Source organism: Ovis aries, chromosome 1 (genome assembly GCF_016772045.2).
Source record: "Ovis aries strain OAR_USU_Benz2616 breed Rambouillet chromosome 1, ARS-UI_Ramb_v3.0, whole genome shotgun sequence".
NCBI classification, from domain to species: domain Eukaryota; kingdom Metazoa; phylum Chordata; class Mammalia; order Artiodactyla; family Bovidae; genus Ovis; species Ovis aries.
Window position 1 is genome coordinate 118,149,147 of NC_056054.1, and position 144,179 is coordinate 118,293,325.

General features: G+C 45.6%; 1 protein-coding gene across 1 annotated transcript; it reads right to left on the reverse strand.

Moving 5' to 3' along the window:
- Positions 1-13,921: 13,921 nt before the first annotated feature.
- On the reverse strand, positions 13,922-113,829 carry FAM78B (family with sequence similarity 78 member B). The gene is made up of 2 exons (XM_004002724.6): positions 113,357-113,829; positions 13,922-21,726 (listed from the first exon to the last, which is right to left on the reverse strand). Exons 1-2 carry the CDS (start codon positions 113,617-113,619, stop codon positions 21,204-21,206), a joined length of 786 nt encoding a protein of 261 aa, XP_004002773.1. The 5' UTR covers positions 113,620-113,829; the 3' UTR covers positions 13,922-21,203.
- Between the last annotated feature and the right edge of the window lie 30,350 nt (positions 113,830-144,179).

Sequence of the window (144,179 nt, forward strand, 5' to 3'; positions counted from 1 at the left end):
TTCAGGTTCTCAGATACTCCACAAAGGCACAGAATTGGTTGGGTCTGCAGTTTGTGCCCTTCCCAGGCCCAAGCAGCTCAGGCGGCCAGGTGCTTAGCAAGAGCACTCTCCCCAGGTAGGTGGTGTGTCTTATCACTTCCCTGGTCCCAGCCGCTGGGTTTCTTGGGTGTGTAGTGGGAGCGCCTTCTCAGGTGTGCTGTGTGTTTCCTCTGGAGAGCTGATTTCAGACTGCGACCCTCCCAGTGGATGTCAACTGTCCAGGATCCCAGGAAGACTTGGTTAGCAACTGGAAGCCTGCTCGCAGTTTGGTGGAGGATGCCGTCTCTGGGGCTGAGTTTGCCCCTTGCCTTCCAGCTCTGGCTGGCGCCCACCTGCCTCCCTGCCTCTGGCAGGGGATGGGCCAGTCCACAGCTGGCTAGCTCTCCTCTGGTATTTGCTCAGTCCTTTGTTCTGTGAGCAGGCCCAGCAGTACTTTAGGTTAGAGCTTTTGGTGGGAAAGTTCTCTCTCTCTCTCTCTTTCCTCTTTTGTTTTTTCCTCTCTGGTTATCCCACAGTCTGTGTTAGTATCTTGGCTCCCTCATATTGCCCTCAGGGCATTCAGGCCCATCCCTACCCTAAGCAATGCAGCCCGCACCTCCCTGTTCAGCCCCTGCTTGCTGGTGGCAGATGTGATCATCTGGGCTACTTCTCTGCTGGGAATTGTTGTTAGGCACATAATCTGTGGGTTTTATTTATTTTTTCCTCTTGGTTATGTTGCCCTCTGAGATTCCAAAACTCCCCACAGACCTGCCGGTGAGAGGGTTTCCTGGTGTTTGAAAACTTCTCCTCTTTTAAGAGACTCCCTTCTCAGGACAGGTATCTGTCCCTACCTCTTTTGTCTCTCTTTTTATCTTTTATATTTTGTCCTACTTCCTTTCGAAGACAATGGGCTGCCTTTCTGGGTGCCTGGTGTCCTCTGCCAGTGTTCAGAAGTTGTTTTGTGGTATTTGCTCAGCATTCAAATGATCTTTCGATGAATTTGTGGGGGGAAAAAGTGGTCTCCCTGTCCTATTCCTCCACCATCTTAAGACTGCCCCCCCCCCCAACTTCTCTTGGAATCTTTATGGTAGGAGCAGCAGAAGTAGGGAGAGAACAGTTTTCATGCATCCTCCAAGCTGGCAGGGTGGATGAAGAGATTACAGTCTTTCCTGGTTGCTTGAAAGTCTCCTATCCTGACCATGGGGAGAAGGGAGCAGGCAACATTTGGCAGTTATATAAACTGGAGAATTTTAAAGTTTTTTCCCTGAAGGCAAGTATGTATGTCCCTTTAGAGAAGCACAGGGATTGGACTGTTAGATTTAAGAACGGTTTCAGAAAATAGAGTATGCCTCATGCATTAGTTTGGGCTGCTGTAACAAGAACACCATAAACTGATCGCTTAGATAACAATGAAGATTTGTTTCTCACAATTCTGAAAGCTGGAAGCCCAAGATCAGGGTACTAGCATGATTGCATTTTAGTGAGGGCCCTCTTCTTGGTTTCTTCACATGGGGCAGGGGAGATGCCTGGGATCTTTTCATTAAAGGCACCAAAGCCATTATTGAGGCTCCTCCCACACAGGCTTCCCTAGTGGCTCAGAGGATAAAGAGTCTGCCCACAGTGCAAGAGACACTGGTTTGATTCCTGGGTTCAGGACAACCTCTTTCAAACCTAATTACCTCCCAAAGACTCCATGTCCAAATACTATCACTTTGAGGATTAAGGCTTCAACATATGAATTTGAGGAGTGTACAAACATTTAGCCCATAACACTTCTCCTCCTATAGTTTGTATCTTCTAAGCTTTCCCAGAAACAAAATTCAGACTTATTTCTTAGCTTAGACCAGGAAATAGTACCAGACTAAGCTCAGTACAAGCTGCCTTTCATGCCAATGTGACAGCCTTTTTTTTTTTTTTTTTTTTTTTTTACTGGTGGGGATTCTCCAGTTGCTGAGATAACAGAGATAACAAAAATGATGAAGAGGCCTAGAAGAGAATAAGAAACACGACTAGTTGCTCACAGCCACAACTGTACCCTGGGATGTATCACAGGAATGTCTTTGTCTGCACTGATGCTCAGGAGCTCCTAACAAGGCCCATGCACCAGCGCTTCTTCAATACATTTAGTTTGATTACGCATGTGCAGTTACAGAACATCTTCAAAGCAGGCTTACTTTGAATCTCTTTGAATCAGATAATTAATTTAAAAACAGAAAATATTTACTGTTTTAATTTGTCCAACTTTAGTAACAACTGCTTTGGGAGTTGTGTGCAGCATGCTATAAAAATAACTCCTTTTAATTATATTTATTTACTTAATGAATCACACAGATAGTAGGTGTGTGAAGTATTGAGGCAGCCTGCAGAGTTGCCCCAAGGTGTCACATTTGTACTGTGCCTTATGATTTATAATGTAATTTAAAATCCAGTCTTATCTTACATTTGCAGGGAACTTTTCAAGGTTTCATACACCTAGTAAGACACAATGCTGGGTCTCAGTTTTGGATTTTCTGGCTTCATATCCTGTGCTCTTTACAAATGCATTGAGAAAATCACACAGTGGAGTCAAGAGAGACTTATTGGAATTCTCACTGTGACACTTAGTAGCTATGTGACCTTGGGAAGGTCACTTAAACTCTCTCAGCTGCAATAAATTAAGTCCTCATGGGTTAAGATAGGAGACAATAAACCTAAGACTGCTTTGGAATGTATAAACTGTAGATCTCAAGCTTTACATGGAAAAGGATGACTGTTAATACAGAGATTAAATGGGGTATCTGGAGAGGCCATAATTATTTGTTGTTGTTATTAGTAAAGCTTTTGACACTGTTTCTTGGTATATAGCCTAGCCTACACAGAAAATCACCTGGAAGCAGATCTTCTAACACTCTTGATCCCTCTTATCTATTCTTTTTCCCCTCCCATAGTACTTCTTTCCATCTAACTACTATCAATGTCCTTATTTACTGTATCTATTGTCTGTCTTTCCTACTGCTAGAATGGAAGTACCAGGAGGGACAGATTTTCATCTCTTTGTTTCACTGAGGAATGTTCAGCATCTAGAACAGAGCATCTGGCACATATTGGTCATTAATAAATATTTGATGAGATAAAAAATCTTTTTTTCTCTGGGGATCAATCCAGTGATCTCCTTCACTTATGCAAGAGTAGGCTTTCAGGGAGGGGGCATGAAATAAACACATCAACTTGCAAAGAGAACCTGGGCATTTACAAGGATTGAGAGCCAACTCCTCCTCTACAGGCTAGAAGCTTGGACCTCCAAGGGGCCCCCACCCCTGTTCAGAGCAGGATGAGTTATGAGACTGCTGACCTAGGGAGGGCAGAGCTCAGCTCCTTGACTTGGGCATAAAGCAGAGGCATAGAGATTTGTGATGAAGGTGACTTTGGCATAAGGTAGGACTGATTCTGGAAGGTCACCTAGAGCAGTGAGAGCGGTGCTGCCAAGCTCCATCCCTAGGAACTACGTTCTCAGCATCAAGCCTCCCTGGCTTTGAATTGTGTCTGTGAGTATCTGTGCTTTATCTAAATTTATTTGGTGCATCTAAATTTATTTGGTTAGCAAGATATGTCCTAAGGTAATTACTTCTTTGCTTTATGCCATTTTGATTAATGAAAAGTTTCATTGGATGCTCCGCTTTTGGATAGTGGGAGAGACACTTATATATACATTCATTCATACTTGGTGCGTTCAGCCTTTGCCAGTGCATTGTTCATTTCTTAAAATGCATGATATAGAAAAAAAGTGCAAATTGCCCTTTCTCAGAGATGGCACCTCAGAATATGCTTTCTAGTGGAGAAGATGCAGAAATTCTCTCCTAAAATGTGTCCACAAAGCTGCTTCCCATGGAATTGAGGATATGCTGCTTGGCTGACTTGTTAAGGTTGCAGGGGGGTGTATCTTTGATTAAAAATACACGTGTTTAAAAATGTATTCCCCTCACCTTATGACATGTATAATAGAGAAATATTTTTTTCCAGGAATGGAAACCACTATTTACCACTATTTTTATATCTGGGCTTCCTTTCTTGCTCTCCCTCTTTTGAGTGGTGGTATGTGTGCATGTGAGCTACCCCCCGTCCAAGGTTGGGGCAGCGACCTAGAGTGCCAGGCTGCGATGGCACAGGAACAGCCAAGAGGAGCTACCCCACGTCTGAGGTCAGGGGCGGCAGCCGAGAGGAGCTACCCCGCATACAAGGTCGGGGGCAACGGCTGGGAGGAGATACCCTGCGTCTGAGGCTGGGGGCAGTGGCTGAGAGGAGCCACCCCATGTCCAAGGCCAGGGGCGGTGCCCAAGGCCAAGGGTGGCAGCAGGAAGGAGCAACCCCACGCCTGAGGCCAGGGCAGTGACTGGGAGCAGCAACCCCATGCCCAAGGCTAGGGGTGGCGGCCAGGAGGGGCAATCCCATGTCCAAGGAGTGGTGGCTGTGCGGGCACAGGAGGGGCTAGAGGAGCTATCCCACGTTGAAAGTCAGGAAGGGTGGCAGGAGGAGATACCCCTCATCCAAGGTAAGGAGCAGTGGCTGTGCTTTGCTGGAGCAGCCATGAAGAGATAGCCCATGCCCAAGGTAAGAGAAATCCAGGTAAGTTGGTAGGTGTTGCAAGAGTGCATCAGAGGGCAGACACACTGAAACCACACTCACAGAAATCTAGTCAATCTAATCACACTAGGACCACAGCCTTGTCTAACTCAATGAAACTAAGCCATGCCTGTGGCGCAACCCAAGACGGGTGGGTCATGGTGGAGAGGTCTGACAGATTGTGGTCTACTGAAGAAGGGAATGGCAAACCACTTCAGTATTCTTCCCTTGAGAACCTCATGAACAGTATGAAAAGGAAAAGTGATAGGATACTGAAAGAGGTAATCCCCAGGTCATTAGGTGCCCACTATGCTACTAGAGGTCAGTGGAGAAATAACTCCAGAAAGAATGAAGGGTTGGAGCCAAAGCTAAAACATACCCATCTGTGGGTGTGACTGGTGATAGGAGCAAGGTCTGATGCTGTAAAGAGCAATATTGCATAGGAACCTGGAATGTCAGGTCTGTGAATCAAGGCAAATTGGAAGTGGTCAAACAGGAGATGGCAAGAGTGAACATTGACATTCTAGGAATCAATGAACTAAAATGGACTAGAATGGGTGAATTTAACTCAGATGACCATTATATCTACTACTGTGAGCAAGAATCCCTTAGAAGAACTGGAGTAGCCATCATGGTCAACAGAAGAGTCCGAAATGCAGTACCTGGATGCAGTCTCAAAAACGACGGAATGATCTCTGTTCGTCTCCAAGGCAAACCATTCAATATCACAGTAATCCAAGTCTATGCCTCAACCAGTAATGCCGAGGAAGCTGAAGTTGAACGGTTTTATGAAGACCTACAAGATCTTTTAGAACTAACACCCCCCAAAAATGTCCTTTTCATTATAGGGGACTGGAATGCAAAAGTAGGAAGTCAAGAAACACCTAGAGTAACAGGCAAATTTGGCCTTGGAATGCGGAATGAAGCAGGGCAAAGACTAATAGAGTTTTGCCAAGAAAATGCACTGGTCATAGCAAACACCCCCTTCCAACAATACAAGAGAAGACTCTACACATGGACATCACCAGATGGTCAACACTGAAATCAGATTGATTGTATTCTTTGCAGCCAAAGATGGAGAAGCTCTATATAGTCAACAAAAACAAGACCAGGAGCTGACTGTGGCTCAGATCATGAACTCCTTATTACCAAATTCAGACTTTAATCGAAGAAAGTAGGGAAAACCGCTAGACCATTCAGGTATGACCTAAATCAAATCCCTTATGATTATACAGTGGAAGTGAGAAATAGATTTAAGGGCCTAGATCTGATAGATAGAGTACCTGATGAACTATGGAATGAGGTTCATAACATTGTACAGGAGACAGGGATCAAGACCATCCCCATGGAAAAGAAATGCAAAAAAGCAAATTGGCTGTCTGGGGAGGCCTTACAAATAGCTGTGAAAAGAAGAGAAGCAAAAAGCCAAGGAGAAAAGGAAAGATATAAGCATCTGAATGCAGAGTTCCAAAGAATAGCAAGAAAAGATAAGAAAGCCTTCTTCAGCAATCAATGCAAAGAAATAGAGGAAAAGAACAGAATGGGAAAGACTAGAGATCTCTTCAAGAAAATGAGAGATACCAAGGGAACATTTCATGCAAAGATGGGCTTGATAAAGGACGGAAATGGTATGGACCTAACAGAAGCAGAAGATATTAAGAAGAGGTGGCAAGAATACACAGAAGAACTGTACAAAAAGGATCCTCATGACGATGGTGTGATCACTCATCTAGGGCCAGACATCTTGGAATGTGAAGTCAAGTGGGCCTTAGAAAGCATCACTACAAACAAAGCTAGTGGAGGTGATGGAATTCCAGTGGAGTTGTGTCAAATCTTGAAAGATGATGCTGTGAAAGTGCTGCACTCAATATGCCAGCAAATTTGGAAAACTCAGCAGTGGCCACAGGGCTGGAAAAGTTCAGTTTTCATTCCAATCCCAAAGAAAGTCAATGCCAAAGAATGCTCAAACTACCGCACAGTTGCACTCATATCACACACTAGTAAAGTAATGCTCAAAATTCTCCAAGCCAGCCTTCAGCAATACGTGAACCATGAACTTCCGGATGTTCAAGCTGGTTTTAGAAAGGGCAGAGGAACCAGAGATCAAATTGCCAACATCCTCTGGATCATGGAAAAAGCAAGAGAGCTCCAGAAAAACATCTATTTCTGTTTTATTAACTATGTCAAAGCCTTTGACTGTGTAGATCACAATAAACTGTGGAAAATACTGAAATTGATGGGAATACCAGACCACCTAACCTTCCTCTTGAGAAATCTGTATGCAGGCCAGGATGCAACAGTTAGAACTGGACATGGAACAACAGACTGGTTCCAAATAGGAAAAGGAGTACGTCAAGGCTGTATATTGTCACTCTGCTTATTTAACTTATATGCAGAGTACATCATGAGAAACACTGGACTGAAAGAAACACAAGCTGGAATCAAGATTGCCGGGAGAAATATCAATAACCTCAGATATGCAGATGACATCACCCTTAAGGCAGAAAGTGAAGAGGAACTAAAAAGCCTCTTAATGAAAGCAAAAGAAGAGAGTGAAAAAGTTGGCTTAAAGGTCAACATTCAGAAAACGAAGATCATGGCATCCAGTCCCATCACTCCATGGAAAATAGATGGGGAAACAGTGGAAACAGTGTCAGACTTTATTTTTTTGGGCTCCAAAATCACTGCAGATGGTGATTGCAAACCATGAAATTAAAAGACGCTTACTCCTTGGAAGAAAAGTTATAAGTAACCTAGATAGCATATTCCAAAGCAGAGACATTACTTTGCCGACTAAGGTCCGTCTAGTCGAGGCTATGGTTTTTCCTGTGGTCATGTATGGATGTGAGAGTTGGACTGTGAAGAAAGCTGAGCACCGAAGAATTGATGCTTTTGAACTGTGGTGTTGGTGAAGACTCTTGAGTGTCCCTTGGACTGCAAGGATATCCAACCAGTCCATTCTAAAGGAGATCAACCCTGGGATTTCTTTGGAAGGAATGATGCTAAAGCTGAAACTCCAATACTTTGGCCACCTCATGCGACAAGTTGACTCATTGGAGAAGACTTTGATGCTGGGAGGGATTGGGGGCAGGATGAGATGGCTGGATGGCATCACCGACCCTATGGATGCGACTCTGAGTGAACTCCGGGAGTTGGTGATGGACAGGGAGGCCTGGCGTGCTGTGATTCATGGGGTCGCAAAGAGTCAGACACGACTGAGCGACTGAATTGAACTGATGTGTGCATGTGTGTCACAGAGAGACAGACAGAGAGAGAGAGACAGAGAGAGAGAGAGAGAGAGAGAGAGAGAATAAAGAGAGATGAGAGAGAGAATATGAACTAGTGACTCTTAGCCCTCTTAAAACTGCTGATCCCACAGAATGGTCACAACTCTTATTTAAAATAGCCAGGGCAGATTTTAATAAAAGTTGCAGTAGAGAGAAGAACTGTTACTTGGATGACTCCAAGCTCTTACCAGCCAGGCACCGACTTCCAAAGCAGAAAAGCAGGTTCAGGGTCCTAGTAGGGAGAGGCGGGGTGGGTCTGGGATTCTGATGAGCTGGGTCATCAATTCCTCTTATCTCCGTTGGGTTTCAGAATCCAAGAGGTCCATCCTCACTACACCTCCCACTCTTGCCTAGCTGCCATCTGATCATCTGAAAATGCAACTCTGAGGGAGAGAAGGCAATATCCCAGAAGGTTTAACTGCCTTCAGGAGCCCAGACTCTTCCAACTATCTTGGTGTAGTCAGAACTTGAGTAGCAAGTGTTAAGCTAGAGGAAAATCAGTTAGCAAAAGCAAAGCAGAAACTGGTCAAAGAGTGCTCCAGGGAAGTGAAGGTGGAGAGAGGATGGAAGAGCAAAGTTTGCCCTCTGTGTTTCTAGAATGTTCTCCTTCCCCTAATTTCAAAGCACTGAGTCACAGACTAGGATAGACTATCATCAGGGAGAAGGATGAGGACCCTTTTCTGTTCCTTACTCAATGTCATCCAGCTTCTTTCTCAACAGAGACTTGCCTTCTGGACCAATGATGATCGCAGCACTCTGCTTTAGTCTGCCAGATCTCCTCGCTGAGCAGGGCTCCTGCATCTGCCTCTGTATGTCCCAGGCTTGCTTATTCCTGGAGCCTTCCCTGGGCTTTTTTGAAAACCCAGCACTGCATCTTTAAGGACCAAATTAAAGAGAAAAGATACGTTGTTGTTGAGTACATACTGTATTTAACGTTTTTTAATCCCAGAGAAGTGAAATGCAACATCTGTTTGAGTTTATGTAATGTCCAAAGACTGACAATTCAGAATTTCCTAATTAAAGTCATTTTTAAGGCACTCTGCAGAGCCAGCTTTCATTCTCTTCCTTCATTGGGTTTTTCTCCAAACTGTAGCAGAATACCGGGGTTCTCTTTCTTCAAAGTGATACACACATGCTCATGCTTTGAACCTGCTCTTTGTTCTGACAACACAGAAAACAGCACAATTCCAATCGGGAAACAGGACAGGAAGGAAATACATGTGGGGAGGTGGGGCAGAAGAACATGGAGAAGATGTACAATTTGATGAACTGACACAGTGGGAGCAGAAAAGTGAAGAGGCAGAAGGGAAATGGGACAGGGTGGGGTGGGCCAGATGGCTGGCAGCCAGTGAAAAATAGGCTACATTTCCCAGTGATGTTTCAATTAATTTAGCTGGTTCCTTTTTTTTTTTTTTTTTTAAGATGGAGCCGATATAAGGCAGGTGTCTCAAAATTATGTCTCAAAATTATGTGTACACAGTAAGTGTGCCTGCTTGTGCTCATGCACTGAAGAGGGTTTGATTTTAGACACAGGTGTGATTTAGGAGCTCTAAAAAGCCCCCTTTTGATAAAAAATAATATCCCTTACTGGTCCACAACTGTGCCTGAAATTCCCACCATGAGAGCCATACTTTCAGATTAAGGCAAAATCTATAGCCCCTATTAAAATATAAATGTCACCGGAGAGGGTAACACTCAACTCTTTAGCACCCACTGACTGAACTGTCTGTTTCCTATCCAGAGTAGGACCCTGAGAGATGGGATGGAGGGGTGGGCACATTCTGACAGTTGGGGGAAGAAGGCTTGGTGACGTGGGATGCAGGAGGGGGACAGGTTGGGCAGCTGAGGGTGTGTGACATCGTATTAATAGTTGCTCCAGGAGGTTACTCAGGGGCAAAAGAGTAACCCTTGGAGGGATGGGGTAGCAAAAACAACTCCTCCCACATCACAGGTTTCCTTAGTGTGTGTGTGTGTGTGTGTGTGTGTGTGTGTGTGTGTGGTATATCTAACAGTTTGTAAATATTACAACATTCTGGGTATATGCCCAATATATTGGGTTGGTCAAAAAAGTTCATTCATAACATATTATGGAAAAACCCAAATGAGCTTTTTGGCCAACCCAACAGAATTCACTCGGGCCTTTTAAGAACAGAGTACATCTCTGTATGTCCCTATGGTGTGTATACAGTCTGTGCACATGTGTACACACACACCTTTCCTCATACTCCACAGTAAAAGATCTTGTAAGCCATCGGGGATTTGGATGGGTCCAGTTCTTGGGGAAAGGACTGGCTTGGGGCAGGCAACATGGCTCCTTTCTTTGTTATCAGCAGATTTTTGTTCAGTTCAGGTGGCTCTGCAGAAATGGCCAAGGCTTGGGTTATAAACACTGGGCGTGGGCCTTTCCATCTGGACTGGGGTTTGGAGGCATTCATGTGGACTTGGGGAGCCTGGGGGAGGGGCAAGTGGAGAGAGAATCTGGCAAAGGGTAGGTCTGAGATCAGCCCCAGGCCGCGTGCAGGAACCACGCGGGTACAGCAGGCAGGATCTGCCAGCTCTCCACGGGTTTGCTCTGGTTGACTGACCTAATGGGGAAGAGTCAGAAATGAGGAAGGTTCAGGGCTGGAGGAGTGGGAGGAGAACTCGTCATTCCTCAATGGCCTTTTCCTATTCTTTGCACAGAAGAAAACTTGGGAAATCACGGATGAAGAATGTGGGCGGGGGGAGGGGCAAAGGTGGGAAGACACTAGAAGTGCTTCTCAATCCTAGTCTCACATTAGGATCATCTGCGTGACTTTCTAAAAACACCTGTCCCAGGCCCCATCCCCAAAGATTCTGTTGGAATGCGGTTGGGGAGGGGATCAGACATGAGTTTTCTGTAAGCTCCTTGGTGTCTCAAAAGTACATGTGGCGTTAGTTGAGAAGACAGCACCAGAGCAATCCAGAAGTCTTGTTCTGAGAGGGCCAGGCTGGAGCTGACTGGTCAGTCCCCACCATCGTATGAAGAAGGAGAAGAGATGGGTCGATATGAGGGGGGACAGTGGGGGATGATTCTGAGAACTTCTATTTGGACAGTCAAGCGTCTACTAGTTTGTTTGGCTTTACAGCCTCACTAGGTCTCTAATCCACTTCTGGTTTAAAATCTGTCTGAGGTGGAGGTGTTTGGGCACAGGGAGAGAATCCCCCACCGCCCTCCCCTCTCCCCACCCCCCCGCCCCCCGCCCCATTTCCTGTCACTTCAAAGAGGAGTAATTCACTGTGCTGTATGGGGCCAAGAAGACAAATTCTGGGGTGAGATGGGAGTAGATTTTTCTGTTATATAATAAACACATGTTTCATAAATAAATAAACAAACCAGTAAGCAAGGCAATAAACAAAATAATGCGCTCAGTTTTTGCTCTCTTAAAGTGGTTCTCTCCTCACCCCATTGATCCTGGTGACATACACGAGGCCCTTGGTCACCTGAAGGTGACCAGCCCAGTCGCATGGAGGAAGTAGGACTGCTTTGGCCCCGGCTCTGCAAGGATCAGAGGAATCTAGAGAGAGTATTAACACTGGCCACCCGTGTGGCAGAGGGAGAAAGAGAGGAGCTATATATTCCCTCTGTTTTTCATCCAAAAGTATAGGGAGGGAAGTTAGGGCTTGGGAACCAATGCTGGAACATTTTAGGTATCTGAAGTCCAAACTGACCGGCACTTCATCGCAGCTTCACTTAGAGGTGTGGGGATGGACTTGAGATCTGGATGGACCCAATCTTTCCACACAAAAAGATACAGCAGGCACAACTCCCGCTTCAACACAGCTCCCCAGGAGCCAACCAGCCAGGCTGTGGAGAGTGCTGCACGGCATGTGGTGGGGTGGGAGGGAGGACAGGCCATGGGATGAGGGAATGGGAGGATGGTGAGGAGACAGGTAGGGTGGCGCCCGTTTTAGTGGGAAGGCAGCTATCCAGGGCTTCCGCTTCTGGAGCCAGCAGCCATTGCTCACTTCCTCCTCTTTAGTCTCTGCCATGTGGTTCTGCTCCTGGGCGTGCCTTGTTCTACTAGGTGACCTGTATGTGGACATGGAGACATGTAAATAAAATGGGCATTAAGACAGTGGCCAAAGAATGTTATTCCTTACAAGCAGATGTTTATAATCTGGGCTTCATAAGTAGATTGCAAGGGGACAATGACCCTGAGACTTTTATGCAAAATTATGAGTACTTATTTACATATGCATTGCTCTGTCAAGACAGTCTATAGTATTTATGTGGCTGTTAAGCACAAACAATATTAGATTCTAGATCGGCTATAAGTATAACCCACTAGCAAGGCACAAAAGGGTCTACATAAATGGGTGGGAATTCCAGACCCTCTATGGCTTTGGTTCTCAGCATCCAAAGGCACAAGGGAATTTGTAAGAATTGCTGATTCACCAGAACTCTATCTATGGCTCTCCCAGTATACCTGCGCATGGGCATATATTCAAGCTCTGCTAAAACATTTTGAATGTGAATCTGTATTACTCAACTTAGAGTTGTTGATCAATTTTTCTTCTTTCAAAAAGACTATTTTGGGGGAGTACTTGCATATATGGTAAGTTGTGGTCCTAAAGAAGTGAACCGAATTTTTAAATTAAAAAGGGTATTTTTGAATGCATGAACGGAGTTGTTTTGAGATAAATCCAAGCATTGGACATCTTCCTCTTGCTTTCCTGATCATTTGTTTATGCTTCGTATCATTGGATTGTTATTATGCGGGGTTGGTTATAGCAATGTACTACTATAATGGCACAATGAGTTTTTGTGATTCCAAATGAACACAGTTGCATTCAGATTTTAGGCATGGTTTCAGTTTCAGACAGGAAAAAAAAAAAACTCAAATTCTTATAGAGATGGCGAAATAAACTTGTTCCAACTGTTTGAAGTTTGCAGACAACCCCACTATATATACAAACGTGGACTTAATAGCCTAGAAGCCATTCTAGAAACTGTCCCTCCCTTCATCTTGTGCTCTGGAATAACTGCCATGCTCTAGCGTCAGTGAATGCCAGTTCCCCTTCCTGCAGTGAGAGACTGCTTGTGCTGGGCTCTGCCGGCGTTTGATGTTATGCATGCCACAGAGAGACACATATGGTGCATGATGGGGAAGAGTGGGGGTACTGCGTGGATACAGGTGTGCAGAGGCTTGGAGACAACCTCGGAATCTGTCTACTGCTCATGGACCACAGTGGAGAGATACCTGTGTGCAAAAGTCACATCATCGTGATGACCACTTTATATGACTATTATATTTATTATCATATTCCTATTATAGTAGTTATACAATAAGGATGCCTTTAGAGTAGCATAATTTTTGCACAAAATTTTTTTTCAACTACATAGTTGAGTTCCATCTATCAATTTTCCCCAAGGCAAGGCACAAGAAGCTTAGAGTTCTCTGTCAATGTGCTCCCACAAACCTAAAAACTTTAAGGGAGTGACTGTGGCACTGAGGACAGGTTTTCTTCCCATTTTACAGATGGAAAAGTGCAGGTGAGCTGTATGAGAAGTCTTGCCTAATAAAGTCAATTCAATATCAGGCCTTAGGGGTTCTCAGGTTTCCGCATCCACAAGACCTCCTGAGCACTTGAAATAGGCTTGGGAAATGACTCTTTCTCTACTGAAGAGGAAAAGACAAGATTGTTCTGGCTGCAGAAAGTTTGGAATCCAGCTGAGTTTAGAGTTGCTTATCCTCTGATAAGAAATGGCCCATTTCCTTTATGATAAACACGCCCAAAGATAGAATTTCTCCTTGCTATTTTGAATGGCTTTTCAGAGGTGGTATTTTCTTGTTTCTTCAGGTGAGACAGTGAGTCTTTAGTCCCTGATGTGTGTGTGTGTGTGTGTGTGTGTGTGTGTGCGTACACTGTGTGTATGCATAAGCGCTGTGCATGGAGAGGTGGGTGGGATAGTGCCTTGGTCCCTGTTCATCGGATATGCACACACAGAGTCCTTCTTTCTTTCCTAATCAATTAGTAATAATAGTTTTCTATAGTTTCTGGTATATAAGGGAATGAAGTGGGAAATAATCTAATTGGCTGTTTTGCTTTCTACGTCCAGTTTAATGAAATTGTTCTCAGCCTGAAATGCATGTATTATCTTTCCTGTTATTTTTCCAATTAATATTTCATTGGATCACGTCTATGAGGAATATTCTAATTGGTTTGAAGGGGTGGGGGGTGAGGGGATGAGAGCAGATGGAGAGATGACCAGCTGCTCCTCTCATCACCAGAGCCACGCATGCACTGATGCAGCTGTAGGTTTTCCCCAATGCCTTTCCTTGGAGGAGCTCAAAGAGCTTGACAGAGTGCTGCCTTGCCACCTTAACCATCCTCACTGATCTCTTGGGCCAGGCAGATCAAGGGACCTCCTGCCAAGGTCCCTGGGTTCGCTGAGATGTGTGACTCCAAAGGCAAAATGAGTAGCTCCTGTTTCCTGTGAGCATTGTCTACCTGCAGACTCTGTTTAGCCTACAAGAGTGAACACCTCTTATAAACACTTGTTTTAAGAGTGAGTCTCCAGAGGGACCTCACAATACCTCCCCATAGCTGCTCTTCTTGTGAAGAGAACAATGCATAGAAGATGGCATGGAAACAGGGCTGGGCCTGGGGTGAGGCAATCCGGGTGCCCAGGGCAGACACCGAAGGGGCCTCCCTCTCAGCAGATGCAGAATCAGTGTTTGCAAACAGGAGTGAGTGCCTTCTTTGATTTTCCAGGGCAGGCACCTTGGTTGGTTTGTGTCTGGCCTGAAGCAAAGCATTCCGTCCTCTCTCCTGTCTCCTCCTTGCTCCCCGTGATGTGGGGTCTCAGCCGTCCGAGCCCAGCCCCATGCCTAGCCATCTCTCTATTCAGATGCTTCATGTGCGCTCTCAGAGCCCCTCACAATCCCCAGGGAGGTCTGCATGCAGCGAGGCTGCTGCTCTGCGTCTCGGCCTTCTCCTTTCTCCTATAACTTGAACGTCTGTTTTCCATTCTCTTGGGCATTTCTGACCCAGTATTCAGCTGTTTTAAGGGTCAGGCCACATTTTCTGGGTTAGTGAAGGACAGATAGGAGCCAGAGGCAGAGAAGAGCCTCCTTTGCATGGCCATGTGACCTGCTGCCCAAAGGCCTGACTTCATGTTTGTTTTGGTGAGAAAAGATGGTAGGTTCTCTTTGGGATCACTCTCCAGCTGGGCAAAATTGCCTTTCTTCCCAGAAATTCTGTGGCGTGGCCAACCTGGGAGTGAGGCACAGGTTGGGATGTGGGAGCAGGGGGCCTTGGGGAGCAGCCCTGAAGCAAGCTCTGTCGCTGGTCCAGGATGGGGCATGTGAAATAGGGCCTTAGCAGGCAGGGCAGGCAGAGAGAGGGGCCATAGCCAATTATATTTCCAGTGTGGTGAGACAGCTTGGGGGCGGGGGGCAGTGTAGGAAGAAGTATTTCCTCCTTTTATGTGCACCCATGTGACCAAATCTGTAATGTTACCTACAAACTTGAAGTCCCAGCCAAGATCTGGTGCATCTTGCAGAGATGGGAACTGTGTAGAGACAGACAGGCCAGTGGAGACCCACATAAAGACATGTACACATATAATAATAAGAATAATTTCCCCCTCTGTGTTTCTTGCCTGAGCCCATGATAGGAAAAATGTAGCTGTCCCTGGCTGGCTTCTCCAGGAGGTTTAAATAGGCAAATCATTTTGGGATTTCAAGTCTGGCCCAGATCTGATCAGCCTCTTTTCCTTTCTGAAAGATCTCTTGGAATTCCAGCTATAAATTCTTCCCAGAGCTGCTTTCTACAGGGCTATGTAGAGATCTGCTTTCTTTCCTTGACTGCCAGGGTTCAGGCCTCACCAACAAGGTGTCCGGGGGCAGGGTGAACTCAAGATCCCCACTATTCCCCACAAAGCCAGGCCTCCCCTGGCAGGGACAGTGGGCTTCCCTGAGATGGTCTTGGGATTCCAATCTGATGGGGCTTGAAGGCCTGCAACTCTTCCTGGGCCCCATGATTCTACTGACATGACAAGACCTTACATCAGGCAGCACTTCAGACATTTTTGAGTGTTTCCAGACATCACATCGCTGTGTCTTCCTGACTACAATGTTGGCTGGGCTGTGCTAGTGGCTCTGTTAACAAAGGACGAAACAGGCTGAGATGAATGACATGATTTGTTGACGGTCTAGTTCATCAGCTGGGTTTAGAAGATTCAGATTGTTCAGAGGTCCTGGGCTCTGGCCTCTGACTTCAGAGCACCCAAGTAGGCCTCCTTTCCAACATGGAAGAAGAGAGAAGTCACTGAAGACACAGATCCTAAGACCACTGAACCCAGATTCCTCAGGAGAGCTTACTCTGCCTGGTCAAAGTGCATCCAGAGATCAATTATGGCGGCTGTGCACAGACTTCCCCTGCAAGGGAGTCACCCTGCCTGAGGAAGAGCAGTGGAGAAAATGCTCCATGAGAGTGGAGGAAAGGAGAGGAGCCAGAAGACTGAAATTCAAATCTTAAGAGCACCATTGGTAGTAGTGTGACCTTGGACAGGTCACTTGACCTTCAAGTCTCTCATCTGTAAAACGGGGATACAAATTAGACCTTACAAGGTTATTGAGAATCAAGTCAAAAAGCATTTGTGTCTGTGCTATGCAAACTGCAACAAACTAATCAAATGGGAATTATTGTTGTTATAAGGATTAGACCAATACTAAGAATTTCTATCTTGAATAGAGATGTTTTATACTCTATGTAAAGGGAAGAAAGCACCCTTTTTAAGCTGTAAAGTGCTGTAGACCTCAAAGGAATTGTTAGGAGGAATGAGGTTAATTAGTAACAGGATCCATCATGGGAGGGAGCATGGCTAACCAAGGTAAGCAGAAGGACTCCATTTCTCCAAAAGCATTCTTATGAGTGTTTAAAAATGGCCAAACAACCTTGGCTGTCCTCTAGTCACTGAGCTGGCAACTCTTCTGAAGGCCTTCCATAGGCAGATGTCCTAACTAAGAAACTGGAACCAGACGTACTCAAGATCTCAAAAGAAATTTATGGCAATAAGACTCTCGGGTAAAAATATCTCTGGGCACTGAGCTAGCTCACTCCACTCCCTTTCTATCTAAGGATCATTTAGGCTTAATTATAGAGTTCAGGCATTCATTGGGGTTTTGATTAATTTTCTTTTCAGCTTGAAGCATGTGTGAGTGTAGCAGGTCTCTGTGTGTGTGTGTTTACATCTTTTTTTGCAACTCAGTTGGGAGCTGGCTCTGGCAATGTTTAATTGTGCCCTCAGTTCTAACAAGAATAGTCAATGTGCCAACTGGAGCTTGGAAAGCCATTGTTTCCAGTGCCTCCGCCCCATGGGCTGCTCCTGCTGCATTGAGGGGTGGAGGGTGGCAAGGCCTTGCTCAGCTGGGACCTCAGCTGTGGGATGCTTGCTTTCCTCCCCCTTTTGTGCTCTTGGTGTTTCAGGGATTCTGAGACCAGGAGAGTAGGTTTCCTACTCCACCGATCACCAGTACTGTGCTACAAGCTGGTGAGTGACAGCCAGCTCACCCACACTGCAGCCCCTGGCAGGAATGTTTTCTGGGCAAGTCTCCTTGTGGATTACACAGTTTTCTGCATAAGAAGGCAGTGTTACTTCTCTTAGTTTAATATGCCCACTTAGTTGACGGGTAGGGACTACATGACTGTGTAGGTGAAAGTGACCTGCTTTCTCCTTCCTTCTCTTCTGTGCTCTCCAGGCAGGGAACAACTCAGGAGGCGCCACAGTGTAGCATCATGGCAAGAGATGTGGACCCAAGTGGCTCAGTTTGAATCCCAACTCCCCATATTTTCCATTTGTGTGCCTATCCACTTAACCTCTGTGGATCTCAATTTACTGTTACACTTCTAAGACTGTCTGGGGATGGAAAAATGCATGTGGAAGCCTTTTGTAAACTACTCCATAAATCACAGTTGTTTTATTTTACTGCTCAGAATGACTGCTGAGAACATGATTTTGATCTATGAGATATTCCTAGCTCCAGAAAAGAGATGCAAAAAGGCCCATGGAAAAGAAGACAGAGAAAGAACTAGCTTCCAGCCTTCTTGGGTGCTGCAGACCAAAGCAACAAGCTGGGAATGTAAGATGCTGCAAAGACCCAGACTAAGAGTTCAAAACAGTTGGTATAGGTAAAAGAGAATCAGGAACATTCATTTCTTGGACATAACTGTTTTTTAAAGGATGGATTTCATTGTCTCTAGTGCTAAGAGGGTGAATGGCTCGAGGACTGTGACAATGTTTTGCCTGGAGCCAAGAGGAGAACTACGGGTCTCAGGTAAGTGTGACAATGCTGTGATACGAGATATGGGAACCCACGTCTTCTCTCGGCTCTGCTGCTGATTATGACCCTGTGAGTGATGTGACCCTGAATAGACGAGACCTCAATTTCCTTGAGATTATGGAAAAAAAAATCTCAAAGGAATCTATGAGGAATTTATGATTTAATAAAATGCTCTTTTCCACACAGCAATTAAAAACTCTTGTGCCACTAAGAGACTGTTGTGGTATGTATGTGTGTTTAGAATTCAAATATAGTACTAAGACTACCCAACTAAAACCTAGTCGAGGCACCACACGAACCCCTTTAAACTGATGGCATCTGGTGTCAGACACAAGGACTGTCAGGGAAAGAAAGGCCTGATGGGAGGATGGAGGTGACCCAGAGATTTCAAGATGAATTCACTCTTGTTGGAGAGCCTTTCATTTGGCAATATCTGATGAAGCTGAAAGGTAATGACCTATGGATGACAGAAAAGACACTATTTCCTTGTAAAGCAACTCTAACTTCAAAATAATAGGCTGCAGAGCAACAGAACATTCTGCCAGGCTGACTTCAGAACTGAGACACCCAACTAAGAGTTCACAGCACTATCACTGACAGTAGCCATAATGTATATTTGCACAGTACCTTTAACTTTTATAAGTACCTTCCTATTTCTCTCATTTTTGTTATTACCTAATTTTCCAGAAAACTTGCCCAGGGCAATTTCTTTTAAAACTCTAGAAAATGTGAGTTTTCAGTGGGAAAAAATGTCTAACCAAGTATGTAGCATTTATAAATACAGATATGCCCTTGAAAAAGTTATTCTATATGTAAACATAATTGTGTAAGTCATATCATATTTTCATGGGCAGAAATCATGTGTAGCATTTTGTAATGTAAAAAAAACCTTTCCTCTTTAACCTTCTGTTTGTTACAATTTTAGATTTTTAAATATCAGGTTTTCTTAAAGTAGGGCCATAAGGATTAGATTTCAGGATCAGTATCCACACTCCAGAATTCCATAAGGGTAACATCTAATTCAATCACAGGGAGAGATTCCTATTTCTGATGTCAACATGGAAAATTAAGCAGCTTTGTATATAAACCATGGAGCTCTCTGAGACTACCTCTCCCATAAAATAAGGAGAGATAGGAAAGGACAGGGAAATCCAAATGTAACAGTTGAACTGTTTCTAAATGGAATGTCTCCAGGTCTTCTGTGAGTCACTGCTGTGTCATGAATGTGGTGTTATAAATAGCTCAGCTTGCCATCAATAACTAATCTATAAGAGAGTAGTTGGTGGTTGGGATATGAGGTTAAAATTTGGAGTGGATCTGCTAAACTTCTCATGTAAATAAGCACCTACTCCTGTGACATGAAGTAACCTGAAGTAAATAAGACCAAACTCCATTTTTGATAAAAGTAATAAACAAGTCTTCCTGCTTTTTATTCTCCATCTTCAAACTCAGATAAAAGATAGATCAGTGGAGCCAACCATGGGATTATAATAATTGCATGAATGTTAACTCTCTCGGCTCTGAAATTAGGCTGGCAATATCCACTCATAAAATCCACAACGGTATTGTGGGAGTTTTAGAATTATTTTGCATGGACGGTTTTGAACAAGGATCTATCTATCTATCTATCAAAATTAGCACTATCAAGAATAAAAGGAAAAGCTCTTTTGTAATGACTTAAAAGTTCTTTTTGTGGTGATCCTTATGGCAAAGATTGGATACCTTTAAAAACTTATATTGTCCTGACTAGAGGAAATATGGCCTTTCATCCTTATTGGTTGGATCTCACCAATACAGGTTTGTTTGCTGTGAGTAGCTCAGATTTTCATTAAGAGTCTGAAGTTAAGCATTATGAAGCACATTCTCACAAATGCTCAAGCGGTTAAAGTTGAGCTTCTGTGAAACTGAGCTAAAATAAACATATACAGATACACAGCATATGTACTGTGTATGCAGAAAGGCTATAAGCACACAAGCAGATATAGCTAGCAGGTCCTGCCAGCAATCATGCTGGCATGGGTGTTTGCATGTGTGAATGTGTAACAGCAAAATACTATTCTTACTTGTTGGAATGGTCTCGAAACTCTACATGGGTTCAAGCCTTATAAACAATTATCTTTTTGTAAATTAGGGCTGGTAATAGGAAGAGAGGCAGCAGCTGTAAACAAAATCACACTTTGGGTTTCAGTAAAAACATGGTGAAGGCCCCAAATATCACAGCTATTGCAGAATTCAGAAACTATCTATCCAAATATTGTGATTGAGGATACTTTGAATAAACAGTTTTTGGAAAGATGTGGGTAGATGGAAATGCCGTCATCATCATCAACTAGAACCACCGTCAGCACCCTGGACAGTTCCTATGAGGCTCTCCCTCGGAACAGAAGCAACATATTGTTTTCTTAGTGTTTCTTTCATTTCAGTGAGTGTGTTGATGATCTGATGATTAACTAATACATGCATAGGTATTACTTTGCAGTAACAAAGTTATCCCCTCCTCCTTCCATTGCCCATTCACTTTCATTCCGCCCCATTCCCCAGCACCCTCCAGTTAGACGATGGGACATATGTCTTACAAACACCTGATGTGGATGTTTTCACTCTCACTTCTAATTGGTTGGGAAGCAACATTTGCCACAGGCACTGTTTAATTTTGTTTCCATCCCCTGCCTCTCACAGGAAAGAAATGGTCAATAGTTCAGATAAAAGAATCATCCTGGTCAGCTCCAAAATATGGCTACTTGCATGGTAATCACAGCAAGTCTTTCAGAGCAGCGATTTTCTTTATTCCTAAAAGGAAGGGATTTTTCCTAAGGACTATGGTTCTACCAACCAAGGAGCAGCTCTACTCTTCACAAGTGGCTGCAAAGGCTGGCAAACCATGAGGTCTGCTTTGGCTCAGAAACTCAGTTTGGCTCCTGCCACCCCTGGCAACCTCACTGCGTGTCTCAGTGGCATATGCTCCACACACAGTCAGGCCAGTCTGCTTCTACTTAGGAGGGATCACAACTAGAGGTGGCCCCCGCTTAGGCCTCCACATGAGGACCTGGGCATCGTTGGCATTGGGCTTCACTAGTGCGTTGGGGGGTATGGGCTCCATCCGGCTCAGGATCCGGGGCTGCTCCTGCTGAGTCCTGCCCACCAGGCGGGCCCGTTGCCCCAAAAGTTGAAGAGGGTCCACCTCAATGTCCACCCTCATCCTCCACTTGATGGTCTGCAGAATGATCTTCTCTTTCGTGGTCGTGTTCATGGCCACCAGCCAGGTAGTGAAACTTTGGTCCCTCTTGATCCGTGTGAGCAGGGGCACATTGCTGTCACTCACTGGCACTGCCCATGTCACACTGGGGTAGAAATTGTCATTCATGCTGACGGAGAACCTGGAGATCTTGTTGGTGGGGCCAACCAGGGTCACAGTTTCTGTGGTGTTCCCGTACCAAGGGTAGCTCACCCCATCTGAGTCACTGATGGCTTTCACTCTCCCTTCCCTCAAGTCAGGCAGTTCCCAGCTTGACCTGGCAAAGCAGAAGAGATGCACAAGAAAAGAAGAGGCTGAATGAATTTTTTAAAAGCTGGAGAGGTGCCCACCACTTACTAACAGTCAACTTGGGCAAAATGGGAAGTTTAGAGGGGGAATTCAGGTAAAAAATGTCTATGCTGCCCTGCTTCAGGATTAAATGAGAACAAATCAAAACAGAACAAAAATGCAACACCAATACAAATCAAGTTAAGCCATAAGTAGTTCAACAGAGAGCAAAAATCTCAAAGAAGCATTTGTGAGATCCACGAAGGCATCAACTATCTGCAACCGTATAATTGTAATGAACTATTTAGAGGTATTCAACTGAATAAAAATACTTTCTCAGGAAGTGTGAGCTTATGTAAGGTTTGTTTGTTAAGAAAAGATGGTGGTTGGAATTTGACATACTTGTAAGGAAGTTGCATGTGGAAAGGAGGGCAAAGAGAGCTAAGGTTAAAGGTTATACTGATTTCATATGAAATCACAATAGTAGAATTTCTACTCAACAAAGAAAAATGTTTAAATTCTAGTCATTGGCCAATCCAGTATTTAGAAAACCTGCACATAGAAACTTGTAATAGGAGATAAGGGTCACCTTTGGGAAACCACCTCAGTGTGCAAGTTGTGCCACAGATTGGCATACATAGTCTATTGTGCTGTTCTCCCATCACCTTTAAGTCCAGCCTGGAAATTTAATTGCTTAGTTTAGCAAACACGCCATTCTGGGCACTTTGTTACTCCTCCTGGCTGCTTCTAACTTTGAACGGAAGGAAGGAGGAGAAGATATGCCCATATTCTTAGCCCATGTTTCTCCTCCAATGCTATGGAATATTCTTTATCATCATCATAGCTGATACTTATTGAGTGCTTACTCTATTCCAACCACTGTGCTGAGTTTTTTTATGTTATCTCAGTTAATGCTCAAAATATCCCACAAGATAAATATATTTTTATTTCCATTTATACTTGAGAGGATGGACACTTAAAAATATTAAGGCGTATGCAAGAGTTCTACAAGCTGTAAGGCGTGGGGCTGGGAGTCGTCTGACTCCAAAGTCTATGCTTTTGACCACAAAGCAACAATGCCTTCTGAAGTGGCCTTACACGATGCTGGAAGAAGCTGGAGTGGAGGGGATTCAGGCTGTCCAATGATCTAGCAGCTCCCAGCGCAGCCATGGGAAGCTGGACTGGACCCTACTTGGGGCAGATATTGAGTCAGCAGAGTCTGGCTATGCAACCTCCATATATCCTTTCCTGGGACCAAGAATAACTCAGTAATAATGTGTAAGAATTTAATAATTAAGGAAAGGAAGGAGACTGTGCCACTCATCAGCAAAGAGGTAGTCTTGTTCTATACAATGTTCTTTCTCTTACAAAGTGACAGAGATCCTGCAGGACTTTATACCAAACACCTGAAAGGGAGCTACGTTGCCAGGTTAATACTGAACTGTCTCAGAATCCTTCACACAAGGACACTAACTGCTGCCTCCTGCTGCCACTGCCCCCACCCCACCCCCCACCCCAGCGTTCCCTATGCTAGTCAGACCCAGCCTGAAGGGAAGGGAAGGCTGGATTGCCTGGAGAGGAGGTGAGCTCACAGCTTCAAGAACCCTTTATCTTGCCTCCATGCCCTTAATAACTGCTGGCAATAACTGCAGTGTATAATGGTTAGCAGAAACTAAGTAAGAGGAATTGACTTGATGCAGAAAGTTGGAGATTTTGTTACAATTTTGTTACCTGTGCTAGTTGTAGCTGGACCAAGGAGTAGCTGCCAGATAATTCTATAGCTGCTTATTACTGTACAAAGGGGAATAAGTGTTGTTTGAGTGGGATATAATCATACAAGGGTCAGGTCAAGTGAGAACCGAACTGCTTGCTGGGTTGATGAAACAGCCACACTGGAGGTAGCTTTGTGTCCCAAGTCAAAGGATTGCTACAATTATTCAGTCACAAGGCACTCATTTTCTGTGTTGCTCCAACCTACTTCTTCACTGGTTACAGTGACCAGGCTCCGCTGGCCTGTGGTTTCCTCTGTGGGACTGGAGGACAAGTATTCTCAATAGTGCAAAACTGTACTTGCTCTCCTGTCCTAAACACTGGGCCGGCTGTAGAATGTTGTTTAGGGAATTTGGCTTGTTATAATGCTGTCCTTTTCTGGGCTGAATATCTTGCCATTTAATTATTTTTTTCTATAAAGTATTTACAGTTCATACTTTGCCTCTATTTTCCTACACAAAATTATGTGAGCAGAGACTTGGGCCCAAAGCTTAGTTTGGTCCCAGATTTTCTGAAAACAGAGATAATAAAATAAAGTTGCACTCTTGTGCCTATCTTGAAAGAGAAAGATGATACCCTTGTCTTAGAAGATTCTCTGGAACAGAGAAATGAAACAGGCTTCTTAATCATCACAATGGTCATGAACTTGAGCAAATTCCAGGAGACAGTGAAAGACAGGGAAGTCCGGAGTGCTGCAGTCCATGGGGTTGCAAAGAGACATGACTTAGCAACTGAACAACAATCATCACATCAAAACAAATGCATCTGGAAAGTGTAGCCAGTGAATGTGGTGACCTTGGGAGGCTACACATTTGTTCATTCCACCCATTGCTGTGACTTTGTCCACTGGTCTACTGGAAATCCCTCAGGTCTGAGGTATGGTCTCTTTCACAGCCCCAGGTGCCCCAGGACTACTACAATGGTTAAGGAAGTGTTTGATTTTGGAAGCAGCCAAAACTCATTGACTTAAGCCTAGTGATTGAGAGTAGGTTTCTTTTTGAAAAGTATCATATCATCTTTCTTTTATGAAAAAGTTATTAATGTGCATTCCAAGGTAGTGGATTTTTACAAAAAGAGTTATGCCTATAAAATGCATAACTGGTTAATGCAGCTTTTGTAATAGTTTGCAAAGAGGTCCCTGATAAGTTCCAAAAATAGCACCACTGGAATCATTCTATAACTATTACAACTACTTCAAATGAGATGCCAGAATCACTTCAAATTCCACATGACCTAAACTAAATCACCACATCCACCATAAACTTGGGCTTCCCTGATAGCTCAGTTGGTAAAATATCTGCCTGCAATGCAGGAGACCGCTGTTCAATTCTTGGGTTGGGAAGATCGGCTGGAGAAGGGCTAGGCTACCCACTCCAGTATTCTTGGGCTTCCCTTGTGGCTCAGCTGGTAAAGAATCCACCTGCAATGTGGGAGACCTGGGTTCAATGCCTGGGTTGGGAAGATTGCCTGGAGAAGGGAATGGCTACCCACTCCAGTATTCCAGCCTGGAGAATTCCATGGACAGTAAAGTCGATGGGGGTCACAAAGAGTTGGACATGACTGAGCGACCTTCAGCATAAACTTGGTCCTTTCACCCTGTCTCTGCTGCAGGCATTGGCCCACTGCTCATCCCATCTTCCAGGCCAGAAGTGTGATCATTTTTGGCTCTTCCTCTGCCCTGTCCTAGACTGCCACAGCCACTGTGTTACTGCATATTGTGAATTTTTTCCCATAGGTGATGCTTGACTTTATCTCCCTTTCTCCATCAAACTCTCACTGCCCTCGTTTAAGCCAAGCCCTCAGCATCTCTTACCTGGTCTACTATAATGGTCCACAACTGGTCTCTCTGCATCCAACTCTGATTCCTCTTAAATTCATCTTCCAGGCTGCACTGATGTTCAAATATGCAGATATGACTATGTCTTTTCTCTGCCTAAAACCCTTCATAGTCTCCTTTACATGGACATCACTGGCACAACCTACAGGAAAAATTTAAGTTCCTTAATAGGACATTTGTGGCCCTCTGGCCCTCTGGGCCCTTCCTGTCCCCATAAACCATGCTGTTTCTCACCTCTGGCCCTTTGCTCATGCTATGCCCTCTGCCTGCAATGCTCTTTCCTCTCCTAAAGTTTACTGTGTGTAACTACCTGATATTTGAGGATCATTGCATGTACTATCTCCTCCAGGAAGCTTTCTTCTGCATTTCCATGGATATCTCCAGGTCTTTATAAGTCCTGGATTTTAATTATCTGGAAGGCTTTCCCCTTTGCCCCCATCATTCCTGGCAATCTTTCCTGATTTCCTGAATCTCAGTGCAATCTTTCCTGATCACCATATTTAAAATCAAAACTTCTTGCCCCAGCCCTCCGCATCCCCCATCTTTGCTTCATTTTTCTCTACAGCAGTCTAATATACAATATTAGACATATGCAGAGTACATATATTTAACTTATATGTTTATTTAACTTATACACAGGGTACATCATGCAAAATGCCAGTCTAGATGAATCAGAAGCTGGAATCGAGATAACCAATAACCTCACATATGTAGATGACATTGCCCTAATGGCAGAAAGCAAAGAGGAACTAAAGAGACTCCTGATGAAGGTAAAAGAGAGTAAAAAGGCTGGTTTAAAACTTAACATTAAAAAAACTAAGATCATGGCATCCAGTTCCATTGCTTCATGGCAAGTAGATGGGGAAAAGATGGACAGTAACAGACTTTATTTTCTTGGGCTCCAGAATCACTGGATGGTGACTGCAACCATGCAATTAAAAGATGCTTGCACCTTGGAAGAAAAGCTATGACAAAACTAGACATTAAAAAGGAGAGACATCACTTTTCTGATAAAGGTCCATGTAGTCAAAGCTATGGTTTTTCCAGTAGTCATGTATGGATGTGAGAGTTAGAAAGAAGACTGAGCACTGAGGAATTGATGCTCTCAAAGGGTAGTGCTGGAGAAGACTCTTAAGAATCCCTTGGACTGCAAGGATATCAAACCAGTTAACCCTAAAGGAAACCAACCTGGAGTATTCACTGGAAGGACTGATACTGAAGGTGAAGCTCCAATACTTGGGCTACCTGATGTGAAGAGCTGACTCATTGGAAAAGACCCTGATGCTGGGAAAGATTGAAAGCAAGAGAAGAAAGGGGCGAAAGAGGATGAGATGGCTGGATGGCATCACTGACTCAATGGACATGAGTTTGAGTAAACTCCGGGAGATAGGAAAGGACAGGGAAGCTTGGCATGGTGCAGTCAATGGGATTTCAAAGAGCCGGACATGACTTAGCAACTGAACAACCACAACATATTATATAACTTACTTATCCCTTGGAGAAGGATAGGCAACCCACACCAGTATTCCTGCCTAGAGAATCCCATGGACAGAGGAACCTGGTGGGCTACAGTCCATAGGGTCGCAAAGAGTCAGACATGACTGAAGTGACTGAGCACAGCGCAAGGGACAGAGATGGGACAGGGTTAGAGAGAAAGGAAACAAACAACCACAGGACCCTTGCATGTGAAAGCACTTGGCAGCAACTGTAAGAAGCAGGGACTATTATGTGGTGTTCTTACATGAGGAAAGGGGGAGGAAATAGCAACCTACGCCAGCAGTCTTGCCTGGAAAATCCCCTGGACAGAGGAGCGTGGTGGGTTACAGTCCACATGGCTACAAAAGTGCTGGGCATGACTTAGCGACTGAGCATGGATAAGGAAAAGAGAACTATGCAAAGTCATACAGATGGGAAAGGGGCGGTGCCAGGATTTAAAGCCGAATCTCCTTGACCTCAAACTCTTGCCTTTTCTACTGCATCACACTTGTGGGAACAGCTCCTCTGAGTTTTATATCTCACCTTTCCTTCCTTGAAGTCTTTGGTGTGATGGATGGAGGAAGCACCAAGACTGCCCTCAGAAGTCTTGGATGTCAGTCCCAAGGTGGCTGCTGGCTGACTTAGCAAGTCAGCCTCAGGCTGCTCATGTGTAAAATAGGAAGAAAAATAAGTCCACCTCCTCAATCTCAGGGCTATTCCAAGGATCAGATGAAGTGATGTGATGTGTGAACAACTGCTTTGTAAACTGTAACACACTAGGTCAATATTAATCCTTATCATCTCATTTCCCTCCTTCTCCAACAACCCTTCTCCTCATTGTGATAAACACAGTGTTTTTGTTTTAGACAATCAGCCATTGACCTGAAGCTCACAGCTAATGGACTCGCCAATGGAGCTGATAATGAACACATCGATTACTGCAACCTTCATGCTTTCTGAATCCCATTTCTAGAATAAAGACGCAAATCTCAATCAAACAAGCTTATGTGAAGCATTTCATTTAAATAACCAGTCCCTGGGTTTAAGTACAGGCCTCCACCCAGACCCAGCTAGTTTTCCCAGTGTCCATGAGGGCCAGAGCAACCTCTCTGAAGGACCCTTGCTTTGTTCTCATGGAAGCCCTGTGGTCACCAAGTGGATGTGGGCAGGGGCAGCAGCATTCTTCAAGGCAGGGAGTGGGCAGGTGTGCAGGGCACAGTTGATACTAACACCCTCTGATGGAGACTGGAATGGGAATCAGAGAACCACACACGAGATGATGGTTTCATGCCTGTATAGCTGCCAGGGAAGGCTCTGAGATCCTGGATGGTTCTAAACTGACTCCCCTCTCCCAAAGAGCACCCTCCCAGGCTACCCAGGTTCTTCCTTGGGCTCTGGTTCTGTCCAGCAACTAAAGGGTTAGTGTAGGCATGGCAGAGGACAAGTTCCGCCGCTGAGCCGCAGTCGTGGTCATGTCACAGGCCATGTTCTGAGAGTCTCTGGCCTAACCACCATCACAAGCCTGGTCTTAAAGGAAGTCTGACCGCTGTGTAAACTTTACTGCATTTAGAAGGCGGAAAAGAGGCCCCTACCTTGTCTCTTTATGTCGTGGTCTGAACCTATGGAGTTACCAGTCAGGAATGTGGGAAGTTTAAAGAGCACACCGGGGTTTCTTAGAATTCAGCTTCTTTTCTCCCGACTGTGCTAAGAGCCTTGTGCCCACGTCCCAGGAAACCTGCTCTGTATCACTTCTGGCACATGCAGCACCCAGAATCTTTCCTCCCCACGGCCCACTGCAGAAGAGGCTCTGAAACAGCAGTCCAAGGCAGGTGGGGAGGCTGAGAGGGAGAGGACGGAGACACGCCCCTTTGGAAAGAGTTGGTGGGGACAGGGCTCAGCACTGGGAGAGGGCTGAGGTGGGGGTGGGGTGAAGCCAGCACCCTGTGTCACCCAGGGGAGTCATGAAGTCCATGGGCCCTTGGCTCACTCAGGCACCAGTCCCAGCCCGGGTGCTGGCACATATACTGATTCTCAGATGGTCTGCACCATGATTACAGAGTAAGTTTTAAAATTAGGTTTTTCCTCATTCTGCTCTGTTTATGTCAGACTCTTGAGAAGCCTGTAAATACCACCCTCCCACCTCCCCCTTCCTTCCTGACCACATCCTTTTCTTTCTGGCACACAGGGAGGCATTTTTCCCCCCACAGCAGAAAGGACAATTTCCAGTGTTTTTAGAGTCATCAGTGTTGGGCAAGACTCCACGTTTGAGTGAAAGGCTTCTTTGGTAAGTCACCCTCACGTTCTGTTTAGACTGGGTGTCTCTACCACTGGAGACACCTTTTAGTATGTACTTATCCTTCACCACTGGGAGGTCTGTTACCATCTCGAAGCCCCTGTCTCAGAGGCCTCTGCTGGGCTGTCTTATTTGATAGCCCTGAGGTCTTGGATCAGTGGCCAGTTTTCTGGGTCATGTCTGGGGATGGTTTGTCTCTGACTCTCATTCTGAGTTTCTTGGAGCAAAGTCCTTCCCCCGCAGAGCGAGAGTGAGCTACAGGCCGGGGTAGCTTTACCCATGGAGCATCCTCACATACGCCTGTGGGGTGGGAATGATGAGCTACGGCCACTACAGAGCTGACCAGGCCCTGGCACATGAGGGTCTGTATCTACCCTCAAAGGGCTCACAGCCAGCCTGAGGTGACAGACCATACCTCCTGATGAGTTGGAGACCAGAATTCACCTTTTCTCTCTATGTGCGTGGCCCCCATCCTGTTCCTCATCATTTTTCCTCTCACTGGGATGCTGCAATGCTGGGCCCCAGCTCTAAACTTGCCCTACCCTGACAAGCCACAGACGTGGTTTTTAAGAAATGTAAATCAGGTCATGCCTCACTTCTCTGAAAACTCCTACGATGGTATCCCTTGCACTTAACATCCACAATGCATTATTTTCCCCCTGTCAGTTCTCCAGCCTCATCTCCACTGCCTCCCCGGCTCCTTACACTCCACCAACACTGGCTGTCTTCACCCTGGAAAAAAACACCTTCCCACCTCTGGGCCTTGGGACTTGCTGTTCTCTTTGCCCAGAGCTCCCTTCTCCCAGTTCTTTCAATGCTTGACTCCTCTTCATCCTCAATTTGCAGTTACAATTCACCTCCTGAGAGGGAGTGAACAACAGAGTGTGAACTTCCATGTGCTGCATCTGCAGCAGAGGGGGATGAGATGGGGAAGGCTCTTCAAGAGACCAGGGAGACAGGCCTGATATGGTAGCCAAAGGAATGCAAAGGGATTGGATGAAGAAGCATTGGGACAAGTGTCCTGGGGCTTCTGGCTTGGTGCTGAGTGCCCTCCTCCTGACAGTCAGCACTGCCCATGGGCCTGGCTCCCCAGGCAGTGGGAGAGGCCATAGGAGATGGGTGGTGGTGGGTGCACAATTGGGGCATGGCATCCCCTGAGGCAGACAGATAGTGGGCAGAGGAAGAGGGAAAGTGGACGTGTGGTTTTTCTTCTTCTTATTTTGGAATTCTGCCACTACAGGTAGAATCTTAGTTAAAATTTAAAAAAGATATTGTTGGGTGGAGACCATCAAAATGTTAAAAGTATGATGATAAGGTTATGGGTATTCCCTTTTATTTTTATTTTGTATGTTTTCTCATATAAAAGGGAGCTTCCCTGGTAGCTCAGTTGGTAAAGAATCTGCCTGCAGTACAGGAGACCTGGGTTTGATCCCTGGGTCAGCAACCAGCCCCTGGAGAAGGAAATGGCAACCCACTCTAGTATCCTTACCTGGAAAATCCCATGGACAGTGGAGTCTGGCAGGCTGCAGTCCATGGGTTGCAAAGAGTTTGGCATGACTGAGTGACTAACACTGGGTCACTGGGCTTATATAAAAAATAATTAATGTGTATCTATTCTGCAATCAGAAGTGATGAGATGCTTCACAGCATTGCATATCATGAGCATGATGCATTTGGGGAGAAAAAAGAGGAAGAGGAGTGGCAACATAATGTAAGATGAATTGAGCTGGGCAGGCGAGTGGCGACTGGAGGCGACACGGGGAGGCAGCTGGTGCGGCTGACACTGACCTGTGTGTAGCTCTGGACAGCGCTTCCTGACGCACCACACAGCCTTGGGCAGACAGCTAGGCTTCTCAGGTTTTCAGTTTCCAACAAGGATGGGAATAATAATAAAACCTATCTTACATGTTGCTTTTAGAAATAAATGAGAATGCTTTGCAAAGCAATCTCTTTAGTGCCTGGCACAGAGTAGGTGCTTCATGTATGAAAACTGTAATTATGGACACAGCTCATTTAGGGAGAATGTTGACTGGCTGGGACCCAAGCATCCTCAAAGGGTAAGAGGTATTTGCTCCTTTTATGCAGGTAATGTGGCTACCTAAGTATATCCCCTCCATCCCAGCTATGGCTTTTCCAGTAGTCATGTATGGATGTGAGAGTTGGACCATAAAGAAAGCTGTGAAAGTCGCTCAGTCATGTTCAACTCTTTGCAACCCCTCTTGGAATTCTCCAGGCCAGAATACTGGAGTGGGTAGCCTTTCCCTTCTCCAGGGGATCTTCCCAACCCAAGGATTGAACCCAGGTCTCCCGCATTGCAGGAAGATGCTTTACCAGCTGAGCTACAAGGGAAGCCCAAGAATACTGGAGTGAGTAGCCTATCCCTTCTCCAGAGGATCTTCCCAACAAAGGAAATCAAACTGGGGTCTCCTGCGTTGCAGGTGGATTCTTTACCAACTGAACTATCAAGGAAAGCTGAGTGCTGAAGAATTGATGCTTTTGAACTGTGGTGTTTAAAAAGACTCTTGATTCATGTTGATGTATCGCAAAACCAATACAATATTGTAAAGTAATTAGCCTCCAATTAAAATAAGTACATTTAAATTAAAAAAAAAAAGACTCTTGAGAGTCTCTTTGACAGCAGGAGATCAAACCAGTCAATCCTAAAGGAAATCAACCTTGAATATTCATTGGAAGGACTGATGCTGATGCTGAAGCTCCAATACTTTGGCCACTTGATGAGAAGAACTGACTCATTGGAAAAGACCCTGATGCTGTAAAGGATTGAAGGCAGGAGGAGAAGGGGCCAAGAGAGGATGAGAAGGGGCCAACAGAGGATGAGATGGTTGGAGGGCATCACCAACTCGATGTACATGAGTTTGAGACAGCTCCAGGAGCTGTGATGGACAGGGAAGCCTGATGTGCTGCATTCCATGGGGTTGCAAAGTGTTGGACATGACTGAGCAACTGAACTGAATTGAACTTTCTTCTCAACATTGAGTCAGACTTTGTGGTTAACACAGAGGACCAAGGACACCAACACCGTCAAATTTTGCATACAATTTCACGGGAGAAGGGTTTTCAATTTTAAAATACCTCTTTTGGAAGTTACTAGCCTGGTGAGAGACTACCCTCTCATGCTCTTCTGGGATGACTTGTGGGGCTCCTTCTCCAATACGAGCCCTTTCATCTTCAATTTCTTTATCTATAAAACTGACAGAATGAAACAAACAGCCTCATGAATAAGCTCCTATGCTCTTTGACCAAAGACCTCAGTCCTTGTGCTGATGGCCAGTAGGGTTTGCAGGGCCACAGAGGAAGAAGCTCTGGTTTCAGAAGAGAAATGTCATGGGTACTTCCCAAGGACAGGGAATAGCACTGTTCCAGAACACAAGATCCCACACAAATTGTTCTCCCTGAGGTCCAGGAACACTGGGGACTTACGGTGGCTTCCCTTCATTCACACTCCACTCCAGGGTCTGACATCATCCTGACTGAGGTTCCCGCACCGCCTGCAGCTGGGGAGCCACTGCAGTTCTTGAGCCCCGATGGGCGTCTCTGACTTGCCAGTTGTCAGGCTTCTAACCTGCGCCTTGGTGATGGAAGGAGACATCATACTTGCCTTCACATGGCCTGGATCCCAGCCCCAAGCCAGGCCTCCCCTACAGTTCCCAGTGGAGCCTAGAATCTGGGAGCTTTGTGATGACGAAAGGCCTTTCACAGTGTGAATATCCAATCTCTTTCTTTCTTTGCATTTTTCCTCTTCTTTCTTGTTCCTGACTGGGAGGAGGTGTGGTTTGCTTCTTTCTTTTTTTTTTTTTTTGTTATTCAAGTAGGATTCCTAGTACGGAACCTTCTGTTGATCCTGGGGGTGGACATATTGAAGTCCTCCCATTTACTCCATCTCAGAGAGCTGACACCATCTGGCCCTGTGTGCTCGGCAGTCTCATTGACTCTTTTACCCCAGAATATATGCAGCTTTAACTGTTATTTATACAGATATGGCTAGTTTTCTGGGGGCTGAATCTGATGGTGGCACATATGTATGATGAAGGCAATAAGAGGAAGGTTGGCTGGGAGCCCTGGGCAGCCCGGAGGAGGAGACAGACACTCTGCCACCCCAGTCTGTCATCTGCACCTAACACGGATGGGGGCTGAGGCTAGAACTCAGAAGTCTTCCTGTCTGTTGGCCTGGACAGCAGTTATTATTTCTAGATTTCCATCTAATTTGAGGACTATTAAAGGGGAAAAATTCTTCAAGATCAAGGAGATATGGGTAATGACACAACTGCCAAATCTTCCCCGAGATGAACAGGAAGTCCCTAGACATTTACCATCTGAGTGAATGAATGAACCAGAGCAGGACTCCTGGGCACAAGTCTCTGCAGGCTTGCAGGGGCGCCACCCACCCTCTTGTGTCAGGGAGCATCCTTACCTTTCTCCTTGGACCAGAGCTGTTCAAGGCTCATTGATCCCAGCCTGGGAGAGGGGAAATGTTGCCCTCTTCCTCTCTTGCCCACCCCATCAGCTGGCCTCAAGGAACATCCCACAGAGCTCTGGATGCTTTGGGAGACTAGAGTTAGGGAGGCAGGTAGAGAGGCTAACAGACTCTGGTCTGTGCCACTGAGCCAAGGCTGGGGCTCAAGAGTGGCCTGAGGGGTGGGGGGCCAATGCAGGGTTTTGGGGGGTGGGCTCCTTGGCCTCAGTGGTCTAGAGGTTAAACTCTGGAAACTGGGAAACAAAGTCAAAGTTAAAAATACATTAATTGGAGCAAGAGCAAGACCAGAAGAATCAGACTGAGCAAAACAGCCATGCTGACAATGCTGAGAAGATCAAGGCAGACAGAGGGGAGACTCTCAGAAGTCAGGTATTATTAATACCGCTATTACTCATAAGAGCTGGAGGCTTACTGTGTGCCAAGCAAATCTACTAAATGCCTGACACATCAGCTTCAAAGGAGGCACTGCTACTCCCTCCACCTTTTTTTCTCCCCACTTAAAGGAAGTTAAATCACTTGGCAAAGTCACAAAGCAAGTAGGCGGCTGAGCTGGTGTGAACCTATCTCTCTAGCACCTGTGCCCATCTTTTGCCTGGAACCAAAGGTATTGACCACCGTTTCCTAGCCTGATTGCTTGAGTAGTCCCCACACACTGGTTCCCTGTACAGGTGGCACTATAGTGACACTGCAGGTCCCCAGGGGAGGCCTGATGGCAGAAGGACAGGACTGCTGGCTGCTGCCACTGGCTGCTGGGACCAGTCCTCTCTCCCCAGCACTGGGCCAGGTGCAGCTGCAAGCCACATTGGCAGAACATGGATACGCCTGTTCCCCTTCTCCAGCTGCCAAATCCTTCCACTGCTTCTTCAGGGAGCTCCTATATTCTGCCAAATAATGGCCAAGGTATTATTAGTAGCTGAGTTGGTAAAGAATCTGCCTGCAATGCAGGAGACCTAGGTTCAATCCCTGGGTCGGGAAGAGCCCCTGGAGAAGGCAATGGCAACCCACTCTAGTACTCTTGCCTGGAGAATTCCATGCACAGAGGAGTCTGGCAGGCTGCAGTCCATGGCATCACAAAGAGTTGGACATGACTGTGTGACTTCCTTTCACTTTCAGTGGCAAAGGAGGCAGAGGGAAGGGTCAGGTTCACCAGGCTAAGCTGAGGAGAGAGGCAGACACAGAGACGCAGAATGGACCAGGCTGAGGATGGAGGTGGAGGCGTGTAGCCGCACAGGCTTTGAAAATCACAGTTGACTGTTTTCATTAGCTTTCCACTGTGTGTTCATCCCAGGCCACATTTCACCGCACGCTGAGCAGGGCAGCAGATGTGGGGAGCTACTAGCAGCAGCTAAGCTGGGGGCAGACCATGAGGATGCTGGCAGCTCTGTGTGTGTTCTGGTGACAAAGCCATGAAGAGGACTCATTAGACAGGTGCCTGCTTAGCACACGGAAGGAGCAGCCATGTGCAGGGAGTTGAGATCCGCACATGCGCAGGCACAGAGGGCTCCGTGCGGGGCATCTCGGTGTTTCCCAGTGCAGCATGTCCGGGTGGGACGCCCCTCTGGGCTCCGTGCGGGACATCTCGGTGCTTACCAGTGTGGCATGTCCGGGGGGGACACCCCTCTGGGCTCTATGTGGGGCATCTTGGTGTTTCCCAGTGTGGCATGTCTGGGTGGGATGCCCCTCTCGGTTCCAACGGAGGTAAGTGCTTCACACACTTGTCCTCACATGCTTGTCCTCACTGTATCTGAATCACTACCAGGTGCTTTCTGTTAGGCTGACCAAAAAGTTCGTTTGGGCTTTTCTGTTAAATGTGACAGAAAAACCCAAACAAACTTTCTGGCCAACCCAATATTATTGCCATCCTATCTTGCAAAGGGGGAAACAGATGCAGAAAGATTAAGAGGTGCCCAGGATCACATGACTAGTAACCACGGGGCCAGGATTCACACCCAAGCAGTTCTCTCCATGGCCCAGATTCAGGCACTTGGCTCTTCAGAGACAGAGAAAAATACCTTTTCTTGAGCACCTCCTATGCTTTAGGCAGCATACTAGGTCCTTGGCCAACTAGTCCAGGTTTCATAACTGTCCTTGTGAGGGAGGCAAAGCCCTGACTTGGAAATGCAGCAACTTAGATTGACAGAAGTTGGTAACTTATCTACATTCTCCTGGCTAGTAACTACAGAGCTGAGATTTAGCCCAAGAGCAATGCCTTGATGCCGTGCTCTTTCCCCTAACATGGGACAGAGTGTGGTGTGCCTCCTACATGGCCATATAGTGTTTCCAATTTTAAGAAGTTACACTACAACAGGCCCTCGGCATCCAAAGGTTCTGCATCCACAGATTCAACCAACAGTGCATTGAAAATATTGGGAAAAATATTTCAGAAAGTTCCAAGAAGCAAACTTAAATTTGCCATTGTTGTTGTTCATCAGTATTGTCTGACTCTTTGCAACCCCATGGACTGCAGCATGCCAGGCTTCCCTGTCCTTAACCATCTCCTGGAGTTTGCTCAAACTCATATCCATTGAGTCGGTGATGCCATCCAACCATTTCATCCTCAGTCATTCCCATCTCCTCCTGCCAACTATCTACATAGCACTTGGAGAAGGAAATGGCAGCCCACTCCAGTATTCTTGCCTGGAAAATTCCATGGACAGAGGAGCCTGGTAGGCTACAGTCCATGGGGTCGCAAAGAGTCGGACATGACTGAGTGACTTCACTTCACTTCTACATCATATTTACAACTATTTACACGCTCATATTGTGTTAGGTATTATACCTAGGTATAAGTAACCTAGAGATGATTTAAAGTATATGGGAAGACTTCCCTGGTAGTCCAGTGGTTAAGACTCCATGCTTCCAATGTAGGGGGTACAGGTTCGATCCCTAGTCGGGGAACTAAGATTCCATATGCCATGGAGTGTGGCCAAAAAAATAAAAATAAATAAATAAAGTATATGGGAGAATGTGTATAGGCTATATGAAAACACTATGCCATTTTATATAATGGACTTGGACATTCCCAGATTCTGGTATACTCCAGGGGTCCTGGGACCAATATCCTGTGAATACTGAGGGACAACTGTATTTATTGACAGGGCTTTGCTCATTGATTGTTTAATTCCTTTAACATGTAATTTTTGAAGTCCTTCTGTGCCCAAGGCAATATGGGGGAGGGAACCAAAGCTGGCTGTAGTCTGGTTCCCAGTGGGTATGGTGACCGGGATGTGAGGAGGAAGGAGGAAGGTGAGGAGTGCTGCTCAACCAGAGAACATTTTGGGGTGTCGGGGATGGCAGAGGGCACTTGTTCTTGGTACTTTATTCTTGATGTTTCTGTAAGTGGGATTGTTTCCTGATTTCCTGTTCTGATCATTCATTATTAGTGTATGGAGATGCAGCTGATTCAGGGCGCACCTGTGTCTACCACCGTTTCCTTCTGCACCCTGAGGAAGGTGGCTCAGGAGTCAGCCTTCCCCAGTGTGAAGTCCAGGCTTACACACTTTGAGCCAGTTCCCTTCAAGCTGTTGATCACCTCCATCAAACACTCAGGGGACTGGCTCTTTCCCTTGGATGGATCATCTCTGCTCTGATGATTCTGGTGTCAGCCTGAGAGCCAGGAGGGGAGCTAGCTTTCAACAGAGGCTTCTGAAACCTTGTGCTTTTTAGAGGGTCAGTTGAAAGCAGGAGCTTTATGACTTTTCCTTTATTTGAGAGCCCATCAAAGCCATGTGGGAGCTACTGTGGATTCAGAAAGAACACCAGCATCACAGCTGCATGGCCTGTGGCCCCACCATGTTCCAATTCACTCTCTTTCCAAGGGAATTTTCTTTCTTCTGCAGACCCTGCTGGGTGGGGCAGAAAAAACACTGGGAGGCAGAAGCTCCAGGCCCTCATTCCCAGCTGTCTCTCAGTGGCTCGACTCTCAGGAGTCAGATTCTTCTAGGCCTCAGTTGTCTGAGCTGCAGAATGGAGATAATAACGCCCTCTTGGGGATCCACCATGTGGAAGTAAGTGAAATGCTAGGTTTTATGTCCATTTCAATTTCTAGGCTTCACCGAGGAACTTTCAGCTACAGCCAAGTCATTTCCACCCTCTGAATCTCTGTGAAGGGCTTCTTGATTAGTCTAGCCCACCTGACTTCCAGAGGGCTGTGTGACTTCTTCCCAGATGTACAGGCACAGGAAACAGATGCTGGATTAATCTGGGGTTTGGGTTTTGCTGGGCTGGTGGCCTCCCCAGTTTACGAAACTTCAAAGGCTTCCTATCACAGGTAGAATAAAACGCAGAGCCCTAACTTGCTCCACATGGCCTTACCTACTCTGGTCTCTGACTCTCTCCCCAGCTTCACCTCACACTATACTCCCTTGGCTCTCAGCTCTCCATCCCCACCAGCTTCCATGATAGTTCTGAAACGTGCCCTCTCTTTCCTGACTCAGGGCCTTGGCGCACACTGTTGAGAAAGCACTTCTCCCACTGTCAGTGTGGCTAACTGAGTAATCTCAGCTGTCAGAGCAAGTATTACTTCCTCTGGGATCTTCTCTGGTCTGCACGTGATCACTGAGCTAAACTAGGTCTCTTATTGAGCCCAGATTCATAGAACATATCACTGTTTGCAATTATATATGTGTGAATGCATTTACGGCTTAATCTCTGTCTCTTCATGCTTGACTGGACACGTAGACTCTGATGACTGTTACAGACTCAGCACCTGCCAGAGTCTGGCTCATGGTGCTGTTTTCGTGAATTTGTGGAAGGGTGAATGTCTGCCGAAGAGGCAAGAGGATGGAGACTGCTGCAAAATGAGGGATGATGATAATGCGCCTGAGAGGTGAGGAGGCAGGGAGAAAGCAGAGGGCTCCATGAGATGGAAGATGAGTCCAGGGGAAGACCTGAGAGTGAGTATTTGAATTTAAGATGTCATAGGAGCAGTCTTGAAGGATGGTCTGTTTTGATGCTCTCAGAAGGGGTACGTGCTGCCTCCTGATTGGGTCTTGTGCAGTTGGGGCATCCAGAGGCCCTGGGGGCTGGGGAACAGACCGGGAAGTAGGAGCGAGCTCCTGTGTTGTCATGACACTGTGGGATGGGGCAGCCCTGCCTCCAGGTATCTGAGGGAGTTGGGATTTCACGTATATTCCCTGGACTCAGCAGGAGGGAGCTCTCTCTGGAAGGCAGGGGTTCTGTGAACATAACTGCAGTGGGGGTTAAGTAGCAGCTTTCCCTCATGGTCTGCAACTGTGTGGCCAAAAATGCCGCATGGATTCTGTGAGTCTCAGCTGTCACTACCCCTGGGCCCCACTGGGGCTCTTCGTCCTCTTGGCAGCAATGATAAAGCTGAACAGCAGAGGAGGTAGGGAAGGCCAGGTAGGAAGCTGGTAATTGCCTCTTGCAGAAGCAGCTCTTCTGTAATACAAAGGTTGATACCAAGGGCAGTTATACAACACTCGCCCTGTCCTGCCCAGGCCTACAGTTCTTCTCAGTGTCCACTTTCTGACCAGATGCTCTCATGTGGATTGAAAGATGTCAACATGAAAACTGGGAAACAGGAAGCCCTGTCCCGTGTGTATCACTTTTCAGGGCTCTTGAGCATACAGCTGTGGGGGTAAATCTTCATGTTCCAAGCCAGGACCATGATAACCATCTGCTCATTCACAAGCCCTGCCCCTAGACGGACAGACCACATTCCAGAGCCACTGAAACTGACCCTCATGCAACAGGAAGACAGGCTGAAAAAGTAAAGGTCATCAGGAGAAGCAGGCACTAGAAGCTGACCACTTTGATGATGACAGTGAAGTCAGAGCCATACAAAATCATAGGTTAAGTCCATCCTCCCACGGCTGTGACTAGCTCCACTGAAAGGACTGTTGTTCCAGTCAAAATTGACAGTAAAGAAAAACCACCCCATGGTGACAGATGGTAACTAGACATCGTGGTGGTCATTTTGTAATGTATAGAAATATTGAATCACTATGTTGTACACCAGGAATTAACACAGTGTGGTAGGTCAAATTATACTCCAGTTAAAAAAACAATCGTGATCAAATAGATATGAAGGCAGGGAAGTTTGCCAAATTCCTTTTAGCAGCATCCTGCTTGCACACCTAATTAGATAAATTGTGGAAAGCAGTTACACTGAAGTCCCACCCAACTGTAGCGTCTTCATTCCAGACCCAAAGCTCAGATGCCATTAGACAGGACAGAAGTCACCCAGAGTGCACACTGAAATGTCATGTTATTTCTGAGAGTGGTGCTGAGGGTGATTTTGTTTTCTGCCTTATATGCTTACGTATGAATTGCTTGTATAATAAAAAATGGTATTAAAGAAAAAAGAAAAACCACCACAGGGATATTTGAAGTCAGTTCCATGACTTCTTGAACTTGTACCATGTGCCTGGCTCTGTCTGGGTACAGAGACCATTAGGACTCATAAGACAGGGTCCCTGTCCTCAGAGAATGTCAACATTATTTGGGGAGGACTTAGAGGCAGATCACTTCAACACAATGTGGTCTATTTGGGGACAGAGATACATCATCATGGGAGAAGGAGTGCTTTTCTGGAGAGAGGATGGTGGTGGCAATAACAACAGCCAACGCTGATGCAGTACCTGCTCTGTGTGGCCACTGTTCATGGCCCTTCACAGGTATTATCTGATTAATCTTAACCCAGTAAGGCTGGAACTAGCCTTGTCCCCTGGGAGAAGGAAATGGCAACCCACTCCAGTGTTCTTGCCTGGAGAATCCCAGAGACAGAGGAGCCTGGTGGGCTGCCGTCTATGGGGTCACACAGAGCTGGACACGACTGAAGCGACTTAGCAGCAGCAGTAGCCTTGTCCCCATTTTACTTATTTTTTAACACTTACATTTACTTATTTGTTTGGTTGCTCTGCATATTAGTTGTCTCATGCAGGATCTGCAGTTATAGCATGCGGGATCTAGTTTCCTCACCAGGAATCAAACCTGGGACCCCTGCATTGGCAGTGTGAAGTTAGCCACTGGACCACTAGGGAAGTCCCAGCCTTGTCTCCATTTTAAATGGGAAAAAATGAGGTTTGGGGAGGTGAAGAGGCTAGTCTTAGGGTAATACAGGATTTGAATGCAGGCCAGCTGCCTCCTGAGCAGAATCAGGAGAAAGAATGCAGAAGAGGAAGCAGTGTGAGCAAGGGCCTTGATGCGTGCGGTGGGCAGAAAAAGGTAGAAGTAATTTCTGTATCACCTGAACAGACGCTGGGCTAAAAACAAGGGAGGACGAGGCTGGAGAGGAGGTAGTGGCCTTGACAATGCCCCAGGGCTGTCTGCTCAGGTTGGTACAGGGAGGTAGGGTCTCAAGAATGATTCCTTGTGGTCCTGTTGCCTCCTGCTGCCATGGAAATGCTCCACAATGTTTGGTGACTGAACGAGAAAACAACAGCCAAATATTGGCTTGTGCTGTGCTAAGTTGCTTCAGTTGTGTCTGACTCTGTGTGATCCCATGGACAGGGGAGCCTGGCAGGCTACTGTCCATGGGATTCTCCAGGCAGGAATACTGGAATGGATTGCCATGCCCTCCTACAGATGATCTTCCACACCCAGGGATTAAAACCCTCAGCTCTTATGTCTCCTGCATTGGCAGGTGAGTTCTTTACCACTACCGCCACCTGGGAAGCCCAGCAAACACTGGCTTAACATTCTACTTTTCACAACATACTTACCTTTTTCTTGGCCGTGTCACGTAGTTTGTGGGATCTTCGTTCCATGACCCCGGTTCGGTTCCTGGGTCGGGAAGAATCCCTTGGAGAAGGCATAGGCTACCCATTCCAGTATTCTTGGGCTTCCCTGGTGGCTCAGATGGTAATGAATCCACCTGCAGTGTGGGAGACCTGGGTTCGATCCCTGGGTTGGGAAGATCCCCTGGAGGAGGGCATGGCAACCCACTCTAGTATTCTTGCCTGGAGAACTCCCATGGACAGAGGAGCCTGGTGGGCTACAGTCCATGGGGTCTCAAAGAGTTGGACACGATTGAGCAACTAAGCATAGCACAGTTCCCTGACAGGGGATCAAACCTGCATTCCTGACATTGAAAGCACAGAGTCTTAACCAGTGGATCACCAGGGAGGTCCCAAAACATACTCCTCTTATAAAGGATCTTGTTTAATCTTCATGATAATCTTATGAAACAGACAGTTATGTCCTCCATTTCATAGACAGGGAAACTGAAGCTCAGAAAAGCTAACTACTTTTTCTCAAGGTTCAACAGTTAGTCAATGATGGAGACAGGTCTTGAGCCCACATATAAGTTCTGTGTCTCCTGCCACACTCCCCACGGCCGTCACTGAGGCAAGATGGAGGAGAACGTAGAAATGCTGTAGTAGACAGTTGAGCTATCATTTTTCTGAAAGACAGGGGGATAGGAGCCTTATGTATCAAGCATCTATTTTTTCTGAAGAATTTTCCAGTACTTGACTCTCAGAAAGATGTGTCCAAATTGTCCATAATGCACTTGGTAAACATGAACCAGAAATAATTAGCTAATGAGCTACCAGCAGTGCTAATTATCTGTGCCAAGAGAGACAGGCACTGAGGAAGGAGGTAAAAAGTCACAGGAAACTGTCTCTTAGATGGTGGGGCTATGGCCCTGCTCCCCAGCTGGGGGTCCTGGACTGGCCTGCCCCCTAAACCTGCCTAATGGTCCTGACCCTACTCTCTCTGGGGGCTTTGTTTAAAGGGACCCCTCCAGGAGGTCAGTGGTCGCAACCCCCCTCCTGCCTCCAGTTAGTCCTGCTCGTCTTCTCTTCTGCAGACATTTCACCTTGGATTCCATTCTGGTTCTCTACCTATTCTCTGCCTTCAGGCTTCCTGAGCCTGTTCTTGTCAATCAGGATGCAGACCTGGCTTCTCTTTTACTCCATGACCCTTAGTTACAAGCCAGCCTTGCCCACCCAGAGCTCCAGTCCTGACACTCAGGAGCCATGGGCATGGGCTCCCCAAAGTGAATTTTGTGTGCACAGCAGAGTTTTTATCTTAGGTCCAACCATCCCAAACATAGTCTCTTAAATTGGCTCACATCTGCCGGGTTCTTTTTGTGTGAAACAGTAAAGGAGTCCCTCAGACATGCCATTCTAAACCACATTTTTGATGAGTGAAGTGATAAGGAAATTGTTTAATCCTCTCAACAATGTCCACTCTATAGAGAAGCACGTAGGATCTTGAGGTCTTCTAACTTGCCAGTAAGTGGCCAGGCTAGAATTAAACCTCCACCTGTCTGAGCCCCAAGCCTATACTCTTAGATCCACTTGGAACTTCAGCAGTAGTTAAGGATATGTAAAGAGACAAATACACTGGGCAGCTGCTCCTTAAACGAGCCTCTCAGGGAAGCACTGTGGAACAGAAAAATCTTTACAAATAAGCACCCGTCAGTTTTCTGGTTTTATAAGTTTCTCTAAATCTGTATGTCCAGTTCCTTAAAGTGGGCATGTCAGTTTGTGAGAAATGACCCCCAAAAGAGTATTGGGCAGAAAGGGGTGGTGGGAAGACATGGCCAAATCATGTCTCAAGTCTAGTGATGAATGGTGGTTGTGAGCAGCAGGGAGAATATACAGCTGATCATGAGTTCTAATTTTCAAGCAGCTATTCTAAGTTCCTGCCCTTCCTACGACTCTTACCAAGAAAAAAAGGGGTCCTACAGAGACTTGTGGTTGTCAAGGGGGAGAGAGTTGGGGAAGATATGGATTGGAAGTTTGGGATTAGCAGATGCAAACTGGTATTTATAGAATGGATAAACAAGGTCCTATTGTATAGCACAGGGAACTATATTCAATATCCTATAATATAAACTGTAATGAAAAATAATATGAAAAAGAATTTATGTGTGTTATTCACTAAGTTGTGTCTGACTCTTTGCGACCCCATGGATTGTAGCCCGCCAGGCTCCTCTGTTCATGGAATTCTCCAGGCAAGGATATTGGAGTGGGTTGCCATTCCCTTCTCCAGGGGATCTTCTTGACTCAGGGACTGAACAGGATCTCCTGCACTGCCAGTAGAGTCTTTACCATCTGAGCCACCAGGGAAGCAATGTATATATATGTATGACCGAATCACTTTGCTATACAGTAGAAATTAACGCAACATTGTAAAACAACTATGGGTTTCTCTGGTGGCTCAACTGGTAAAGAACCCGCCTGCAATGAGGGAGACCAGGGTTCTATCCCTGCGTTGGGAAGATCCACTATACTTCAACACAATGATTAAAAAATAATAATAATAATTCTTGACATGGGCTTGTGGTGGGGGGAGAGGCATCTGTTGCTTTTTATTTCCTTTTCCCCTGGGCCAAAAGCAGAAGGAAAGAGGTTGATATGTCACTCCCTGCCAGGTCGTATGGGGCCCAGAGCTCAGAGAACCCTTTTAAGAGCCCTCTATGCTATCAAATATCTTCCTGGCCCTTCCCACACATACAGCCTCTAAAAACCTGCGCCACATGAACAGAGGACAAACTCATGAGAGAAAAGTGTGTCAGAGCAATTCTTTGCAGAATGAAAGATTTCTGATCAGCAGAAGCTTTTCAGGGCCCTGGCAGTGGCAGGCAAGCGGGTCATGTGAAAAGAGCGCTTTATTATTTATTAATTTTTTTTTTTAAAGAAAGGGAGAGGATGAGCAAATGTAGATTAGGCACTAGAAGTAAGGCAGGCATTGATTTTTAGGGAAGATTTGATGCCTCCTGATTGGCTGGGATGATAGAATAGGGCTGCAAGGAAGAGACTGCGTTATCTTGGGAACAATGTCTGCAGAGGGGAGAGGCAGATGTGGATGTGAGGAACAGGAGAGGGGGGCACGTGAGGAGTGTGAATCTGTGCGTATGTGTGTGTGTTCTGGAGTCCACGTTCTACAGAGCCAGAGGGCCGGCAGAGGGAGGGGAAGCAGGAGGCCGGGATGCAGCGCTGAGCTCAAACAGCAAACGCTGAATGCAGCCCCACAGCAGAAGCCATTTGAGGGGGCCTGTGCCTAGGGAAGTGACCACACCCAAGAGAAACATGTGGCAAATGAAGAGCAAACAGGAGTGGTGGGAATGAAAGTCGATGTGGTCCTGGTGGAGTGTGAGGCTGCAGCCAGGAGGAGGGGATGGAAGTGGAAGGCCACCACCCGACTACAGAGGCAGGAAATGTCCTGTGCTCCCTGTGGGATCAGCCTGCCAGCTTCTCTCCCGGAGGTGTGCGCCATGCTGACATCTGTCCTCCACGAGAACGCTGCGGCAGGCATTTCCCAGTCAAGGTGGACCCAGCGTTCTCTGCCCTTGGCCAGGCTGCACTGGGGCTGCAATGAGTCTGCGGATTCCTGCTGTCGTGTTCTGCCAGCAAGAACTTCCCTCTGCTTCAAACAGTCTGTACTTTAGCTAGAAGGCTGACGGGGCAGGAGTGTCCTGTAGATCCAGGGACAGAACGTGCCTTAATTCTTCTGAAGTGAACATTCTGGCCCCATATGGATGGGGCAATGAATTGAAACGGTCACGTATTCTGGGAGCAGCCCTGAGAAGAGGATGGTTGGGGCCACCTGAAGCTGAGAAGTGCAGGGGAGGGACAAGGCAAGGCTTCTGCTGCCGAGACAGCAATACGAGTGGTTCTCGTTACTGTGGTTTATGCACCTGTGACATGCCAGAGGCTGAAGAGCCTTTTATAGACGTTTCTCCCCTTAATACTGAGAACCATGCTTCTGCAGTGGGTATTGTTATAGCCATTCAATATATAAGAACGCAAGCTCAAGAAGCTGGTGAGTCAGAAGTGGCCAAGCTGGTAGGTAAGATACTTGCCCTCCTCATTAGGCAGGAGACCTCTGTCCATCTGCACCTGCCCTTAGGACCCTGCAGAAGCAAGGCTGCCACACACCGGGGGGCTTGGGCAGCCGGGCCTCACATGGCTATGTTTCCTCATTCTCCAAGGGCTTGCCAGGCCCTGTGGTGGCAGTTTCCTTTCCTTTGAGCATGGCAAGCTCAGTGCACAGGCTTCTCCCTCTGTCTCAGCCCCTCTGCGGCGGCAGGCCAGGCCCGGAGGGACTTGGGTGGAGGAGTGCAGAGGTGAAACCAGGGTAATGGGGAGGCATCTGGACAGTTTAAATAAAAGCCAGAGAGGCAGGTAGAGGTGGCAGTGCAAGTGGCCAGTGGGCCCGGAGCCAGGCCAGGCAGGCAGGCGAGCTCACGGAGAGGGAGGAGTCAGAACACACAGAGGCTGGCCCCATGCTGGCCCGAGGTTCAGGCACATCGGGGGCATGAGTGCACTTTACAGCTTCCTGATGGGGCAGCAGGGGCCGTCAGGAGCTCTCAGGAGCTCGGAGGTAGGGACTTCAGGGGAAGGAAGGCCAGCACGAGCATTTTCAGTAGGAGAGGTACAGCTGGGGCCTCTAGCACAGACTGCTGGGCAAGGCCCTGGCAGAGAATCCTCACTCCCTGCCTCTGCCCCACAACTCTTGAGCCCCCAGGGACCCTGGGTACCCCTAGTCATCCCTCTTGTCACCCCAGCCCAGACGGAGGCTGGGGGAAACAGGCAGCACACTGCCCACGTGATAGATACAGTTAGTGAGGCACAGACCCTTTCCAGAGAGGCCTCTGGGGCTGGAGCAGGGGAGGGAATCGGGAACCCTTGTGGGTGGAGACACTCCACCGGCAGAGAGGAGAAAGGCGCTGACTCCTGAGGACTGGTGATAGTTAGAAGAAGCACAGAGTTAATCAGATCCTACACGCACAAGCTGCAGACAGAAAGGTAATTCCCCAGCTGGCAATGATAACACCTAAAAATACTGAGCTGTGGTTCTCACAGGAATGCTTAACGGCCCACATTCAATCTAGAGCAGCTTCTGGATTACGGGTTAGAGTAAATAAAGAAGATCAGCTATGCAACATAACCATAGGCTTTTAGCTGAAAATGACGTCTGGTACAGCAGAGTGTCTGTCTCTAAGAAACTCAAATTGCCAGTCATCCCAGGAGGCTCTCTGCTGCTCTCAGCTAGTTTTCATCCTGACTTGTTCTGACCGGTGGGAAGAACACAGGTTTGGATCTCCAGCTTTCCTTTGGGTGCCTGTTGCTTGTTACCCAGGAGAGACTGCTGGGGATGACTGGCCGCTGGCTAGCAGGGGCAGTGAGGTGGGTCTACTCCCACCTGTGGGCCAGAAGCTCAACCACTGGCCAGTCTTAACAGCCCCCCGTGCACCTCATTGTACACCTGTCTCTTCTCCAAGAGAAGCAACTTCAAGCGCTCAGCTTCCTGATGGCTGCTCAGTGGCAGCATTTTCTTTGGAAACAAGGAAAAGTCACTCCATGATAGATCTAATTCCTGGTTCTACACTGTCCTTCCCATGTTACCTAGGGCAGGTTACTTAGCTGCTTAGCTGGTTCAGTTTCATCTTCCAAGATGCTGCCCTGAAGTTATCAGAGAGGACCGCTTCAGTGTTCTCATCCTCTTTTCACCCAGTTGGCCTTCCTGTCCTGAACACCCATCACGGCAGGTCTTCCTGCATCTTACTGCACCCTGACCTCTGCCTCTGGAAGCCAGTCTAGTCACCAGGGAAACCAGGCTGGAGTCCTAGGATCAAGAGACAATGAAGAGCTGTCTTCAAAAGGAAAAGAGCAGGATTTATCTCTGGCCCTGACCCTGGGTATCATGAAATCCTGACTTCACATCCTTCCTCGGCACAGCTGGGCACCTTTGAAGAGTCAGGCAGTGAGAGACTGTAACTGCTGTCTTACTTCTGCTGTTTTGGACGTTATTCATGATCTTTTCTTCCTGTGGCTGAGGCCAAGGTAAGCGGTGAGCAATGGCTGGCTTTTCCTCCCATGAGCGGCTGCCCAAATCCCAGTGAACAGTGACCTTCCCTGCTCCTTTCTTGCGTGCTGGTCACTGATGCTCTGAGCCCACCCTGCACACACTGGCTGCTGGCTAGGTGTGCATCAGGCACTTCAGATTCCACAAAGTTGGGCACTCCTCTGCTTTGGGAAAGTAGAGCCTGTGGCCCTTAACTATGAAAGATTCAGCTTCTGCTATCTTGTTGGGCAGAGCTCCAGGAAACTCAGCACGCCTGGACTTGTGAGGAGCAAGGCAGAAGGTATGGGATGGCATGGCCCGGGACAGGCACCAGCTCTGAGCCTCCAGCTTCTTTGCTTACAATACTGAGAATTAAAAAGTTACAGTTGTGAGCTTGGGCTGGCACTATACCATCAAGCTTTGAGAGGTCCTGTGCCCTACAAGTGTCGACAGGAATGACCAAGAAACCTGAAAGGTTTCTGCTGAGCAAGTATGAAGAAGGACACCATAGCTGTGGAAAACCCAGTGACCAGGATGAGCTGTCTTTGATGACCACAGCTGGAGAGCGGAAAAAATTAAGCCTCTTCGTGAAGACAACTGATGGGACCACTGTCGATAAGGGTCTCCTGACCGCCTTGAAAATGCTGGTCTGGACCTGACCCTTCTCTTTCATATGTCCCCTGGATCAAGCAACCATGGGATTTAAGCAGCTGAGATCAGTTCAAAGAACGCACCTTTCAGCGCATCTGCTCCTTCCGTATTAGGAGACCCTGAAAGCATGGTTTGTTAAAAGTAGGTACTCTCTCCAGCACTTATGGGCAGAAATAGGAAGGATAAGATTATACTGGGTGTTATGTCTGTACTCTGCATCCCAGGAAATGGGCCTCTGCATTCAGAGCTCGATTGTCAAGTCAAGATGCCTGATATGATGATCTCATCAATGCAGACAGAAAACTGGAAGTCTCAGACAAGTCCAGGACAACCTGTAACAGAGGCTAGAATAGCTGTCATCCAACAAGGACACACTGACTGTGGTCCATGTACAGTCTCTGATGTACCTACAGTTTTTTCTGGAAATGTAATCAGTCTGTTCCTTTAGGTACAAATAACTGGGGACTGCCATTTCTTTTTGGCAAAAAAGAAAAGTGGGAGAAAAGTCAAACCGCAAGGTCCCAGAATATGTCTTTATAACAGAAAACTGTCAAGTGTTTACTAAACCAGGATGGCTCCTGCACAGGGCTTTTAGAGGGGATCCAGTGAATGCAGGTTATTCGAAGTACAGTTCTTAATACATAATAAGTACTTGCAAAATGTTCAATTATCTAATTTCCTATAATATTTAAAATATAACCAGCCAGAAAGTAGGGCTCTTGGTTTCCCTATGGCTTTCCAGTTTTTAATGCTCTCTGGCTAAATTTCTATCCAGGTCATAGTGGTTTTGCCTAAGAGATAAATTGAATTCAGTAAGTTGCATGATCCAGGTTCTCAGAGACTTGATTAACATCAGGAATCATTACTCAGTGCTATGAACTTCCCTGGTTATATTCTGTAATCTTGTTTCCAGAAGCAGCCAGGTCTCTGGCGTTGCTGCTTCTGTCTAAATTCTTGGGGTGTATCTCCCCACTGGTTCTGTCTACAATCCTCTTTCTGCTTAGTCTTTCCTTCTCCAGAATAGACTTACTAGAGATTAACTTTCTTATTTATCACATTTCTATTACAATCATACTCACAACCCCAGTCCCTGGACAGACACAAAACAGAGAGAAAGCTTAAGGGAAAATACAGGCCCAAGCCCAAAGCAGGGTTCTATGGAGTCCAGCCTATTTCTTCTCTTTTGTTCTCCACTTCATTTGTGTGTGCTCATGTCCGACTCTCTGTGGCTATGGCCTGGGACCCGCCAGGCTCCTCTCTCCATGGGACTCTCCGGTCAAGAACACTAGAGTGGGTTGTCATTTCCTCCTCCAGGGGATCTTCTTGACCTAGGGATCGAACCTGTGTCTCCTGCATCAGCAGGTGGATTCTCTTACCACTGAGCCACCTCACCACTGAAGCCCAGTCTTCACCTCACTTCACCCAGTTTATTTTTTTTTCTTTCCCATTATGGTTTATTACAAGATACTGAATATAGTTCCCTGTGCCGTACAGTAGGACCTTGTTATTTATCCATCCTATATACAATAGTTTGCATCTACTAATCCAAACTCCCCAATCCATTTCCTCTTCGTATCCCTCCAACTTGGCAACCACGAATCTGTTCTCTATGTCTGTTAGGCACTAACCAGAGTTCTTGCTTAGGTCAACAATCTGAATTACCTTGGACAGAAACCTCTGGCACCCAAAAGGGTACTTTCCCTCAATCCTCCTTTAAATGTTGTCAGACCAAGCTCCCGGCCCTCAGCGCACATGGCACTGCCTCAGTAATGTACCTGAGGAAAGGTCTTGAAGGAGATGTTAATTCATCAATTTCCCTGAAGAGCAGAGCACACACTAAATGTCCCACTCTTCTGCAGATGGCTCACCATTCAAGGAGCAGCTAAAATACTGTAAGTGCTCCATCACTCCAAGAGGCAGGTATTGTTTGAGCTCCTGTCCTCAAATCAAGAAGGATTTGAGATCCTTGGACTCAATAGGCTGGACTCCTAGAACCCTGCTTTGGGCTTGGGCTTGGGATTTGACAACAAGGCCCTGGATCACCTACAATTCTGGGAGTACTTCCTATATGCCAGACCCCATGCTAAGAATTCTATACAGTCACCTAATTTCATCTTTGCAACAATACTAAAAAGCACAGACTAGGTTACCCCTGTGTTATAGATGTGCAAAGTGAGGCCCAGAGAGGTTATAAAATTTAACCAAAGTCACTAATATGCACCAGAGCTGAGACATGAAACCATTAGACTGTATTCTTGGGAAGTCCACTCAAAGTACATCATTAAATGTACATGGCTAAATTAGAGAGATGAGAGATTAAAAACAAATATGCTTCCTAATTAAAAAATAAAACTACAGAAACTTACTATCATTAATCAGGCTTGGCTGTGCCCTGCCTGATGGCTATTGAGCCTGAAGACAGTCACTGGCCCGCAGACCCTGCATGCCCTGTCCTGGTCCAGGTGCGGGGCTGGGTGTGGGTGGGTGGGCAGCAGATGAGCAAGCTGACTCTCATGATGAGCCTCCAGGCCGCTTTGCTGTACTCAGACAGGATTCCCCTTCTGTGGGCTCTGGACTCACAGCCCTTCCCTATTAGGGTCCTGCCCCCCAACAGGTTTCCTTGGAGACAAGAGACAAGTAGGGGTCAGGGAGGGGGAAGAGGGGAGCTGGATTTTAAATTCCATCTCTCTTACTTGTACCTATATGTTCAGATGACTTTACCACTCCAGTTTGGGTTTCCTCAGCTGTGAAGCAGAGCTAATCGGTCCATCACAGTTGTGAAGATACATTAAATGTGTGGTGAGAGATCACAAGAAGAGCTTTGTAAATGTTAGCAGTTAAATATATAACAAGATGCATTTTCATCAGGGTGTGAATGACCACTGGGAGTTTTGCATTTTAAAGCGTACTTGCATTTTAAAAGAGGAATCTGACAAAGCAAATGAGGCTGAAGCCCTGGGTTGTTGACGTGACACCAGGAATCCAAGAACCCCATTTATTTCCTCCAGCAGGCAGGCCTCTGTCCTTGCTTCAGAAAGGCTCTGGCCCCGCTGTGTTGTTCTAGGTGGCCTCTGTGCATTCACACTCAAGCGTGTTTCCGTGAACAGCCTGGTGCACCCACACTCAAGCGTGTTTCCGTGAACAGCCCACCACAGAAATGCACTGATGTTTCCTGGTACAGAGGGGCTGCCGGGGGTGGGCAGTGGGGAGTGGGGCCTGCATGCAGAGGAGAGCAGCTGTGAAACCTCAGCTCTGCCATGCGAGATGGGGAAGGTAAGGGAAGATGCCACCTCTGACAGGAGCAGTGTCAGGATCCAAATGTATAATCCAAAGAGGGTCAAACACAGGCCAAAAGGAGGCAGCCCATCGTAACCTGTAACACCTGCTACCATCCCAAGATTCACCACCCTGAGGATGCTTGTCGGCAGGCAGACGCTTTATGTAGCAAGATGCAGGGCAGTAAGTAAATCAAAGCAACATCGTTTATGCTCTTAATATTCAGGCAAAGGCCCACTCTGTGCTCACTCTATGTTGGGGACCATTGGGGAATATGATATATGATATAAAAAGGCATTTCTAATGCACATTAGAATTTTTGAGGTGCTCACACATGTGTTATCTAACTAAGTCCTTGAAACAAACTGCAGAAAATAGTCTAATGCCCATTTAGAGGTTGGGACACTGAGGTTCAGAGAGGGTACCCTGAATCAAAGTAAATAACAGAGCTCAGGCTAAAGGCCATTTGTTTATTCATTCATCAGTCACAAAGTGGCTGGGGTTTTTCTTAATTGATTTTGGTGTAGATCTGTCATCTTTTAGAAAAGACTGACTGTTGAGGCCAGAGCATCCAGTGGCCTATGAGGGACAGAGATGTCTGTTTGGTTGATGTGGTCTTGCTGGGACAGTGGCTGCTCTCTTGAACACAGAGGGAGGAGTAACAGGTAGAAAACTGAACTTTTACTGACTTCAAACGGTGCCTCTCTTTTGCTCAGCTCCTATGGGTCCAGAGACCATGACACAGAGGACACAGGAAGCCCGGCATCACAAATCACACTGGCTGGCGGTCAGCTGCCATGTTACACACTCTTTTCATCTCTATAACATCTGTGGGAGGAGGTGAGAAAACCTCACTTTACAAAAGGGAAAAGCAGGACAGGGACAGAAGGCAGAGAGCTGTTGTACCCTCCCACTGTTCTGCAGGTTGCCAGGAGCACTGACCACTACAGGGCTGCCTACCACCTTGCAAGTCCTCTCCTTCCTTCCATCTTCCTGCTGTCACGACTCTAGTTCACCCAGACCCTGATTTTGTCTCTCTTGAGCTACTGCAACCATTCCATCTGACATTTGTTTAAAAAAAAATATGTGTACAGTGAGTGAGTACCGGCAGTGTCCCAGGCTCTGTGCTGGACACTGCGATAGAACAAGACATGTAAGTTAGTGCCTGCTGTTCTAGTGAGGGGCACGACAGGAGAGCAGGCAGCCCTACGTGAGGATGAGCGCGGTCACAGGGACAAGTCCCAGTGTAGCATGAGAGCCCGGCAGATGCACCTGGTCCAGCTGATGGAGGCAAGGGGAGGTGGTGCTCATGGTCACGGGTGGCCGGGGACCTCCAAGATGAGTCCAAGTCAGCCATCTTCCTAAGAATCCCCTTTGAGAGTCCTTTTGACACTGAAAAACCAAGCAAAGCACTCCTCTTTTCAAAACACTTCAGTGGCTCCCTGTCAGCTACAGAATGAAGAACAGGCTCCTTAATGAGGCTCCCAAAGTTCTCCATGTTCTGACCTCATCTCCCACTGTGTCCCGATGTACCTACACGTCTGTCTCTTTCCGAGTGGAAACATCCTGGAGGCAGGGTCTATGTCCAGTTGTTCTTTGCACCCAGAACACCCATTTATTTAGGTGTGTGATGGACTTATTCAAATAATGAAGATATTCCTGAGGTCTGAGTTACTGTCCGCAGTAAGAATCTTTACCATCTGAGCCACCAGGGAAGCCCATTGTTCCCAAAGAAAAGGCCAATTCTGCTTTCCTCTGGGTCTCCAGATGGGAATGGCCTGAGCACCCTGCAATTTTGGTCCCTGAGGGAAGAAAAGAAGTTTAAAAAGGAATGGGGCATGTGGCTCCTCTGGGGTGTAGATCTGCACCCCAATTTCCTGACCTCAGCCTTACAGAGAGTTCTTCCTAGTCTTGACACAGAGGAATCCTGGGTCAGTTTACATATCCCTGAGTCAGACCAGAGTCCACGGAAATTCCTTTGAGTGACCTGTCCCTTCCCCACGTCCTTGGCATCCTATCCCTAGGAGCCCCAGGCCCCTGCTCAGTGCTCTGCACACACCAAGTGTTTAGGAAGTTCTGTGTGAATACTGAACACTCTTGTCACCAGGATGAAGTTTATAATGGAGACAAATTCTCCTGTACTAATTTTCAAGGAGAAAAGAAATGCACTTCAAGCAAGAAAATTGGACATCTGGGAAGGTTTCCAGGCAGGAGATTTCCAGCAGGACTTGAAAAAAATGTAGTCCATCCCGCATTATAATAGAGTAGGGGTGGGGCGGTGGCCTTTACCGCACTCCCCCACCTCCCCATTCCCTGCCCCCCCCCCCCACCCCGCGCCGCCCCACCCCGCGCACCTTTTCCCAGCCCTGTGCTCATCACCTCGGAGGACACAGAAGAGAAAGGCGTGTTGCAATGTGGATTCCTTATTTTAAAAGAGGCAACAATGCAGCTTAGGTTCTTTGTGGGGTTTTTCCCCTCAAAACTCAGAAACTGTAACTGCGGCGGCCAACGTCTTAGCAATGTCAACTTCAGGGCTCCTGACTCCCAGGGAGACAGTCTAAGTGAAAGTCATTCAGTCTTGTCCAACTCTTTATGACCCCATAGACTATACAATCCGTGGAATTCTCCAGGCTAGAATACTGGAGTGGGTAGCCGTTCCTTTCTCCAGGGTATCTTCCCAACCTAGGGGTCAAACCCAGGTCTCCCTCATTTCAGGTGGATTCTTTACCAGTTGAGCCACCAGGGAAGTCCAGGAATACTGGAGTGGGTAGCTTATCCCTTCTTCAGTGGATCTTCCTGACCCAGGAATCTCCTGCATTGCAGGCGGATTCTTTACCAGGGAAGCTCGAGGAAGACAGTCTAGTCTTGTACAAGAGGTTACCCTCAGCATTCTCTAATTGCTAGCATGGAGATGGAGATTCTCCAATTTAGGGGCAGTTGGGTGGAAGGGTGGAGGATGCAAATGAGGGATGAGGAGGGGTATGTGGTACCACTATGCTCTCCAGATGTAACAAGAAAGCAAATTTTGGTGCCTTAACATGGAACAGCACGACTTGTTCATTCATTTGAAAGATGTCTGCTGTTCTAAGTTCTGGGGTCACAGTAGCAAATAAAACAAAGCTCCTGCCCTCAGGGAGCTTATGTGGTAGGAGAAATAGATAATAAATAAACAGGATAGAGATAATGAGGAATGGGGCTGATTTTTAAGACAGAAGTGCAAGGAAGGCCTCTTTAGGAATGTTGTTCCAGTGTCATTTTTAAGCAAACAACAGAATGAAGTGAGGAAGACAGCTGCTTGTATATGCGAAGGCAAAGGGGGGTGGGTTCCAAGGCAAAGGCCCCACAGTGGTAGTATCTCATGCATTTGAGGTCATCTTGGGGAAGGTGGGTAGAGGTGAGGTTGTGGGGGCTGTGGATCCAAGGGTGAGGCAGACATTATGGGCCCTGGAAGCCAGTTTGAATGAACTTTGGTGCACCTGAGTGCATCTGATTCAGGGTCTGCTGAGCACCTTCTCCGGGGCGGGCATGTCCTAAGACCTGGCGATACTCCGGTGAACAGTCGTAGCCCCCACTTTCGTGCAGCTTATGGTCTAGGAAAGGGTGACCGACAAAGAGAGGGAGTCCAGGACCCAACTGTCAGTGCTGAGGGGGCACTTGGAGGGGCAAAGGGCTCAGGAAAGACCTTCCAGAGATGTCGCTAAAGCCGGAGGAATCCTGTATTCTGTGTTCTAGACCCAGTTTTGCTCATTTGCTATTTCAGTCCAGTTCCTCTCTGAGCCTCTACTTTCTTGTGTATAGAATGGGAATAATAATAATATCTGTTCTTTAAAGGAAAAAATGGCAGAGGATGAGATGGTTGGAGAGCATCACCGACTCAATGGACATGAATTTGAGCAGACTTCAGGAGGTAGAGAAGGACAGGGAAGCCTGGGGTGCTGCCGTCTGTGGGATCACAAAGAGTTGGTCATGACTAAGCGACTGAACAACAACAACAACAACAAAAACAGGGTCATAGATGTCAAAATGCTTTGAAAACTGTAAAGCCCCAAATAGATGTGAAACACTGCTATTCTCTCGTTGCATGGGTTTCTTTTCCTATGTATTAGGACTCTGTGTTTGTTAATGCAAAGACTCCTGGCCTCTCCCTCCTCTGGAGACCAACCAGAGCTGATGGCTCAGTCTTTGAAGATCTAAGCCAAGCTTCTCAACCAGAGGCCTGGTTGCAACCTGTAGACTCCTCATGTACTGTGGACACCAGTGCGGCTGGAAATGGCAACCCACTCCAGTGTGCTTGTCTGGGAAATCCCATGAACAGAGGGCCCTGCTGGGCTACAGTCCATGTGATCGCAAAGAGTCGGACACAACTGAGCGACTAATGCACACCAGACTTGGCTCTGTCCAGAGAGGCAGTTCTCTGCAGTAAGAGGCCCACAGCCAGGGAAAGAGCAGAGCGTGCTCTTTTTATAAAGAAGGTCCATCTTGGGAGTAAATTTTCATCAGCAGATTGGCAAGGTCATAGGTTAACACCAAATAATCTCCAACGAACTTAGAATGAAGTGCTTTCCACAAATCTTATTCCATGATTGAAAAGCTCTTTTTCCTAGGTCCCTTTAGGAAGAAGAGAATTTCCTTTCAATTATCGTGGGCTTTATGCACATCCACCTGATGTTCCAGGGTATTTTCTTCAATCAGAGTTGTCCTATGGAAGCCTCACCCTCCTCATCTGAAACACCCAGTCTTGATTCATAGGGGAATACTGGCTGGGTTTAAGTACTGGCTCTATAACTCTGAGCACCTGGGCTTCAGTGACTGTCTGTGAAATGAGGGGATGAGAGCACATGACTCCAAGGTCTCAGGACTCTTCCTTTTCAATGACACCTCCCTGCCATCTTGTCCTGTCTGAGAAGTCACCACGTCCCTTGATTTTACCTTGATGTTTCCCTTTCCATGGTCTCTTTCTGCATCTCCCCCCAGTTTAGGGAAAAACACAAGTCCCTGGAGAGGATTCCTGCCTAATATGATATCGTGTGGAACATGTAGTTAACCGTTAGTGGTCAATAAACACAACAGCAAAATAACAGACCCCCAAATAGCAAGTTTTTCTTTGCTCATTTAGACGTGCAGCCATTGCCATCTCGGTACTCCTGGAGCTGTGTCTCCTCATCAGCACAAGCTTCTACTTCTCTGACAGGCTAATAACATAAGAGTCTATTTACTCCCACCTGAGAGTCAAAGTTCCTAGGGCTGCTGCTTCATTCCCAGTTTTAATGGCACTTATTTTCAATGGATATATGCTTTCACTAGCATAGATTTCTGTTGAAAAGGCAGTTAACTATTTTTTTTTTTTTCAAAGCAGGAATGGCTGAACTGTGGGTTTATAGGTAAGCTAAAGACACTAGCTGGAAGAAGCACAAGCTGGAATCAAGACAGCCAGGAGAAATATCAATAACCTCAGATACGCAGATGACACCACCCTTATGGCAGAAAGTGAAGAGGAACTAAAAAGCCTCTTGATGAAAGTGAAAGAGGAGAGTGAAAAAGTTGCCTTAAAGCTCAACATTCAGAAAACTAATATCATGGCATCTGGTCCCATCACTTCATGGCAAATAGATGGGGAAACAGTGGAAACAGTGGCAGGCTTTATTTTTGGGGGCTCCAAAATCACTGCAGATGGTGACTGCAGCCATGAAATTAAAAGATGCTTACTCCTTGGAAAGAAAGTTATGACCAACCTAGATACCATATTAAAAAGCAGAGACACTACTTTACCAACAAAGGTCCATCTAGTCAAGGCTATGGTTTTTCCTGTGGTCATGTATGGATGTAAGAGTTGGACTGTGAAGAAAGCTGAGGCCCGAAGAATTGATGCTTTTGAACTGTGGTGTTGGAGAAGACTCTTGAGAGTCCCTTGGACTGCAAGGCGATCCAACCAGTCCATCCTAAAGGAGATCAGTCCTGGGTGTTCATTGGAAGGACTGATGCTGAAGCTGAAACTCCAATCCTTTGGCCACCTCATGTGAAGAGTTGACTCAGTGGAAAAGACCCTGATGCTGGGAGGGATTGGGGGCAGGAGGAGAAGAGGATGACAGAGAATGAGGTGGCTGGATGGCATCAACGACTCGATGGACATGAGTTTGGGTAAACTTGAGGAGTTAGTGATGGACAGGGAGGCCTGGCGTGCTGCAATTCACGGGGTCACAAAGAGTCAGACACGACTGAGTGACTGAATTGAACTGAACTGAAAGACACTAGGGAGTCTGCTTGGTCTGAAAAAGAGTGGACTTTAAATATCTAAAGAGTTATCATGTATTCTAAATGTTTCTGGATACTGGGGCCCAAGGGCTATCCAGGAAGAGCTTCTGGATATCTGGGAAGGGCATAGGGGCTGAACCAAGTGCAGTCTGAGAAGTAGAGTTGGGAGTGCAGCTGGGATGGAAAGTTAACATGCAGTCCTCCTGGAGTGGGAGTGCTTCCCCCAAAAGTCTGGACCTGGGTGAGCCAGCCTGACATGTGGCAGCTGGGAAGGTGTGAGGAGTCAGGGACAGTGGGCCAGCTTTCTACTGGAAGGAAGGAGACAGCATTGAAATGGTCCTTTGAGGCAAACCTCTTGGACTCAAAAGAGGAAGTGCAACTCATCTGTGGGGGTTGAGGGCAGAAAGAGAAGGTAGAAGCAAGAAGCACGCACAAGTGGGACCAATGGGGTAAGTCACAAGGAAGCAGAGTCTGCCTTTGCTGAGAACTTACTGACAGCAGGAAGGGCCTGGATGGGCTGGGCTGTCTCCTGAGATGGGGAGTTCAGTGCAAAGTACTGGTAAGCACGAATCAGGAACTTATGAGGGGCTTCCAGGATGAAGCAGGTGGTGATCCCTAAGACCCTTTAAGTTATGAGTCCACCATTCTATGAGATTTTTAAAAGTGCATACCAAGATAGTCATCTAATGTGTAACCTAGCTAACCACATAGCAAATAAAATCACAAACAATTTCACATTCTAATGGGTTTGTGCTTTCACAAGCTAAAACCTGTAACTTTATTATTAGGGAGAACCTTACTGGTAATGTTTATTACCTTGATTGAGGTGATGGCTTCATGGGTGGATACATATGTCCAAACTCATCAAATTAAATATTAAATATGTGCAGTTTTTTGTATGTCAGTTATACTTCAATAAAGCTGTCAATTAAAAACCTGTAAGTTAAAAAAATCCAGGACCTTATTGGTCATCTAATCCATGGTTGGTCAACTATGGCCTGCTGGCTGTTTTTACAAATAAAGGTTTATTAGAACAGTCATGCTCATTCACTTATACATTTTCTTTGACGGTTTTCATGTTATAATGGCAAAGTTGAGTAGTTGCAACAGTGACCAAATGGACTGTGAAGCCTAAAATGCTTATTTTCTGGCCCTTTAGAGAAAAGGTTTGCCACCCTTCAATCTAATCCGGGACTTCCCTGATGGCCCAGACAGTAAAGAATCTGCCTACAGTACAGGGGACTAGGGTTCTATCCTCTGGAGAAGGGAATGGCTACCCACCCCAGTATTCTTGCCTAGAGAATTTCATGGACAGAGGAGCCTGGTGGTGTACAGGCCTCAGTCTAATCGAAGCCCCCATTTTATAGGTAAGAGAATGGAGGCTGGGCCTCTCTGGTGGGCCAGTGGTTAAGAATCTGCCTTTCAATGGAGGGGACACCAGTTTGAGCCCTGGTGCGGGAAGGACCCACATGCCATAGGGCACTGAAGCCCATGCACCACAAGTACTGAAGCCCACGTGCCCTAGAGCCTGGGCTCCGCAACAAGAGAAGCCACCTCAATGAGAAGAATGCGCATCAGAACTGGAGAGTAGCCCCCGCTCACCGCAACTAGAGAAAGCCTGTGCACAGCAATCGAGACCCAGCGCAGCCAAAACTTACAAAAAAGAAAACAGAGACTGACATCGTTCAGTGACTTCCTTTAGGCTGAGTAAGTTGGTGACTGAATTGGTTTAAGAATCACAGCATCTGACACTCAAGCTGGTGTTTCTCTACCTCAGTCCATATTTCCCAACCCTGGCTGTTCTCTGTACAAGCACCTCTTCACGGCCTGCCACGTTCATATTTCACAGACCCAGGGCCCCAGGGTGGAGGTGGACTGACTGGCCCATGGTCACTCCACACACCTGCTGACCACGTGATGGGTCTCACCCTTGCAAGTTCTGACCCGACAAAGCTAGCTCCAAACTGCTCCTCCAGGAAGGCTGAGGCCTTGGGAGGCAGTGCAAGCTTCTGAGAGCTTCTAAGACAAGCACTCACCTGGCTCCCAGAGCCCCTCTCAGCATTAACATTCACCTTCTGTTATTCAACAAAGGACACATTTACAACTGTCTTGAGTTCAGCCTGAAAATCCTTTTCACAGGTTTCCAGGGAAATTACTTCAAGCAGCCCTGATGGGTTGAAATGATTTTAACACACTCAGTTGCCTTCAATTTCTTCGGTGGCGTCTGCTACAAACAGCAAAACATATGAGTACCTGATATTTACTTTCTTTTGAAATAACAGATTCCAAAAGAGACAGTGCAAAAGGAGGGGGAACAAACCCCAAGCCCTATGTACCCACAATCATATTTAAAGGAACAAACAGGCAATCTGAGGTCCAAGTCAGGCCTCCACTTTCCCTGTGGGAGATTTCCCAGAGCGACGAGGATCAATCAGACCAACAGAACAATCTACATTTGTCCCGGAGAGTATAAGCTGAAAGCCAGCCCCTACTTTGCCTCCCTAAGAGGGCTATTTTCCTTTTCCTTGCCATTTATAAACCTTTACATTTTCTGCATTTCCACTTCCATTACACATCTCTCTTAGATAAGAAAGAATATTCATGCAGGAGATTAAAGTGCATCAGCAACCCTGACATAAGTGGTCAAGAGAATAAATGATGAGGTTTGTAAGTGGCCACAGGAGACCCCGCAAGCCTTGCCAAGGCGATACATTTGACATGAGTGTGGTTCCCTGGGCCCACAGTACTCCTGCCCAATTCCAACTCAAGTTCAAATTTCAAGGGTGACATTTTCTAGCCAAAGGAGGAAAGTTAATGACTGAGAGAGAAGATGGATCAACAAAGGCAGCTGTGCTTGGGGTTTAGCCAGTGGGATCTGCTGTTACTTGTACTAGTTTGCTCCTCTCAGCAGAGTCAGCTCCTAACAGCTTAAAGAAGAGAACATGTCAGCCATTGGATGGGGTGCTGGGAATCAAAAATAAATAAGGTCACTGTCTTCACATTTATTGAGAATTTATTTGTGCCAGGTCTTATGCTAGGGGTTTTACATGTGCCGTTTTTTAAATCCTTGCACAGCCCTAAGGTCAGCATTATTATCCTCATTTTATACATGTAGCACTTGCAGCTCAGAGAAGTTAAGTGACTGGCCCAAAGATGCACAGGAATTAAGTGTTGGAGCTGCGCTTTGAACTCATGGTTGTATGTGGGTGCTTCCAATCACTCAGTGCCACCTCTAACATCTGGGGACTTTCTTTAACCGCAGGTGCTGGCTGACTGTGCCTCACATACTTAGTGGGGTGCTCAGGTTGAGGAACCAAGGGCACTGAGTTGCTCTATGTCATACTGAAACCAGAACTTCTGAAACTTTCAAAGGTCATTTGGAGAGGGAAGGCAGAGGGTGAGACAGGGAAGAACAAACCCAATCTATGTGGAAATACAATTGTTTATGTTGGCCTGAATTATGTGAATTATCTTGGCTGGTGAGAGTGCCAGATGTACAGACAATCGTGCTAAGTCAGACCCTAGGGCTCCTGAAGAGGGGTCCCCGAAGGCCTCTGCAGGGATGCTGAAGATAACAGAAACACAAGATTCCAGCTGGATCTGGAGTGAGGTGGGTGGAGAAAACAGGAGGAGTCGAAAGCGGCTTCCAAGAGAAGGGAGAGTGGGATCCCCACCAAGAGCTCCCAGTTAACCAGCACAAACAGATAGATGTTTGAGGTGGGAGGGCTCGGCCTGACTTGAGGAACCCTGCTGCACCTGCACACGCTGTTTGTTTTGTTTGTTACTCCTAAGTTTCTAACACCTCTGCCTTCTCTCTACTTGGCCAGTCAGCAGAGGGAGGAAGTGAGAAAGCAAATCAGTACGTCCTGCCGTCACTTCCAGGTGCTGGGCCCAGAACATCAGCTTGGCAATCATTCTCCATGTCCCCCTTCACCACCAATATCAGCAGCACAGTCCCTCGACTCCCCTAAAATTTTCAGGGTCTGGGACAAGAATTTTTTTTTTTAAGAAGAGCCCACATACAGTATGAGTACGTATTTTAAAGTTATAGGTCAATCTTACAAATTGCTAAACAAAATATGTGCTCTTCTCTGACCCTGACAACTCTAAAGCTTCATGTCTGGAAGACTGGATCCAAATTTAGAATGATCAGACTCCACCGATTTCTGCAGGACCATGGTGGCGGGGCACAGCAGTCACACGGATGTGGACACTGCAGTCCATGAGGAGCACACCCACATCCCCAACAGGCATGCAGGGCCACAGACACACAGGTGCAGGCCCTGCGGTCCACAGAGAGCTGATCACACCCAGGTGGGGACACTGAAGTCCACAGCCAGGTTCCATCCACACCATCATCTTCAGTTACATGGGGCCTCTGGGGTTTCCCAAGGCAGTGGAGTCCACCCCCAAGAGGCAGACGTGAGGAAAAGGTCTACAGGAGTTCTAGAAGCAGATATGAGGTTGTTTCATGGGGATTCTGAAGTCGTGGTACCTGAAGCTTACGGTCTAGAAAGAGGAGTCTGGACGTGTCTTCTTGGCCCTTTAGAATGCGATACAATGTGGGGTGCAGGGCTCTCTAAGGCATGGGGTCTAAGGATGAGGGTCTAAGAGGGTCTAAGATAATGATCTTCTCTGATACCCACTGAGCATCATGTAATAATCGTTGCCCTAAGCACTCTATGGGGCTTAACTTAGGTAATTCTCACAGCTCCATGAGCTAGGAACCATTATCGCCATTTCTCAGAGGAGGAACCTGAGACACAGAACTGACAAGCTACTTGCCCAGGGTTATATCTGATGGAGTCGGCTGTCTGGCTATAGGTCTTCACTCTTATCCGTCACTCCATGTCCCTCCTCACATGGTAGAGCCCGCCTTCAGGGCACATAAGGCTCTTACCACTCTTAGACCCTTGTCCTTAGACCCCATGCCTTAGAGAGCCCTGCACCCCACAGTGTATGGAGTTCTGAAGGGCTGAGAAGACATGCCTAGGCTCCTCCCTCCCAGAGGGATGCATGGCCCTCAAGATAACTTCCAATCAGGCACTATGGAGCACCTACAGTATACTTGTTGCCCATATGCCTGAATGTTTGGAATAACTTTTTGTCACATCCCTGCATCTCTGATGCCTTTGATGAATCACAGATTAATTCCCAGGTCTGTGTGGTGGACTTGCTGAAGAATCATTTTGAAGAGTTGGAAGTAACTTAGAAGATGAATTTTTTTCCTTGACTCAGCTGAGATAAGGAATTGAATCTTCCCTAAGGAAGGGGTAAGCGTGGTTTGAGGGCATGTGCGGTTTGATGCCGTAGCTGATAACCAGAAAACAGTTGCTCTGCTCAGGACACAGATCTGCCTAAAAAGCGAGAGGTGGAAAACACCTGAGATGAATGAGATTTGTAGAAGTCAGTGCATTGCTTCTTGGCCTTTTGGCCAAGATCCAGTGTCTAGAAGCCAGTGATGGTACCTGCTCTGAAACTGGGGGAGAGTACAAACCAACAAAAGAAAACTTCTGTACCTCAACCTGGTTCTTTAAAAAGTGCAACCCATCTCTACTCAAATCAGATAATTAAAGTGAAGAAAAACACCATCAGTTTCATATTATGTTTGTAAAGTTTATTATCCAATGCTATGTTGGATATCCAACAACTCACATCTTAGATAATTATAGTTGCTTGACTTAGATAATAGCAACCCACTCTAAAATGGTAAGAAAAAAAAAACCAACAAAAACTGTCTAAAGGTGAGAATGATCAAGGAGCTGGGCTCAGAACTTTTTTCCCTTTACAGCTGCATGATGCTGTTTATGTTATTTGATTTTCCTGAACCATGGCTTTCTCACCTGTAAAATGGAGTAGAAAGTATCTACCAAGGTATTGTGAGAATTAAATCAAATGATATTTGTAAAGTCTCTCATCTATATAATGAACTTTTTTCTTAAATTTTTTTTAATTTTAAAATTTTAAAAACTTGAATGAAAGGTTCTTCAAATGCTATAGTGCTTTACGATTTTATAAGCGTTCACAGACATGGTTTTATATAATCTCACAGTAACCATTTTTCTTTTTTCCCTACTCCATACCCTCTTTCTACGGGAAACCACTAGTTTGTTCTCTATTTCTGTGAGCCTTCTACTTTCTCATTATAGTCACTAGTTAGTTGTACTTTTTGGTTCCACATATAAGTGACATCATAATACAGTATTTGTCTTTCTCTGTCCAACTTCTTTCACAGCCTAATGTCCTCCAAGTCTATCCATGTTGCTGTAAGTGAAAAAACTTCAATCTTATTGACTAAACAGTATTCCATTTATAAATATATACATATACCACCTTTTCTGTATTCACTTGTCTGTTGATGGGCACTTAAGCTCCTCCCGTAGAATGTAGTTTTAAAACGTGCTCTCCTCTACACGTAAGCCGTCTCCCCTTCCACTCTTCCCCCTGGCAAGCTTCTCTCATGCCGCCTTTAGGCCCTTATGGGGCAGGCTCTTCACAGCTCCAGGAGGCCTCTTCCATGTGGGGGAAACATGGTCAGGCTGGGAGCCCCGGGAAGGCACAAAGGCAGCAGAGAGCAGGGCCAACTTTTGATGAGGAATCACTCTAAGAAAGATGGGAAAATGGACAAACACATTTAAAAGAAACCCTTCGGCAGTGACAGATAACAGACCACTGGGGTGGGCGGGGGGTGGGGGCAGACCCTCCACAGCCAGGTGACAGTGTGTTGAGCAGAAAGGCTTTGCTGCAAGGGGAGAACAGAATTTCTCCGTCTCTGCCACCACCTGGCCTTGACCTTCCAAGCCAGGCCACCTGCAGCGGGTCGAGAGGCCTCAGGCCCTGGGGTTCACGGGCGGGGACGTGGCTGACACCGGTCAGCTCCTGGTCCCTCCTGCTCTGGGCCGCCTCAGGCACCTGCCTCCGTTTCTAGGATCCGCCTGTCATCCCCATTTCTACTTCAATTCTCTCAGGTCAGGCCCTCGCCACTTCTCTCCTAGTTGAGGATGACAGCCGGTACCTGGTGTCCCCATCTGCAATCTTTCTCCCTAATTCATCCTCCACAGTGCTGTCAGGGCGATGTCTCTGAGAGGCCCAACCGACCCCAATTTAACACCCTTCAATAGCTCCTCACTCTCAGCAGATGAAATCCCAGCTCTTTGGCGTGGTCTATTAGTCAGGCCTTTTTCATTTGCAAATGTCAGAAACTCCCTAGAAGAAGCTGAGATTCTACCAACAGGTTTGCTGGCAGGACAATGGGAAAGTTCACAGCACAGAAGGAAGGCCTGCAGGCACCTGGGCAGTCTCAGGACCTGAGAGGCCGGGACTGGGGACCATGTCACGGCGGGAAAGAGGCCGTTAGTTCCGCAGAACCACACTCCTCCAGCGACATGCCACGAGGAGCCGTGGGCTGGTCCTCCCAGGCCCCAGCAGAAATTCCTGGGGACCATTATGAATGGCCAGCTTAGGGCACACACCGATCTCTCCAAAACTCTTGTGGCCAGTAGTACAGGGAAGGTGACTGCTACCTGAACCTGGAGGAAGTGAGAAGAGTGGGATCTGGGCTAACAGAATTCAGAAGAAGGTGCTGAGCTAATAAAATCCCCCATGATCTGACCTTGCTTCAGCCTCAACCCTTAGTATCCTGCCTCGAACCTCAAAACAGAAGCAACACTAGCCTCCGTGAAGTTCCTAACACACTTGGGTACATCACACTCGTGGTTTATCAACATCCCTTCCCTGCACCATCTTCCACCTTCTCAACTGGGGTAATGTCTACTTATCATTCCAGATTCAGGTCATTGTTACCTCTTTCAGGAATCTTTCCCAGATTAAAGTCTCTTTTTGGACTCCTAGAACCCCTGTGAATCTTTATAGCACTTATTACAGAATAACACTAAACAATAATAATGACAAGAAAAACAAGCATTTACTATATGCCAGGCACTGTTCTGGGCACTTGACATTCATTTGTAGCTTACAATAACTTGATGATATAGGCACTATTATTAGTCCTCCTTCCCCAAGATCACAGAGTTAATAAGTAGTAGTGTGTGCTAAGTAGCTTCAGTTGTATCTGACTCTGTGTGACCCTGTGGACTGCAGCCCACCAGGATCCTCTGTCTATGGGAGCCAGGTTCAAACCCAGGATGGATCTGGGTCTGTATTCCTAACTACTGTCTCTAGAAATGGCTTGAGGAGCCTCAGTTGGCAGTGTTGGGCTGGAAGCCCTGATTCAGGGACAGTGACAACCATCCTCACATGGTTAGTGATGGCTGAGCGGGCCTTCACAAAACACTGCCAGTCAGGACTCAGCAGAACCTTCTCTGTTGGGAGACAAAAGGAGGAAGAAGGAAGAGGAAAAGGCCACTTGGGCCCCTGGGTGTGCAGGGCCGAGGAAGGAACGGGATCAGAGGAGTCCAGTCTCACATCGCCTGTGTCCTGGCGGTCACGGGACGGGGGGGTGGGGAGTTGGGCATGGGCACAGACACTACACACGCTGGCCGGGCCCTGCTGCCCACCAGGCCATTTCTGTGGAGTATCTCTGGTTGACTGGGCCACACTTTCTTTTTCTCCAATTTGTCTCCATATTCTTTAGGCAAATTTGGCTTCTACGGTTTTCTGAGACTTGCCTACTGGCACAAAAAAGGAAGGTTCTGCATTGAGCTCTGACGACTGCAGTTCTTTTCCACCCATAACTTGGTAAGGCCAGCACTGGGATGCACCGTGCCGAGGGGATTCTCTCCCAGGGCTGAGGCATTCCTCAGTGTAGCTGCACCTTCCTACCATTGCTGGATGGCCACACAGGCAGGTATCTGACTCACCGTCTTTCCTTAAACCAGCTACCAAATGCTCCCTGACTTGGCTTCTCCAGCCCCAGCGGGTCACAGAGCTTCACAAAATGCTCTATCTGTGTCTGCTAGGAAGGTGGGTAGCAACAGGGAACTTGCCTACAATGGATGAGCCTGTGGAACATACCCTGAGTTTCCCTCCAGTGGGACCTCAACCCAACAAATTAATCAACGTGAAGGTGAGATACAAGAGCAGCCTTTTATTGAGTCTTTGCTATGGGTCAGGCTTTGAGCTAAGTGATTAAGAAGCACTCTCTAGTTCTCACCAATCTCACAAGGGATTTCCCAGTAAATCCTTTCAATGCTATGACTGGAGCATCTGTATATGCCAGGCTCTGTATTGGGCACCTGGGACACAGTAGTGAACAAAACAGACAATGACCTTTAACTTGCATACAGACAGCAAGCAATACAGATAATAAACAAGTAGTAAACTACAAAGTCAATATGTAGTTGGTTAGGGAAAAATATTATAGATGAAACAGAAATACAGATAAGAGGGACTGGGAGTGCTGGGGTATGGTCCTCATTGAGAAGATGATATCTCAGCAAAAATTTGTTGTAAGTAAAGGAATAGGCTGTGTGGATAGAGGAAGTGGAGAAGGCAATGGCACCCCACTCCAGTACTCTTGCCTAGAAAATGTCATGGACGGAGGAGCCTGGTGGGCTGCAGTCCATGGGGTCGCTAAGAGTCAGACACAACTGAGCGACTTCACTTTCACTTTTCATTTTCATGCATTGGAGAAGGAAATGGCAACCCACTCCAGTGTTCTTGCCTGGACTCCCAGGGACAGAGGAGCCTGGTCTATGAGGTTGCACAGAGTTGGACACGACTGAAGCGACTTAGCAGCAGCAGGATAGAGGAAGATCATTCCAGACAGAGAATGGCCAGTGTGAAGGCTTGAAGGTGGAAATGTGATGGGAGTGTTTAGGGAGTGGTGAGAAGGCCAGTCAGGCTGGAAAGAAGTGAGGTGGGAAAGGTGAGGATGAGAGGCTACGAAGGACCATGTGGGGTGGGGCTTTGTAGGCCACAAGATGAATACTGCTATCGTCTCCAATTTACAGATGAGCAAACCAAGGCAGAGAAACTTTATGCCCAACGTGCTACGATTTGTATTAGAGCTGGGAATTAACAAGCTTTAACCACAATCACAACCCATGTGCATATCCTACTACTATATACCCCCCTCTCCACACATGGCAAGCCAGGAAGTTTCTTGATAGCCTCTCATGTCAACCAAGTTAGGCTGAGTGGGACCCAAGATTCAGAAGTTTCTGAACTTGCAAGGAATGCTAGAAATCCTCTTGTCCAATTCTGGTATTGTGGAAGGAACAAAGACTTTGTGGCTGAAGCCTGGATGTTCCCTCTTGCTGGGTGACAGGTCATATGACATTTGACAGGTATCCTTACCTGTAAAATGGAAACAATCACTCCTGCCTCATGTAGTTGTGCAGATTAAATGAAATGATGTATGTACCAGGGCTCTGAAAAACGCTTGCAGTTCATCTGTTTTTTTTCTATCTCCTCCCCCAGCTTCTTGGAGCTGCAATCAGTGACAATCCAATCTCAAAGTTCAACACTGTCTCAAACAGAGACAGGATATATATTTAAAAATTGTTAATTGAAGTATAGTTGATTTATAATATTGTGTTAGTTTCAGATATACAGCAAAGTGATTCAACTATACATATATATGTATCCATTATTTTTCAGAGTCTTTTCTCACATAGGTTATTACAGGATATTGGGTAGAGCCCCTGTCATACAGGTCCTTATTATTGACGGAAGATGTGGTACATACACACAATGGATTATTACTTGGCCATAAACAAGAATGAAATAATGACATTTGCAACAACATGGAGAGAAAGGATATGTATTGATAGCCTCCCTGCAATCATTGCCAATATAGTGGGGAGCTTGGAGTTTCCCTGGGACTGTGGGGCACCGTCCCCCTTATCTGTCCCTATGCATGGCGAGTCCACTGTCCTCCACTCTCATCTCCAGAGGTCCCCAAGTGTGAGTCTCTGCAGTTCCTCTCCTATCAGCTGGGGCCCTACTGTATGCACTTGCAGCTCTGTTTAGAGTGATAGACATGTAGCAGGTACTTAATAAATGGTTATTGCGATTACTAGTAGAAATGGAACTCACTGCCACCAAAACTGTCTTGCCAATTTGAACAGACACTGGAAAAGGAAAACTTAATGATGGAAAGAGAAAGATAAATTTAGTTCACAAATCTGTCTGAACAGCCATTACATGTGTGGGCAAGTCAGTGACAGAGAGCTGCACCGAGATGCGAGAGCACAGACTGCCTGCGAGGGTTAGCCCTTGGGCCGGTACCAAGACCACACCTCGCCTGCGGCAGTCCTGGCCGGTCAGGCGGCAAACGGATTTTCTGCACAGAACTACTGAGTGTGCACCTGTGATTATCTTCAGAGTGACCAATATAAAACGTAGAGCCATCATATCAGACAAGGCATTTCTCTATGAGATAAAAAGCACGTGGGAAGCTGCCCTCACTAGTATAAACTTTATTGTAGGAATCTCGGAAACTTGTATAAAACAAAAGCCCAGGACACAGGAGCTAAAGGAAATGGGTAAACAGAGAAATAGGAGAGCTCAGCCAACAAATATCATTTTGACACTATAATTAGATCTATTCCCAGGAGCTAAACTTTGCTTCTTTGTACATCATATCCTTTCATTTCTTTATTTATTCCTCTAGTTAATTCATTCCTCATTCATTTATTTACTCATTATTTATTCATCCCCAAGTCACTTATTTTATGCATTTATTTTTTTACTCCCTTATTTGTTCCTCACTCCATGGCAGCTCTGATCAGCAATGGAATGGACCAGGGGAAGCCTGCAGCAGCAGAAAGGAAAGCAAAGGTGACCGACTTGACAGAAGTCACCAGGGGGCCAGGAGCCTGGACAGGGAACTGGGCTTCCGGTCCTTGCTCTGGCACAAAGGAGTTGTGTGGCCCTCGGTGAGCCATGCACCTCTCTGCACCTCAGTCCCCTACAAAGCAGGGGCAACTTAATACCTATGCTAGTTTCCATCATGCCAGCTGGCTGGGCTAATGTGGATGAAAATTCTTGATCAATTTGAACAGGTATCCACAGGTAAGGCGTGGTTTTCTGATCATTGCTGGAGAACAGAGGGAAGAAGGTTCACAGCTGGCTCCCACTGCCAACTTCTATAAACCAGAGCCAGACCACTTGGTCCTTGGACCTCTCCTCCCACTCTCCCCGAGAGTGAACGCAGCATGGGGCTGTCAGTGAGAGTGGCTGAGGCAGGATGGCCATCTTTCCTGTGACAGCCCCACATATGCATGAAGGATCTCTTTAGCTGACTAACAGACAAAAATTAATGACTAAACATGTATGTAGGGTGGAAGATGGATGGGTGTCCTGGGAGCCATCCCTTTGATTGTCCCTTCTTAGATACATTTAAGAATCACAACATCATAATTGCAGAGTTCATTGGAATAAAATAATATAAAGGGTGAGGGTGGGATGGGGGTCAGGATAAAGAAAAGATAAACCAAAACCATTATCACCTGCTGACAGGACAAGATGGGAACGTGACAGAGGAGTCCCTGGGAAAGGTGAAGCTTTTGTGGCAACATAAGCATGGGGATACCTGCTCCAGTACTCAAGGGTCCAGTCTGTTTTCCTGACTGGGTGTGTGAGCAGTGGAAGGAAGCCCACCCAGCTGGACCAATTCGAGCTCAGAGCCCCTGCTGTGGGCACACACTTGTGTATACGGATTTAGAGCGTCCCGGTGTACTGTTAGAATGTTAGGAAAAAACAGCATATGGCATATACTCTGCATGCAATTCTGCTCCTACTGTTAACTTAGTTAATTCCAAACTCTGATTCTTTTTGCTTATAAAAGGTGCTTTGCACAGGCACTCAGGCCCTAAGCTGAGGTTTTTGTCCCTCCTCTTTTCACTGAATGTTAGGGACATAAGTAGTCCCTCAAAAATGATAAATGGATTTGAGAAGCCCACCTCCATTGAAAAAACAAAGCGCTGAGCAAGCGACAGTGTGCCCTTTCCCACAGGAAGTGTGCTAGACTGCGTCATGCGTGGATGTGGAAGGATTCGGGAAACACAAGCATTTAATGCTTTTCCCTGGCTCCTCTCCAATGCCCAAAGTTCCTGGTTCCTGGTTCTTCCTCCATCTCCTCCTGTTCTATTAATGGAAACCTCTTTCTCAGGGATCAGATGCAATGTCCTCTCTGCCTCCTTCCCTTGCTCCTTCACCTCCTACAAGTTCTGTTATTTCTCCCCCTGTACCTTCTTCTCCACTTCCTCATCCCCCATTCCAACCACTATCACTCTAGTCTGACCCCTCAGGCATCTTGTACTTGGCCCTTCCTCACTCAGATTCATCCCTGACACTACTGCCAAATCCCTTCAATACAGCTCTGACCTTGCCATCCCACTGCTCAGAAAATTTCCATGGTTCCCCCATCAAGCTAAAGACATGGTGCAAACATGGCATTTGGAGCCTTCATGAACAGGCCACAGGGTCTTCTCTCCTGCCACCCTGTCATCTAATCCTATGTGCTTCTCTTTGCTCAATCACACTGCTCCCTACTGAAATCCCATTCGACCCTCAGGGCCTGTCCCCCAAAGAACTTCTTAGATGAGTATTTTCTCTCTGCTACCTGAGTGCCTCTTTCTGCCTTAGGTATGTATACTCTGTATTTCCGGTCATTTCTGTGTTTAAATATTCCTCCCACTGGAATTTATCATCCATGAAAATAGGCATGGCTACTCATCTTTCTGGCTCTTCACCTAACACACAGTTGATACTAAATATGTTGGGAAAAGGACTTCCCTGGTGGCTCAGATGGTAAAACGTCTGCCTACAATGCGGGATACCTGGGTTCAATCCTTGGGTCAGGAAGATCTCCTGGAGGAGGAAATGGCAACCCACTCCAGTATTCTTGCCTAGAAAATCCCTTGGACAGAGGAGCCTGGGAGGCTACATGGGGTCTCAAAGAGTGGAACAGATTGAGCGACTTCACTTTCACTTTCACTCATCTTTCTGGCTCTTCACCTAACACACAGTTGATGCCAAATATGTTTAAAAAAGGAAACAGCTGAATTGCATGAGGTAAAGAATGGACTTATCAAGTTACTTGCGGAACCAGGCAGGGATATGGTATAGAATATGTGGTTTCTACTTTCTGCTTCTGGCTTCCCTGGTGGCTCAGTGGTAAAGAATATGCCTACCAAGGCAGGGAACATGGATGCGATCCTTGGGTCAGGAAGATTCTCTAGAGAAGAAAATAGCAACTCACTCCAGTATTCCTGACTAGGAAATTCCATGGACACAGGAACCTGGCAGGTTACAGTCCATGGGTTTGCAAAAGAGTCGGACATGACTTAGTGATTAAAAAACAACTTTCTGCTTCTACAGTTCAGTTCAGTCACTCAGTCATATCTGACTCTTTGCGACCCCATGAACTGCAGCACACCAGACCTCCCTGTCCATCACCAACCCCTAGGGTCTACCCAAACAAATGTCCATTGAGTCAGTGATGCCATCCAACCATCTCATCCTCTGTCGTCCCCTTCTCCTCCTGCCCTCAGTCAGCTCTTCACATCAGGTGGCCAAAGTATTGGAGCTTCAACTTCAACATCAGTGCTTCCAATGAACACCCAGGACTAGGATGGACTGGTTGGATCTCCTTGCAGTCCAAGGGACTCTCAAGAGTCTTCTCCAACACCACAGTTCAAAAGCATCAATTCTACGGTGCTCAGCTTTCTTTATAGTCCAACTCTCACATGACAACTGGAAAAACCATAGCCTTGACTAGATGGACCTTTTCTGACAAAGTAATGTCTCTGCTTTTTAATATGCTGTCTAGGTTGGTCATAACTTTCCTTCTAAGGAGTAAGTGTCTTCTAATTTCATGCTGCAATCACCATCTGCAGTGATTTTGCTGCTGCTGCTGCTGCTAAGTCGCTTCAGTTGTGTCCAACTCTGTGCGACCCCATAGACAGCAGCCCACGAGGCTCCCCCATCCCTGGGATTCTCCAGGCAAGAGCACTGGAGTGGGTTGCCATTTCCTTCTCCAATGCATGAACGTGAAAAGTGAAAGTGAAGACGCTCAGTCGTATCCGACTCTTAGCGACCCCATGGACTGCAGCCAACCAGGCTCCTCCATCCACGGGATTTTCCAGGTAAGAGTACTGGAGTGGGTTGCCGTTGCCTTCTCTGACAGTAATTTTGGAGCCCCTCAAAATAAATTTGGCCACTGTTTCCCCATCAATTTGCCATGAAGTGATGGGATCGGATGCTATGATCTTAGTTTTCTGAATGTTGAGCTTTAAGCCAACTTTTTCACTTTCCTCTTTCACTTTCATCAAGAGGCTCTTTAGTTCTTCACTTTCTGCCATAAGGGTGGTGTCATCTGCATATCTGAGGTTATTGATATTTCTCCCAGCAATCTTGATTCCAGCTTGTGCTTCTTCCAGCCCAGCGTTTCTCATGATGTACTCTGCATAGAAGTTAAATAAGCAGGGTGACAATAGACAGCCTTGATGTACTCCCTTTCCTATTTGGAACCAGTCTGTTGTTCCATGTCTAGTTCTAATTGTTGGTTCCTGACCTGCATACAGGTTTCTCAAGAGGCACATCAGGTATTCCCATCTCTTTCAGAATTTTCCATAGTTTATTGTGATCCACACAGTCAAAGGCTTTGGCATAATCAGTAAAGCAGAAATAGATGTTTTTCTGGAACTCTCTTGCCTTTTCAATAATCCAGCGGATGTTGGCAATTTGATTTCTGGTTCCTCTGCCTTTTCTAAAACCAGCTTGAACATCTGGAAGTTCATGGTTCATGTACTACTGAAGCCTGGCTTGGAGAATTTTGAGCATCACTTTACTAGTGTGTGAGATGAGTGCAATTGTGCGGTAGTTTGAGCATTCTTTGGCATTGCCTTTCTTTGGGATTGGAATGAAGACTGACCTTTTCTAGTCCTGTGGCCACTGCTGAGTTTTCCAAATTTGCTGGCATACTGAGTGCAACACTTTCACAGCATCATCTTTTAGGATTTGAAACAGCTCAACTGGATTTCCAACACCTCCACTACTAGCTTTGTTCATAGTGATGAACTAGCTTTGTTCACAGTGATGAAGGCCCACTTGACTTCAGATTCCAGGATGTCTGGCTCTAGGAGAGTGTGAGTGATCACACCATCATGATTATCTGGGTCATGAGGATCTTTTTTTGTACAGTTCTTCTGTGTATTCTTGCCACCTCTTCTTAATATCTTCTGCTTCTGTTAGGTCCATACCATTTCTGTCCTTTATTGAGCCCATCTTTGCATGAAATGTTCCCTTGGTATCTCTAATTTTCTTGAAGACATCTCTAGTCTTTCCCATTCTGTTGTTTTCCTCTATTTTTTTGCATTTATTGCTGAGTAAGCCTTTCTTATCTCTCTGCTATTCTTTGGAACTCTGCATTCAAATGGGTATATCTTTCCTTTTCTCCTTTGCTTTTCACTTCTCTTCTTGTCACAGCTATTTGTAAGGCCTCCTCAGACAGCCATTTTGCTTTTTTGCATTTCTTTTCCATGGGGATGGTCTTGATTCCTGTCTCTTGTACAATGTCACGAACCTCCGTTCATAGTTCATCAGTTACTCTGTCTATCAGATCTAGTCCCTTAAATCTATTTCTCACTTCTACTGTATAGTCATAAGGGATTTGATTTAGGTCATACCTGAATGATCTAGTGGTTTTCCTACTTTCTTCAATTTAAGCGTGAATTTGGCAATAAGGAGTTCGTGATCTGAGCCACAGTCAGCTCCTGGTCTTGTTTTTGCTGACTGTACAGAGCTTCTCCATCTTTGGCTGCAAAGAATACAATCAATCTGATTTCTGTGTTGACCATCTGGTGATGTCCATGTGTAGAGCCTTTTCTTGTGTCATTGGAAGAGGGTGTTTCTGCTTCTCCAGAATTATAGTCAAATCAGAGAACACCAAAATGTAAAAAGAATGATGATGTCAACTATGATGTCCTGTATTTGCACACATTATTACTTCATGTATCCAGATAATCTTATGAGTTAATGCAGTGCTTCTTAACAGGGGGCAGTTTTGCCCCCCTGAGGACACTTGGCAATGTCTAGAGACACTTCAGGTTGTCACAAGGTGGAAATGATACTGGCATCTGGGGAGCAGGGGCTTGGCCTTCTGCTATACATGCTGCGATTCTCAGCACAGTCCTCTACTCCGGCCCCCACCAAAGAATTATTTGGGCCAAAATATAAATAGTGCTATTGTTGACAAACCCTGGATTAATGTAAAACAGGCATATTAACCCTATAATCCAGATGAAAAACTGACCATACAGATGATTTCCCCACGATAACACAGCAGTTCAAGTGACAGTAATTTTCCTCTGTCTAAACTCCAGGTTCCCTGTTTCCCGGCCCTACATTCTTTCTCTTAGATTATGCATCCATCTGCAGAACAGACACCATGGCAGGAACTCAGAGGCACCAGACCTGACCAAGATGCTATTATTAAGCTTGGTTGATGCCAAAATAACCACATGGGTAGGCCCAGGTTGGATAACTTGGTCCACCACCCACTCCTGCTCCAGGATGCTCTTCTATAGATCCTCCAAATTGAACAAGATAGTAGAAGGCAATGCCAGAGGGCAGTGGACCCCCATCTCAGTAGGTAGGGCCAGATTGCTCTGGGGTTGAAGCAACTCCACTGCGCCATGTTGGGAAGGGTGTCAGAGAGAGGAAAACAGCGGCCCTTCCCATCAATAGATTACTGAACCCTCCAGCAGACAGTGGCTTTGTGGAGACCAAATAGCATCAAGGTCAGTTTTCCTTGCTCCAAGTGTTGTATGAAGTCTGGGAAGAGGCCCAATGAGAGTCTATACCCAGAGATGAAAATGCCATGCTGGGAAACCCTACACCAAGGCTTGCTTACTGAATTCCTTGATTCAAGAGAGGCAGCATGCTGGCATGGAGGGCTTGACAGACACAGGTACCAATTTTCCTTAGCATTTGAGCCCATGTCCTGAAACCTACCATCAATAGGAGAGCAATAGGTTGGAAAGGGGCTGAGGAAGACTGATGGGGAGAGCAGAGGCTTGGTGGGTATGACCACTTCCTCAACAGCCATGTGGATCTCTGAGAAGGAATTATCTTGGGGGCTCTTGTAGGTAGAACTGGGATTCATGGACAGGATAAAATTCGACAGATTTGGGCCCAGTATGAGAGAGAATAGAGACAACGTATACAACTGCATGTGGTTCCATATCACTGGGATTGAGTAAGAGATGTTGAAGAAGTTCCCAATTAGATATCTCCAAAATCCTGTGTGCTCTATGAAAGAAAAGGCAAGGTTATGTGACAATGTGACAATTGAGGGGTCTAAGCTTATGATCTGTCTGGGATGGAGATGTGACTTGAAAAAGCCCTGCCCCCACACAGCAGGAGACGTTCAGCTGAACTCCCAAGACCTAGGTCTGAAATTCTGCAGTGATATCTTATTACTTTTGTGTAACATGGGGACCAAGTGGCTCAGTAAACAACTGAAAAGTGGTTTTTCTGTTCTCACTTTGTTACTGAGAGGGGTGGAGCCAATTCTCTTCCCCCTCAACACTCACAGTATGAAGAGAATGACACACTGACGTTGACTGCCACTTCCTGAATTCAAAATCTGACACTGCAGTTTAACAGCGTGACCTTAGGCAAGTCATGTAATATTCACGTTGTGGTTCCCTCATCTGTAAAATCTGGATACTACGACTACTTACCTTTATAGGGTGACTGCTGAGGATTAAACGAGATGTTCATACAGGACACAGGAAGTGTGGTCACGTGGCTGCTGAATGTCAGCCATCATTACAAAGGGCTTTCCCAAGGCATCGCCCTCTCCTTGCACCTCTGTAGGTGGCAGCAGAGGAAGAGTCTCCTCTGCCTCCCTCCACTGCACAATTCTCCACCCAACAGTTGTTCTTCTCACTAAATTATTCTGCCCAACTAGACAAAGATTCTCATGTTAAGATGAAGGCACAAAGTTAAAAAGTCACTCACTTCCAGTTGTTTGCTGTGAAGGAACAACTATAAAGCATAGTATAGTTCATCAACTATGTGAACCAGGAAGGTCAGTTTTGTTGCTAATGGCCCCCAAGTATAATTAGATAAACAGTGACCTGAGTTATAACACTGGCTTATCAGTGTGATGAAACAATATTTCATAATATCTGCTGGCTTCTGAAGATGAAGCCTGATGAAAGCAGGAAGAGCAGTTTGTAAGGATGTCCACTGTCCTATGTGTCTCTTCAGGGATATGGGGACAATCTCTGGGGCCAGTCCAATGTCATCAGCAGTACTGGGTATTTGTTGGGCAACTGTGCTTCCAATAATGGGGGAAGGTATGGGTTTGTTATCAGATTGGCAGGATCTTGGCAGGAAAGGGGTATTGCTGACTCTAAGAAGGACAAAGTGGCTTCCTTCTCATCTTTGAGAACAGTATTTCTGCTAGGGTCTGGACCCCAGTGTTCTTCTCTTGGCATTTTTTATGGTGAACAAAGGCTGAGTTTTGCAGAGCTGAATGTCCTGATCTAGGAGCTGAATGCAGTGCCTGAAACTCCTAATAAGGCCCTCTTCTTTCCTTTCTGAAGAGCAGGTTCCATCTCAGGAAAAGATGATTGTTGTTCTTGTATAACTTTAGGTTTATCTTTCCTAAAGATGTACCCCAAAGGTACAATTTCTTGAAAGAACCTGCAATTTACATACTCTGCCAGTAGAGGACAATGATGTGAACCACACAAGACATCAGCTTCTGTGGAGATCTCTCCCCAAACTCCACAAGTGTATAATTGTTATGTCCACTGATTTATTAAAACATGTACAACTTTTGAACAATATTATATGCAAAGCTGAGCAATCTTAAAGAAAAACATGGATATAATGTGGAACACTGAATCTGACTTTTACTGGTTAGGAATGTTTTCTGCTGCTAATTTCATGCCTAATTAATTGCAGAAGACTTTGCACAGCTGTGGACTGCAGGCTGCAACTTCTCCCAGACTGCTTCCTTCAGCTGCACCAGCTTCTCCTTCATTGAAGGCTATTAACGAGGAGCTTGCCATTATAACTGTTCTGTTTTGGAACACCTCTCTCCTTTCTCTAAACATTATGATTTACTGAGTACTGACTCTATACCAGAAACACTTTATGCCACTAATCTCATTTCAGCCTCATCACAATGCCACAAGTTCCATTATTATTTCCATTTTACCATCAAAAGACTGGAGTCTGCTGGTGACTGGGCCACATCTGAATTCAGATTTTGCCTCACTCTTACATACACTGTGAGTTCCTCCCCCATCTCTGTCTCACATCAACTACCAAATTCAAAGAAAAGGAAGTTATGCGCTTCCTGGTGCTGACACCGGCTTCCTTGCACTGCCCTTACAATGTCCATTTCCTATCAGAAGACGGAAGTTCTCTACTTTATCCCTATTGTAAAACAAGACAAAACAACCCTTCCACCCCACTATTCTTTTACTCTACAAATTACTTGAATGAATGTGCATAACATACTTATTTATAGATTCAGAGAACTTCACCACGAATGGGCCCTCAGAGGGCATTTGATGGAACTCCCTCTCTTTGAGAAGAAAACCAGGCAGGACAAATGCAGTGACTCTGGAGGGTGGAGCACCTGGTTAGCGGCAGAGGCGGGGCTGGATCAGCGGCCCTGTCTTACAGTTGGACTGTAGTACCCTGTAAGCTGTTTTTCTTTATTCCTACTTAGAATTTTTATGTTTTCTCCACTAATCCCCTGTAGGTTTTTCAGACCATTTCAGAGAATTCTGAAAAAGTGGCTGGGTGAAACGATCAGAACATCATAATCATCGACAGCAGAAAGAAAGAAAAGAATGAAAAAGAAAGAAAAAACAAGAGGTTCGATTGGTTAAAATGGCCTAAAAAGAATGGAGTATGAGAGTTTAAAACACCTCAGTGAGTCAGACCAACATTCACTCCACCTTATCCAGAGCCCCTAATGGTGGTGTCACCAAGGGTCATGGGAAACTATGGGAGACTCATCTCTAATGTTAACTTAAGCACTTGGAATATGTTCCCGAACTTATCGGGTTTCTTAACCCAATTTATATTTGTCATCTACGACTCTAAAAGTTCATTCCTGGAATCTATTTATAATTTCAGCCCATACTGTTTCTAGGAGCAACGATTTTCACACATTTACTACCTACAGTGTAAAGTACTACTTCCTTTTATTGGCCTAAAACTATCAAGCTCTCTAGCTGTGCTCAGCAGGTCAGGACGAGAAGCCATTAACATCTTTCACCTAAAGAATTATTTTTAAAGCAGCTAATTAAGTCTACAATGAAAACAGGTATATTTACTATGCAAAAACGTTAATTAGGCCAATTTTGAGGTTCCTACAAGTTTCCTGAAAGAGTTCAGTCCACCTACAGGACTTTATCTTCTCCAGATGTCTTCCAGGTAGAATCTACTTCAGTAGGAATTTTCTTTACATGCCTGTGTGGGCATGGTTTGTGCCTTCCCCAGAACAAAAATGAAAACAGGGAGTCTGAGGGGCAGGGATATATAACCTATAACTAGAGTCTTATAGCAATGACATCGTGAAAGTGCATTCTTTGTTTTCAAAGTCCAAAACCGAAAATAACTCCTTTCTGAACGAAGGTATGTTGGGAATGGTTAACTGACTCCCATAGCTAAAGCTGGGAGATGGCATAGCAGGAAACACCATTTTGATGAAGATTCAGATTTCATCACTTGAACCCTTCCAGATCATGATTTAATGAAAGTATGCATTGCTCCCCACCCCACCCCCCCCGACCCTGTTTCACTAACAATAAAGAATAAGTGTCGTTTTCTATTCAGCCCATAGCATGAGACGTGTTGGGTGAAGACATTTTCCTTAAAGACTCAAAGAAAGAACAGCTAGATGGCACCCTCCGAGTCTCCTTTTGTGGTCAGGACAGGAAAGGGATGGAGAGACAATTGGGTCAGAGAGAATTCCAGACGGAGCAGTTTCCACTAAGGTGCAGGGTTCTGGGTTAGCAGCCCCAACCGACACAGGCACAGAGCGCATCTAGTTCAGCACCATGGCGTCTGTCCAGAGGAGAGTGGAGGCTGGTGCCCAAATGTGCTTCTCTCTCCTCTAAATAGATTTACAATCTGTATGCATTCCACAGAGATAGTGCAAAGGTTAATAATATGCGATATTTTAGAATCAGTACAGACCAAACCCACTTTCCAAAAGCCAGTTTTCGATGTGCTAAGAAGAGATCTAGTCTCCCAAGACCCAGGAAATCCCCAGGGGTTCCTGCATTTGTAAGATGGAGCAGAAAGAATGTATAAACATAGCAAGCCTCAACACTAAGTCTTTTCAAATAGCCCCTTTGAGGGGAACTTGTCAATCACCAGTATTTTAAGATGGGCTAAGTACAGTGCCTTAACCAAACCCTGTCAGTAATTTGCTTGTTTATGAGACCAGCTGGGAACTAGCAAAGGACACAGGAGATGTAACAGAACAAGGCTCTAAGAATTCTAATGCATGGAGGGTGTCAGAGATTTAATGAGTTCAATCTATACCAATGTCTGAATTCACAGCATGGCTTATTCCAAGAAGTGCCAAGTGCTTTAAAGATGACACGTTAATCTTCCCAGAGCCTAGGTAATGGAAAGCCTGAGCCTTCAGGGACAGGGTGTAAGGTTGGGGAAGAAGACTTGTGGCTGTGTGCTGGCCCCCCAGAGCGGATCAGTGACGTGGGTAGCAAGACAGCCATATCCAGACGCCTCATCCTTCTGCCCTGATTGCTGCTGCCGGTGCTGCCAGCTCTCACTGCCAGTGTTACTCCAAACTGTGACTCCTTACTTCTCACTTTCTTTATGGCAGCAGAACTTTATTAAGTAATAACCAAAAATAAGAGGGCCAAAGAAGCAGATAAGTGAGTAAAGGGGGTAACAGAAAGACGTGCCAAAAGAAAAAAGCAATGAGCACATGGAAAGTATGGGGTGGACAAATCTACCTCCTGCCTAAGGTCCCCGGCCACCCTGCCCATAGCTGGGAATGTATCTGCTCCAGAGAGTCTAGGCTCTCTGCCCCTGGGCAGGAAGAAGATCTAGATGCCTGGTGGGGTGTTCAAGGTCCTGGCCTGGCCCAGTACAAATAAGGCTCTACCCCATGTGTCAGTTCAGTGCTTGGCATAGAGCAGGTGCTCACTGAGTGTCTGTCTGTTAAGTGTCTGTCCATGTACTGCATTCTATAGTTTAGTAAAGTGCTTGCTCACCTCATCCCCTCACTTCTCATTACTATGGTGCTATTGACCCTCAAATTAAAGTCAAGAACACTACGTCTCTAAAGGAGAGAGAAAGCGCCTGAACACATATCGTCTCATTCCATTACTTCTTCTAAATGTCTGTAGAAAAGGAATGTCCCAGGCTGACTTAGTAGAAACAGCACGAATTGGAAGGGAGGAGGCCAGGTTTCTATACCCCAGAATGTTAGGATAGAAAAGAACTTGGCGAATTAGCTGGGGGATGACAAGCAGTTTCTTTCTATGTGTGAACTCTGATTCCCAGTGGTGGCCGCCGACCCCCTGGGAGCATGGCACTGAGAACTCTGGGGCTGCGGAGGGGAGAAGTATGCTGTGATCGATTAGCCATGTCTGCCACAGGTCTGGAAAGGGCGAACAGAACCAAAGATGTTATCTATCATCATATTTTCTTTTTCTAGTCTACCTATTTGTATTATAGATAATAAATTCTATTAGAAAATTGATATATTCAAAGCCACACAGATGGAAGGGAGGTGAAATCTGAAGCCAGGACTCTTGACTACTAGTCCAGTATATTTTCACTATTTCATAATAATATCCTGGCCCCAATACTTAGTTCTAGCTCTACAAACACAGATAAATGAGTCCCCTGTGACTCTTGTTTCCTCACGTGCAGATTAGAGGAGATAAAACCCTGTTTTATCAGTCTCAGAATTACTCAAAACCAAATGAAATGCCAGAATCCCAGAACTTGAAGCTTGCAGGCCCACATTCTTGCTACTGCACCACGATGCTATCAATAGACATGAAAACACTGAAAGGCAAAAGCAGCCCTAAAAATGCAAAGCAGTATTATTGGAAGAGTCTGCAGCCCTAGATTCTCTTCAGCTGCATCTGTTCCACACCTGCAGGCTTTCTCTCTATAGCCAAACGGGCTCAGCTCAGGAACAGTCAGGGTGGGAGAGAAGCAAGGCTAACAGGGAAGCAGACCTCAGACCCCTGGGAGGCAGTCGGTCTTGTGTATGTTGCAGAGGAGAGCATGGGACTGGAGGTAGAAGCTTTGTCCTCTTATATCCCACTCATTCTTCTAGCCTACTTTCCAGAGTACATGTCCCAGACCTAGTCAATGAACATGAGTTGTGTGACTGGAATTCGGGGCTGCAGGCAGCCTCCCTGCTTTTCAGTATTAGGGCTTACAGGGGGGTGAGCTGGGATTTCTGGTTTTGCATTGAGGGGTTTTCTCTCTGTCTCTTACTTCTGCTCCCACCTCACTCTGCTCATCAAAGGCTCCATCTCTCCGGCTTGCTAATTCCTCCTCCTTCTGACTCACTCTTATTGGTTCTTCAACCGACTTGCATAGCCTCTGAAGTCCTCCTTCTTCAGCCTCAGAATCACAGTGATATCAAGAAAAAGCACCCACCCCTTGCCATGCACGTTTGTGAAGTACTGGGTTTGCATTCCTTTCATAAAAACAGCCATGGCATTTACCTTTTCTCCCAGAATGAAAGTCACCAGTGTAGAGGCCAGGATTAAGCCTAGAGGTGTTAGAATACAGAGAGATCACTCATCTTAACTAGCCTTAGATTCATAACATTGCAGGGCTGAAAGGCATTAAGAAGCTCTAGTCTAACCAGCCACTGGAGACAAATCATAAATATTAAAATTAATGTATTTGAAGTCACACAGCTGGACTGTAGCAGAAGTGAAATCTGAAGCCAGGACTCTTGACGACTAGTCCAGTGAGTTTTCATCATGTCAGATATTCTGGTCCCAGCACTAGTTCCCCTGTGCTGCAGGCCATGGGGTTGCAGAGAGTTGGACACGACTGAGCGACTGAACTAACACTCAGTTCCAGCTCTATAAATACGGATATATGAGTCCTTTGTGACTCATTTATAAAAGTACCCCTGAACACAGCAAACACTAGCTCCCAGGCAGCCCATTTTGGGAGTCCAAGAAACTCCACCCAATACATTTATTTTATTTTTGCGTGTCACTGCTCACTAGATAGTAACCTCCATAAGGTAAGGGTTTTTGTCTCTTTTATTCATTTCTGCATCCCTATTGCCTAGAATAGGGCTTCCTTGGTCGCTCAGCAGTGAAGAATCCTCCTGCAACGTGGGAGATGAATGTTCAATCCCTGTATCAGGAAGATCGCCTGGGGAAGGAAATGGGAACCCACTCTAGTATGCTTGCCTGGGGAATCCCACAGACAGAGGAGCTTGGTGGGGTATAGTCCATGGGGTCTCAAAAGAGTAGGACACGACTTAGGGACTAAATAACAACCTTGCTTAGAATAGTGCCTGCATATGGAAGATGCTTAATAATTATTTGCTTAACAACCACTGGTCTTTCTAGCCCACAGGGCCTTTTCAGAGAGTCTGATCCTTTTTATCTTATATATTATAGCACCTCATATAATTAAAAACAACTGGTATATCCCTGAGTCTTCTTCCTCCATCCCTAAATACTGACAATCCCTTAAATATTATCTGAAGTATATCCAGACCTTTTACCATCTTGGGGTGTTCTCTGAACGTGCTCCAGAATCACAAGACAGCAAGGGGGATGTCTGATGTTTTCCGAGCTAATCCATGTTCTCACTTTAGACACAAACTTGGAGACACATAAAGGCACAGCAACTGTGCTAGGAGGAGAGGCTGGGGCTCAAATCTTTATTAAGTAGCAGGTCGGCCAACATAAGGGCTTCCCAGGTGGCACTAGTGGTAAAGAACCCACCTGGAGTGCAGGAGATGCAGGAGACCCAGGTTCACCCCCTGGGTCAGGAAGATCCCCTGGAGGAGGGCATGGCAACCACTCCAGTATTCTTGCCTGGAGAATCCCATAGACAGAGGAGCTTGGCAGGCTACAGTCCATAGGGACGCAAAGAATCGGACACGACTGAAGTGATCTGGCATGCAGGCACACAGGCCAACATCAGAAACAACTGATAAGCTCTATGATGCAGAAACTTTGTAGGTAAAATAAATCCCAGTGTATTTCCCAACTTTTTGATGCTATCCCCGTGAGTAGCATAAATAGGTGTCTCTAAAAGGAAACTAACGACTACGGCTCTTTATTTAGTCAGATTTTTTATTTCTTCAAAGAGCACTGTTGACAAGCCAGTGTATGTTATGAACTGTGCTGGGCTCTGAGGCTACAAAGCTGAGGAAGAAACACTTGACGCACTTCTATACACTTGCCACTTACAATCTAGTGGAGAAACCCAAGCAGACAAAATGGCCACAGTGATACAGGGGCAGAGTTAACAGGGAACAGAGAGAGAGGAGCCACTAAGTCAGTGTCAGGAGGTGGGGCAGGCTTCTTGGAGGAGGAAGGAGCATTTGAGCCCCAATAAGGACCACCAAGACATGCCTGGTCTGGGTTTGCCACTGGTTTCAGGTTGAACCCTGATATATACAAGGTGTGTAGCTGGCAGAGGTGGTGCAGGGATGGTCTTAACCATACTAGCAAATCCCATGGGCTACTCTTCCTGTGGACACCATCAGCCAGGCTTGTGTTGCCCCAGAAATACATTCTTTCAGCCAAAGAGCTGAACAGCCTGTTGCTGTTGCTTTATCATGCAAGTCCAAGTCGGGCTGTCCTACTTTGGGGATGAAGGTTAGAGGCTGAACTCTACCATGATGCGGAGCCAGGGTGGCAGCCTCCCTACTACCATTGCCAGGGTCCCTCAAAAGCAGGACATAATGAAGGCCATACAGGATGTGGAGCAGGGTGGAGGGAGATTTCTCCAAACCTTTTTGGAGGACTGCTTTAAATGACCAGGAAAGAGAGCTGCAGAGCACATGTGTTTCTGACACCATCCAGCAGGGCTGGACTCTTCTTAGCTAGAAGATAGCCTTTCTATTCCAGGAGCAGAACTGCTATCTACCCGTCGCATCCCCCTCCCCACCAAGCCTTCAAATGTGCAGATTCCTTATTCATTCTTTCATCCACCTCACAATCCACCACCAACATACGACTCCTAAGAGTTGCCCCCATCCTGGAGAGAGGAGGGAAGAGCAGAAACCACAATTAGGTGACAGCACCAGCCCCAGCCAGACTGCGGCCCGGGGGATCTGGATTGGACAGTGAAAGTGAATATGCAAATTAGAATCCAGACATTGTTAGGGGCTAGAGACTGATTATAAATCTGGGAAGTCAGACAGCAGCATTACAGAGCACTGGGCCTTCAGAAAATGATCGTTAGGGCAACTAATGAATCTGAGCCAGAGGAGAGAAAGAGGCACCCTCATCTCTGCTCTAGGCTGGGATGAGGAAACTGACCTGCAGAAGGCTTCTTTCCTTTTCTAGATTGCCAATGCTAAGTCATATGACTTGCCTCAATTTCCCTTATTGCAAACAGTGGGCAAAGTTGCTGAATATAAGGAAACAGTGGATGGTTCTAAGAAAATGCTTGATAAGAAAACTACAAAGAAGACTTAATTTTTTTTTTTTTTTTTGCCATGGTTTGTATCAGTCTTGACCACTGGTTTATAGCAAGAGAGGAGGGGCAGTGCTCTGAAATTTAAAAATCTTCCTATTCCCATCATCCTATTCACTCTCAGAACATCCCCATGAGGCTGGGATCTTACTGTCTGTTTTCTAGATGAAGAGACAATGATGGCTGAGAAAAATCAGGCAACTTGCTCAGAGTTTATGACCAACCAATAGTAGAGGTGTGACTACAATCTGACCTTCGGACACTAAAGCCCAGGCTGCCTCTGTAAGTGAAAGTAGCTGAATTAGAGGGGCACTAAGTGTCCAAACTAAAGAGCCTCTTGATGAAAGTGAAAGTGGAGAGTGAAAAAGTTGGCTTAAAGCTCAACATTCAGAAAACTAAGATCATGGCTTCTGGTCCCATCACTTCATGGCAAATAGATGGGGAAACAGTGGAAACAGTGTCAGACTTTACATTTTGGGGCTCCAAAATCACTGCAGATGGTGATTGCAGCCATGAAATTAAAAGACGCTTACTCCTTGGAATAAAGGTTATGACCAACCTAGATAGCATGTTGAAAAGCAGAGACATTACTTTGCCAACAAAGGTCCATCTAGTCAAGGCTATGGTTTTTCCTGTGGTCATGTATGGATGTGTGAGTTGGACTGTGAAGAAAGCTGAGTGTTGAAGAATTGATGTTTTTGTACTGTGGTGTTGGAGAAGACTCTTGAGAGTCCCTTGGACTGCAAGGAGATCCAACCAGTCCATTCTGAAGGAGACCAGCCCTGGGATTTCTTTGGAAGGAATGATGCTAAAGCTGAAACTCCAGTACTTTGGCCACCTCATGTGAAGAGTTGACTCATTGGAAAAGACTCTGATGCTGGGAGGGATTGGGGGCAGGGGAGAAGGGGACAACAGAGGATGAGATGGCTGGATGGCATCACTGACTCGTTGGACGTGAGTCTGAGTGAACTCCGGGAGTTGGTGATGGACAGGGAGGCCTGGCATGATGGGGTTGCAAAGAGTCAGACACGACTGAGCGACTGAACTGAAGTGTCCAAAAAGTGGACACCTTTATGTGTTTGCGATGCTCCCTTGATATTGAAGGCTGGGTCAGTGAGCAGGCAAAATGCTCATAAATGGCTCACCCGCCATGGGCCAACAAATCTGTACTATGTGCCCACTGGGGCAACAACATGTAAGGTGCAGAGACAGTCTCTGCCCTCATGGTCCCTAGTGCAACAAAGAGATAAGTCAACACACAGTTACATTAGAGTCAGACAGATGACTAAAGGGGCAGACACCCCGCCACAAGCAGAGGTTCAGAGACATGAAAATCTCTGTGGGTTTGACTCTAGTTACTGAGACCCTATTTCCCTGCATATTCTAAGAGCATCAAACAATTGAAGGGAAAGAGTTGGAATATTGCTACCTGTGTGTTTTTCCATGTTGTTTTGAAACCACTTTGTCTAAGACAGAATTTCTTAAAGCTATTACATTTGAGTGTTTACTATGTACTGGAAGCTGTGTCCCCAATAGGTACTTAAATATTTGTTAAACAAACAGCTGTAGAATCTCCACAAACACTCTGCAAAGTAGGTATGTTTATTTCCATTTTACAGAAAAGTGTGTTCCTACTAGAAGGTGACAGGACTTGGATATCCACGTGGGACCTGGTAAAGAGTGACCTATAGAAGAGTGGGCAACACTCTGGCTGCCCAAGGTGCTTCTAGAGGCAGTCCCTGACAGCGTGCGTTGTCTTTTAATCCACATTGAAGGATGCAAAGCTGTACAAGCCAGGGATAGACTGCAAGTGCCCCTGACTCTGTTAGAGGGAAACTGTTCTGGGCTGGGTGAGGTAGAGAAGGGGAGGAGGCAGGCTGATAGGTAGTGAGCCGCTCTCGCAAAAATGTGGGGTTTTTTTTGCAATCCTGGCAAGATGTGCCAACTGTGAGAGGTCCTGGGTTTCCTTGTTCTGAGAATAGTTTCCCTGTGGTCAGACTGGCTACGGGGGTGACTGACACAGTGGCAGGCAGCCCTGCTCTGCCCTAGGGCGTGTCTGCATGGATGGAGGCAGCTGCCTGGTAGAGTCTATTGTGCAATGGAAAACAACTGGTAACGAGTGGAGGGGTCAGACTGTACTTATTGAGGCTCCAGTGTCCTGAACAACTTGGGTCTATAGCCGCTTGGGACTCTTGTGCCCAGAAATCCACTTCCAACCTGGAATCTCTCAGATGCCCTTTATTACTCAGGCCTGGGAAGCCTGCATAACTGAAGCTAGGACACAGTGCAGCTGCAGAAGCCTCAGGTTCATAGAGAAGCACTTGCTGAGCATTGGGCACGGAGCTGCAGTTCACTCGCTCTCTTTTCAAGGGACTCGGGATCTAGTGGGGACAAATGAGAGACTATTTTTACACAAGGACTGATTATAAAACAAAGAAACTGATTTTTGTTTGTGATTTGAGGAATCAATATCATTACTTTAGGCTTGCATATAATGTTCTCTATCTCAACCAAATTATAAGTCTCCCAAGGGCGCAGCTGTATCTTCTATGTCTCTGACTCCAAAGTTTTAGCACATGAAGGCCTTCTAGACCTTTTTTTAATGGAATGATGCAGGGGCAACTGGTGGCAAACTGGGTTAATCTTAAATCTACTGAGTCCCACAGACTTAGGATGATGGTTTGGTGGAAAGGTTACCTGAAAAGGAACTGTGCTTACACCCTGAGTGAGATAGCGGGACAGGCTCCAGGATCAAACATGCACAGGGCTTCTCAGGTCAAGGGGCTCGGACCAGAGAGGACTGTGGTTTGGCCGACAGCACTAGAGGCGACAGAGCCCAGTGGTTACAAGTGTAGACTCGTAAGCCAAGTTCATTTGGGTTCAAATCCCAGTTCCAAGCTGTGAGATCTTGGACAAATCAGTTAATTTCTCTGTGTCTCGATTTCCTCATCTGTGAGTGGCCACAGCAACAGTGCCTAGTTCATAGGGTTGCTGTGAGGATTAAATGCTTTGTTGCTGTGGTTCAGTTGCTAACTCATGTCTGACTCTTTGTGACCCCATGAAATGAGTATCCCAGGCTTCCCTGTCCTTCACCATCTCCTGGAGTTTGCTCAAATTCATGTCCATTGAGTCCGTGATGCTATCCAACCATCTCATTTTCTATTGTCCCCTTCTCCTCCTGCCCTCAATCTTTCCTAGCATCAGGATCTTTCCCAATGAGTCAGCTTTTCACATCAGGTGGTCAAAATATTGGAGCTTTGGTTTGACCATCAGTACTTCCAATGAATATTCAGTGTTGATTTTTTTTTTAGGATTGGCTGGTTTGATCTCCTTACAGTCCAAAGGACTCTCAAGAGTATTCTCCAGCACCAAAATTTGAAAGCATCAATTCTTTGGTGCTCAGCCTTCTTTATGGTCCAACTCTCACATCTGTACATGACTACTGGAAAAACCATAACTTTGACTAGACTGACCTTTGTCAGCAAAGTAATGTCTCTGCTTTTTAATATGCTGTCTAGGTTGGTCATAACTTTCCTTCTAAGGAGCAAGCAGCTTTTAATTTCAGGACTGCGTCACCATCTGCAGTGATTTGGGAGCCCAAGAAAATAAAATCTTTCACTGTTTCCACTTTTTACCCATCTATTTTCCATAAAGTGATGTGACTAGAGCCATGATCTTAATATTTTGAATGCTGTTTTGTTTTTTGAATGTCGAGGCAAGCTTTTTAACTCCTTTTTCACCCCCATCAAGAGGCTCTTTAGTTCCTCTTTGCTTTCTGCCATTAGTGTGGTGTCATCTGCATATCTGAGGTTGTTGATATTTCTCCCGGCAATCTTGATCCCAGTTTAAATGTGTTAAGATATATGAAGTATCTGGAAACACGTAAGTGCTAGTTATTAACACATAGAAGAAGCTGGGCTGGTGGAAGGGACACTGAATCCAGGCTGGGGGAAGGTGCCAGGGGGACTCTCTGGGGAAATGACACATCCTGGTGGGAACTGCCCCTGGTGGTACTAATGGTAAAGAATTCACCTGCCAGTGTAGGAGACACAAGGGATGTGGGTTTGATCCCGGGACAGGAAGATCCTCTGGAGAAGAAAATGGCAAACCACTCCAGTATCCTTGCCTGAAAAATTCCATGGACAGAGGAGCTTGGCAGGCTATAGCCCATGGGGCTGCAAAGAGTTGGACACGACTGACTGTGTCCAGGGGACCTGGTGGAGGGACCACAGATGAGATGGTTAAGAGATGCCTCGGATTTTCTAAGTGGGGAAGGTCTCGCATTAGTTGCTAAGGAGTTTGAACTTTATCTTGAAGGGCATGCAGAACCTTAGGAGGGGGTGACTTGATCATATTTATACTGTGAGATGCTCATTCTGACTGTGATGCAGAGGATGGGTGGTAGAGGCGAAGAGTGTGGAGAAGGGAGGCAGGGAGGCCAGTTAGGAGGCCATGGCAGTAAGGCAGATGGGAAGCGTAGGCTGGCACTAAAGAAGTGGGGAAGATTAGTTAAATAAGTCACGTTAAACAGCAAGACTGGCAGATACTAAACTACCAACAATAATAATACATATGGAGCCCTCAACAACGTGTCAGGCTTAATAGCCGGCATGGATCATCTCATTTAGTCCTTACTCACACCCTGCAAACTTCATAGGGGTGCGGTGGAGGGACGAGGGAAGGACAGATGCACTTAGGGACTGGAGGACAGACAAGACACTACCTACTAACTTACCTTTGATAGAAATCAAAAAGGAAATTTTATCAAGGAGTAAGTAATCATGAGGCAGCCAAAACAGCTGACAAAAGGCACCAAAGAAATCCTGAACACAGATTAGTGGGCACAGTAACCAGAGGTCCCAAGGCATAAAGGAATTGGTGGGTGTTCACTGCTAATTATTCAGGAAATAAATATCAACATGTAAAATTGCCTGATAGTCTGCAGTCTGTCAAATGCATGTGCGTGTGCGTGTATGTGTGTGTGCGTGTATGTGCGTGCGTGCGAGAGACAGACAGAGAGAGAGACTATATTTTTACAAATTCATGCACGCTCCAGCATTTGGATGGGAAGAAAGAGCTGTGAGTAAGGGAGGGGTCTAGGAATGAGTCTGATTCTCCTTATGAATGATCGTGATGTGGGTGTCACTGGAATGAAATCAACAGATGGCAATAAATTTGTAGAAAATGAAAGAGACAGATTTAAATCCAGGATCACAGGAACCCTTAAACTGCTTCTATCAAGGGAGGCATACGAACATTAAATATTTCCTGAAGGATAAGCTTAGTTCTGGAAGGTGGGAGGCAAGGACCGGGAAGAGGCGGCTGGCTGTCCCCATGATGGAGCAGGAAGAATTAGAGAGTAATGGGGCGGGCAGAGACGGGAGCAGAGTGAGGTCTCTCATTCATCTTCAGCTGTACTGGCTCTCGACAGACAGGGAGTGGGTGGCTGTTTATCTCTCAAAACTCAGCTATTTTCTTCAGTAACAAGGTGTAAACTAACTTTGCTCAGGGCAAGATCTTCTGCTGCAAAGGGAAAAAGCACACCAAAGGTACAGAGCCTATGGGTGAAGGACAGACCTTCCAGGGAAGCCCCCTCTCTGTTCTCTATGGAGGTACCTCACCTGGAGGCTTCCTTAGGAATTCATTCATCTTTCCATAAGAAAAGCAACTCTTCCTACCTCCTGCCTGGGAAAGGGAGAACTTTGGGTTTTTTTTGAAAAAGCAAAAGATGGGGTGGGTATTGCGGGGACTCAATACCTGCCAGACATGACTATCATTTGAAAGGCACACATCTGCTTCCAGTTTCCTAGATCTCAAACTTTGTCAAAGAAGACAGGAGGCAGGATGTCCTCAGGTTGGCTTGAGTCCATTATAGTTAAAGTGAAGGATGTGCCTGAGGACAAAAAAAGCTGAACCCTTGTCTGACATCCTCAGGAGGCCAAGGACTGCAGGAACAGCCATCCTTGCCTCAGACTCTCCTCTGCTCCATCAATGTCTCTGTCACATTTGTCTCTCCAAGTTAGAGGTGCCTTCCAGACAAGGAACGGAGGCAAGATTTTACATTTTGCATGATTTCCCACCTGCCTCACTCCCCTGCCCAACCTGTTTGGCAAAAAATACCATCCTGGAGCACATCTGGCATCCTGCCTCCAGGGCATCCTGCTGGTTGGCACCAGGTGCCATCATAGCATCAGCACTTGGCCTGTGCTTTAAAAGGAAAAGAGGACTTCCTAATGGGCAGAGGGAATGTGTGGAAGGGCCTGCATGGTACAGGACATCCACCTGTTCTGGGTGGTGTGGAGGAGGGGGAGGAAGAGTCAGATGTTTCCTCCAATTCCCTTCCAGTTGCTTCACAAGTTTGAGAGACGCCATAAAGCATTATCTTAGAAAAAGTCAGCAGAGTGTCCGGTCTTGGGTCTGTATATGATCAAAAGCAATCTCCAGTGTGACACAGTTGTGGCACCCAAGGGGGCCCACCTAGGCAAGGTTTCCAAATGAAAGGGGACTGACTCTTTCTCTTGGTTGGTGGCACATTAAACTGTTTCTCAAATTCAGGACCCGAAAGGCTAGTAGGATGGTAAAGATATTTTCGTCCATCTGCACCTTCTGGCCTTGGAGAAGTCACGTAACTTCTGAGTCTTTGTTTCTTCATTTGGAAGAGAAATGATACTTTCTCTACTTTTACTTTCATAGCTACTGTGAGAAGCAAAAGAAATGCTATAAGCAAAAGCACTTTGTAAGCTTTTATTACCAGGATGAAGGATGGTTAGTAGTAACATGCCTTGCAAGGGCGAGAATCTTCCCTGAGGACAGTTCAGAGGTGTGCTTTAGGCCTTTAGTCCAACAGACTAATATCTCAGAGTTACTGCCACCACCATTTTGTCGAAAAGGCTTTTGACCTCAATGGCCAATTTCTAACTTCTCCATTCAGGGTTTTATGGCATCTGGGACCACAAAACATTGGGTTTATTGAGGGTCCTGTCTGAGTCACCTTTTCTATCTCTGAATTAACCTTTTTGATTATTGGGCCAGGGGTGGCACATTATAAAGCCAACACGATGTCAAAGTGGACCGAGAGCAGGGAACACGTCTTGGGGGACATTTCCTCCAACCTCTCAGCAGAGGCAAAGAACCTCCTGAGCACTAGTATTCATTTCATTTGGGCTTGCAGGACCTGGGATTTTCCTGGGCTTCCTTCTGTGGAAGCATTAGTTCCTTAGCCTTCCCCAGTAGTCCGTGCTCAAGCTCAGTTTATGACTTTGTGATGATGACTTACAGTCTCTCTTTGCTGGTCTCACCCCCTGCCATCAGGGTTCCTAAAAATTCCGAGTTCATAACCTAATTCCAGGGCTTTGAGCTCTGGGTCTGGATCACACCTGCTTAGTGTTTAAGTGAGACCATATCTAGGAGGAGATGAGCACAGAGATGTTAGGAAAGAACAAAGTACAACTTTGCAAGCCAGCAACTGACACAAGCAAAGGAAATTTGCTCAAACCCAGGACAGGAAAGACTGGCTTGTGTGTGAGGTGAGAACAGTTGGCAAAGTCCTAGGGGCTGTTGAAGGTAACAGCTGGTATCTCTTACTGGAATGCTATGGTTCCAGAGATAGGAAGCTGGTATGATACTGGGAGAAATAACACCCAGATGGAAATCAGTAAACAGGAGGCCTGGGGAAGCCTCTCATGCCTGCTGCCTGCTCAGGCTAGATCTCTGAGAACAGAGTCCAAGGATGAACAAGTTAGACACCACAAGGATGCTCTAGGAAACTGCTGAATGGCTAGAAATTCTGCCTAAAGTTGGATGAAAGGTGAACTAATGGTGGATGTCAACTGGTCTTTACACATCTACAGGGTTTTCCCTCCTCTGAGTGGGCCTCCTGGACCCAGCACAGTGCCAAGTACCAAGGTGCTGCACAGTACCAACAGGCTGATCCAGCAGGATAAAGGGTTCTTACACAACCATGGCAAGCTTTTCTTCACAGTATGAAATATTCCTCAGCACAGTTTCTGCCACATACCAGGTATTCAATAAATATTTGTCCATTTAATTATTTGTTCACCCATTTAAAAAAATGTAACAGAAACATATAATGCCTGTGACTCATCAGGCACTGTTCATTCTGTTCAGTTCAGTTTCAGTTCAGTCACTCAGTCATGTCTGACTCTTTGCAACCCCAGGGACTGGAGAACATGAAGCTTCCCTGTCCATCATCAGCTCCCTGAGCTTGCTCAAATTCATGTCCATCGAGTCTGATACCATCCAACCATCTCATTCTCTGTCATCCTCTTCTCCTCCAGCCTTCAATCTTTCCCAGCATCAGGGTCTTTTCCAATGAGTCAGTTCTTTGCATCACCTAGCCAAAGTACTGGAGCTTCAGCTTTAGCATCAGTTCTTTCAGTGAATATTCAGGACCAATTTCCTTTAGGATTGACTGGATTGATCTCCTTGCTCACCAAGGGACTCTTAAGAGTCTTCTCCAGCACCACAGCTCAAAAGTGTCAGTTCTTTGGCGCTCAGCCTTCTTTATGGTCCAACTCTCACATCCATGCATGACTACTGGAAAAACCACAGCTTTGACTAGATGGTCCTTTGTTGGCAAAGTAATGTCTCTGCTTTTTAATACACTGCCTAGGTTTGTCGTTACTTTTCTTCCAAGGAGCAAGCATCTTTTAATTTCATGACTGCAGTCACCATCTGCAGTGATTTTGGAGCCCAAGAAAATAAAGTCTGTCACTGTTTCCATTGTTTCCCCATCTATTTGCCATGAACTGATGGGACCGGATGCCATGATCTTAGGTTTTTGAATGTTGAGTTTTAAGCCAGGTTTTTCACTCTGCTTTCACCCTCCTCGGAGGCTCTTTAGTTCCTCTTCGCTTTCTGCCGTAAGGGTGGTATCATCTGCATATCCGAGGTTATTGATATTTCTCCTGGCAATCTTGATTTCAGCTTGTGCTTCATCCAGTCCAGCATTTTACATGATAAACTCTGCATACAGGTTAAATAAGCAGGGTGACAATATACAGCCTTGACGTACTGCTTTCCAGATTTGGAACCAGTCTGTTGTTCCACGTCCGGTTCTAACTGTTGCTTTTTGACCTGCATACAGATTTCTCAGGAGGCAGGTAAGGTGGTCTGGTAGTCCCATCTCTTGGAGAATTTTCCACAGTTTGCTGTGATCCACATAGTCAGACTTTGGCAGAAGTAGATGTTTTTCTGGAATTCTCTTGCTTTATCTATGATCCAATGGATACTGGCAATTTGATTTCTGGTTCCTCTGCCTTTTCTAAAACCAGCTTGAACATCTGGAATTCTTGGTTCACATACTGTTGAAGCCTAGCTTGGAGACTTTTGAGCATTATTTTGCTAGCATGTGAGATGAGGGCAATTGTGCTGTAGTTTGAACATTCTTTGGCATTGCCTTTCTTTGGGATTGGAATGAAAATTGAACTTTTCCTGTGGCCTGAGGCCACTGCAGAGTTTTCCAGATTTGCTGGCATACTGATTGCAGCACTTTCACAGCATCATCTTTGAGGATACAAAGATGGAATTCCATCACCTCCAACAGCTTTGTTCGTAATGATGCTTCCTAAGATCCACTTGACTGCGCACTCCAGGATGTCTGGCTCTAGGTGAGTGACCTTAGATTTTCTATCATTCTTCTGTGTATTCTTGCCACCTCTTCTTAATATCTTCTGCCTCTGTTAGGTCCACACAGTTTCTGTCCTTTATTGTGCCTATTTCTGCATGAAATGTTCTCTTGGTATCTCTGATTTTCTTGAAGAGATCTCTAGTCTTTGCCATTCTATTGTTTTCTTCTATTTATTTGCATTGATCGCTAAGGAAGGCTTTCTTATCTGTCCTTGCTATTCTTTGGAACTCTGCATTCAGATGGGTATATCTTTCCTTTTCTCCTTTGCCTTTTGCTTCTCTTCTTTTCTCAGCTATTACTTCCATCACCAGTCACATCCACATCACTTTGCCTCAGCCTCTTCATTTTCCTTTCTGGAGCTATTTCTCCATTCTTCTCCAGTAGCATATTGAGCACCTACTGACCTGGGGAGTTCATCTTTCAGTGCCATATATTTTTGCCTTTTCATACTGCTCATTGGGTTCTCAAAGCAAGAATACTGAAGTGGTTTGCCATTCCCTTCTCCAGTGGATCATGTTTTGTCAGAACTCTCCACCACGACCTGTCCGTCTTCAGTGCCCCTACATGGCATGGCTCATAGTTTCATTGAGTTAGACAAGGCTGTGGTCCATGTGATCAGTTTGTTTAGTTTTCTGTAATTGTGCTTTCCATTCTATTTTTTAAAATGCAACAAAACATATAATGCCTGTGACTCATCAGGCACCATACTAAGCACTTTATAAATGTGAATTCATTACATCTTCCCAATAACTTTATGACGTAGGAAATATTATTACCTCTCATTATGGATGGAGAAGCAGAGGTGTAGAGAGGTTAGTTATACTGCCTGAAGTTACACAGCTAGTAAGTGGTGGAGGCAGGGAGGGGCTCCCGAGTAGCTCAGATGGTAAAGAATCTGCCGGCAATGCGGGAGACCCAGGTTTGATCCTGGGTCGGGAAGATCACCTGAAGAAGGGAATGGCAAGCCACTACAATATTCCTGTCTGAAGAAATCCCTGGACAGAGAGGATGGCCATGGGGTTGCAAAGAGTCAGACATGACTGAGCAACTAACACACACACACACAAGTGGTAGAAGCAGGATTTGAACCTGTGTACAGAGGCTGCAAGGTCAACGCTTCTTAATACTACAGTGCTTCCAGTCAGAGAGGAGTAAAGGACAATGCGTTTTCAGTGACCCGTGGCTATGAACGCCATGCTCTTCTCCCCAGTGGCACACTTCCTGTTCACCTATGGCTTTATCTTTAACAATAATAACTGCAACAATGAGTCTCCAATGCTGTGGTCCACCTACACAGCAACCCCAGATGAATGCAAGGTAAGATGTAAGGGGTCTAGAAAGCTGGTAACACAAAAAGAACTGAAATCTTTGATACTATTCTGTTAAGGGTGATTTTTTGGCTTACAGATAAATCTTGAAATACCTTTCATATGCATGCAGTTTGGTAAGATTGTTTGCAATAGTTTTGTTATCAGATGTTCAAATTATTTGCTGTTCCCAGCATTCTCAACCACTGCCTGCAGTTTGAATTTTTCTTTCAGGTGAAGCAATAATATACTAATATTGGTGGTCAGAGTGTATGTTTGGAGTCCTTTGAACCTGGTGTTAAATTCTGGTTTTAGCACTGTGAGTTTGGGCAAGTTACATGATCTTTCAAAAACCTCAGTTTCTTTATGTGTGAAATAGAGATAAGATGAATATAAATGAACTTTAAATGAGATGTAATTTGTGTACCTGCCTCCTGAGAAAACTATATAGGTTTCAGAGATCAAGAAGCAACAGTTAGAATTGAACATGAAACAATGGACTGGTTCAAAATTGGGAAAGGCGATGTCAAGATCGTATATTGTCACCCTGCTTGTTTAGCTTCTATGCAGAGTACATCACATGAAATGGTGGGCTGGATGAAGCACAGGCTGGAATCAAGACTGCCGGGAGAAACATCAATGACCTCAGACATGCAGATGACAGGACCCTTACGGCAAACAGTGAAGAACTAAAGAGCCTCTTGAGAAAGATGAAAGAGGAGAGTGAAAAAGCTGGCTTAAAACTCAACATTCAAAAAACTAAGATCATGGCATCTGGTCCCATCATGTCATGGTATATAGGTGGGGATACAATGGAAACAGTGACAGACTTTATTTTCTTGCACTCCAAAATCACCGCAGATGATGACTGCAGCCATGAAATTAAAAGACGCTTGCTCCTTGGAAGAAAAGCTATGACAAACCTAGGCAGCATATTAAAAAGCAGAGACATTATCCTGCTGGCAAGGGTTCATATAGTCAAAACTATGGTTTTTCCAGTAGTCATGTACGGATGTGAGAGTTGGACCATAAAAAGACTGAGCGCTGAAGAACTGATGATTTTGAACTGTGGTGTTGGAGAAAACTCTTGAAAGCCCCTTGGACTGCAAGGAGATCGAACCAGATCCTGAAGAAAATCAAACTGTGAATATTCATTAGAAGGACTGATGCTGAAGCTGAAGCTCCAATACTTTGGCTACCTGATGCAAAGAAATGACTAATTGGAAAAGACCCTGCTGCTGGGAAAGACTGCACCAAGGAGGAGAAGGGAACAACAGGGGATGAGATGCTTGGATGGCATCACCAACTCAAAGGACAGGAGTTTGAGCAAGCTTCACAGATGGTAAAGGACAGGGCAGCCTGGCGTGCTGCAGTCCATGGGGTCGCAAAGAGTCAGACATGACTGAGCTACTGAACAACAATTTGTGTAAAACACCTAACATCTCCTGTTCATCTTGTGCTTATTAGGTGATGAATCAATAATAGATCTCTGGGTTAGGAAAGGACCTACCCTGACAGCCAAGTGTGTTACACAGCTCAGATTTCTGATGGGTACTAAATGGACTTGAGGGAGGAAACAATTCATTCGACCAGTTGGAACTCAGGAGGCCCAGCTGACAATTGTGATTCAGGACCTTTCTTACCAATATAGTTGTCTATTAGGCTAGCCATTCCTGTAGACTATCATTACAGTATGGAGTTTATTTCCCAAAGAAATGATAAGCTTTCATAAAAAATGAAATTCAATGAATTGAAATACTATCAGAAACACAAAGTTTTAAAATAAATGCAATCCTTTGAGGACTGCTAAGTGGTCTGCCACTTTACTTTTTGTATGACCTTGGACAATTCCTTTTACCTCTTTTTATGTTTGGGTTTTATTTTCCTCTCTTCTTTTAACCTGCAAAAAATTTAAAGGAGTAACAGCAGGGAATTTCAACATCATTTCAGCTTCCAAAGGTCTATCAGTGGCAAGTGTGACCACTTCCTCACTTAACCTGCCAAATCACTTACAACTTGCATAGCCTTGGTTTTCCCCTTGTTATATGGACAATAATATCATCTCTAAGAGTGAGCATGAAGTTCAACAGAGGTAACATACTTGAAAGTGTTTTTGTAAACGCTGATGTGCTAGCTTTGTCTTTCGTTATCAAAGTCGAGCTTTATATGGCCCCAACCACCTTGAGATCTCCACAGCCCTAAATAGCTCGATACAGGGAATCTCCACCCCCAGCCCCTACCTCTGGAGAGAGTCAGCCTGCTGAGTGCCAGGGCCATGCCAGGCATGTATGCCTTCTCAGGAGTCCCTGGGTATGCCTTCCAAATAGTAGACAGCTTTGCCTCCCAGCTGCCCTCCCACCCTCCTTCCTCCTGTTGGTCCTTCTCAGAGCCATCTGGAACAGAAGGAGGTTAAACAAGCTCACCATTTGCCAGAAGCCAAATGCCAGTGCAAAGTGAGCCTCAGGGGGAAGGCTCAGGGAAGGAGAGTGGGGAATCTTGAGCCAACTCATGTCTCTGCCACTACAGAGAGTCACTGAGGATGCCTGTGCTTGAGTGGGGCCTTGAGGTTTCTTAGGAAAGCAGCTTCTTCTCCAGCAGAACATTCTGTCCTGCCAAGGCCATCTTGGGCCCTGAATTGCGTACAAATGGTTGGCAAATGCAGTCATCATTCAGCAGTCGCTTCCCACACTGCAGAGGCACTGGGTCCACTGAGGTAGTGGTTTGCACCTGTCATTCATGCCCAGCACAGAGCAGGGGTCTTGTTGGACACTCTTGTCCTTAGCTGTGGGCCCAAGATCCTCACAGTGCCTTGTCTCCCCTCTTCACCCTCAATGTCAGTGCTAAGAAACTTCAGCTCTTTTTATCAAAGCACCTTAACACCTTGCCTAGACAGGCAGCTTGCTTTGAAAGGCATCCCTTCAAATTGGAAAAAGTAGCCACTAAAAGCTCTGTCTGTAGTTGAGGAACAGAAGAATCTCGTACACAAATCATAATTGTGGTAGACTAAATATCTTGAAAAACCCTCCGTTACAAATTTCTTACTGAATCCACAGTTGGGGTTGCAAAACAAATCCCCAGGAGTCAGAAATGAAGAGGACACTGAAAATCAAACAGGTAAACACGCTCAGGCTCAAAATGTATAAAATGACAGTGGACAGCCCTGCAGGAAGAACCATCAATACCCAAGCAAGAGAGAAATTCCAACAGACTTTCTCAATCACTGATAGGCCGAGCAGATAGAACTTGGCAAGAATATAGACCATTTCCATAACATAGCTAACAAGCTTGAGCTTACGGACATAAGAGACAGTAAAAATACATTCATTTAAAGCATACATAGAAGCCCGTCGGGAATGTTCAGAAGTTAAATGGAGTGGCCTGGTACTGGGATTTTGAGCTCCTATGAAAAGTGATTTCTGCCACCTCAGTTCTATCCTGGGTCATGTAAATATCCCACTGTTGACAAACAGGGATGCATCTGAAGAAAATGAATGCTTAAGATTGGAAACAACTGCATGAAACTTGTAACAGTTCAGGAGTTTCATTGCTACCTTGTAAACTGGTCTGCGCTCTTGAACTGCAGATATATACTTAGCCCTTGACCTGTCCCAATGAAGACAGCCTGACCATCCCACCCACTTCTTTCTCTCTGGCTACTCTGCTTCCATTTAACTGGAGATATTTCTAGGAGAATACTTTTTCAATGTCTTTGTTCTTTCAAGATGGCATGACAACACTCCAAGGTGCTTTTCCTTCTCGTGGACACAGACACTGGCATGTAACTCTAGATACCAATTCTGACAACCAGACGTTTCAGGAGGCACCAGATGCTGAGGGTAAATCTTGAAAAACACCTCTTGGCATCCAAGTAGGGGATTTCTTTCTCAGAATAACCACATAAACATGCTTTCGTTCTGATCTAGAAGCATCCCCACTCTTCTTGGCTCAACAGTGGCTGTTTGTCTGATTAAAGAGTGGGTGGTTGTCCAATTGTAGGGGTACCTGGGCTCTGACTCCTCAATCTCAAGTCTGAAGGCATTGATACAGACTGCAGAAACTATGGCCTCTGTGAGTGGAGAGGAAACCATTGTTTGTTTGGACACAAACAATCCTCCATGAAGACTGTACCCATGTCTCAGCTTTAGTGTGGGATCGACACCACTATTCAACCATTCGGTGAAAGCCCACTGGCCACTTGGTGGAAAGTGCACAGACCCTAAGGTTGACAGTTTCCATGAAAACTTTCTCATGTCGACAAATGTTACTTTCTCATGTGGACAAATTCTCCCCTTCCATTCGGCGGTGAGGCCTGGGGGTTTCTGCGAGAGAGAGGGGCCCTTGGCACTGCATCTGCACCAAGACCCCCCTCTGTCAGCCTTGTTCTGGGTCCAACTCTCCATCTAATTATGTATCAGGTCCATTTCTGAAAGTCTTTTCAACAGTGATTTAGCAACCCCACTAGTAGCCAGATGGTCTAGGTTCCCAGTGGGATTTAGGTCCTGAAAAGATGAACTCTTCCAGGGACATCTGAGAGAAGCCGGCAGTGGCTTGGGCAGGAGGATGTTTGCCTTGGCTGCAGAGAGACCACTTTGGAGTTCCTGGCTCCCTTACATCTCAGAAGCCTCTACCCATGTGGAGAAAGTTTCCTGCGGGGGCTTTTCTGCAGGGAAGCCTCTGCGGGAGGTTGTTCTCTGGCATCGGCCGTGTGGGGTGGGGTCCAAACAAGGATGGGCCAGTCCCCACCACATTCACACCTGGGAGGACAAAGCGTCCAGAGCTTGTCTCGGCACTCTGGGCAGGAATGAGGCTGCCTATGGTTCCCCTGGACTGCGTCTATCCCTGCCACTTGTCCTCTCTGTCTGAGGGTCTGCTCTGGACACCTAGGCCTTTCTGATGGCTGCTGGGAAGCCAAGAGCTGTAAAGCAGGTTCTGAACCTCCTTTCATGCCCCCTCTCTCTGCTGCAGACTGTGTGCTGACTAGGTCTGAATGCTGGTCACACTGATCCCCTCATCCCTGCCCCCACCTGCTCTGAGGCTGTCTCTGGTGCTCTGGTTCTAGCTGTTCCAGCTGCCTCATCAGACCTCCAGAACACTAGTTTAGTTGCCCATTTAAGGCACAAGCAGTTTTCTTTACAGAGATCATGCTCACTCATGAGATGAAGGTGGAAGTCCAGGACAGGCTTGGAGGGTCCAAGGAGGACAGAGGCGTGTGTGAGCTTCTCTGGCTACAGCCCCCTCTGCATGTGTGTTTCCCCCTCAGAGGGACAGAGTAAGCCTGACAAGGAGGGCCAGGAGACAGGGGGCCTGGGAGCAGGCATCTGGCTAAAGCTCAACAGCTTGAAAGAACGCCTGACCAGAGACAGGGTCAGAGGGCAAGCAGGGAGATACTGAGATGGACACGGAGACAGCACAAGTGTTGGACAGGGATGAAGGCAGGCAAAGCCTTCCCAAATATAGGCTGATCAGACAGGACACCTAAAGGGGCCTCCTTCTCCACGGAGGCCTCTAGAGAATGCCAGAGGTAAGTCATTAGTACAGGTTTTGAAAGGAAGGGCTAAGGCTGGAATGGGACCACACTAGTACAAGTTTTGAAAGGGAAGGCCAAGGCTAGAATGGGACCTTGTTGGAGAAAGCAGACTTCCTGACATGATGCTGAATTTCTAGAATCTTCCTCAGGAGAGGCAGCGTGGAGTGGTGCAAAGATCTTGGATTTAGTCAGATAGGTAGAGGTGACAGGCTGCATGGAGGCACAAAGTCAGCTCCCTTTTCCTCTAACCCATCCCTCAGATCCCAACAAGGGCAAAGCAAACTGTGCTGTAGCCCAGCCCACTTGCTCCTGCTCCTCCCCGCCCTCACCTCCTTTAGAGTAAGTAGACACAGCGCAACTGGATCAGAACCCAATGTTAAACTGTATCGAGTTCACAAAACATAAAAGGAAAAAAAATGGAGAAAACCCAACTAAAAGCCACAATAGAAACAGTCTCCAGGCTTCCAGGATCTCCCTTTCAGACTCCCCATCTGCTCCACTCCACAGGGGCCACCCAGCTGAGCCCTGCTGGCAGGGGAGGGCCCTGGCCCCCTCACAATCTGTCATCTCTGACATCACTTGGATCTCATTTCTTCTGGAGCTGCCAGGGGCCCTGGAGCTACCCTGCTGCCTGTGGGCAGGGGACCAGGGGTCCAGGGATGGCCTCGGCACTTGGGCTGGGGATGGGGAGCGTTGAGGGGCGGAGGAAATGGATTCTTGGTTGTTGGGCATCCAGGCCGAATCTCAATTGTCAATTTTTCCATGCATGCCTCCTCCCCTGGCTGCCAAGCCCTCCCGTTTCCTGCCATCTGTGCTGGGCGTCTCCGGGGAGCCCCTCTCCTTTCTGGTTTGCTAATCACTGCCTATGGACACTGGGAAGAGGCTGGTCTCTGTGCTCCTGGCACCTGGGTAGCCATTCCCTGGGGCCCATCTGAGTTCCGCATCTCTTTGTGCGGAAGGGCTGTGCTCTGGCCTCCCCTGGGCGGCCCACAGACTTGGACCCTCAACAAATGGGGGGATAGGAAAATAGGTGGCACGGACCCCTGACAACTGCAATACAGACCGAGGTGTCCCAGCCTTGACTCACGGAGTGAGCTACCTGCTCCCGTCAGGCCTGGTGTAGCCTGGTGGTGAGGAACGTTGGCGGTGGAGTCAGAGAGACCCGGGTCTCTTCCCGGCTCCAGCACTCACTCGCTGTGTCAGTGAGCCTCTCTGGAGCTCACTGTCCGCGTCTGTAACGTGAGCAGCTGGGCTACGTGATTTCTCACACGACCCTAACACCCCCAGGTCAAGGGTGACTCTGTTGACCTGCCACTCACATTTTCCTGGCTGTGCCTCTGCCCTGTAACCTAGAGTCTGCTAGGACTGGTAGCTGGAAGCAGCCTTGTGCGAGGCAGCTGGAAGGGGAGGGAGTGCTGACCTGGGTGTTGGGAGGGTCCCCTGGGTCTGACCCCAAGACCTGATCTCATTAACATGCCTGGACCAGCTGAGCAAACCAGCTGGGAGGCGACGAGACTGGCTGCTTCCAAAGTGGTTTAAACCCTTTGTTCCCTAAGTCTCCACAGCAAGGACAAAAGCAAGCACTCAAGGCATTATCCTGAACGCTCTCTGCTCATCCATGGGTTCATCCATTCACTCGACCAGTTGGCCTTAATGCGGCGGTGAAATATCGTAAGGAGTCACTGCAATTCTGGGTTCTGATCCTAGCTCTGTTGCTTGTGAGTTGGGTAATGCTGGGGAAGTTACCCACTGTCTCTGGGCCTTGGTTTTGTCATCTCTAATGCGGGGATAGTATGGTAGCCATCTCTCAATGCATGCGAAGCATCTAGCACTGGCGAAGTCTTCAACAAATGGTGGCTGTGATCATCACTAGGTTGAATACATTGTTTACAGCCTCGTGGGGAGACAGACACTAGCCTAATGCCTGCCCACTTCTTAAAGTGTACATGTGTCCCAGGAAGACAAGCTCCCTGGCTCCAAGGGCCAAGAAGACATCTTCAACAGGAATTTGGGTTTGGTTCTTTAGCACAAATCTCTTATCCTTCCTCAAAAAAAAAAAAAAAAAAAAAGTGAAGTTTATTTATGGAAATTTGAAAGAGTCTCAGATATTTGAGTCAGTTAAAACCTGGTCTTGAAGCGAGTTGCCCAGGCTTTGGTGTGAAGGCGGTCATTTGCCATTTTGGAATGGAGGCTCAGCTGGTGGCTCTTGGGAGGAGGGGGGAGAAAGCCACCTCTCATTCTCCTTCATCCTTCCCTCCTGACACATGCCAGATCCTGACTCACTCCCCTTACCCATGCCCAGGGCAAAGGAACGTTTCCTTTGCCTGTTTCTGGCAGTTTCCAGCCTTGCCAAAGGCTGTCCCTGTCATCACTTATGCCCACAAACCGTGACCTCCCTGGCCTGCCTGTCCCTTCAGGATGCTGCTGAGCTTGCTGACTGAGGATGCCCATTTACTGCTTCCCATTAGCCAGACTTCTGACAGCCTCTAAGCACCCTGGCCTGACACAGCCCACACACCAGCTTGGAAAGGTCGGGTCTCAAGAGAGTCAGTCAGCCAGAGGCTTTTTGAGACAGTCTTGTCACAGTAACCCCACCGAGGTGCCGTCAGGTGACACACGGCCTTATTTATTTTGCTTAATTGGACAGCCTGAAAATTTCTGTTTGCTTTTTTGGAACACATTTGAATGTTCCTATCTGCCCACTCTTATCTTCAGAGACCATAAATGGTGCCCTCCAAAATGCTTGTGCACCGACTGACCCTGGTGCTCCATGTACACAACCCTGGGGATGGCCTCTCTCATCCCCACCTCCTGTACAGGGTTGGCACAGACCATGCACTTGGCACAGGAGGGCATGAAGCAGCCCTGATTCTACCAGTGCCCACCACAGTGACCTTGAGCACATGAGTTATTTAATCAGCTTGCTTACCTAAAATAGGAAAAATGGCTGTCCTACACAGGTCTCATGATTTCAGGATTATGTGAGGTTCCCTTCTACAGAGACACATTCATGAAAGTATAAGTTAAAGATCTACTAAAGATGTATCAGGAAGAATGTATTAAAAATAGTTCTGGACACAAATTATTTCAGGTGTGGGTCTCATTGTCCACCCAGGCTGGAAACTCCAGACCTTCCTGAAAAGGGACAGCACAGTGTCACTCCAGCCCCAAGTCCTTGACTTCTCATCTGGGGCCTAACTGACACTGACATCAGGGGCTCTGGGGCAGGGCAGGCAGGCCCCATGAGGACCTGGCTGAGATGCAGGCATAGCGCCAAGGACTGGGAGCAGCAGGGTCCTGGCTGCTGCCCAGAGTCCACAGCTCAGAGCAGATCTGGAAAGGCAACCTCTAGGTGGGACAAAAGGTAGCAGCTACCCCCTTCCTCTGAGTATGAATGAAAAACAGCCCTGGCTCTGAATATAAAGTGAGCCTTTCTCCTCTCCTCTGACTCTGAGTGGGACTTGGGGGAGCGTGGCTCATGCACAAGGGACCCTTCCCCAGAGTGTGAATGCTTCTCTCTGCCCGGGAAGCCACAACCTCCCTATTCCTTAAGGCTGATCCAGAGTCACCCTCTAGTAACAACAGCCATGTTGCTGTTTAGTCGTTCTGTCATGTCTGACTCTGCGAACCCATGGACTGTAGCCCACCAGGCTCCTCCATCCATGGGATTCTCCAGGCAAGAACACTGGAGTGGGTTGCCCTTTCCTCCAGGGGATCCTCCCGACCCAGGGATTGACCCCACATCTCCTGCACTGGCAGGTAGATTCTTTACTGCTGAGCCACCCGGGAAGCTGAGTAACAGTCATGCTCTATAAAAAAACAAAACAAAAAAACACACGTGCACAATACACTAGTTTGGAGAGCACTTTCACAGTTTTCATCTCACTTGATTCCTGACCCCCAGCCAAGTAGACAGGATGGGACTTTTTGCTGTCTATTTACATGAATGCAAACTAGACACTAGATTGTTAAGGAATCTGCCAAAGGTCATATGGCTCGGAATCGAATCCAAGGTCTTCCGACTCACATCCCTGTGCTGGAAAGATAGCTGGTGCACCCTCAACCGGCACAGTGAACAGTTCCAACTGGCTTGTGTCAGAGCTGCTGAGGGAGTGGGATCCACACAGCTAACACAGTGGCCTGGGTGAACCTTGCAATAATAGTATAAGAATTCCCAGGAGCCAGCGGAATTTCTGCTGAGTGAGGGTAGAGCCAGGGGTTCTTCCCACTACCAGAAGAGGGTCCTCTTTGTCCTCCTAATCACCTGTCCAAACAGCAATTGTGTGGAGTTTGAGGGATGAATGGGCTCACAAGTACAATAACTGGGGAGTCTGTGTAACTGCTGGGGTCCAGGGCTGCCCATCTGGGCTGACATGTGAGCCCCAGGGAAGATCCGGAGGAGACAGCACAGGACTAAAACCTGCAGTCCCGGCCAGCTTGGGTCCCTGAGAGGTGAGGTGTCCCCCTGCTCCCAGGGAATGAGCTCAGGGATGGATGGACCTGGTACTCCACCCTCTTGGCCCCACCCTCTCACAAAGATTCAGCTCAGCCACCAACTAGATGCATGATCTCAGGCAAGTCCTCTGACCCCCTGAGCCTTAGTTTTCTCAACAGATATAATCAGAACATCTAGCTCCCAGGGTGAGACAAGATCAGAGCACTCCACAAATCGGAGGGAAGGGGATCTTACGTCTCACACTAGATTCTGCATTTCCTGACTCAACCTGCAGCCTTCTTGAACCTGGAACATGAAGCATCTGCAGACCTCACCCCGCAAACAGTATCCGCCGCTGCTCTCACGTGGAAGGTCGCTGACACTCTGCAGGCCCACACCTCCCAGCTCGCCTGTCCTGCTTTCTCCACCCAGCGCAGCTGTGTTTCAGCAGCCCATGCTACACAAGCCACATTTTAACTCCCACGTACTGCTCCCCTTCTTTTTCTGAATCATGTTTCCTTGCCTGTTCCTCCAACCCCCTCCAACTCCAGAGTTGTGCTTTATCTCCAGTGAGATTAATGCTTCCTGATAAGACCAGCTAATCTGCTGCTGCTCCTCTTTTGCCGAGATGGAGAAGATTAGAGGCAAAGGGTTAGGCTGCCTCCCTTTCAAGGGCACTCAGGACTTTAATAAGGGAATTGGATCCTGCTTTCCCATCTGATGCTCTGGGACAGGGTCCCCATCGTTTCTGGTGAGGACTAGCCTTCACTGCTTCCAGATGATGGGGCCCCTGACTGGGGGTGTCATGGGAATGGGGGAGGGGTGTTGGTTCTGGTCTCCACAGGGAGACTGAGGACGGGGCCGCCAGCTGCTGAGAAGCACTGGGCCTGGTGAGACACGCACCTGCACACTCATCCGGCTCCTGGGACGCATGAGCCGAGCTGGTCCTCAAGAGCAAAGTGCCTGAAGGAGGCATCTCGACCAGTGAGGGCCACGCTCAAAGCTATGCTGCACATGCTGCCCTGAACAAGGGCAGTGTTTGCTTCGGGGGCAATCACCCTACTAGGCCAGGTGCTTAAGTGCTGGCTAGGACCATCACCTCCAGAAGTCCCGGAGTTCAGGCCATGAGTTACTGATGCAGGTGGAACAGTGCTACGACACGTTCCCATGTCCCAGCTCCTTGGGCAGACGCTGAATGCCACTCTGCAGCAGGTGACGAGACAGTCGGGCCTCAGTGTTTACTGAACCGCACTCCTGGTGTGCAGAACACCGCAGGGAAACAGAGGAAGTGACAGACACGCGCCCTGGCTTGAGGAGCAGGGAATCTCGTGGGACAATGCAGCTCAAAATGACACAAAAGCACAGCGGAGTTCAATCGCTCGTGTGTTAAGCGACTGCTGGAGAGTCAGGAGTTGGAGAGATTTGTGGCATTAGCACTAGGTTTTACACGAAAGGCTAATTTTCCAGAAAGACGTGATTTTTTGAAAGGGACACAGACTATTTGAGGTTAGAAAAAGGGCTCCTTTATTTTGATCTGGCAACCCACTCCAGTATTCTTGCCTGGAGAATCCCATGGACGGAGGAGCCCGGTGGGCTACAGTCCACGGGGTCGCAAAAAGTCCGACACAACTGAGCGACTTCACTTTATTTTGATCAAATGTTTAACGCCTGTTATGGGCCAAGCACTATTCACAGGGAAATAAAATGTATATAATACCTGCTTTAATGGGGTTTACAGTCTTGTAGATAAATCAGAAGTTACATAAACATATAAATACTTGCTTACTAACGGTAACAACGAAAAGAGTAGTGTGTTACTCAAGAGAACAGGAGAACCCTAATACAAACTATGAACTCAGGGTTGCCTCTCTGAAGTAACAGCTGAGACCTGAATGAGGAGTAGGAATTTGCTAGCAAAGGGTAGGTGTGTAGAGCATTTCAGACAGAGAACAGCACGTAGAAAAGTTCTGAATCAGGATAAAGCTAGTTCCTCTGAAGAAATGAAAAAAGGTTGAAGGGGCTTAAGAACAGAAATTCAGAGTGGGAAGAGATTTGCAAATTTTATCCTGGGATTGTAATGGGAAGCCATTAAAGGATTTAAGCAAGAAAGCAACAGCATTTACACTTTTAAAATGTCACTTGACTATCATAGGGGGAATAGGCTGGATGGAGGGCAAGAACAGAGGTGGCAAGTTTGGTCAGAAATCCTCTGTCGGAGCAAGTGATAGGGGATGATGACGTGTCCTACACTGGAAGAGGTGGGCATAGAAAGTGGTGGCTGGATTAGTTATCTGCGGGATGGGATCAGCAGGATTTGATAATGGAATGAATGTCGGGGGAAGTATCTACAGTGACAAACAGATTTTCAGCTAAGGCAACCCAGGGACTGAAGGTGTTACTAAAATGGGAAAGAATGGCAGAGGTGCAGCTTTTGGGTGGGAGCTACAGCAGAGATCAAGAGTACAGGTTTGGATACATTGAGCTTGAGATTTCTTCCAGCCAGCCAAGTGGAAACTGTGTAGACACATACGCCTGTACTGCAGGTGACTCTGTATCCCAAAGGCCATCTGGTGCCCTTGGGATGGAAGAAATAACTATCCCTCCAGTACAGAATGAGAACTGTCCCAATGAACTGCATTTTGAGGTCAGATAGAGGAACAGCTAGAAAAACAGCAGGAGAGCTAAATGATGGAAGTGATTCAAGACACAGGAAGCTGTCAACCATGCGGAATGTTGATGAAAAGGTAAGTGTCTGCTGGATCTGGAAATATGGAAAGCCCAGACGAACTGAGCAAGCGCAAATTTGGAACTGAGAGAAACCAGCTTGGAATAAACTGAAACGGTAACAGAGGTGGGTGGGTATAGTCAAACCCTCAGTAATGTTGGCTCTGCGGGAGGAGGAGAGCCAGGAGCTGTCTCCTGAAGGTGAGGTGTGAGCTCCCACCTCCTCAAGCTGCACCCAGGCCAAGGCTCTCCAAGCCCTACACCATCAGCCCTAAGCTGACCACAGCTGACCCTTACAGCTCTAGAAGACACCACGCCTAGGCACGGAGGGAGCGGGAAGGGCCTTCAGCCACTGCCGACTCTCCCCCTCAGCTTTGCCTGCATCTTTGGCACATGAACCCCACTCATTCTTGGGTATTGTACTCTAGCATTCAAAACTTCCATCATGGGGTGGAGGGAGGGATGGATTGGGAGCCTGAGATTAGCAGATGCAAACTATCACACATACGACAGATAAACAAGGACCTACTGTGCTGTATAGGAACTGCGCTCTATCCTGTGATAAACCGTAACAGAAAAGAATGTGTGTGTGTATCTGTGTGTCTGTGGGTGTACACACATATATGCTTGTGCTTAGTCACCCAAGTCATGTCTGACTCTTTGTGACCCCATGGACTGTAGCCTGCCAGTCTCCTCTGTCCATGGGATTCTCTAGACAAGAATATGGGGGTGAGTTGCCACACCCAGCTCCAGGGGATCTTCCCAACCCAGAGATTGAATCCAGTCTCCCGCATTGCTGTGGATTCTTTATGGGCTGAGCCCCTCCAAATATATATATATAGGCTAATCACTCCACTGTACAGCAGAAATTGGCACAACACTGTAAGTCAACTATATCAATAAATTAGAAAAAAAAAAAAAAGACCTGTTCTATCATAAGGGTCTTAAGTCTCTACTGAAAAGCTCCTGTATGCCCAAGAGGCACTGAAAGGGTATGAAGCGCTTCCTCATACTCTTTTGGTTAGAAGATCTGATCTCAGCCTTCCCTTTTCCAGATCTACTCTTCTAGGCCTTCCCAACAGACCCTTTCTGACTTTATCCCCCACTGTTCTTCACCTTGAAAGTTCCTCTCCTGCCTTTCTATGCCCCTTTCTATTTTCCTACCTCCAGGTAGTTGCTGTTTTTGCTCTTTAGAACTAGTCCCTCCTCCTTGCCTGGCTGAATCTCACCCATCCCTTGCATCCAGCTTGAGTCTTTACAGATCTAGAACACTTGGCCTGGTCCCTTTCACTGGCATTTCTCCTATACTACTTGGGAGCACTGGCCTTTTCTGCCTGTGCCCCTCCTTACCTCCTGCACTGAGGAACACTGAAGCTGCCTGCTTATTCCTTTGTTTTCTTTGCTGGCACTGGTGCATCAGAGGCAGTTAGTAAAATAAACATTTGTTTATTGATGAGTTGATTGAGAAAATCCCGTGGTTCTTCCTCCCTGAAGGATGAAGCCTTGCAGCAGTCTTGGCAGGGCTGCAGGAGCAGGCTCATCAGGGCCAAATGAGAAAGAAATGGGGGCCACAAGCATTAATAGCCTGCTTCCTACAGAATCAGTAGGGGGAGTTTCAAGTCACTTGAGCTCAAGTTCAAATTAGGCTCTGGCCATCCTGACCATCAGCTATTTCAAATGCTCCTGTAGAAGACGTCCCTTTCTTGGAAATGTGGAGAAATTTAAACCATGAAAGCTCATGTTTTCTTTAAACCTATAGATAAAGTTTTCTTGGAATTTTAAGTTGCAGGTTTCCTCTGGCATAGGCCCTTTTAAATGTTGAAAAAGGCAGTTTTATAACCTATAGCCTCTCATCATACCATGCTTCATGCAACAAGACCATTACACAGGGGTGAAAATCCAGCCTGCGGTGTTTTCTCCACTCAAGGTACCGGCTAAAATGGACACAGTAACTAATAGGCTGCAGTGACTTTCATCCAGTATGGGTTTCTATGAGAAAGTTTACACTGGCCAAGTTTTCAGGGCCAAAACATTTCGTGGAAATTGGTTCAATCAAATCCAGGCTCCAAAGTGGCCTTAAACACACACAGCCATTATTGTAGCCACAAAGACAGGAGGCCCCTGGACACAAATCTAAAATAATATGCTTTATGATTTCTTGGGGACTATTTTTGTCCCCCGCCAACAACAACATGAAAAGCAAGAATCTTAAAATACTGAAAGTGGTAGTTTAAAGGCAGAACTTTTTTTTTTTTTTTTTTTCCTCTAAATCCCAAAGGCAAGAACTCAGCAAGGAAGGGTCAGGGAGAATGTGTCCCTCTCAGCAGACACCAAGTCACACCCTAAAGTGGGTTCCCATGTAGACACATCTTCTCATAGAGTCAAGAAAGTTCAACTACCATGTCTGTTTATACTTCTCCTGAGGTAGAATATATTCTCTTTTATGAAAGAACGATTTATTTACTTTCAGATTACTAATTTACAGGAGATGTGAGGCAGCAGAGACTCTTGGGTGTGCAGTCTTGGGAAAAGCAAGACTTTCGGCTCAGTCCCTCCTAGTGTCTCTCAGAGTGGCCCCAGGCTGCAATTACTGCCCTCAGCCAATGCTGCACACTGCCGTCAGGGCCAGGCCAAGAGAACAGACATGAGGATGCCCTTGCCCTGTCTGGGGCTTTCTCTGATTTAGCTGGAAATAATAAGTTTCTTAAAAAAAAAAAAATCTTTAAGAGACACACATGTTCAGATATAATAATTCTTTTGAGGGGGTGTATGTTTCTAAATGGCACATGTGTTAGTTGCTCAGTCGTGTCCGATTGAGACTGTAGCCCACCAGGCTCCTCTGTCCGTGTGATTCTTTAGGCAAGAATACTGGAGTGGGTAGCCATTTCCTTCTCCAGGGGATCTTCCCAACCCAGGGACTGAACTGGGATCTCTTGAACTGCAAGCAGATTCTTTACTGTCTGAGCCATCAGAATTCACCCCAAATAAGATTTCCTCTATTTCTCACATCCAGCTGCCTTCCGGAAAGACAAGAACACTCTGGGTGCAGAGACAGAGCAAAACGGGCTGTCACACTTCTTCCTTAGGAAGGAGCTTTCTCCAGCATTGTATTTTTATGATTAGAGAGGAAAGTTCAGACTCTCTGGGGTAGGGAAAAGGGTTGGAGTGGGAGCCAGGAGAGACAAAGCAACCTGTCAGAATTCCTTTTAGCACCCATGACTAGTGTTAACTTACATGCTCCCAAAGTGCAATAAAAAGCCTGCAAACTGCTGTTAAAAAAATAGTTTGACCTTTTAAAATGGAAACTCTCCCACCTTATATCCATATTCAAAAGATGAACCTAGGGAACTCTGGAGTTTTAGATTACTAATGAAATGAGGCTGACTTTTCAGAAGAGGGTTTCCCTACGGGCTGCAAGCTAATTAGGGTGTTCTAGACCTACATTGTAACAGCAGGCAAAATGCAGGCCCCAAACCTTTTAGCCATTGTAGTTGCCAACTGTCCAGAGTGTACTTCTGAAAGGAGTCTGGCAGGGAGTTATGAAAATTTAGTTAATAAAAAGGTCCTGGACGAGACTGTCAGCAGCCTGCGGTTCCGGGTCAGCCTGTCGGCCCCTGGCGGCAGAGGAGTCGCCGCGATCCCGGGTCTCCACCGCAGCTGCGGAGCCCCGCGCGCGCCGAGCGGCGCTGCTGAAAGAAGTTGGAGAGCTCCCAGCTCTCCGACAGAATTCGGCGGTGGCCGCTGGGGAATCCCTCCCAGAGCCGGAGAATAAAGTTTTGGAGTAAGTAAAGACCCTAGACCGACATGAGACCCATACTTTCACTGAGCACAGACACGTATCGCACCACGCCAATCAGAGGCTGCTCGCACAAGGCCATCAGCCTCGCTCCGCTGGGACGCGCCCGGAGCCTTCCCACTCCCACCACCTCCAGTACTCTTCCGGAGGGCGCTGAGCCAGAGAGGTGGCTGTCGGCGGTGCGGTTCCGGATGGAAACGCCTCCAGGCTTTCCGGTTCGGGGGACAAGAGCTCGAAGTCAACAGTCGAAGGAACAAGGGCAGACCAAGTCCAGGCTGGACGCCTGGGACCTTCCTCTCCAAACCGGCTCGGGTTTCTCCAAAGCACGCGCGGTACAGCCCACGCGCCCCAGGCACTACACTACTCTCTACAGGTTCCCCCAAACTCTTCCCCAGAAGCCCTGCAAACCACAGACGGCGCCCCGAAACTCCCAGGGCACTAGCCAGCCACCCCCACCTCCGTCTCTTGAACCCTCCTCAGAGCGTTCTTCCCGCCCCGCACAGTGCTCCTAGCATTCATAGGCAATCAGAAGCAAACCGCGAGAAAATGCCTTCGCGAGGAGCCTCCCTACACACATCAGCCCTGTCACTGAAACAAAAGCGTAGGGAGGAGGGAGATGGAAAAGGAGGCGGGAGGAAGATTTATAAAAAGGATGGGGAGAGCAGTAAGAAGGAGCTGGGGAGGAGGGTCGGGGTGAGGAGAGACCCCGCCACGAAGCCCGCTCCTACTCCGCGCGGCCGGTCGCTTACATGCCCAGGTCGCTGTAGGTGTTGAAGAACTCCATCTGGTTGCACGCCTGGATCCAGCCCACCACCCAGGTCTCGTGGCGGGGGATGGGGGGCATGACCACGCGGGCCGAAGCTTTGAAGTAGGGGGTCTTGTAGCGCAGGACGATGGGCGAGGTCTCCTCGATGCGCGTGGGGCATTGGTCGATGGTGGCGCACACATCGTACACGACGATGTTCTCGCGCCGGATCCGTGCCTTGCAGGTAATGCTTTGGATACAGCCCATCCTGCCGCCCGGCGCCGGCGCGGCGCGGCGTGGGGCAGCGCCGGGGACCGCGCGGGCAGCCGGGGGCGCCCGTCACACCGGCATGGCGACGCGCCGCCCGCTCTGGGTCCGGCTCAGCTCGCGCCTAAGAGCGGGGAGCCGCCGCCGGGCATCCTCCGAGGCAGCCCCCTCCTCTCGCCGCCTTGCGGGGTCCCGGCTGCCCCGACGCCCGCCCGCCCCCGCCCACGCCCGCCCCCTCTCTCCCGCAGGGCGCGCGGAGAGCGTGCGCTCCTAGAAGGCAGCGGGCGCCCCCGCCAGCTCCAGGGCCCGAGCGGAGGGCAGGGAGGGGAGCGGCGCTGCGAGGAGTGATGCCCACCCCGGGCCGGAGCCCCCCGCCCCTCGCCGGAGAGGAGGAGGCGGCAGCGGTGGCGGCATGGAGCCGGGGGAGGGCGGCGGCGGCGGCGGCGGCGGCAGCGCCGGGTCTGTCTGCCTCCGCGGCGGCAGCGGCAGCAGCCGCCGCCGCCGCCGCCGCGGCCGCCGCCGCTGCATGAACCTCTGCACCGCGGCGGCCCCCCGCGTGCAGCGCACCCAGCGGCGGGCGAGCGGGCGGCCGGAGCAGCAGGCGGAGGCAGGCGGAGGCAGCCGTGGCAGCGGCGGAGACCTGCGCTCCCGCCGGCCCCGCCCCGCAGCTGGGTCGTAGCGACACTCCTCTGCCGGGCCGCCGCGGGCTCAGGGCCGCCAGGGGCTGTGACCCAGGGTGGAAGGCCCCAAGGGCAGGGCAGTCCGGGACGAGATCCGCGGAGGAAGCTGGCTGAACGCCATGAGTTTTGTCCCTCTCCGGCTGCCGTTCGGGTCGGGCTGGGGGGGTGCTGCGTAAGGGTGGGGGTGTTTAAAGGGCCGCCAGCGCCGGGGTGGGGCCCGACACGTGGGTCTTGGGAGGGGCGGGGCTGCAGTGGGTGGCTCTCCAGGGGTGGGCTTGGGGGTTGTGGGGACCCCTCCTGGGTCGGGTGGGTGGAACCGAGAAGGGCGGGGCGCTGTCCAGAGTCTGGGTGGGAACGCGGCAGTGAACCTTTGGGGCAGCCTAAGGGTTAAGGGAGCAGCTATATCTGAGATTGGCCCGTCATTTATAATGTAGTTTGTTAAGAATTAGGCTTGAGCTCCCCTAGTATTTTACCCTGAAGAAGGCCGAAGTCTGGGCTCCAGTATGGTGCTAAATGCAGTGAATTTACGTCTTTCCCTGACTGGGTTTGCCCTGGAAGCTTTTCTTTGCACCACTCTACACGGTGAGGGTATCCAGAGAATTCTTCCGTGCCCTAACACGCCAAGAGTTTTGGTTGAAGCTCGAACTCAGCTTCACTCATCATCTGCCTTCATTCAAATCTTTTCCTTCTTTGAAAACCGTCTTTCAGCAAACCCCTACCCATTGGGAGATTAGAGCAGTAGTGAACGTACCCTAAACGCTGCATTTTGAAGGTAGCTGTGTCCCCAGACGGGTTACGCCTTGCGATACAGACTGGCTGCATTAGAATGCTTAGCAGCCTTCTTGAGGTTGCCCAAGGTAACCTGTGACCTGTTAAGTACAAGGAGAACTTGAGAACATTTTTGGAACCAGGCTGGATTTAAATAGTAACTGCTTAATGGTACAAGTCCAGGGCCATTTGTAGTAATCCATCTGTCCTGTAAAAATCCTGGATCACAGGGACCTGCTCTTTCCTTTGCTTGTGCCATGTGACTGGCCCGCAGTAGCTGCACAGCAGTTTCTGTGAGTGAATGAATGAGTGAACAAAAAACAGCATCACAGTAACTGTTCTGTGGAGACTGCCACCACAGATGTTGGACACTGTGTACAGTGTGGTGCCCGGTGTCTGACATTGCCCTCTAAAATGCCAAACAGGAAAAAAAAAAAAAAGGTTTTACTAGGCATTTTTTCCCATTTGTATTTTTAAAGCCAATACCTTCTTTTTAAGTATTTCTTCCATGGTCATTGAGCATTTGTTGGATCCAGTGTCCAGGTGTGAAATGTTCTGACTTAGGCTGCACAGGACGCTGGTTAGAGTTGGTCTTTAGCTAAGGACAGATGTGATGAGTAATTTAAAAGTCAGTTGAGATCTAAAAGTACCCTATCCTTATTTTAACTTTCCTGGCATCTTGATTCAGGTTAGAGTTAACAAAAAAATGTAGTTTTTGCCCTTTGATAACATGCTTCTCTCATTTTACCATGTAACCACCAATCTAGATCGCTGGTCCTTCCATTCAGCAAACACTGACTGCGTGGCAGGAGCCAAGCATCGTGCTAAATACTAGGATTCAACGACAAGAGCTTGTGGATCATGGAAGAAGATAACTTTGTTACCACGTTCTTGCTGTAAACTGTGACATGTGCTTTAATAGCATGTTTTCAGGGCCACAGGAGCCCAGATAGAGGAGCCACTGAGAGGTTCACACATGGCTCTCCTGAAGCAGTGGCATTTGAATTGAATCTAGAAGGTCTGGTAGAAATTCGATAAGAGTACAGAAGTGAAAAGGCCATGCAGCACAAGAATTGGATAGATACAAAAATGCATAGAGGTATGAAAGAACACAGCATAATTAGGAAAATAAGCAGTTCACAGTTAATGCAATTCTCAAAGTGTTATGTGTAGACCCATGGGCATCAGACTCACTGGCCAGTTATTGATGGAACCCTATTTTTATCTTCAGTGGAAACTAATAAATGCAAGATTTGCATTTTGAGAAAAATTACTTTCTATTAACTTGGGGGATAGAGGAAGGACAGGTTAGAGGCACTGTGTCAGAATACTGTGATGCCAGATGATTTGGGTCTCAGCTAGGGCAGTGGCAGGGGACTGGAGAGGCCCAACTGCTTTTGAGAGTCATTTAAGAGTTAACGTCGATTTACTTGGTAACTGATTAGATATTGAGAGAAGAGTCTGGCCAGTTCTAAGCTTTCCAGCTTCAGCAATTAAATACGTGTGATCCTAATAGCCAAAACAAGGTGACAAGTGGAAGCAGATTGAGGTCGTGTGTTGTCATGTTAAGGTATTGTCATGTGAGGTATTTTGGGGAGGGGGCCAGATTGAAGTCTCAGTGGTTATTAAGTTACAGGAAATAGACTAAGGGAAAAGCATTCAGTTGGGGGAATTTAGTTGTCTATGTTGATTTGTCAGGCTGCAATTTTGTGGATAAATATTATTCTTTGTCTTCTGGTAATACATACTGAGCCTTCATAAACAGGGAAGGGCAATAGTACTCTTCTCCAAATTATAAGAAAATCATATAAAGGAGATTATATCTTGTTTTTCCAACTTAAAATGAGAACATGTTATATCCAGTAGAGTGCCAATAAAATATAATTCATTATTCACAGATGTGGACCCCTGACATTCTCAAAGTGTTCATCCATGACCTTCATGAGTCTCCAGAATCATGAATATCACTATGACATATAATTTCCCCTATAAAAAGCAGTAAAGTGTAACTGAAAAATGCAAGGCATCTCTTTTAGACTCTTAATGGTTCTATAAATATGGGGCCAAGGTAATTTCTAAAGCTTCTTAAATAAATTTTGCCATTAAAATAAACTCTTTACTTCATTACATCTGTACCTTATTAACTCCATATTTCTCTGACTCTGCAAAGGAAAAAAAGTTAATCACAGTGTGAGAATTACTACATAGATGCCAATGAGAAAAGAGGTAAGCTGTGCTGGGGCACAAATGCCAGGTGTGAGGTGTGATCCATTCACTAGTAAATGGGTGGCAAGTATACTCTGGCCTCCTAGCAGACCATTCAGATTTGTGTCTCAGCAAAGTAACTACAGCAATGTTTCAGATCACTCAATAAAGACTATTTTCATTCATGAACATTCAGTCTGCAAAGAGCAATGGGCTGCTGCATGTAGCTCAAACCAGAGTCCTCAGAAGTGCGACGATGCCTCTGTGCTGCTCTTGTAAGTTTCTCTTCCTCTCTTGGTAAAGTCTCCCCTGCCTCTGTGAGCATCATGTACCTGCCGCTATTAGCATCTTTCCTGCTCTTTCGTGGTTGTTTGCTCACTCTTGTCTCCCTTAGCAGGCTGTACACCTCTCAAGGGGATGTGTCATTTGCCCTGTTGCCCAGCCTGGTGGCTGGGACCTAGGAGCTGCTCAGTAAATGTCTGAATGACTAAATTTATTTTTTTATCTGATAAAATACTATTTCCCATAACTTAACTATGAGCACTGTCTCTTTACTTACATTAAGCATATATTTTTATGTATTTTTAATTAATTTTATTTATCTTTGGCTATGCTAGATCTTCGTTGCTGCATGAGGGCTTTTCACTAGTTGTGGTGTGTGGACTTCTCATTGTGGTGGCTTCTTTTGTGGAGCACGGTTCCAGCGCGTGCAGGCTCGGTAGTTTTGGTGTATGAGCTTTGTTGCTCCATGGCATGTGGGATCTTCCCGGACCAGGGATTGAACCCATACCTTCTGCATTGGCACGCAGATTCTTTACCACCGAGCCACCAGGGAAGCCCAATGAACATATATTTTTTAATCTACTTCTTTCTGCATGACACCTCTTTGTCCTCCACTCGCTTTGTCTCTCTCTCTCTCTCTCTAGCATCCCTCAGTTTAGTTCAGTTCAGTCACTCAGTCATGTCTGACTCTTTGCGACCCCATGAATTGCAGCACACCAGGCCTCCCTGTCCATCACCATCTGCCAGAGTTTACTCAGACTCACGTCCGTCGTGTCAGTGATGCCATCCAGCCATCTCATCCTCTGTCGTCTCCTTCTCTTCCTGCCCCCAATCCCTCCCAGCATCAGAGTCTTTCCCAATGAGTCAACTCTTTGCATGAGGTGGCCAAAGTACTGGAGTTTCAGCTTTAGCATCATTCCTTCCAAAGAAATCCCAGGGTTGATTTCCTTTAGAATGGACTGGTTGGATCTCCTTGCAGTCCAAGGGACTCTCAGGAGTCTTCTCCAACACCACAGTTCAAAAGCATCAATTCTTCGGCGCTCAGCTTTCTTCACAGTCCAACTCTCACATCCATACATGACCACAGGAAAAACCATAGCCTTGACTAGACGGACCTTAGTTGGCAAAGTAATGCCTCTGCTTTTCAATATGCTATCTAGGTTGGTCATAACTTTTCTTCCAAGGAGTAAGCGTCTTTTAATTTCATGGCTGCAGTCATCATCTGCAGTGATTCTGGAGCCCCCAAAAATAAAGTCTGACACTGTTTACACTGTTTCCCCATCTATTTCCCATGAAGTGATGGGACCAGATGCCATGATCTTAGTTTTCTGAATGTTGAGCTTGGTGTCAAATCGATGCCCTTTGTCTTGAGCACTATTATCTACTCTCGAAGGTTATCAGTCCTAAACACCAAGAAATGGAAAAGCTTTAATGACAGGACCTCGGAGACAATCATTCCTTGTGAATAACTTCGTTCGAGTTTATTCTCAGGGCACACACAATTCCTCCTTTGTACTTCATGCTTCTGATGTTCTTGTGCATGACAGAGCCTCTCAGTTCTCCGAGTGAGAGCCCTAGAGCGCACTCTCCAGGATGTTGGCCTCTGTATCCCCTTTACAACCCTCTCCCTCAGCCTCCAGTGACCCCACACTCCATGTTTCCAGAAGCTGGTCAGTCTCTGACTTTCTTTTTCCTGTCAGTTGACTCATTACTCAATTTGTCAAGTGAGCTTTTTGGAAACTCTGGGTCACAAAGGCCTATTTTCTAGTTGATCTTGGTAAGAGTTTTCAGAGACTGTAACAGACCACCAAAAATTGTTGAGGAATTACCCCTGGAACTTCTTAAAAGGGAGATAATTTCTATTTGACTTAGACGGTCCGAAGGCAAGCAAGGGGTTAACTGAATTCTCAAGATCTTAGAGAATATGATTAAAGAAATGACTCTTTCGGGGGTAAAGCCCTCCTACCACCACTTCAAGTCAGAGTAACCAGTTTCTTTTCCAAGCTCGGCTAAGAAGCCTTACAGGAAGTGGACCCTGGCAATGGACCCAGGCTGCTTTGCTGAATGTGTTCAGCCCAAGGTGCAGGAGCTTCTTCAAGTGGCCAGTATTCATCAAGTTTTTCTAGCAGCCTTGCATTACAATAGGCTGCAGACACTACCAAGGATGCTTTAGTTGGTGAGCTATCTTGTTGAATGTCATTTGTGCCTGTCTTTGCCACAAAATCCTTTTCTCAGTCCTTACATGCAGGGCTTGATGCTCTTCTTTTTAAAATACATACAGCATGTGCTTTAAAAAAAAAAAAAATTGTTTACTTGGCTGCGCTGGATCTTAGATGCAGCATGTAGGATCTACTTTCCTGACAAGGGATTGAACCTGGACCCCCTGCATTGGGAATACAGAGTCTTAGCCACTGGACAACTAAGGATATCCCTTGAAGCCTTTCTTTTAATTCCAGGATTCTGCAAATCCCAGTTCTCTTGGCTTCTCTGATTCCTTTTGCTTCCTGCCTTCCCCCAGGGTATATTTCGTAAGGAGCCCTCCTCCCCAGCCTGAACTCCCTCAAGTCATTTACCCATGTTGCTGGTTTTAACTATTATTTTCTTGAAAAAAAAATTTTTTTTAACTTTATTTTCCTTTCAATACTGTATTGGTTTTGCCATACATCAACATGAATCCACCACGGGTGTACACGTGTTCCCAATCCTGAACCCCCCCCCTCCCCACTTCCCTCCCCATACCATCTCTCTGGGTCATCCCAGTACACCAGCCACAAGCATCCTGTGTCCTGCATCAAACCTAGACTGGTGATTCATTTCTTATATGATATTATACATGTTTCAATGCCATTCACCCAAATCATCCCACCCTCTCCCTCTCCCACAAAGTCCAAAAGACTGTTCTATACATCTGTGTCTCTTTTGCTGTCTCGCATAGAGGGTTATCATGACCATCTTTCTAAATTAAATATATATGTGTTAGTATACTGTATTGGTGTTGTTTTTTTTTTTTTTCTGGCTTACTTCACTCGGTATAATAGGTTCCCGTTTCATCCACCTCCTTAGGACTGATTCAAGTGTATTCTTTTTAATGGCTGAGTAATACTCCATTGTGTGTATGTACCACAGCTTTCTTATCCATTCATCTGCTGATGGACATCTTGGTTGTTATTTTCAAAATTATTTATTATTCAGTGATGTCTTCCAAGTTCTTCCCTCCAGCCCAAATATTTCCTGAGCTCAACACCAGCTTGTCCATCTGCCTCTAGATGTTTCCATGTGGATATACTGCCAACTTCTTCATCTCAGTGAGTTGACACTTCTCTTCCTGCAAACCAGGGTCTCCTCTTGATGACCTTGTTTCTAGGTGAAGCTTCCTCCCTCTCCATCTTTGCCATTCTCCTCCCACACATCAAGGCAGAGCAAATTTCGATCCTAATCCCACCTATTCTAGAAACTTCGGGTAGTTTTTGTTATTATTTGAATTCACTGCAGATCTTTTGAATTGGTATTGAAGTGCTCCATTGATGGAACCCCAAGTAGTGCTTCTAGCCTTTTTTTCTCTGCTTCTACTATACCCTGGATTTCAGGCCAAGCAGATGGCTCACCCGTCCCTCAAGAGGTCTCCATTCTTTCCTCTTCTCTCTTTGTAAGTTATGTTGTTGACTGAAAATTCATATCCCACCCTACTCCACACAATCATAATAATAGAATGGTGTATGTCTCACTGATTCCTCCTCTAGGTCTGTGAGGTAATATCATTATCCTCTTTTACAGACAGTGGTGCCAAGAGAGTAGGAATCTGCCCCAGGATCAAAACTAGCAAGTGGTTGTGCCAAGATTCAGATCTCTGTCTGACCACACACTCTGACTCCCTGACTCATGAGAACTTCTGCAAGCACTTCAGCTAGCCATGATCTTTTCAACCCCTGAACTCCTGCTCAGAGCATACACTGAACACTGAATAACTCATACATGAATAAATAGAATAATAGCAATTTTAATAGCTTTATAAGATTAAAGGAGAAGAGAGCATTAAGGATAAATCCAAATTTCTAGGCTAATTTGAGAGAAGGAGAGTTTGATGGGTCGGGGGTTGCAGTGATCTTGATATCGGGATATATCCGCGCATCCAAATGAAGCTACCCCATGGGGAAGTCATTGATGAGTATGTCTCGTCTGAGTTGTCATTTTAGAAATTGTGGTTTATTTTATTTATGCATTTCAGAGCACACAGCGCAGCTTGTGGGATCTTAGTTCCCTGACCAGAGATTGAACCCGTGCCCCCTGCAGTGGAAGAGCAAAGTCCAACCACTGGACTGCCAGAGAACTCCCCGGAAATTACAGCTTAGTGCAGTTCCTTCTATCATATTTCCTTCCTTCCTTTTATGTCTTTTGCCTTCCCTTCTTTATTTTACTTCAGAAATATCATTGAGACTTTTCTTAGTATCTGATATTATGATGGTGCTTACAGGTGTATATGTAAGATACTACATCCTGTTCTTACCTTGTTCATAGCGCTCACCCTTTAAAAAATACTATTTATTATATATCTTTCTCATGAATACATTACCATCTCAAGTTTGTGCCTCATATTTAATTTGATTTTGTGTCTTTAGTTCTAAACACAGTGCCTGGCACGTAGTAAATGCTCAAATGATATTGAGTAAAGAGTCGTATGGTGCAGAACGAAAGAAAGGATATTTCGGGTTGAGATCAGTGCTTCTTAAATTATAATGCATGTATAAATCCCCTGGAGATCTTCTTAAAAGATTGATTCAATAGGTCTGGGGTGGGGGCGTGGAGGGGCCCAGAAATGAGATTCTGCCTTTGTAGTCAGTTTCTAGGTCCTTGTTATTCAAAATGTGGTTTGTGGACTCATAGCATTGGCATACAAGTTGAGAAGCGTGATGGAGAGGATGGTGTGTAAGGAAGAAGCAGGAAATTTAGTGTGGCAGAGAATAGCCCCTGAAAGGGCAGGCATGGGGATTGATGAGCCCAGAAAGGAGGTTAGGACCAGAGCCCATAGCTCCCAGGTATAGTGGAAGGCTAATGCAGTTGGAGTCAGGCATGCCGTGCTGTACTTCGTTGGAGTCAGGGATGCTGTACTTCGTTGCTCAGTCATGTCCAACTCTTTGCAACCCCATGGACTGGAGCCCACCAGGCTCCTTTGTCCATGGGGATTCTCCAGGCAAGAGGACTGGAGTGGTTGCCATGCCCTCCCCCAGGGAATCTTCCCAACCCAGAGACTGAACCCAGGTCTCCGACATTGCAGGCAGATTCTTTACGAGCTGAATCAGAGTCAGACATACTTGAGTTCTAATCTCAGTTTGGACAAGTACTGGTGGTACAATGTCACTGCTCCTAATTCTCACTTTCCTTGTATACACATGAGAACAGGGAAAGCAAAATGTCTTCTTCACAAGGCTGCTGTGAGCATCAATTCAACGTAAATTTTCTAGATCAATGCCTGGCCCATGGTGGGCGCTCAATAAATGGTAGTGATCATCATTACCAGGGTAGATGATGGACAGTGTGAGTCTGGGCAGATAGAGAAAATATCATTTCTGCCTATAGGGATTTCTAGAGTGGATGAATCATCAATGTGATAGGCCTCTGGCTATTGCCTCTCCCATCTCTATTTTGGTCATACTTCCCTGGTGGCTCAGATGGTAAACGCCTATGCCTACAATGAGGGAGACCAGGGTTCAATCCCTGGGTCAGGAAGATCCCCTGGAGAAGGAAATGGCAACCCACTCCAGTACTCTTGCCTGGAAAATCCCATGGACGGAGGAGCTTGGTAGGCTACAGTCCATGGGGTCTCAAAGAGTCAGATACGACTGAGAGACTTCACTTCTTTAGAGGCTTCTCTATTTTGGGTTCATGACACAAGGGGATAAACTGTAAACTGATTTCATGGCATGAGGCCCCAGGTGAGATTTCACTCACAGTAGATCAGGTCAGTAAACACCCTCAGCAGAAGGCAGGCACCTGGATTTGCTTTGCTGTCAACCACATTTCTTTTAGACAACTTCCCTTTTGTCTTCTTACTTCACTCAGGTTATCCTGCCAAATACCAACTAATCTTGGAAGAGGTATGTCTGACCAAATTCTTTCATGTGGGTCAGATAATAGAATTTGTTGGAGCAACAGTTCGGTGTCATTGTCTATCCACACATGATCTTTCTCATTAGTTGCTGTCCAGCCCTTGTGCTGTGTGGGAAGCAGACCCCTACTTGTCCTCAAACACACCCTTCTCCAGCTCCTTTGTCTCTGTTTGTGTTCAGTCCTCATCAGCCAGAGCACTAGTCTCCAGAACAGTCTCCACTGGAGGAGAGGAAGAAAATAATAAAATTCCTATTTTATTTGTGTTTTATTAACGACTATACAGTATCAGTGTTGTGGTACTGATGGATACAATTTATAAATAAATAGGCAAACCCACATGGCAACTACTGATCTTTTATCTTTGCAATTGTCTAGTTGCAATTCCTTCTAGTCTGGTCTGGGCTCAATCCTATCTTGTATATTACACTGAGGATTATCTTTTGTTTCCAATCTCTTTCAAAAAGTTGAAATTAGTTAATTTGCAATGTGGGTTAGCTTCAAGTGTACAGCAAAGTGATCTGAAAAAGAATATATATATTCTTTTCAATTTTTTTCCTTTATAGGTTATTACAAAACATTGCATATAGTTCCCTGTGCTATATAGTAGGTCCTTGTTGTTTATCTATGTTGTGTGTATATGTTTATCTATATTGGGTATGCTATGGTAGTGTATATACGTTAACACTAAGCTCCTAATTTATCTGCCTTATACCAAAGATTCTCTTTCTAAAATGTATTTCTCATTGTTCACTGGCCTGTCTAAAGTCATTCATTCATTCATATGCTGCCACGCAGCTGCCACCAGTCAGGCACTATTATATTCTAGACTTACAAAGATGAGTGAGATGCCGCCCTTGCCTTTACAGAATCCAGGAAAGTAGGCTCCTTGAGATCTCCTGCTCCACCATGTGATGAAAGATTTTGTAATCTGCAACCTAATTTCCAAACTCTCCTGTTTACATTTAGTCACACCGAGGTGATTAGCATTGCCTAATTTTCACCTGTGGGCTCTCCGCTTTACATTTTACATTCTGCAAAAATGTAAACGCCATAAGGGCAGGGATCTTTGTATTCCAAATGCCAGTATATAGTGGGTGCTTAACAAATACTTACTGACTGCAGGACTACTTAGTGTGTGTTGATTCCCTTCCTCATTAAGATCTTTTCTCTCTGTCGCATATCTTTCATAGCCAAGTCATCCTTCAGATCTCAGCCTAAATGCCACTCCTTCAGCAACGCTTTTGACTTCCCAGACTCAGTGAGGGCTCACTATTGTGCATCCTTAAATCCCTCTGTACCTTTCTTCACAGCATGTATCATATTATTAATAATCATTTCTGGGATTATTTAATTATGACCTGTCTTCATCGCTGGATTATAAACTCCGTAAGGGTAGCGACTATGTTTAATTTTGTCATTGCTGTTTTCTCAGGCCTTCAAAACAATGCCCAATACATAGTCGTTGTTCACAAAATGTCAAATGAGGGTGCTGACTTTATCTTAGTAACCTGCTCAGTTTCCCAGTCCTTCTGACGGGAGGGAAAGGGACAGGGCACAACCTTTAAAAGAGTGACGTAGGCCAAGGACGAGACTCAAACTGATTAGAACAAAATAGGTCCAAGATGGCTGATGAGTTGACTTCCACTAAACCTTGAGCCTCAGCATACACTCATTCTGACACATCAGCAAGCTAAATGACACACCCACCAATGCCATGACAGTTCAAAGTTCGACCATAAAGGTAAAAAAGTGGTCAGTGGCCCAATTCTTAGAAATCCCCATCACTTCCCTCAAATAGCTGGAATACTTCAGCCACTCCTTAGCCTAGGAAATTACCCATGCCTATAAAAATATCTACTTCTGATTCATTGATTACAATAAAGTATTTGACTGTATGGATCACAACAAACTGTGGAAAATTCTTAAAGAAAAGGGAATACCAGACAACCTTACCTGTCCCCTGAGAAACCTGTATGTGGGTCAAGAAGCAACAGTTAGAACCTTCAGTTGGTTCACTTCAGTTGCTCAGTCGTGTTCAACTCTTTGTGACCCCATGAATCGCAGCACGCCAGGCCTCCCTGTCCATCACCAGCTCCTGAACTTTACTCAAACTCATTTCCATCGAGTCGGTGATGCCATCCATCCATCTCATCCTCTGTCGTCCCCTTCTGCTCCTGCCCTGAATCCCTCTCAGCATCAGGGTCTTTTCCAATGAGTCAACTCTCACATGAGATGGCCAAAGTATTGGAGTTTCAGCTTCAACATCAGTCCTTCCAGTGAACACCTAAGACTGATATCCTTTAGGATGGACTGGTTGGATCTCCTTGCAGTCCCTGGGACTCTCAAGAGTCTTCTCCAACACCACGGTTTAAAAGCATCAATTCTTCGATGCTCAGCTTTCCTTATAGTCCAACTCTCACATCCATACATGACCACTGGAAATATCATAGCCTTGACTGGACTGACCTTTGTTGGCAAAGTGATGTCTCTGATTTTTAGTATGCTGTCTAGGTTGGACATAACATTCCGTCCAAGGAGTAAGCATCTTTTAATTTCATGGCTGCAATCACCATCTGCAGTGATATTGGAGCCCCTCAAAATAAAGTCTGACACTGTTTCCACTGTTTCCCCATCTATTTCTCATGAAGTGATGAGACCAGATGCCATGATCTCAGCTGAGCTTTAAGCCAACTTTCGCATTCTCCTCTTTCACTTTCAAGAGGCTTTTGAGTTCCTCTTCACTTTCTGCCATAAGGGTGGTGTCATCTGCATATCTGAGGTTATTGATATTTCTCCTGGCAATCTTGATTCCAACTTGTGCTTCTTCCAGCCCAACGTTTCTCATAATGTTCAGTTCAGTTCAGTTCAGTTCAGTGGCTCAGTTGTGTCCGACTCTTTGCGACCCCATGAATCGCAGCATGCCAGGCCTCCCTGTTCATCACCATCTCCCAGAGTTCACTCAGACTCATGTCCATCGAGTATGTGATGCCATCCAGCCATCTCATCCTCGGTCGTCCCCTTCTCCTCCTGCCCCCAATCCCTCCCAGCATCAGAGTCTTTTCCAATGAGGTGGCCAAAGTACTGGAGCTTCAGCTTCAGCATCATTCCCTCCAAAGAAATCTCAGGGTTGATCTCCTTCAGAATGGACTGGTTGGATCTCCTTGCAGTCCAAGGGACCCTCAAGAGTCTTCTCCAACACCACAGTTCAAGAGCATCAATTCTTCGGTGCTCAGCCTTCTTCACAGTCCAACTCTCGCATCCATACATGACCACAGGAAAACCATAGCCTTGACTAGACGGACCTTTGTTGGCAAAGTAATGTCTCTGCTTTTGAATATGCTATCTAGGTTGGTCATAACTTTCCTTCCAAGGAGTAAGCATCTTTTAATTTCATGGTTGCAGTCACCATCTGCAGTGATTTTGGAGCCCCCTAAAATAAAGTCTGACACTGTTTCCACTGTTTCCCTGTCTATTTACCATGAAGTTATGGGACCAGATGCCATGATCTTAGTTTTCTGAGTGTTGAGCTTTAAGCCAACTTTTTCACTCTCCTCTTTCACTTTCATCAAGAGGCTTTTTAGCTCCTCTTCACTTTCTGCCATAAGGGTGGTGTCATCTGCATATCTGAGTTTATTGATATTTCTCCCTGCCATCTTGATTCCAGCTTGTGTTTCTTCCAGTCCAGTGCTTCTCATCATGTACTCTGTATATAAGTTATTAAGCAGGGTGACAACATGCATCCCTGACATGCTCCTTTTCCTATTTGGAACCAGTCTGTTGTTCCATGTCCAGGTCTAACTGTTGCTTCCTGACCTGCATACAGGTTTCTCAAAAGGCACATCAGGTGGTCTGGTATTCCCATCTCTTTCAGAATTTTCCACAGTTTCTTGTGATCCACACAGTCAAAGGCTTTGGCATAGTCAATAAAGCAGAAATAGATATTTTTCTGGAACTCTCTTGCTTTTTCCATGATCCAGTGGATGTTGGCAATTTGATCTCTGGTTCCTCTGCCTTTTCTAAAACCAGCTTGAACATCAGGGAGTTCACGGTTCACATATTGCTGAAGCCTGGCTTGGAGAATTTTGAGCATTACTTTACTAGCTTGTGAGATGAGTGCAATTTTGCGGTAGTTTGAGCATTCTTTGGCATTGCCTTTCTTTGGGATTGGAATGAAAACTGACCTTTTCCAGTCCTGTGGCCACTGATGAGTTTTCCAAATTTGCTGACATATTGAGTGCAGCACTTTCACAGCATCATCTTTCAGGATCTGAAACAGCTCAACTGGAATTCCATCACCTCCACTAGCTTTGTTCGTAGTGATGCTTCCTAAGGCCCACTTGACTTCACATCCCAGGATGTCTGGCTCTAGGTGAGTGATCACACCATCGTGATTATCTGGGTCGTGAAGATCTCTTTTGTACAGTTCTTCTGTGTATTCTTGCCACTTCTTAATATCTTCTGCTTCTGTTAGGTCCAGAGCATTTCTGTCCTTTATCGAGCCCATCTTTGCATGAAATGTTCCCTTGGTATCTCTAATTTTCTTGAAGAGATCTCAGTCTTTCCCATTCTGTTGTTTTCCTCTATTTCTTTGCATTGATTGCTGAGGAAGGCTTTCTTATCTCTCCTTTCTATTCTTTCGAACTGTGCATTCAAATGGATATATCTTCCCTTTTCTCCTTTGCTTTTCGCTTCTCTTCTTTTCACAGCTATTTGTAAGGCCTCCTCAGACACCCATTTTGCTTTTTTGCATTTCTTTTTCTTGGGGATGGTCTTGAATCCTGTCTCCTGTACAATGTCATGAACCTCCATCCATAGTTCATCAGGCACTCTGTCTAGCAGATCTAGTCCCTTAAATCTATTTCTCACTTCCACTGTATAATCATAAGGGATTTGACTTAGGTCATACCTGAATGGTCTAGTAATTTTCTCCACTTTATTCAATTTAAGTCTGAATTTGGCAATAAGGAGTTCGTGATCTGAGCCACAGTCAGCTCCCAGTCTTGGTTTTGCTGACTGTATAGAGCTTCTCCATCTTTGGCTGCAAAGAATATAATAATCTGATTTTGGTGTTGACCATCTGGTGATGTCCATGTGTAGAGTCTTCTCTAGTGTTGTTGGAAGAGGGTGTTTGCTATGACCAGTGCATTCTCTTGGCAGAACTCTGTTAGCTTTTGCCCTACTTAATTCCGTACTCCAAGGGCAAATTTGCCTGTTACTCTGGGTATTTCTTGACTTCCTACTTTTGAATTCCAGTCCCCTATAATGAAAAGGACATCTCTTTGGGTGTTAGTTCTAAAAGGTCTTGTAGGGCTTCATAGAACCGTTCAACTTCAGCTTCTTCAGCATTACTTGTGCTTGGATTACTGTGATATTGAATGGTTTGCCTTGGAAATGAACAGAGATCATTCTGTCGTTTTTGAGATTGCATCCAGGTACTGCATTTTGGACTCTTTTGTTGACCATGATGGCTACTCCGTTTCTTCTAAAGGATTCCTGCCCACAGTAGTAGATATAATGGTCATCTGAGTTAAATTCACCCATTCCCGTCCATTTTAGTTCACTGATTCCTAGAATGTCGACGTTCATTCTTGCCATCTCTTGTTTGACCACTTCCAATTTGCCTTGATTCATGGACCTGACATTCCAGGTTCCTATGCAATATTGCTCTTTACAGCATCGGACCTTGCTTCTATCACCAGTCACATCCACAGCTGGGTATTGTTTTTGCTTTGGCTCCATCCCTTCATTCTTTCTGGAGTTATTTCTCCAATAATCTCCAGTAGCATATTGGGCACTTACCGACCTGGAGATTTCCTCTTTCAGTATCCTATCATTTTTGCCCTTTCATACTGTTCATAGTGTTCTCAAGGCAAGAATACTGAAGTGGTTTGCCATTCCCTTCTCCAGTGAACCACATTGTGTCAGACCTCTCCACATGACCCATCCATCTTGGGTGGCCCCACATGGCATGGCTTAGTTTCATTGAGTTAGACAAGGCTGTGGTCTGTGTGAGTCCAAGTGGCTGTGGTCCAAGTAAGTTAGAACCTATTTGGAACAATTGACTGATTCAAAATTGGGAAAGGAGTATGACAAGGCTGTACATTGTCAATCTACTTATTTAACGTATATGCAGAGTACATCATGTAAAATCCTGGGCTGAATGAATCACAAGCTGGAATCAAGATTTCTGGGAGAAATATCAACAACCTCATATATACAGATGATACCACCCTTATGGCAGAAAGTAAGGATAAACTAAAGAAACTCTTGATGAGGGTGAAAGAGAAGAGTGAAAAAGCTGGCTTAAAACTCAGCATTCAAAAAACTAAGAAAATGGCATCCGGTTTCATCACTTCATGGCAAATAGGAAGGGGAAAAAGTGTAAGTGGTGACCGATTTTATTTTCTTGGGATCCAAAATCAGTGGTGATGGTTACTGCAGCCATGAATTTAAGAGACACTTGCTCCTTGGAAGAAAAGCTATGACAAACCTAGACAGCATACTAAAAAGCAGAGATATCACTTTGCCAACAAAGGTCTGTCTAGTCAAAGCTATGGTTTTTCCAGTAGTCATGTATGGGTGTGAGAATTGGACCATAAATAAGGCTGAGCACTAAAGAATTGATGCTTTCAAATTTTGATGCTGGAGAAGATCTTGAGAGTCTTGGACTGCAAGGAGATCAAACCAGTCAATCCTAAAGGAAATCAACCCTGAATATCCCTTGGAAGGACTCATGCTGAAGCTGAAGCTCCAATAGTTTGATTACCTGATGCTAAGAGCCAACTCACTGGAAAAAACTCTGATGCTAGAATTGAGTGAAGGCAAAAGGAGAAGAAGGCAGCAGAGGATGAAATGGTTAGATAGCATCACTGACTCCATGGACATGAATTTGAGCAAATTCTGGGATATAGTGAAGGACAGGGAAGCCTTGTGTGCTGCAGTCCATGGGGTCACAAAGAGTTAGACAAAACTTAGGAACTGAGCAGCAACGATAAAAACTGACAACTCCCTTCCTTGGTGCCTCTCTCGCCTCTGAGATAATCTGCACTCTATCCATGAAGTGTGTTTCTTTTTAAATAAATCCACTTACCTGTCAATTTTTCTCTCACTGAATTCTTTCTGCGATGAGATGTCAAGAGCCTAAGCTTCATTAAGTCTTGGGACCAGGTGTGATCTCAGTTAAAAGACCATGGGTTTGAGTCCCAATCTGAGTTGCATTGTTTCATTACTAGATACATTTATCTCAGTGCTAGTTTCGGGATCTCCTCCATAGTTTCAAGTCCTACCCCTCCTGGACTTCCTCATCCAAATTGTGTTGGGGACATGTATCTGCAGATAGCACAAGAAGTTGTGATGAGATGGTGTGTGGATCCCCAGGTACTGATTGTGTGGAGTGCTTTAATGTGTGTTGTATTTACTCAGAAAATTCAACCTGGGGCTCGGTCCAGGCTAAAGAAATACAATCTGGGGTAGAACCCTTAGTGAGGGTTTACCATTTGAAAAAAGTATTTATTTATATATATTTTATTACTGTTGGGAAATAGTGATTGATGGGAAACAAGACCAAATCACTAATAAAAGGAATGAGTAGTATATGAACACAATACAAAAGGGAAGGAGAAAAACAGAGAAGATCTTTAAATTGGGTTTTTACTGAAACAGAAACTAATTATATTGGTATTACTCAGTAAGTATCACACACAGTGGAAGCAAAATAACATTAGTATTTACACTTCCTGAGGCAACACCCACAATTCTGTACCAACATGAGACAAGTATCAAGTAGGTCACACATCACAATTTTATTTCATAAACACCTCATGGAGCTGGGTGGAGAATGCCATGCTCTCTCCCCAAAATGTTTGAAGCACAGTTGATTACATCTTAAAATAGACTCAAAGCCTGGCACTGGGAGCTTTATTGGAAAGTTATGTCTCTGAGGCTTTTTGTCTTTCCATTGACAGAGGATTGAAACTGATATCAACTCTCTAGTCCCAGGAAGTCACAGAAAGATTTTGAGCCTCTTGTTTATATTTGTAATTCAAAAAGATGATCTTCATGGTTATCTCCAGATTTTCTCTTGTTTTTGTTTTCGGAAAAAGCTTTTCTTGGGGCAAAAGATGAGAATTTGACAACAGGAACTTGAGTTCTATACAGTCAACAAAAACAAGACCAGGAGCTGACTGTGGCTCAGATCATGAACTCCTTATTGCCAAATTCAGACTCAAATTGAAGAATGTAGGGAAAACCACTAGACCATTCAGGTATGACCTAAATCAAATCCCTTATGATTATACAGTGGAAGTGAGAGATAGATTTAAGGGCCTAGATCTGATAGATAGAGTGCCTGATGAACTATAGAATGAGGTTTGTAACATTGTACAAGAGACAGGGATCAAGACCATCCCCATGGAAAAGAGATGCAAAAAAGTAAAATGGCTGTTTGGGGAGGCCTTACAAATAGCTGTGAAAAGAAGAGAGGCGAAAAACAAAGGAGAAAAGGAAAGATATAAGCATCTGAATGTAGAGTTCCAAAGAACAGCAAGAAGAGCCTTCTTCAGTGACCAATGCAAAGAAATAGAGGAAAACAACAGAATGGGAAAGACTGAGATCTCTTCAAGAAAGTTAGAGACACCAAGGGAACATTTCATGCAAAGATGGGCTCGATAAAGGACAGAAATGCTCTGGACCTAACAGAAGCAGAAGATATTAAGAAGAAGTGGCAAGAATACACAGAAGAACTGTACAAAAGAGATCTTCACGACACAGATAATCATGATGATGTGATCATTAATCTAGAGCCAGACATCTTGGAATGTGAAGTCAAATGGGCCTTAGAAAGCATCACTACGAACAAAGCTAGTAGAGGTGATGGAATTCCAGTTGAGCTGTTTCAAATCCCGAAAGATGATGCTGTGAAAGTGCTGCACTCAATATGTCAGCAAATTTGGAAAACTCATCAGTGGCCACAGGACTGGAAAAGGTCAGTTTTCATTCCAATTCCAAAGAAAGGCAATGCCAAAGAATGCTCAAAGTACCACACAATTGCACTCATCTCACATGCTAGTAAAATAATGCTCAAAATTCTCCAAGCCAGGCTTCAGCAATATGTGAACCGTGAACTCCCTGATGTTCAAGCTGGTTTTAGAAAAGGCAGAGGAACCAGAGATCAAATTGCCAACATCCACTGGATCATGGAAAAAGCAACAGAGTTCCAGAAAAAACATCTATTTCTGCTTTATTGACTATGCCAAAGCCTTTGACTGTGTGGATCACAAGAAACTGTGGAAAATTCTGAAAGAGATGGGAATACCAGACCACCTGATGTGCCTCTTGAGAAACCTGTATGCAGGTCAGGAAGCAACAGTTAGACCTGGACATGGAACAACAGACTAGTTCCAAAAAGGAAAAGGAGTACGTCAAGGCTGTATATTGTCACCCTGCTTATTTAACTTATATGCAGAGTACATCATGAGAAATGCTGGACTGGAAGAAACACAAGCTGGAATCAAGATGGCAGGGAGAAATATCAATAAACTCAGATATGCAGATGACACCATCCTTATGGCAGAAAGTGAAGAGGAACTAAAAGCCTCTTGATGAAAGTGAAAGAGGAGAGTGAAAAAGCTGGCTTAAAGCTCAACATACAGAAAACTAAGATCATGGCATCTGGTCCCATCACTTCATGGTAAATAGACAGGGAAACAGTGGAAACAGTGTCAGACTTTATTTTAGGGGGCTCCAAAATCACTGCAGATGGTGACTGCAGCCATGAAATTAAGAGACGCTTACTCCTTGGAAGAAAAGTTATGACTAACCTAGATAGTATATTCAAAAGCAGAGACATTACTTTGCCGATGAAGGTCCATCTAGTCAAGGCTATGGTTTTTCCTGTGGTCATGTATGGATGTGAGAGTTGAACTGTGAAGAAGGCTGAGAGCCGAAGAATTGATGCTCTTGAACTGTGGTGTTGGAGAAGAGTCTTGAGAGTCCCTTGGACTGCAAGGAGATCCAACCAGTCCATTCTGAAGGAGATCAACCCTGGGGTTTCTTTGGAAGGAATGATGCTAAGGCTGAAGCTCCAGTACTTGGACACCTCATGCAGAGAGTTGACTCATTGGAAAAGACTCTGATGCTGGGAGAAATTGAGGGCAGGAGGAGAAGGGATCGACAGAGGATGAGATGGCTGGATGGCATCACTGACTTGATGGACGTGAGTCCGAGTGAAATCCGGGAGATGGTGATGGACAGGGAGGCCTGGCATGCTGCGATTCATGGGGTCATAAAGAGTTGGACACAACTGAGCGACTGAACTGAACTGAACTGAACTGAACTGAAGATGTGAAATGGGAAAGACTCAGTGGGCTGTTAGCCTACTATGTGGGTTTACCTATTAAGCTTCAGTTCAAACATTCTTTTTTCTGTTGTTACTAGTATTTTGAGGAGAGAGATAGGGGAGCTGAGCACTTTGTTGGAGGTAAAAGCAATGCCTAGAAGGTCTGGAAGTAAGAGAAGCATGGTACAGGGCTGGGAAGACTTCCAACACCTTGACCTGTGGTGGAAGTCATCCAAAGGATGGGCAATTCAGAGATCAGATGGGATACATAGAGGTCAGCACAAAGGCTCTATTAATTTTTACTTCCTTGAAGCAGGGGTTGACAACTGTGGCATATGCTCAAAAGAAGAAGTCAGAGTAGGGAACTGTCAGCCAGGTTGGAAGTAGACCTTGTGCTCATCTACTATCTCATACTACAACCTTGGCTGAATAATTCATCGTTTCTGAGCTTCAGTTTCTTCATCAGAAAAGTAGAATTAGTCACACCTTCCTCATTGCCTCCAAATAGAATATTATATGTATAAATACTTGGACATAGTGGGACTATGCATACGTAAGTCAGATGATGACATTTTGAACAGAAAAGATGATGTATTTGTTTTTGGAGCTCTTCCAAGCCCCTCTGAGGATCTTTTCTTCATTTTGGATTGATTGCCTCTTTCTGTAAAGCACTAGATTGTATCTCAAGTGGCTGTCAACTATTCTCTGCTAAGGTGCTTATTGACTGATAATTTATGAAAAATCTCCCACATGCCAGACAATATGCTAGCCATTGAAGATTCAAAGGTAAATACTATTCTTGCCCTGGTAGAATTCACAGTCTAGGAAGAAAGAAATTAATATAAAAGATGGTGAAGTCCTATAATAGAAGTTTTAATAGCATGTTGTGGGAGAGATAGGAGAGATATGGAAGAGAAGCCTGAGGCAGAAGGGGAAGTCTTCTCAGAACAGAAGATATATGTTCTAGGATCTGAAGGAGGAATAAATGTTCCCCATTGAGAGGGCCATTGTGGGTGGTGTTTGCAGGGGAATGGCATGGGCAAAGGTATGAGCATATGGAAGTATTTTAAGTATTTAGGAAATGGAGAGAAGACTGATGCAGATAAATTCTAATTTAAAGGTAGAATGGGGAAAGATGGAAGACAATATAGGATGGGTTGCTGGAGGCTAGGTCTTTTCAGTGAATTTGGAGCAGGTTGGAAAAACAATGGAGTATTACCATAATAGTTTTCTTTGGTTAAACTCCATTTGGTCACAATGAATCATCTTCTTTATATATTGATAGACTGGGTTTGCTAAAATGTGGTAATGACATTTAGTGATTATATTCTGTGGGTTCTTTATTGTAATATCATTGTCTGGTTTTTCTACCAAGGTAGTGCAGGCATCATAGAATAAATTGTAAGTGGTCCCTCTTTATCATATCAGTTTTTTATTTCTGCTCAACAAAGTGGCACAGATTTTGTGGCTTAACACAACAAAAATCTATTATCATACAATTCTGAAGATCAGAAGTCCAAGATGAATTTTGCTATGCTAAAATCAAGATATTGACAGGGCTGACTTCCTTCTGGAGGCCCTAGGACAGAATCAGTTTCCTTGCCTTTTCTGGCTTCTGGAGGCTACCTGCATTCCTTGGCTCATATCATCTTCCTTTATCTTCAAAGCCAGAAATGTAATATCTTCTTTGATCTCTCATTTTAAGTCTCCTCTTTCTTACGTAAAAGGACTCTTGTGATTACATTGGGTCCACCAGGATAATGCAGATTAGTCTCTCCATCCTAAGGTCCTTAAGTTTAATTACTTCTACAAAGTCCCCTTTGCCACACAAGGTAACACATTCTATTCTTCCTTCCTACTTTTATTCATTTTTTTAAAGGAAAAATTTGTGTAGAATTAGTATTATTTCTTCCTTAAATGTTTGGTAGAAGTTGCTGGTGAAGTCATCTGGGCCTGGAGATTTCTTCATGGAAAGATTTTTCGCTACAAATGAAATTTCTTTAATAGGCTTAACACTATTCAGATTATATGCTTCTTTTTAAGAGAGCTTCAGTAGATAATGCCTTTAAAAATAGTTTTTAACATTTCATCTAAGTTGCTGAATTTATTAGCATAAAGTTGGTTATAATAGACCTTTGTTATTTTTTTTAATCCCATAGGCTATCTTGTGAAATCCACTTTCTTATTTTACTTTGTTATTAGTGTCATCTCTCTTTTTTTGGTCATGAACAATCTGTGTAGCAGTTTATGAGTTTTATTGATATTCTCAAAGAACAAGCTTTTGTTTCACTGATTTTATCTATTGTTATTCTCTTTTTATTTTATTGGTATAGACTGTTATTATTTGCTTTCTTCTTACACTAGATTTATTTCAGTTCAAAATACTTTATATGGACCCTTGTGATTTCTTCTTTGACCCGTAGTTTAGTTATATATGTGTTGTTTAATGTTTAAATATTTATGGAATTCTAGGTTGATGGTTTTCTTCTTTAAGCATTTTAAAGATGTTGCTCCACTTTCTTCTGCCTTATATTGTACTCAACGAGAAATCCCTTGTGATTCTTACCCTGTTCCTCTACATGTGATATTTGTTTGTTTTTTAATCTCCATTTTTTAAAGATTTTTGCTTTATCATGGGTTTTGAGCAATCTGATTTTGATATGCCTTGGTATACTTTTTGTAATGTTTCTTCTTTTGAATTTCTTGGATCTGTGTCTATAGTTTTCACCAAATTTTGAAAAAATTTTTTTTTCTTCAAAATTTTTCTACATCTTCCTCTTTCCTTTTCATTTCATTTATGGCCATAAATTATACATATATTAGACTACTTAAAGTTCTTCCACAGCTCATTTATACTTTGGTAATTTTTTTCAATAATTTTTTTCTCTGTTGTTTATTTATTTATTTATTTTTTTCTTTTTTTTTTTGTAATATCTTCACTTTTATTTTTATTTATTATTATTATTTTTTAATCTTTAATTCTTACATGCGTTCCCAAACATGAACCCCCCTCCCACCTCCCTCCCCATAACACCTCTGAGGGTCATCCCCATGCACCAGCCCCAAGCATGCTGTATCCTGCGTCAGACATAGACTGGCGATTCAATTCTTACATGATAGTATACATGTTAGAATGCCATTCTCCCAAATCATCCCACCCTCTCCCTCTCCCTCTGAGTCCAAAAAGTCCGTTATACACATCTGTGTCTTTTTTCCTGTCTTGCATACAGGGTCGTCATTGCCATCTTCCTAAATTCCATATATATGTGTTAGTATACTGTATTGGTGTTTTTCTTTCTGGCTTACTTCACTCTGTATAATCGGCTCCAGTTTCATCCATCTCATCAGAACTGATTCAAATGAATTCTTTTTAACGGCTGAGTAATATTCCATTGTGTATATGTACCACAGGTTTCTTATCCATTCATCTGCTGATGGACATCTAGATTGTTTCCATGTCCTGGCTATTATAAACAGTGCTGCGATGAACCTTGGGGTACATGTGTCTCTTTCCATTCTGGTTTCCTTGGTGTGTATGCCCAGCAGTGGGATTGCTGGGTCATAAGGTAGTTCTATTTGCAATTTTTAAAGGAATCTCCACACTGTTCTCCATAGTGGCTGTACTAGTTTGCATTCCCACCAACAGTGTAGGAGGGTTCCCTTTTCTCCACACCCTCTCCAGCATTTATTGCTTGCAGATTTTTGGATCGCAGCCATTCTGACTGGTGTGAAGTGGTACCTCATTGTGGTTTTGATTTGCATTTCTCTAATAATGAGTGATGTTGAGCATCTTTTCATGTGTTTGTTAGCCATTCGTATGTCTTCTTTGGAGAAATGTCTATTTAGTTCTTTGGCCCATTTTTTGATTGGGTCGTTTATTTTTCTGGAATTGAGCTGCATAAGTTGCTTGTATATTTTTGAGATTAGTTGTTTGTCAGTTGCTTCATTTGCTATTGTTTTCTCCCATTCAGAAGGCTGTCTTTTCACCTTGCTTATATTTTCCTTTGTTGTGCAGAAGCTTTTAATTTTAATTAGATCCCATTTGTTTATTTTTGCTTTTATTTCCAGAATTCTGGGAGGTGGATCATAGAGGATCCTGCTGTGATTTATGTCTGAGAGTGTTTTGCCTATGTTCTCCTCTAGGAGTTTTATAGTTTCTGATTTTACATTTAGATCTTTAATCCATTTTGAGTTTATTTTTGTGTGCGGTGTTTGAAAGTGATCTAGTTTCATTCTTTTACAAGTGGTTGACCAGTTTTCCCAGCACCACTTGTTAAAGAGATTGTCTTTACTCCATTGTATATTCTTGCCTCCCTTGTCAAAGATAAGGTGTCCATATGTGTGTGGATTTATCTCTGGGCTTTCTATTTTGTTCCATTGAGCTATATGTCTGTCTTTGTGCCAGTACCATACTGTCTTGATAACTGTGGCTTTGTAGTAGAGCCTGATGTCAGGCAAGTTGATTCCTCCCGTTCTATTCTTCTTTCTCAAGATTGCTTTGGCTATTCGAGGTTTTTTGTATTTCCATACAAATCTTGAGATTATTTGTTCTAGTTCTGTGAAGAATGTGGCTGGTAGCTTGATAGGGATTGCATTGAATTTGTAAATTGCTTTGGGTAGTATACTCATTTTCACTATATTGATTCTTCCGATCCATGAACATGGTATATTTCTCCATCTATTAGTGTCCTCTTTGATTTCTTTCATCAGTGTTTTATAGTTTTCTATATATAGGTCTTTAGTTTCTTTAGGTAGATATATTCCTAAGTATTTTATTCTTTTTGTTGCAATGGTGAATGGAATTGTTTCCTTAATTTCTTTTTCTACTTTCTCATTATTCGTGTATAGGAATGCAAGGAATTTCTGTGTGTTGATTTTATATCCTGCAACTTTACTATATTCATTGATGAGCTCTAGTAATTTTCTGGTGGAGTCTTTAGGGTTTTCCATGTAGAGGATCATGTCATCTGCAAACAGTGATAGTTTTACTTCTTCTTTTCCAATTTGGATTCCTTTTATTTCTTTTTCTGCTCTGATTGCTGTGGCCAAAACTTCCAGAACTATGTTGAATAGTAGCGGTGAAAGTGGACACCCTTGTCTTGTTCCTGACTTTAGGGGAAATGCTTTCAATTTTTCACCATTGAGGATAATGTTTGCTGTGGGTTTGTCATAGATAGCTTTTATTATGTTGAGGTATGTTCCTTCTATTCCTGCTTTCTGGAGAGTTTTTATCATAAATGGATGTTGAATTTTGTCAAAGGCCTTCTCTGCATCTATTGAGATAATCATATGGTTTTTATTTTTCAATTTGTTAATGTGGTGAATTACATTGATTGATTTGCGGATATTGAAGAATCCTTGCATCCCTGGGATAAAGCCCACTTGGTCATGGTGTATGATCTTTTTAATGTGTTGTTGGATTCTGGTTGCTAGAATTTTTTTGAGGATTTTTGCATCTATGTTCATCAGTGATATTGGCCTGTAGTTTTCTTTTTTTGTAGTATCTTTATCAGGTTTTGGTATTAGGGTGATGGTGGCCTCATAGAATGAGTTTGGAAGTTTACCTTCCTCTGCAATTTTCTGGAAGAGTTTGAGTAGGATAGGTGTTAGCTCTTCTCAAAATTTTTGGTAGAATTCAGCTGTGAAGCCGTCTGGACCTGGGCTTTTGTTTGCTGGAAGATTTCTGATTACAGTTTCAATTTCCGTGCTTGTGATGCGTCTGTTAAGATTTTCTATTTCTTCCTGGTTCAGTTTTGGAAAATTGTACTTTTCTAAGAATTTGTCCATTTCTTCCACGTTGTCCATTTTATTGGCATACAACTGCTGATAGTAGTCTCTTATGATCCTTTGTATTTCTGTGTTGTCTGTTGTGATCTCTCCATTTTCATTTCTAATTTTATTGATTTGATTTTTCTCTCTTTGCTTCTTGATGAGTCTGGCTAATGGTTTGTCAATTTTATTTATCCTTTCAAAGAACCAGCTTTTGGCTTTGTTGATTTTTGCTATGGTCTCTTTTGTTTCTTTTGCATTTATTTCTGCCCTAATTTTTAAGATTTCTTTCCTTCTACTAACTCTGGGGTTCTCCAATTCTTCCTTTTCTAGTTGCTTTAGGTGTAGAGTTAGGTTATTTATTTGACTTTTTTCTTGTTTCTTGAGGTATGCCTGTATTGCTATGAACTTTCCTCTTAGCACTGCTTTTATAGTGTCCCACAGGTTTGGGGTTGTTGTGTTTTCATTTTCATTAGTTTCTATGCATATTTTGATTTCTTTTTGATTTCTTCTGTGATTTGTTGGTTATTCAGAAGTGTGTTGTTCAACCTCCATATATTGGAATTTTTAATAGTTTTTCTCCTGTAATTAGATCTAATCTTAATGCATTATGGTCAGAAAAGATGCTTGGAATGATTTCGATTTTTTGAATTTATCAAGTTTAGATTTACGGCCCAGGATGTGACCTATCCTGGAGAAGGTTCCATGAGCATTTGAAAAAAAAGGTGAAATTCATTGTTTTGGGGTGAAATGTCCTATAGATATCAATTAGATCTAACTGATCTAATGTATCATTTAAAGTTTGTGTTTCTTTGTTAATTTTCTGTTTAGTTGATCTGTCCATAGGTGTGAGTGGGGTACTAAAGTCTCCCACTATTATTGTGTTATTGTTGATTTCCCCGTTCATACTTGTTAGCATTTGTCTTACATAGTGCGGTGCTCCTATATTGGGTGCATATATATTTATAATTGTTGTATCTTCTTCTTGGATTGTTCCTTTGATCATTATGTAGTGGCCTTCTTTGTCTCTTTTCACAGCCTTTGTTTTAAAGTCTATTGTATCGGATATGAGTATTGCCACTCCTGCTTTCTTTTGGTTTCTATTTGCATGGTATATCTTTTTCCAGCCCTTCACTTTCAGTCTGTATGTGTCCCTTGTTTTGAGGTGGGTCTCTTGTAAGCAGCATATAGAGGGTCTTGTTTTTGTATCCATTCGGCCAGTCTTTGTCTTTTGGTTGGGGCGTTCAACCCATTTACGTTTAAGGTAATTATTGCTATGTATGATCCTGTTACCATTTAGTTTATTGTTTTGGGTTTGGGTTTATACACCCTTTTCGTGTTTCCTGTCTAGAGAATATCCTTTAGAATTTGTTGGAGAGCTGGTTTGGTGGTGCTGAATTCTCTCAGCTTTTGCTTGTCTGTAAAGCTTTTGATTTCTCCTTTGTATTTGAATGAGATCCTTGCTGGGTACAGTAATCTGGGCTGTAGGTTATTGTCTTTCATCACTTTAAGTATGTCTTGCCATTCCCTCCTGGCCTGAAGAGTTTCTATTGAAAGATCAGCTGTTATCCTTATGGGAATCCCCTTGTGTGTTATTTGTTGTTTTTCCCTTGCTGCTTTTAATATTTGTTCTTTGTGTTTGATCTTTGTTAATTTGATTAATATGTGTCTTGGGGTGTTTCACCTTGAGTTTATCCTATCTGGAACTCTCTGTGTTTCTTGGACTTGGGTGATTATTTCCTTCCCCATTTTAGGGAAGTTTTCAACTATTATCTCCTCAAGGATTTTCTCATGATCTTTCTTTCTGTCTTCTTCTTCTGGGACTCCTATAATTCGAATGTTGGAGCATTTCATATTGTCCTGGAGGTCTCTGAGATTGTCCTCGTTTCTTTTAATTCGTTTTTCTTGTTTCCTCTCTGATTCATTGATTTCTACCATTCTATCTTCTATTTCACTAATCCTATCTTCTGCCTCCGTTATTCTACTATTTGTTGCCTCCAGAGTGTTTCTGATCTCATTTATTGCATTATTCATTATATTTTGACTCTTTTTTATTTCTTTTAGGTCCTTGTTAAACCTTTCTTGCATCTTCTCAATCCTTGTCTCTAGGCTGTTTATCTGTGATTCCATTTTGATTTCAAGAGTTTGGATCATTTTCACTATCAATATTCGGAATTCCTTCTCTGGTAGATTCCCTACTTCTTCCTCTTTTGTTTGGTTTGGTGGGCAACTTTCCTGTTCCTTTACCTGCTGAGTATTCCTCTGTCTCTTCATCTTGGTTATATTGCTGTGTTTGGGGTGGCCTTTTTATATTTTGGTAATTTGTGGAGTTCTCTTTATTATGGAGCTTCCTCACTTTGGGTGGGGTTCTATCAGTGGCTTGTCAAGGTTTCCTGGTTAGGGAGGCTTGTGTTGGAGTTTTGGTGGGTGGAGCTGGGTTTCTTCTCTCTGGAGTGCAGTGGAGTGACCTGTAATGGGTTATGAGACATCAAAGGTTTGGGGATAATTTTGAGCTGCCTGTATATTGAAGCTCAGGGGAGTGTTCCTGTGTTGCTGGAGAATTTGCGTGGTATGTCTTGTTTTGGAACTTGTTGGCCCTTGGGTGGAGCTTGGTTTCGGTGTAGGTATGAAGGCATTTGATGAGCTCCTATTGCTTAATGTTCCCTGAATTCAAGAGTTCTCTAATGATTTCAGGCTTTGGATTTAAGCCTCCTGCTTCTGGTTTTCAGTTTTATTTTTACAGTAGCCTCTAGACTTCTCCATCTATACAGCACTGATAATAAAACGTCTAGGTTAAAGATGAAAAGTTTCTCCACATTGAGGGATACTCAGAGAGGTTCACTGAGTTACAAGGAGAAGAGAATATGGAGGAGGTAGTTAGAGGTAACTGGAATGAGATGCGGTGAGATCAAAAGAGGAGGGAGCAAGCTAGCCAGTAGGCACTTCCTTATGTGCTCTCTATAGTCTGGAACGCTCAGAGGTATTTACAGAGTTATACAGGGCAGTGGAGAGGGAGGAAGTAGACAGAGGTGACCAGGAGGATAAGAGAGAGGAATGAGTAGGAGAGAGACAAATCCTGTCAGTAACCAGTTCCTTAGGTGTTCTCCACCGTCTGGAACACCCAGAGATTCACAGAGTTGGATAGAGAAGAGATGGGGGAGAAAAGAGACAGAGGCCACCTGGTGGAGAAAAAGGAGAGTCCAGAGGAGGAGAGAGTGGTCAAGCCAGTAACCTTGCTCTCAGGTAAACTTGGGTAGTGAAGTTTGGGTTTTTAAATGTACAAAATTGACAACAAAAACCTAAGAGCAAAGATTAAAAATCTAGAGTAGAGGTTGGATTTTCAAAGATACAATATTAAAGAAAAGCAGAAGGAAAAAGGGAGAAAGAAAAAAAAAAAGAATTATTAAAAAACCAACCAACCAACCAACCAACAAACAAACAAACAAAAAAAAACACCAACAACCATCCAAAGATTATATATGGTGTTTGCCTTAAAAAAAAAAAAGTCTTTTTTTAATAGTAATAATAGGTTATAGAAATAAAAATTAGAGGAGAAATAGAAGACTTAACAATTAAAAAAAGTTTGAAAAAAAAAGAAAAAAGAAAAACAAAAAACAAAAAAGCAAAAGAAAAAAAATGTTTTTAAATATAGTCAAAAATATATCTGGCCCTTCTCTGATTAACGTTATGGGCCGTATGGGATCACTTCCAAGGTGGTTCCCTCTGTTTAACTTCTTCTGTTTGCTGGTTTTTTAGGCTCACTAGTTCAGTCGCGCTGTGGGGAGGGAGGATGCTGCAAACAAATAGCACCGTCGTGTGCACCCAGTATCTCAGCCCCGCTTGACCTGTCCTTTCTTGAGGCGCATAAACCGCTCCGGCTCTACGATGCTCAGCCGGGAACCGTCTGGGGCCGGCCCTAGGCTGCGTGCACTTCCCCGGTCCAAGCCGCTCAGGTTTGGCGCTCAGGCAGCCCTCAGAGGCACAAATTCGGCTGGGACTGCGCTTTGTGCCCTTCCCAGGTCCGAGTAGCTCAGGAGTTTGGCGAGCACGATTGCCGAGGCTTGTCACCTTTTCTGCCGCTGCTGCTCAGCTTTCTGGGTGGACTGCTGGCGCACCCCGTGAGGCAGATTGTGACTGTCCAGCACCCCCAGAAGTCTTAGCAAAGGAGCCTGCTTGCAGTTAGGTAAGTAAAGTCTCTCCGGGTCTGCAATTGCCCCTTTCCAGTCCTTACGGCTCTGGCTGCCTGTCCCCGGTGGTGGATGGTCTGCAGCCGGCTTTTTCCGTTCCATCCTTTGTTCTGTGCTCGGTCCTGGTGGTGTCTTATGTTCCGGCTTTTCGCGTGGTAGCTATCCCACAGTCTGGTTTGCTAGCCCAAGTTAGATCGTTCTGGTTGCGCGTGGGGCGTTCCTACCCGA

Bases quoted from the DNA above. Each gene is read 5' to 3' on its own strand.
- FAM78B (XM_004002724.6), bottom strand. From the start codon at position 113,619: ATGGGCTGTATCCAAAGCATTACCTGCAAGGCACGGATCCGGCGCGAG. The intron at 21,727-113,356 runs GTAAGCGACCGG...CTGCTTTGCCAG, and splicing joins ACCTACAGCGACCTGGGCAT to GTCAAGCTGGGAACTGCCTG.